This window comes from Lagopus muta, chromosome 24 (assembly GCF_023343835.1).
Source record: "Lagopus muta isolate bLagMut1 chromosome 24, bLagMut1 primary, whole genome shotgun sequence".
Classification (NCBI taxonomy): domain Eukaryota; kingdom Metazoa; phylum Chordata; class Aves; order Galliformes; family Phasianidae; genus Lagopus; species Lagopus muta.
In genome coordinates, this window is record NC_064456.1 from 886944 (window position 1) to 1005280 (window position 118337).

Consider the following 118337-nt stretch of genomic DNA (forward strand, 5'->3'; position numbering starts at 1 on the left):
CCCAGGTCAGTGCCTCTGGGTCTGTCATGTAAATGTGCATCTGCTGGAGAAGGCTGTGCCTGCTGAGGGTGAGGAGGAGCCAGCAGCACCAGTGAGGCTCAGGGAAGGCAGGTGTCAGCCATAGCAGTCTGCTGACCTTCTGGTCACTTTGGTTCTTCCATTGCAGTGCTGCCTTTTGGCTCTGCTAACTGTGACCCCTTGGGCTGCCAGCCCACAGCAATGCATGGGGTCGTTGTCACCAAAGCACAGGACCCAGCCCTGGGTTTTGTTGGAGTTCATTCCATTGGCCTCAGCACATCCAGATGCCCCTGGAGGACCCTCCTACCCTCAGGCAGATAAGTTCCAACTTGGCGCCGTCTTCATCATCCAGGAAGGAGGTATTCAGCCTTTCAACAACTGCTAAGACGTGCCAGTGGCAGCTCTTATCCTTATGGTGGGTAGCAGGGCTTGAAGCGTCCTGTGCTTCTGCAGATGGAATTGCAAACACCCTCAGGGTTGGAAATCCCTCTGTGCAGGGCAGCCCTGGAGGGCTCTGCAGTCCTACAGCTCCTCTCCCTGGAGATGGAGGGATGGGACCAGCTGTGCAGAGGAGCACAGACAGAGGCCACTCCAACAGCTGCTGCTCCCTGCCCACTCCCAGGGCACGAGGTACAGAAGATGGCAGCTGTGGCTCCAGTCCTACCCCAGGACTTGCTTTCTGCCCTAACAGGATCTTCTGTCACATAAAGCAGTGCCACCCCAGCAGCCCCACTCTGCCCCAGGCAACACGAAGCTCTGAGGAACCTGGAGGACAGATTGTAACAAGCTTTTCCCAGCACGAGGAGTGGTCAGATTTTGCTCAGCTCTGCAGCTACCATCTCCCAAAGTCACAGACCTACTGCAAAGAGTGATAGCACAAGGGCTGCAGAATGGGTTGTAGTAATTGCTCTAGATGTCACCAAACAGCAGCACGCGTTCAGCCCCATCAAGGTGCCAGGACTGCTTTGCCAGCCCACAGGGACCACAGCATGAGATCCTCGTGTGAAGCCAACAGCGAATGAGCAGCACAAGGAATGCAGGAGGGTTTTAGCAGCGCTGCCTGAGCAACACGATTCCTCTCTGCTATGCCAGCAACTGCGTGACTGCTGCAGGTGCCAGCCAAGAATAGCAAATGTAATGCCACACATTCACTGCTCAGCCCTACAGGATCTCATCAGCACCAGTAAATCCAAAGCTAGTGAGACCTCGCTGGTGTTTATCACTCAGCTTTGCAAGAAATATACAGGCATTGAATGTGAAAATGCTGTTCTAATGGAGCTGGATTAGCATTCAGAAGTGGCTGGGCCTCTTTCCCAAAAAAACAAACACATTTTACACTGAAACACTGTAATTTTACTGAACAACTGTTTAATGTAACGATCTGCTGTTCCTACATCTGTACAACATTGTACAAAATATAACCAAAAAACATTTCAGCCCCATATAAATGTTGCACTGGCTGTCTGAGGACCCAGTGGCTTTAAGACTCTCCTATTCTCTGAGATGCTGTCACAGAAACTGTCGTGGTGCCAAAGCTCCAAGGCACTGTGTGGTCACCAGCACGTTTTGGCTTTCCAGTCTCATTCTCCATTCAGTGATGGAATCCTCCAGCCATAGCAGAGGACCTTTGGTTGTACTTCGTACTTCTGGTCAAACATGAAAGATTTTTAACCTCTTTTAGCATTAAGCAGTAATACTCTAGGGATGCCACGAGGCAGGGACAGCTACGTTTCAAAGGTGACGTGAACGTGGCAGCTCAGCACTGCCACATCCTTTTTTGTAGCTGATCTGCTCACGCAGATACAACTGGGTCTAGATTTCCATTCATTCTTGTCCACCCACTTTCACTGCCAGTAGCACAGGCTCATGTTGCCCTGTCTGAGAATTGCTCTTACACAGATAAAGCCAGCAGCCCCAGCAGTGAGAGGTGAGATGGTCTCACACCTGTCTTCTCCACGCAAAGTCTCATTTTGGCCAATTGTTTTTCCCTCTCATCTTCTGAGTTTCGGAAGCTTCTCATTTGTATTTTAAAGGTCGTAGAAGAAAATCAGGATCACACAATTCCCAAAGCTTTTCCCCACCGTTTTGACTACGATGCAGCATCCTGTTCAAAATGCAACTACTGGATCTGAAAAAGCACTCAGACTATATTGCACATCTGAAAACAGACACGTAGCCTTTGTGCAGGGCCAGTGCTCAGAGAAAACCTTGTTCACACTGGAGTGCAGAGGAGGTTTCAGGAAGGTCCTGTCACAGGCAGGAGTCTGAAAGTAAGAAGAGAAGTAACTCAGCAGGGGAACAGGCTGACAGGCATACTAGAAGGGCACCCTCAAATGTTGGAGGGTCAAAAGGACCAGCATCTGAGATTTATTTGACCCATTTCTCCATTCATACAATCTCACCAAAGCATCCTGACCTACATACAGAAACATGTCTCAAACTGAAGGATATTTCATGATGTACTGAGTGAACTGCCCATGAAATGTGTCCATAAGTCCATTCACCCTCGGCCAATGGCACTCATTCTGCACCCACATCAGGACCCTTGTTGACTCTGGCCAACTTAGAGTCACTTTCCCCTTCTCATTGCCTTTGCTCAACCAACCCCAGCTTCTCTCTCTCTGTTTCACCTTCCTACCACCCAAGTCTTCTCTCCTGCATCTCTTCACTGTAGAGAAATCTAACATAGATACTACCTTATTAAATGAAGTCTGGATGTTTATTCCTAAAAGATTTGCTCAATGTCAATCCAAACTGCTGCACTCATGAGGAAATCAAGTATTTTTCTTTCTCCACATTTGCCTTTCCATTTCTGTTTCACTTTGACCACTCTGTAGGTTAATTAAAAGTTCCATAAAGCAGTCCAGACACATTCTGCATCTCAGGATACTGCTCCTATCAATACATACACCTGTATGGCTGCTATTTTTAAGGCGTCCTGACACAACAACGTTTACCTTGACACCACACGATGAAAGAAAGGGACGCTTAAAGACCATTACCTTTAACAATGAGGGAGGCTTTGCTGAAAGCATGGCCCAAATCATTGGTGGCTTCAACCATGTAGTCACCTTCATCAGCCTTGGAAGCACCGAAGATCACCAGGGAGCAGACACCAAAGTTGTTTGTGCCAAAGTAGCAAGGATTGTTGGAGAGGTCTCTGCCATCTTTGTACCACGTGATTTTGGGGGGTGGGTGGCCTCCAACCGCACAGCTCATGCGGCACTCGGTGCCAGCGATCACCACGTGAGGCTTCAGGGGGACGAGGAATCGTGGAGGCTGGTTCTGATTTACTCCCTTGTACCTCTGTGGTCTGACTTGAACGTCAGCTGGTGGAAGAAGGAAAAAAGCCTCGTACAACATGGCACACAATCACTCAGGCGCTGCTTCATGGGGATGGAAGTCAGAGCAAAGGATTGGCTCAAAAGCACGGCAATTAACGTCTGGCATTCTGCACCTCCTCGTCTGAGATGCAGCACACCTGTGGATTGTAATTGCTGTTCCTTCTCAAACTGGCCAGAGTGTAACTTGCAGCCACAAACATTAGTTTCTGCAAAATTCAAGCCCTAGATGTTGCTGGGAATGAGTATCACAAATTACCTGACATGGCAGGAAACAAAGGCCTGCAACAACAACCATGGAGAAATGATAATCCTTCCCTACCAAAATGGAATTTCTTAGGGTGTTCTCTATGCACTCTCATTTTGGGCAACTAAATGCTTACAGGAGGAGGGACCTATTCCAGTGTGGTAGAAACAAGGAACACAGCACAACAACAACATCACACAGATGGCTATCTGTAAAAGCATTTTACCCTTTTGTTTTCGAATTCTCCAAGGCTGCGCAGTGTCGGATGGACGACTGGATCCCAAGTAATTTTTTGCCACCACCCTGAAGTAGTAATCCCTGCCTGGGATCACACTGGTGTACGTGAACTTGTTGGTGTAGATCAGGTCACCCACCACGTGCCACATGCCCTTCTGTGATTCGCGTTTCATGACTGTGTAGTAGAGATTGCTTTCCCATTTCTCAGATGTTGATGGCTCCCAGGTTACTGTCACTATATTTGGCACATTCTCTCTCAGTTCAATAGGTCCAGGTGGTTGTGGGATATCTGTCAGATGAAAACAAGCAATATAGGAGATGCAGGAAAAGCTTCAAGTCCATCACGTATTTCACGATTGAGCTTTTGGGAGACACCCTGGTCATCAGATGGGACAAAATTGGATTCCTTCTCCAGATGCACAAGCTTGTTTGTTACTAACTGAGCTTCTGCTGCATTAGACCAAACTGCTGGGGCTCCTTCCCTTCTTGTGGATAAAGGTAAGAGAGCTGAACTCAGTCCACTGCCTACCACATATTCACCTGTAAGTCCATTATGCACACAAACACAGAAATGCAGGTGATAGTTACCCGTAACTTGAACTCGGAAGCTGAATGTTTCTCTTTTCCCTGTCCCACTCGTGAGCTCGACAGTATAGATGCCACTGTCAGTGAACTCAGCTGCTTTAATCAGCAGCTGGGAGGTACCATCCTGGGTGCTTATTTTAGCACGGCTTGGAAGAGAAGCTCCATCCTTTAACCAGGTCAACACAGAATCTGGAGGTGCCTGTGAAGAATAACTCTGGTTACAGCACAGGTGCTTCGCCTCCAAATGACAGTTCTGTTACCTCATTAAAATGCACCCCTACATGACACAGCTAAGGGTTGCATTGGAATATCAGAGCTTGGCTCTAAGAGCCCTCGATACAGAGCTGCTCAAGAGTTTCTCAGTACAGGTACAGCTGTCAAACAAGGTTTACTAGATCAAAACCAACAGACATCAGTAGTTAATGTTTTCTACTTTAAAAAACATTTGCTTGTTTCTGAAATAAAGAAAAATGTCCTTAAGTGCTTATTTCTATTTCTCCATCTTTGGGCTCTACATTCCAAAAGAGCAGCTGAGTTGGAGCAGGGTCAGCAGTACGCACACTTTACCTTCCACACTCCTCCTGATATCCCAGACTTCACCTGTCTTGTTCCAACCTTAAGTCACAGCACATTGGATTTCTGTAAGTGACAACTTATGCCCTGCTGTGCAGGAAGACAAACGCAGTCAAGAGAATGTTGCTAGAAATGCTACCCCCAAAGGCTTTCTGAGGGAGCTGGAGATCAGTTCCAGATGGTGGTAACTCTGAGATGGTTGGATGGAGAGCATTCCAAGCACTTTATTTGCTGGGGTTGCTGAATGACTATAAATCTCATAAACCATGAATGTCAAGAGTGACAGCTGAATTCTTTTTTCCTGTTTTCCTCATGCAGAAAGCATAGGCAGCACAGGCAGATTAAAGGATTTGCCCAGTGTCTTGTACACATGGAAAAAAAAAAAGGATTTCAATCTGAAAACTTACCTCAAAAGGAATATTCACTCGAATGGCATTTCCTGCTTTTATAAGCAGGAAATTTTTCACTGTTTTGTCTATTATGAACCTGGGAAAAACTGGAAAAGACAGTGATTACTGTAAACAGTTTTATGTTATGACAAAATCATCAGCTGACAACTCAGGTGCATGTGCTAGCATTTCCAACAGCTTGTCTGCAGGCTGTTGATAAAGACAGCAGTACAGTAGAAAAAAAGTTCCTTGATTCACTAGCAAAGTTCTTTGCTAATCACTGCACCTTTCATGTTTTATTGTTTTTTACCTAGCACTCTAATTAAATAAGAGGAAAGGATGTTCAGCTACGTTCACTACAGTGTTTGCATACATCTGATGTCTCAGCCATGGAAAAAACTATGGCATGCTTCACCCCCTCACACGGATGATCCTCTGTGTAAAATGACACGAATGCAAAAAGAAATTGCAATGGACACTTATGGGGAGCTGGACTAAGAGCACTTCTTGATGCTCTCAAAAATTCTTTGTGCTTTGAGGGATCTTGAAGAGGAATAAAAGCTGATGTGGAGACTTACCAACGGGACGAACGACTTCAGTGAAAGCTTCAAGCTCTGTGGCTTCTCCTGGGCCACAGTCATTGATGGCTCTCACACGTAGGAAGTACGTCTCCTTGGTTTGCAGGCCTTTAATTTTGTAAGTGGTCGTTTCTATAGGAAAAATGTTGCATTTGGTCCAGCTGAGGCTGTTGGCAGACCGCATCTCCACGTCGTAGCCTTTCGCACCACTTCCCTCTTCTGCTTCAGGTACGTTCCAGGTCAAGGTGACACTGCTGCTGTCACTGATGGCCATCTTAAGGTCCCTCACTTTACCTGGAGGTTCTGAAAAGGGAAATTTCATTTAATCTGTTATTCTGGTATATGTGTACCCTCTTTTCAGTCACTTCCTGAGATCCCCAACATTCTTGCAGTGCATTGGATCTCCACTCTGCACAGGGCATCCTCCATATCCTGACTTCAACATCACACGGGAAATCCTTCCATTCCTCTCTCATGCAGACAGCGCACACTCAGCCATGAAACATTCCCCATTTGTTATCTTCACATACTTCTACATAGCACTGAAAACACTGCCTCCTCAGTAACATCCCAGTCTCCATTCAGGTACTCCCAAGACAGAAGGATGGTGGCAGTTCACTTACTTGTGGAGTCCCGAGCAAAGGCAGCTTGTGATGGTGCACTGATATCTCCCATACCAGAAGCATTGACAGCTGCCACACAAAATTCATATTGCAGACCCTTCTTGAGATCAGTTACTTTCAGCTTCTTGTCTGCAGACAGAAAATGAGAACGTTGGCTTGAGTGAGCAGTTCCCCAAGCAGAAAACAGTGAGACAATGTTGTACTTTTAATCCATGCAGAACAGTAGACTGAATCCTCAGGAGTAAAGTACAAATGCAGTCCCAAGTTCCCTTGTCTTCTCCTATCCTAGAGCATGCACACTTCTGAGGCACATTCATTGTATTCTATTCCAAAGAAAATATTCTTTGAGAGCTATTAAGCTACAGACAGGACAACATTGCTTTTCCTTATAGGATAATCCTAAACTCTTCCATATCAGAGAAGAGCCTAGCCTGCACCTGATGGATATAACAGCACATGCTACCTTCTGATCTCAACACAGATGAGCTCTCAGCCTTTTTTCAAGCCTTTCAAACTCATTCCAGGGTTTGAGTGAGCCACCCACCTGCTATGGGCACGCTGTTGACTGGCACCCAGGTCACGCTGCCCATCTTGCGTTTCTGAACGATGTACCCCGAAATTCGGGAGCTCCCAGATTTCCGAGGTGCTTTCCAGGATATTGTGATGGTGTCTTTGCTGACACCAACGATCTCGGGAGGATCTGGGGCACCAGGTGTAGCTAAGAAAGACATCAATGTTTTATTATTAGAATGCTTCTAGTGAAAGATATGGAAATACACCTGCTGGATCATTTCTTCCAGGTTTCTCCAATGTATTTATGTGGGTGTGTTTTGAAAATCTGACTGAGACCACTCTGATCACTTCCATGCCCTCCTCTGGACCCACTCTAAGAAGCCCACATCTCTCCAGCACTGGGAGCCCCAGAGCTGCCCTTGACCTACTGACCACACTCTTTTTTATGCAGCCCAGGCTATGATTGCCAAGCCCAGATTTGTGTGAACACTTCACAACCATGACTCAGGTTTAAATGTGTAGCAATATCCAAAACACAAGCAGTTTTCTTGACGTGAAACTCTGATAATGAATTTCCCATAGGGTTTTGGGCCACCATCACAACAAGTTATTCCTCACCTTTACTGATTGTCACCACCTCATTTGATTCCAGTGCATCGCTGCTTCCCTCTGCATTCACAGCTCTCACTCTGAAGTAGTAACTCATGTCCTGTTCCACTTTGCTGGTAGTGAACGTGGTGCAGCTCCTGGGGGTTTCTCCCAGAGTCACCCAGTCACTCTTGCCCACCTGCTGTTTCTCAATAATATAGTTTTGTACTGGTTTGCCCCCATCATCTTTCGGGGGATTCCACTGAATGGTGACATCATTGGCAGAGCTTTCTACAATTTTCAGGGGTCCTGCAGGTCGCTGTGGCTTGTCTGAAAGATAAACACAAGCAGCTCAGTTCCAGATCCAGATGCATTCCCAGGCTTGGAGCAGACAGTCTCGCTCACCAGCAGAGACTCAGTTTCTGATGGTACATATGCCTACTCACAGATTGAAATCCAGGCACTTAAGCTGTCTCTTCAAATGTCCACTCTCCTAATTTTGATAAGGGAGGAAGCCAGGCCCTTGCTCCACGGGCTGACTGTTCTCATAAGCATTGCACTAAGAGTACAGACATTTGTGGCAGGATTGAATTTGACCTTGATGTTGTGTCTGTAGATTTGCCTGCTGTGTATAGCCCTACCTTCCACAGTCTCCCAGCGTTCAAAACTCAATTAATGAGGCTGTCCAAAATGAAACCAGACACGTGTCGCATTAAAGGGCAAGTAGCACGTCAACAACCATTGCCTGCATCTTGATCTATTGGAAACACAGCCTTGTTCACCCTGGAATAGCTGGTAGTCTTAAGCAAGGCTGTGACCAGAAGTACTGGTTCTGCTCCCTCAGCCTTATGATGGAAGCCATCGTAGATGTGATGGGGATCTTACCTATTACCTCAACCTTTAGGTCAATATCCAGGATTCCACTGTCATTCTTCAGCCTGACTTTGTAATCCCCACAGTCCTTTCTCTCTGCATTGGAGATGGACAGCATGGTGAAGGTGTCTGTTTTATCAACACGAATCCTTGAGTCATCTCCCAGTTCTATTTTGTCCTTTAGCCACATTGCTCTGACTGGAAGCCGGCCCTCAAAAGGGATCTTGATCACAACTTTCTCCCCTGCCTTGGCCACAGTAGGAACGCTCATTAAGTTTTTTAGGAGAATTTCGTTCACCTGTGGAGGATCTAAAACAACAGTGCAAGGTCATTAAAAACTGCAGATCAAAGAGGATAAGGCTAACCTTGGAGGGAAGGACTTTCCCCCGTTCATTGCTGCTCTATATTCCAAACATACATTCCAAATAGTTTAATTTGGTTCTCTGGGGGCTTATCCAAATCAGTCCATGACGCTGCAAAAGCATGTACCTTCACCTTCATTTGTACACTCAGTGCTTCACACTGTGCACTTTGCTACAGGACAATTTTCAAATAGCATTTATGGCATCAATTTGCTCCTTTGCACGGGAGCAAATTTTTATCAGCAGCACAAGAATGAAGAGCCTGGTTTAGTAAAGCAATATGTGCACCCACCAAGTCTTTAAATTCATAGTGAGAAGCTTTGCACGAAGGCTCCACAGTTACATTTTTATGTACCAGCTTGTTACATCTCCCAGATACTAATTACAATTAAATCCCAATAGCCAACAATGGGTCCTGAGTGGACCTGCCCCATTTCAAGCACTGCAAGGCCAGCATTCTGCATTGAAAGCATGGGTCGTTTGAACAGACTCACCTTCAACAAAAATTGAAGCTTCAGTTTTTATATCTCCAGCTTCAAACCTATACTTCCCAGCATGAATGTCTTCTACTTTGCTAATAATGAGTTTGTGGACTAGACCTTCCTTCTCCAAAGTGACTCCTTCCATGCTTGTTAACTACAAGATAAAGATAAAGAGTACTTTCATTCTTAAATTAAAATAAAAAGGAAACATTTATGAATGTCACACGTTTCATTTCAATATTATCCTGGGATTACGTACCTGCTGACTAATTCACCACCACAAAGGCTTGAATCAAAGTTCATTACCATAAATAGAAGCGTTAATTGTACCTCTGCCCCTAAAATACTACTGTCACCAAAGCCTCTTTTTCTATTCTTAATGCTAAAACTTTGGTCCAGGCTCCAGGATGGCACCTTGGAACTTCTGACAGTATCACACAGATCCCACAGTCTGACCTGGGTTGCTTAATGTTCTTTTGGGATATAGAATATGATGCCTACACTTGATTCTAAGCACTAATCTGAATGAGTACTTCTGGTGTTATGCCTGCCTGAAGATCATTTGAAGGTTTTCCTTTATTTTTTGGGTATCTCTCTGACAAACCAAAGAAAAGAAAAAGGATTGCAGCACAAAGTTTTCTTTCCATTTCATGGCCTCATTTCATCGCCACCTATGTAAAAGAATCATAGACTGGCTTAGGGTGGAAGGAACCATAAAGGTCATCTGGTTCCAACCCTCAAATGGAAAACACAAAGGAAAATCCAAAGCTTCCTAAGGAGGCAAGGATGGAAATGTCTTGAAGCAGGAAGGTGAAAAAAAATCTTGGTGAGTTTCTAACCAGAATATTTAAACAGTCTCCTTCTAGGACCATACTCAGAGCAGAGGGATGGGCATCTTGACATGATACTCAATGAGAAGTGAAGTCAGAGAGCAGGGCATTACCAAGTGAAGAAAACAGGCTGGAGGACACTTACCTTTAACCCATCCTTAAACCAGGTTCCTGTTAAGTCGTGTCTATTGACAGCACACGACAGCTCAGTTGGTTCCCCTTTCAGGACTCTGACATCAGCTAACTGCTTGTTGACACGAGAGCGTGGAGCTGAAAGTTCAGACAAGAAAATGTTGAAAAGAGGCTAAGTCTGTCTTGCACTGACAGAAAGTGCAATGAGGAGAAAAGACAGTTTTGGTTTCTTTAAATACATCTACCTCAGGCATAACACATTGTGGTGGGTTTTTTTTAATGATGATGTTGGCCAGCTGCACTGAAGGACATTCTAGTTGGCTGCATACAATGCAGTCCTTGGATGTACAATATACTTCTCGTGTGCTTCTTGCAGTTCCACTAGGCATGTACAGCCCCTCCACCATACACATAAGTTTTCTTATCTTTACAGGTTTTGATGCTGTCATCTTGCTAGTGCAGCCACTGTTAACATTCAAATGGCTGCATACACAACATTCTTCTCTCCTGAGCGTTCTCTAGCCTCACATCTCCCAGTCTCTACAAATATAAAGGGCTGAACCACCCGAAATGGAGGACCCAGAGCTTGTTCTTGTTTGTACCAAAACGCAAAGATCAGTGGCACAGAATTAAACACATACCTTTCAGATCATCCAGGTGACGACGTCTTCTGTTTTCTGTACTTTCTGTACTCTTCAAGAAATCACCTGCTTTAATATCAAGGCTAGGTCCCTGTTTTCTCTGGCTTACTGAAGGACCACCATGAAGGGCTGACATCTGATCAGAACCCTGTGAACTTTGACTGAGAATACCTGGCTTCCACCCACTAAACAATTTATCGTGGAATTTGCCCTCTGCACCTCCAAAGGAGGAATCCCTGTCATAAGGAGAGCCTGACTGTCCTAAATCCCTGGCCTCAGCCCTAGCATCACCTTGACCGGAAAGTGATTCTCTGTCGTGGGATGAACCTTTGTGCTCTGATCCTCTCAAATCACTGGCAGTCCCCTTCCCAGCTTCACCATATGGAGATTTGCCAGCACGTGAGTCCAGCCCATACTCACCAGCCTTTCCAACAGCACCAACCATACCTTCTTTACCATGGACTGAGTACAACTCACTCCCATCGCCTCCCAGTCTGCTAGCACCGCTTTCCCCAGCCCTGGATCCAGCTGACCCATGTGCAGATCCAGCACCTCGTATGGCAGAGCCACCAACACCCCCACCTACTGAGGATAAGGCAGCTCCTCCTGCTCCACCCAGAGACCCTTGAGCTCTGCCCAGCATAGCATCCCGACCATGGTGAGATCCCACCACTTCTTCGCCTCCTGAAGGAAAATGAGTGGCTCCTGACCCAGCTGCTGCTGAGAGACCATCTTTTCCATAGGAAGAGCCAGCGTCCCTTACACCAGCTATACTACCACCAGCCCCAGCTGGGAGACCATCCTTCCCATATGGAGACCCAGCTGCCCCTGCACCAGCTAAACCTGCTACACCAACACCAGCCCCAGCTGGGAGACCATCCTTCCCATATGGAGACCCAACACCCCCGGCACCAGCTAAACCTGCAGCACCAACACCAGCTAAACCTGCACCAATACCAGCCCCAGCTCCAGCTGGGAGACCATCCTTCCCAAATGGAGACCCAACTCCCCCTGCACCAGCTAAACCTGCACCATCAACACCAGCCCCAGCTCCAGCCCCAGCTGGGAGACCATCCTTCCCAAAAGGAGATCCAACTCCACCTGCACCAGCTAAACCTGCAGCACCAACACCAGCCCCAGCCAGGAGACCATCTGTTAAATATGGAGACCCAACAGCCCCTACACCAGCTAAACCTGCACCAATACCATCCCCAGCTCCAGCTGGGAGACCATCCTTCCCAAATGGAATCCCAACTCCACCTGCACCAGTTAAACCTGCAGCACCAACACCAGCTAAACCTGCAGCACCAACACCAGCCCCAGCTCCAACTGGGAGACCATCCTTCCCATATGGAGACCCAGCTGCCCCTGCACCAGCTAAACCTGCACCATCAACACCAGCCCCAGCTGGGAGACCATCCTTCCCAAATGGAATCCCAACTCCCCCTGCACCAGCTAAACCTGCAGCACCAACACCAGCTCCAGCTGGGAGACCATCCTTCCCAAATGGAATCCCAACTCCACCTGCACCAGCCAAACCTGCAGCACCAACACCAGCTCCAGCTGGGAGACCATCCTTCCCAAATGGAATCCCAACTCCACCTGCACCAGCCAAACCTGCAGCACCAGCCCCAGCTCCAGCTGGGAGACCATCCTTCCCATATGGAAACCCAACTCCCCCTACACCAGCTAAACCTGCACCACCAACACCAGCTCCAGCTCCAGCTGGGAGACCATCCTTCCCATATGGAGACCCAGCTGCCCCTGCACCAGCTAAACCTGCACCGCCAACACCAGCTAAACCTGCAGCACCAATACCAGCCCCAGCTCCAACTGGGAGACCATCCTTCCCATATGGAGACCCAGCTGCCCCTGCACCAGCTAAACCTGCAGCACCAACACCAGCTAAACTTGCAGCACCAACACCAGCCCCAGCAGGGAGACCATCCTTCCCAAATGGAGACCCAACTCCCCCGGTACCAGCTAAATCTGCAGCACCAACACCAGATAAACCTGCACCACCAACACCAGCTAAACCTGCACCATCAACACCAGCCCCAGCTGGGAGACCATCCTTCCCAAATGGAATCCCAACTCCCCCTGCACCAGCTAAACCTGCAGCACCAACACCAGCTCCAGCTGGGAGACCATCCTTCCCAAATGGAATCCCAACTCCACCTGCACCAGCCAAACCTGCAGCACCAACACCAGCTCCAGCTGGGAGACCATCCTTCCCAAATGGAATCCCAACTCCACCTGCACCAGCCAAACCTGCAGCACCAGCCCCAGCTCCAGCTGGGAGACCATCCTTCCCATATGGAAACCCAACTCCCCCTACACCAGCTAAACCTGCAGCACCAACACCAGCTAAACCTGCAGCACCAACACCAGCCCCAGCAGGGAGACCATCCTTCCCAAATGGAGACCCAACTCCCCCTGCACCAGCTAAACCTGCAGCACCAACACCAGCTAAACCTGCAGCACCAACACCAGCCCCAGCAGGGAGACCATCCTTCCCAAATGGAGACCCAACTCCCCCTGCACCAGTGCCACCAATGACAGCCCCAGCTGGGAGTCCATCTTTTCCATATAACGGCCCAAATTGCCCTGCACCAGCTGCACCAGCTGCACCAGCTGCACCAGCTGCACCAGCTGCACCAGCTGCACCAGCTGCACCAGCTGCACCAGCTGCACCAGCTGCACCAGCTGCACCAGCTGCACCAGCTGCACCAGCTGCACCAGCTGCACCAGCTGCACCCTTTCCATACATAGAGCCGGCACCTTCCAAACCAGCACCACCAAGCCCTGCTTCCATTCCTGCTGGTAAACCATCCTTTCCATAAGGTTCACTTGACTGACCGTGCTTACCATACAGATCCCCCCTTTTAGCATCAACACCTGCCCCAACTGGCAGACCATCTGGACCGTATAAAACCTCCATTTCTCCTACAAAGCTGCCACCTGCACCAGGCCTGCCCCCATCTCCAGCTGGAACACCACCTGCACCATACAGCAAGCCAGACATTCCCGCCTGACCTACATGACCACCAGCATCAACTAACAGGTTGCCTTTGCTGTAGGGAGACCCTATTTCTCCTTCTCTGTTTATACTGACTGCATTCATATCAACTGCAGCAGGCAGACCATCCTTGCTATAGACAGAATGCGCACCTCCCATTCTGGCTGAACCAAGATTGATTCCACCTGACACAGAACTTCCATCAGTGGCATCTAAACTCTTCATACCACCAAAGGCAGCTCCAGAACTAGCATCACCTAGTTTAGTATTCTTGTCATGCCAAGAGTTCGCACCTTCTGCATCACCCATGTCAACATCAGCTGCACCTAACATGCTATCATGTCTACCATCTACAGAATGAGATTTAGTTCCTCCTCCTAATCCATCATCAGTATCTCCTCTGCCTGACATAGAACCCTGACTCTGTACATGCCTCAATCCAACTTTGTCTTCTCCAAATTTTAATCCAGTGTCCTCTTCTCTAGCAAACTGCCCAGGCCCCACGATTTCATCTCCAATTTTGTGCAGCCCTTCTTTTCCTAAAAGTTTAAATTCTCCATCAGCATCAGGGGAGTAGCCTTGACCGCCGCCGTGGTCACTCCTGTGCCAGCCCCCTCTTTTCATGCCAGCATCCATAGGATGATCTTCATCGCCAACATACTCTCCATGTTTAAGCCTCTTGGCTCTGCCTTTATCTGGCGTTCCCTTCTGATGGTCAGATTTTTCATGTTCCTCATCCTGTATCTTTGCCTCTCTGACATCTGTATTGAAGACGTAGTGTTTGATTGGAGGAGAAATAATTCAGAGCAAAAGAAAGATAAAAAAGCAACAGGCAATCAGTATGTCACCTACTGCATCAACAACCACAGAAAACACGTCAGCATTAGTTACTTCATTCTAAGTCACAGAAATACAATTTATTTCATTTAAATAAACTTATATTCAGTTCAAACCCTAATTTTATTTGTCACACTAAGACAGTTTTATATTTCTAACAACTACTTTTAGCAAAGCTTGCTTGTTACAAAAGAACAAAACAAATAAAAGCAAAAAGGAAAAACCAACTCTAAGGAATGGAAAAAAGAGGGCACATCTCCAGCAGGATGAGTCCAATTAATAGGACCATAGGCAGTATCTGGGATTCATTCCTTCATGCCTTCTTCCTCCCTCCAGCCCTGAATGAGTTACAGAACATCCTGTGCACAGAGAGTCCATCAGTTCCCAACTCTGAAGCAGGACCTCACGTCAGGACAAACAACAAGGGAAAATGCTGTCACACCTCAAGAGGAAAGAAGGTCCAATCGAACTGCCATTTCTACAAGCACTACTTAGAAACTAGAGGCTCCTCATCTCCCTTCTCAGCAACCAATAAGACATTGAGGGAACATGATTTGGAGTGTCACTTACGCTCTACAAGAAGCCAAGCCCTGGAGGAGCAGAGTCCAGTGTCGAGGGTGTACAAGCCGCTGTCAGTGGTCACAGCATTTTTGATGATAAGCTGGTGGTTCAGACCATCGGGGCTCACAGAGATCTGGTGCTTCTCACTTGCCTCGAGGGGATGGGCTTTATGCAACCACACAGCATCAAAGCAGGGAGTGCGCAGGACACAATCAAACACAACATCTTCGTCCTCGTGACAATGCAGATCGCTGAGCGGCTTCTGAAATCTCACAGGGATGGCTGGAATGGGAAAAAAGAAAGGAAATGGAGCCAGTTCTGTCTTCCCAGAAAGATGTGTTGCTGTTCAAGGAAGAAAGGAAGTTGCTATGGCTGTGAACACTGCATCAGGCAGCAGAAAAAACCTGGGATCTGCTCCTGTGCCCAGTTCTACAGGACAGAAAGGCAGGTTTTGATCTTTTTGTTAATCTTAGCATCAACGTTTATACCACCCATCACTGCGATGTGCCGTAAATTTGCTGTCATTAATCTATTTCAGCAGTATGACATCACCATTAAGGTTGGCAGTTATTATTCTGAGCTGACAAAAATGCAGCATCAACTCATGAATTTGTCCATTGCCATCCAGAGCTGAGAACCCAAACCTCGTCCTGTGGAATACAAATGCAGCATCCATCCAACGATCACCTGTTCTGTACCTGTGTCATAAGGAGCAAACCCTCATGTGGCAACACAAAAACCACTTTTCTGCTGTTATCAGCTGTGGCTGCTGAGCTCTGCATATGGCCCTATGTGAAAAATACATTCTTGTTACAGCTGCCCATTACCCATATCCAACTCAAACCTTACATTCAGCGTCCAGCTCAGTTGAGAAAATAGGTACATCCTCCACTTTGACTTGATACAAGCCTGCATCTTCTGGATGCACATCGTTGACAATAAAATGATACCTCTTTCCAATCTGTCTAAGGTAATACTTTCTGTATTCATCCCCAGTTCCATAACGGACCTTCTCACCATCCTAGGAAGAGAAACAAAGCACTCTCAGCAGCAGCATACAATTAGCAGAAGGCATTTAAGAAAAAAATCAGGCTAAATTTTTTGCTATGAATGCTTTCTTGATACCAACGAGAAACAAGAGAAAAGTCTACACTGCATTCCAACTTGCAGTGGGCAGTGCTCACTGTTCATACAAAACACAGGCAATTAAATGTGCAATAAGACCTGCACAGAACAGTGTCTGACTCTCACATTAGGCCAAGTGCTTTGCAAGCTTATGTAAGGTTTTGAAGCTTAACTAATACACAGCTGCTGCAACTTTGAAGACTTAGTATCTCCACAAACAGAAAAACAGGCAAGTTTGCCACTCTCCCATGTGTGACACATCTGCTGTGACTGCACAGATTGCAATTTGGAAGCCCTTACTCTGACCTCCTCTTTAATTCAGCCCATTTTCCCCTGTGCTAAAGCTTCTAACGACAGTTCTACTGAAATGTATCTTCCAGAAAAACATCCAGAGCGCCGATCACGCAGGCATCACAGCAGAGTGACTACAGAACTCCGTGGGATGTCTTCCTTCCTGGATATCTCCTTTCACAAAACTGAATTAGAATGGTGTTTAACACTCAAGTGAATTAAATCTGTCTTTCCAATATGAGAGCACAGAATTTGTGCATCCTGAAAGCCATAGTTAGAACTTCCTCTTACCTGAAGTGCTCTGGAAGTCAACAAGATGTCAGTAACTGGCTGAAGTCTTTCTGCTGTACTAGGATCAATAAATCCTAAGCGATATTCACCACTAAAAACTATCTGGACCACCAAGCCAACACTTTTTACCTAGTCAGGTAAGGACTCTGCAATGGACAGACTTCTTTAAGACACTTTCTTGCTCCCAGATGCTGCCCAATCAATAAAGCATTTCATGCAGACAACTACAGCGCCAGAAGAACTGCCCAACTCATTTCTCCTCTCCTACCTTAAGCAGATAAATGTTGCTGCTAGCACTTTTCAGGTCCATCTCCACAGTAAACGAAGCACTTCCATCCTTGTTGACCTTAATGTGTTCCATGTATTTGATACTGTGAATTAACTGGAAAAATAAAACAAAAACAAACCAAAATTAACAACAAGAATTTAGCAAAAAGAAAGGTTACCATGACAGAAGTCCTTAAGCTGTTGAACTAGTGTGAAATCTACCTTCCATCTCCACAGAAAAGAGCCACCTCTAACTGCATGTGTATGGAAGAAGCACCTGTAAGTTTCCTGAGTTGCCTCCTGTGGGCAAATTGTATTTAACGTGTGATGCCCTTCATACAACCTACAACCTCTTCCTGCCCAGGTTTCCACATGGTTTGTATGTGCATATAAATCTTCAGTTTGGTGTTCAAATTAGCTAAATTGTGTAACTGACTGTCTCTGAGGATATGCAATTTAATCAGTGGATCATCCTGAACTCAGGATCTCCTGAAATTTATGAAGCCAACTTCAAAAAAGTCAGTAGCATTTTGGTCCACATGTAAAAAACAGGACTTTAAAGCATCGCCGCAAATCATTCCTTGCCATACAATAAAATTTTCACCTTCAAAGCAATTTAGGAAGGCCTCAGTCCGTTTTCAGAAGCTACTCAGTAACTGTAGGACTTGGCAGTTTGTTCAGAACTCGGTGCTTTCAGTGCTTCAGTGCTTATCCTACCTTTGCTTGTTCATTCTCCGTATCCTTCCTCAAATCCTGCAGCGCTCTCAGCATGCCACGGAAGTCAGAAATTCCATACTTGATACAGATTCTCTCATAATCTTTCTTATCTGCATGCAGTAACAGTTGGAAGACCGCATCCTTGTCCAGTACTTTTTGTTTTGGTAGTGGAGCCCTTAGAACCAAGAAGAAAAAAAGATATATTAAGAAATTTGGACAGAAAACAAGGCATCTTATTCCTCTACACTTCGTCCTCTTTTCAGCTTTCTCTGTTATTTCTGTAGTTTATTTGTCCCTGTGCACGTAGAAAAGAAAAAATGGGACCTATTGGGGCCTTTTGGCCTCACAGAGGGTGGCAGGTTGTTCTCCCACATCTCTCCATATGTGAGCAACTTCAGAAACAAAGAGTTGACGTGAAGGTTTAAGCTATCACACCAAGAAGCATCTGGGAAGCTTTAAAATGGTCTTCATTACATGGAGGCTTACCGCTTCTTCAGCGTCTTCTTGAGGTCCTGAAGACTCTTTTTCAATTCTATTACAGAGGACAAAAAGGAAAAGGAATCATTAATTGTAACAGCTCAAAGCCCTATTTTAACATGTCATCTTACCCAAAGGTAAGCACCAAGCAGACAGCATGCACAGAACTCTAGAAATTTATCACCTTTCTGCTACTCCATTCTTTGCAAGTTTGGGGTAAGTTTCAAGGCCACAAAAGACAGAGAAACTCCTAAATTATATTGCTGGGCTTTTTTTTCCCCATTCAGCATTGGGACAATTTCTTCACGTTCCTTTAGTTTCTGCTGTAATGTCTCAAGAATTAATCATTCTACCCCCTGTTAAAGACTGGGAGGCGGGGGAGAGCTGGCAATATTCTCCTGCTCCTTCCTCAAAGGCCTTTGGCATTTTCTACATTCACCATGCAATGTCTGACCTCGTGTTGATTCTTCTCCTCACACAAACCAAGGAGAATAAGTAGTAATGTGCCAGACTGAGCAGCGTTCAGTATGCCAAAAATATTTATCTAACTCACCTTCAGCAGGATGGCCAGTAACGTAGTTTGCTTTCCTCTTAAAGCCAACTGGTAGTTTAGAAGAGAAAAAACAGGAAAAACAATCCATCAGATAGACAAGATAACAGACTATATATCAGTAAGACTATGAATTATAAAACCAATACATCTGTCATTAATGCAAGAGGAAAATAGATTCTAGCTTGGATTTCCTTGTCAACTTGATGCTGATTCCTTGTAATATACATCCTTAACACTGTACTTCTACTGCAATTGCTTCTGTGCTCATTAGATGTCTAGGTCTCTACCCTATAAAGCTTGTATTTTAAGTAATGTTGGGAAATACTGGTATTTCTTTAGAGAGCTAGGGTGCAAGGATTACCAGGCACAAAGCAGGTAATTGCTTTCTAAGCTTATTTCATAGGTAGGTAGGTGAAGCAGACACTTCCAAAGTAGTCCACACCTTCAGCTCCAGTACAGAACAGTCAGCTATATTTTAGCCATGAAGAACACATCTCTCTCCACTGACTATGAAGGGGAACAGTGGGCTAGGGCAGGTGGAGACATTTGAAATGAAATGAGATGGATCCCCCCAAAAAACTGCCTGAATTGCCCAGCATCATAAAGGATCAAGTCAATTCAGCACTAAATCCAGAGCTTCTGAGCATGGTCTAGTGCAACAATCACAATATCCAGCTTCTGTCTTTTCTTAAAGCTCATGTTGTCATGGAGCACCAAAGAGGGGGGAGTTGCCAGAACTCCAGTGCTCAGTGAGAAGAAATTAGCTCTCCACACTGAAGATGCTTGGACAGTGCTCTGGGCACCCACTTGCAGAGGACAGCAAAGCCCAATGTTTGGGACCACAGGATACCTGCATTACAGAAACTGTCAATCCTACCTTGTATGATCCTGAGGCCAGCAGAACATGAAGCTTCCCCATATTCATTTACAGCAAAGCAACGGTACAAATCAGAGTCACCTGCAGTGATTTTATTTATCTTAAAAAGAAGAACACAGTAAGAACTCAGTCATGCACTGTGGTTCAGTTACACAAATCCTAACAAAACATTACTTGCTGGAATTTCAGATCTTCTGTTCCTACAATTCTGCTCAACTTTTGTGCTGTTTCAGACCTGGTGACATCTTGATCAGCTTTTCTTTGTGAAACACTTGGACCATTTTCTCCCTCGACACGTTTTAAGAGAGGAAACCCACATCATGAAATCGCCTCTAACCTTTGGAACCTGCATCTATCTCGACCTTCAGATCCTCTTCCTACTTCATCCTGATCATCGTCACGTGGATGGAGTGATGAAATTCAGTTTCATGCTTTTCTAGTACTTGGTCACCCACACACTTCTAATTGCTGATGCTCTCACCCCCGGCACCCACTGCACATTTATACATTTCATTGCACTCTTTGTCCTGTGTGTGCTCTGCAGTATTTATCTTTACCTGCAGAATGTGTTCGCTTGTAGCTGGACTGTAGAACATCAGATATTTGGCAGGATCATTTATTTCTCCTTTTGCACGTTTCCATTTCACCTCAGGGGCAGGGACACCCTTGACCACAGCTCTGAATATGGCATTTTTACCTGTCAAAAGAGGCAAGGAATTAGTTTTTGAACGTGAAGCCTCACGACAGGCTCCCTGTGTTATCAATAGAGCATTCTTCAGAGTAAGCCACCACTGCTGCACCTTAACTGTCTGTAAAGAACAAATGGGAGGACCCATGCAGGCCAGGGTGTTTCCTCATGTGCTCTATACATGTAATCTTTTCTGAATACCTTTCTCATCTGCTGGCCTGGCACTCCCTTCCACTCCAAACACAACAGCCTCTGTTATTTGAGGATGCGAGGAAGGGAGAAGAGGATGGTGCTCACCTGTGAGCTCCCTCCTTCACCTCTGCTCCTCTAACAACCTGAGTATCCTTCATCTGACCATTGAAATCCCCAACAGCATCACCACTATTTAGTGCAAATGCTTTTTTTTTTTTTTTCCTGAAGAGCTTCAAAGCCATAGGAATACAATACAACAATTTAGAGATGTGATTCATGAGTAGGTAAGTGGGAGTGTCCCACTGGGATGGTAATGGAGATCAGTGGATGTAACTCATGGAGGAAACGATTACTATCTTTCCTTTGTAACAACTTTGGTCTTCAGATGACCAACAATGTAAAAGCATCTTCCCAGAAAGTCTTGCAATATTTTCCACACCCTTCTAAAGAATCACCACCAAAACCAAGCAGGTATGGTGCAGCAAGCTCTGTTGGCCATGAAGCCAGCAGATTCTTACCAAAGGGCATTTCTTTCAAACTTCTTTTGAGACTGCAGTACCAGAACTACCTATTATTCAAAGCTGATTCCAATTGATTACACTTCTGTCAAATTCTAACAGCTAGGAGTACCTGTTAACAGATACACTGAACAAAATGAAGCAGTGATGATATAATTAACGATACTCACAGTGCATTTGCATAAACAGTGAACTCTGTTTTAGTGCCTGACCTTAATGCCCTAGTATTCTGTATATGAGCTATGCACAGCCTCTATTAGATGAAACAACAGAAAATTCAGACAGGATGATACAGCACTGCCTTGCTTCATACATGAAACTTGCTGGTAGAAGGAAGGAAACACCACTAGAGGCCACTGCACTCCTTCATAACATTTCAGGGGACAGTGAGAACCGACACAAAGGCAGGAGAAGAAATGAAGAGTGCTCGAAGCTGTTCAGTCTGCTGACTCAGAGTTGGGACATGGAATCAAGGCTGCAGGTCCACAGCTTTCACTGGTGGTTTGGGTTTCTTTCATTTATTTCTTTTAAAGAATCTCACCTTCCTGCAACGTTAGACTGACAGGTTTCCGCTCAAAGTCCGGTGTGCTGCATCCTTTTGGAATCTTATCCACAAACTGGGTAATGTGAACTCCTCGGATGGAAGATTTCTGGAGAGTTTTCACTAGAAAGACAAGGAAAAAACCACATTCCATTAAGATAACATGTTTACGCCTTAGAAATGGTCTCACAATCCACATAATCTCACTGTAGAACAGTAACTGCTTCTGCTCAGCCTTTATTGAGCCTGAAGGCTGGGGGATTTCTGCCTGTGACTTTGTGCTGACATACTGCAAAGCTATGACCAAAGTGGGAAGATCTGCAATCAAGATGGCAATCCAGGGCAACGTCAGCTAACATGCCTAGCAATGCTTTGGACAGAGAATGCTTTACATCAATACAATTTCAAAATCTGGCATCAGGAAAACACTGCTGCAAAGGTCAGCACAACCCAACAAGCCTATCAGCAGCGCCTCTCCTCGCCATGGTGAGGTAAACACCTAATTGCAAATAACACCAGGAACGAGTTGGGCTTATTCTCAGGTACAGTGCACACAGGTTTCACAGCTGTGACTGTCCTCTCACCTCCTGGACGGGTTGTCATGGTGCTTTGCTTGGCTGCTTGTGGTCAATACAAATAGACTACAGGTCCTCCTGCAAAGAAAAAACATTTCATTACTTGCAACTCAGAAGGGAAATGAAAGACCTCAATATTGCTTGCTTTTATGATGCAGCTTCTCCTTCCTCACTCTCTACATCCCAGCTGAGAAAGGCCTGCCAGGCAACACAGCTCTGCTGCCTCTTTCCAAAGCACATAACAACAATTTTGAACCACCAGCACAACACAAACCAGGTAGGAAAATGCCTAGAGGGCCTAAATGGTAAACAAACACATCTAACAGCATCCTTCAGACACATTCCTCGTTTCCATGTCATCTGGCTTCCCTCCAAAACCTCCTCTCGTGTTTCAAGCAAATATTACACCACATGGCACTCACATGGTGAGTTCTGATGGATGGTAAGAGCAGTTGCTGAGAAGAAAGCTACAGAGATGGATGTCTGAACTGAGGCACGAAGCAGGAGCACATCCTGATCTAAATTAGCTTGTCTAAATTAGCAACAAGCCTCAGTGCAGACCATAAGCTACTATTTACTCTAGAAGGAAATGGCAAAGTGTAAATTTGGCATTAACTAGTTATTGTCTCTTGTGTGACCCTTTGCTGAAGCTGCTTCTTTCTCTGTATTTATAAAGTGGTCAATATGTAAAGCAACACATCATCATCCTGCAAGCAAACCGTGCAAGCAGATTCCTTGTCATATGAGAGAGATATGGGCAGAAACTATTGAATTACTGAAGCTCTGAAAGAGCAATTAGATTAGATTCCCATGTGGGATTAAATGCTGTCTCTATTTACCCTCTGCACTCCTTCACTCAACACAAGAGTCACACAAGAACATGCAACTCTTCACAGCTTGAAAAGGCAGATGGTTTGGTCAGCACACCTACCATGTCATTTCTGCTCCCTGATTGCTACACTGTGCCTCATCAAAGCTCTGGGTTGGACCCCAGCACTTCCTCGTCATAGGTTTGGTCAGACTTGTTTATCTGTGTGATACTTGGTTTCACTGAGGGTAAAACACAGCCAACAAAAGTCACTTGTGCCACGTTTCACAGACCAAGGGCAGTGGAACTCAGTATTCTGGGGTCAAATTCTGAACCAAAAGAATAAGCATCGTTTCCCCACTCATCAGAAGCTGCAGATAAGAACACAGGCTTCTCTCCACTGGCTCTAACGTGGTCCTCAGCCTAACCCTCATTTTAGGGCTCTACACACTACACTAACTCATAGCAACAGCAGGATCAACTCCTTGGAAAATCATTGTTTGCCTCTCTAACTTCAGTGGAGATGCATGTAAAACAATAGGAATGGAAAATGATACATGAGACTGTGAATGACAGCCAGTTCCTCTCTTTCCACCTCAGCTCCAATCTGGTGTGGGTGTTACATATCCGTGTTCTAGCCTGCCTGCATTGATATTTTGGCATTATCATGTATCTATTTCTGTTTAAAAAAAAATAATAATAATAATTAAAAAAAAAAAGGCTTCTAGTGCTTTAAGAATTGCAACTGCAGGGAAGGAAGAGCTTGTGGGAAGGAAAAGTGCAAAGCTGACATCTCAGAAGGCGTTTCCAGGTTGCAGCACGCAGGGCACTGCGCAGCACAGCCCTTCAGGGACTCCCCATCGCTGCCTCCCGATGGTCTTCGTTTGCCCTCCGAGGCACTGAACTGTATTAATAGCAAACACCATAATCCCCTACTGCCTCTTGCACCTTCCTAAACGTGTCACCACTCCACAGGCTGAAATGCCCAACTCTAAACAAACGTGATTGCTTGTCATTAGCTTGCAACAGCGTTCCCCCAAGCTCTCTTTGTGTTTGGCTCACATTCACCCTTTGCATCTCAGGTCTTCTTCCCCCATGAGGCAGTTCTGACAAGCATCTATACTGAAACATCAACACTGTGCTCAGGTTCAAAGCCATTGAGAAACTTAATGTGTAAACTGGTGAGTTTACTGGACTGTAAGTATTGCAGAAATTCACGTGGATTAAAGATAAGCTGCTGTGAGTCCTCACACTCCTGTGAATTCTTGTCTTCTGGAGAGTGAGAGTGAAGCATCTTAATACCACACATTGACTGCACAGTTAAAATAACAGTGCTGGAATATGCAAGAGAACATTCCTCCAGTGTAATTAATCCAACTACATCACATTTTCTCATGCCTTCCGTGTTAAAATGCGCACTTGAAAATACCACATCAGCTGGCACAGAAACCTTCAGAACCTGCCCTGCTTATTTCTAAAGATTTGGCTCCCTCATTAATCAGATAACCTTGTTTTACCTTCACTTGGGTTCAGCCCTGATATACAGAAAGCATAGAATGTTTAAAAGAAATGAAAGACAGCAAAAACCTTCCAAAAACTGCCATGTTGGAATCTGTATCTCCACCCACAGCTGCCTGCGCCACAGCTCTCCAAACTGACACCATCACCGATGTTGCTATTTACTCAAAACAAGCAGCCAAATACTTCCAAAGGGCAAATTACCCCTCCTGTACGAAACACTGCTCACCACCAGTCCTGGCATAGCAGGGCTAATGCTGGAAGGAGCTCAACACTCAATTCTTTGACAAGTAGCTCATCATCATGCGCTAGCCTCATTTAGATAGCCAACACCTGGCTATTTGGTGCCCTTTGCAGAAGGCCACGTGGTCTTCAGCTGCAGAGATGTCCCCTCAGGAGACAGCAACAAAGCTTCCACTGCTCCCAATAGGGCAAGAGCAAGCCCTCGACCACTGACAACTACTGACAATATCTTTAAACCAGCAAAATAAAGCAGATGGGAGGTCTGCCTTTCATCCTGCCTGTCCACCAATCTGATGAGCTAACTGAGGAGCCCATTCCCTCTGTACTCAACCAGGCACTTGTGATAGGGTCACGTATCAGCTAAGTATACCAAAACATTTGGGAGTCCCAGGGTTCGGCTGTACTGGTAGTATCACAAGTAGTTATTTGTGAGCTTCAGACATGGAACACACAGAAAAGAGGTGACACAATGGCTGGCAGAGACTGGTGAACAAAGTTAGGTAAAATCCAAGAGAAGTGACAGGCAGCAAGGGAGGGATGCACAGGGAATGGGTCCAGGAGCATAGGATGGACTGCAGATATTGGTGCAAGCACAGTACACACATGGCACAAAGCCATCAATGCAGACCATTAAAAAATAAATAGTAACAGACACAGCATCCTTTATTCAGAGAGAGGTGAGGAACTGGAACAGGTTGTGTGGAGTAGCTGTGGATGCTCCATCCTTGGAGGTGTTCAAAGCCAGCTTGGATGGGACCCTGGGCAGCCTGATCTGCTGGTTGGCAACCATTGGAAACAGATGATCTTTAAGGTCCCATTCAACATAAACCATTCTAAGATTCTATTTCTCTTTGTAATTCATATAGAAAACAAGAGATCCCCAACCAAGTGAGTGATCTAAACACCAAACCATTGCATGTTCTGCCTCAAATTCTAGAACCTTGCACTAGCAGATCCAGATACTCATTGAGAAGAAGAATCTTGTACTTAAAACTTCTCTTTCAGCTTTGGTTGGGCTTGTATTATCTGCCAACTTTGAGCACTATTTGCAGCTTGAATCCTCCTATTTCAGAAGATTCCTGAAGAATAATCTCATACTTTGTTAAAAACACAAAACTGAAGGCCAGCAACTGTAGAAGCGATGACTTCATGAAAATTTCTGAGCAGGTCACAAGTGTTGCAGTGATGAATGGAGGTCTTGTGTGGAGTGGGGAGGAATGCCCATGGATCAGATTCTGTGTGACTTATTCCTCCAGTAAATCTATATTTGACTCCATCTTCCCTCCTGCCTCAGGGATTATGAATATAACGCCATGGCTCACGCTGCCCACAGTTTCTATGCACAGATACAATATAGGACACTGAGGTTATGGCAGTTGGGTGAAGCAGGCATGGGATGGCAACTCAAGCTCAAGCCAGTCTGTTCCTTCCAATATTCACAATACATCCATAAATTTCATAACAGACACGCATTTTCACACAGTCAATAAACTTGCAACAAGGTCTGCAGAGCAAATACATCACTTTTACTAAGCATCCAGAAGACAAGGCAACGTATCTCCTGCTTGCCATCACAAGATGTCTCCAAGATCAGAAACCACGGCATACCAATGCTACATGGTGCTCCATGGGACAACCAGAGCAGAACTCCAACAGCCTGCCATCTTACCAGGGAAATCAGTGTGTGCTGTAGGACACTGGGAAGACCCAGAACATTCACAATTTTCAGACAGCAGCATCACAGAGCAGGGCCCACCATGGCAGCGATGGCTGCATCTCATTCTCCCAGCTCTGTATCACCCCTGCCACGTATCCCAGGAGACATGACCAAACTCACTACCTTAGAGGTCGAGCTTCTGAGCTGATCCTGCTTTAATTCGATTCTGCTCCTCCCAGGAGCTGTTGGTTCATTGCCTCAGATCACAGAACTCTTCATAGCAGTTGAAGAGGTCTCCTGGTCACAGATATTAGCAATCTGTATGGAAGAAGCCACATCCCTCATTAGTCTGACCTAAACATCACTAAGAAATACCAAAAGAAATGATACGTTCTTGTTCCTTCCTCACCTCTCCACTCTCCTGGAAGCCAAGCCTGCACTCAGCGGCAGCCTCACCAGGATGTCTCTATAGGGTGCTGTCTGTGGTTATAGGATTATACACCCTTGGTTCCCAGTGCAGCATAGGAAGCATGCTTGAACCCGGTGCCTTTGGCAAGCCTCAAACACGGCAGCTAGCCAGCGTGGTCAGATGCGACCATCAGTCAAGGCCATGCTGGATTTCCAAGTGCCACTTGGGTCAAGACTTTGTGTCTCAAGGTGCAAATATTCGTGTGGATCCATAGTTTAAGGAAGGGACAAGGCGGACATCCAAGTTTTGTAGGACACACCAGTAGCCTGGTTCTCAGAGTCACAAGGCCTTAAGTCATTAGGAGAAGAATGCGGGATTCTGGCATCTGTTAATTGGGCAACCAAGTCTGGGCATGGTCCTCATACTACAGCAACACAGACCAGACAACTGAGATGCCTGAGGGAAACAGTTCCTTCTGCAACACTTTCACTGCTAAAGGCAAAGCAGACATTTCCCTTTGCAGCCGTTGACTTCCAGTGCAAACACAGACTGACTCCCATTCCCACAAGCAGGTTTACCATGGCAACACAAGGGCAGCACACTGCACCCCAAAACCTTCTGCTTCCCATCTACCCTTGCAAAATGAGAACCTTCTTTCCTCCACCAGAAAGCTAACTAGGCAGCAAAGGCTCCTCCACAAAGCTGGCTGTGCTTGGAGATCTGGCCAGTCTGTGACTGAAATCCACCCCAGCAGCACAACACACAACCAGGGCTGCTCACTCTGGGGTTCCCCTTTCATTCACTCCTGCCTAAAAGCACATTTATTTTTTATTTTTTTTCAACTTTGCCCTGTGTACCATGTATTACTTTAAATTCATAACACACGTATGCTCAACTCTGAGATACAGAGCTAGCTCCAGCAGTTAGCAGTGAAAGTATTTTTATCATGCTGTCTATGGTTTGCATACTGCAAAGCTACAAGAACCAGAATAAAGTTTTCCTTTGATGTTCTAACTGATCAGAGTTCTAAAATCTAGAGTCAGTGGGGGGTGAACACACAGGAAAAACCACAGCAGACAGCACTTCCCAGCAGTGCTCTACTGGGTTTCCTGAAGCCCCTTCCTCCACCTGCCCTGACCCACAATCACCCCAAGAATCCTTCCTTTGACGCTCCTCTCACTGGCACAGAGCAGCAGTTGCATCACTCTGCGGACCATGCGCTGCAGCCTGAGCATTAAGCACCTTTAATAAAACCAGTCATTACCAAGTATCTCAAGACAGCAACTCTTCACGTCAAGTATGGGAACACTCCTGCAATAAGCATATATTGGTTTTACTGAAATCCAAACGCAGCTCTCACCTACTTCAGCAAGAGCCTTCTGCTTGCAGACTGAGCCCAAGGAATGCCCCAAAGCCACCCAGAGCCCCAGGGCTGCCTGCAGCTCCCTTTCCCATGAATGCTCCCTTCCTTCCCAGTGATTTGTTCCATACTGAACACTGCACTACTGATGGTATTTAGCAACAAACAGCTGTTGGCTCCTGGAGTCAGCTTGTACCACTAGCCACTCAGCAGGTTCCAGCAATGACCAGGACAGTCACAGTTCTGCCTGCTTCTCTGAATCTAACCATTTTGCTATGGAGCTTTGCCTTACTTCCAGTCCTGGTTTACCTAAGTTGTATTGGGGAGAGGGAAGGGAAACCTCCCCTACAGACAGACTGATAACTTAAAACCATCTGTGACCGAGCAAACCCCTCCAACAGGCTGACCTTCTTCCATTTCACAGCTTGTTTTCAACCCGCCCACCCAAAAGCCCTGTTAACCCCTGCATGCCAGCCGTGAATCTACTGCATCCTGCTGAAAACCTGCAACACTCAGCAGCTCCCACTGCCTGCAACACAAACAAGATGCATTTTCCAAGGAAGCAAGCTCCTTCCCCTAACATGGGGCAGCGAAGAAGCATCAAAGAGGCAACAGCTGCAGGCCAGATATTCCAGGACTGAATTTAAAAAGATATTAGAAACACAATTCTTCCAATTTTCTGGTTTTCCTTTAATTCCTGTCCTCTCCAGTATATCAGTATGAAACCCACCAATTCTGAGTGATGACTGAAGCAGCTCTTCCTAGAGCCACCGGTGCCCACTGTACAGCTCAGGCATAGCAAGAAGTGAAGAAAACAAGACTTGGTGGTTCCAAAAAGCTGGCTATGTTCTCCTGTACACCAACAGACAGACAGGGTCGAAAGCCAGTCTCACACTACAGCCAAGCCACAGCATTCCTCTGCAGCACAGGTAGTTGTTCCCTCCACTGAAAGTCAGGGGGATGGCAGGGAGGCCTTGGGACAGAAATATTTAGGGTTAAGCAACGAGCAAGGTATGCAAAATTCAGAAGTCAGGTTCAAATTTTACTTTGACATAAGTGAGAAAAAGTTGCACTCAGTTAAGGAAGGGCAAAGAGAATGGAATAAAGGTCTAAGTCCAGTGAAGGCAATGGGTTACCTGCAGCTCTACGTACAACATTCAGTCAAGTGATTCTGACAGTACTGCTCTTGCTGGTCGCACACACATGAAATTCAGGACATCCTTTCTGTCAGATGTGGCTACGACCCAGGTGGATCAGGAAACAGTTTTGGTTTTTTTTCTTACCTCTGCATGAGGTGTATGAGTGCCTTCTTTGCTCAGAACAACTGTTCTTAAATAAATGCAGCAAACACTGAAAGCCTCAGTGGGAGTTGTGCACGTTCAGGTGCCGCAAGGGATTCAACTTACATGGCTTTTTCCCATTCCTGCCCACTTCAAACTAGAACAGATAACAAATACCCCTCTTCTGATTTGTTTGCCCAACCTACCAATAGCCACAGGTTAAAAAAAGCCCTCAATCTTCACACTACAAACTATTTAATACACCACACCCTTACCTGCAAGGAAATCTGTTAGTGAAACAGATGATACTGAAATCTCTGTGGAACTCCACGAGGCTGCAGCACGTCCAGCCTTCTCTCCTTCATCACAGGATGCACAAACATAACATTTCAACATGTATACGTAATGTTTTCACATAACATACATCTCAACACTGTTCCCGTAGTGCTCTGCCTGATCTTTGCCTGCAGAAGTCAATGCTGAGCACCCATAAAAGTGCCAGAGGTCGCCACTGCTGGGAACGCAGCCCCCTTCCTTCTGCAGATTGTCCTCTGTCAAATTCTCTCCCCATCCAGAAGGAAAAGATCAGAACAAGATAACTCTTATCCAGAGCTAAAAAGTCATGGCAGCATCCAACAGAGAAGTAATCCAAATAGACAGAAACAACCGCGATGCAAGGAGTGACCGTTTCTCTCCCCTTCAACTTGCCCCAGGAGCTGCAGTGTCACAAAGGGCTCACAGCTCCCCTTCATGCAGACACGAGCTGATCAGGATCTGCCTCTCCCTCTGATCCCCTCTCCTGAAGGCGATCTCCAGGAGCTCCAACAAGCCATTAGCTCACAGCAAACCCAGCTACTCACAGAAACAGGCACGCAGCCCTCACCTGCACACGACTTCCTAAAGGTCCCCCTCTTCTCTGCCGTGTGCTCAGTGGTGAAGCTGCAGCTCCTGCAGTCCGTGCTCAGCTGTGGGATCAGCACCGGGTCCCTGGGATCCTCAGCTGCTCACTGCCTCGCCTTCTGCCTCTCTCCCTCACACTTGATCTCTCCCCCCTCTGGTAGGTGCAGGCTGTCACAGGGCTGTTATCCTGCCAGACATCCAGATCATTTTTTTTTTTAATGGGAACCCGAGGCACCTGCCTCCTATTCGTTGTTATTTCAGTCCATACCAGTAATGGTGCTGCACAAATCTGGCAGTAATAAACATAATTCTGCAATGGTTCACAAGTCAGCTGAAGCTCTGCTTTTTCTGCAGATTGCGCTTCCTCCTCACAGCAATTCATTAAAACAGCTGAACAGCCCTGAATGAAACCACAGCTTGTTTTGAAACCAATCTCAAGAATAATTAAGGTTAACAAACTGATCAGATAAACTGAGATTCAGTTAAAGAGAGCAGATTTAAGGATGTCTCAAAAAAAAAACATTCCTTTTTGAAAGAATTCTTTAGAGTTGGTATTATGAACAAAAGAGAAGGACTGAGCACACTTCCAGCACCAGCTCACCTGTACTGTGAATTTAGGAGCTTCAAGGTGAAAAGCACGAGGCTGTGTCCCTGTGGGGAGGCTGAGAGCAGCTGGGGGCTGTTGCCCACACATCTGTGTGCATCCCTCCATGGCAGCAGCTATCTAGAAGCCATTCACTGAGGATTAGGGATCATTAGGCCAGGCTGGAAACAGAGATCAGATGCACACCAGGTCCTGCTCATCAGCAAAGGATTCCTCTGGTAGGAGACATCTATTGAGAATCACCTGGATCTAGTGTACATAAATGGGTCAGAGCTTGAGTCAGCAATTAATTGTAAAGAAAGCATGGGAAGAGGCACACCAGGATAAAATGGCAGGAAGGTTTGCATTTTGTGTATTGTGCAAGAAATCAGGTAACTCAAATGGAGCTGTTATTCCTTAACTCTTTTACTTTGAAGAAATCAGTTCTCTGAGGTTGGAGTCTCAGCTCCCTGGCATCACAGCAGCCACCTGAAATGAGGATCTCCTAACCTTCCCTCAGTAGCTAAGAACTTCCTGTTGGTGTGAGCTTGTGATGGCCCACAGTCTGCTGAGAAAAGAGAGCAACAGATTTAAGATGTTAAAGTGGCAAGTGACACATCCCAAATAATCACACTGATACACCTTTATGCACACTCAGACAGCAAAATGCAGGAGGTCCTGCTGCAGAAGAACAAGAGCTTCTGCTTCAAAAAGAAGATAAATACAGGAGATGCTAAAAATCCATCTGATAAACTTGAAAATGCCTCACTCAACAGACCTCAAACTTAACGGGCAGCCTTATGTAACAGGCTTTACTTGCAATCCTGACACATCCCTTTCCCATAACCCGCTTCAGTGATTTGTAAGCCTGAGCATTCCCTTCCCTTTGACAGCCCTCATAAAGATTATTTCCTATCACACATGTGAGAGAAGACTCCACTGGAAATCCACCAAATGCTGTGTCAGAGCTGACTTGGGATGTCAGTTTCCAACAGTATTTCATCCTAGATTAGTAAGTGGTAATTGGCTGTCTCAAAACTGCATTTGTCAGGAATGAGAATTCTTTGCCAAAATAAGCTATTCAGGTTTATTTACGATGTAGGCAGATTTTATTGCTCACCCACAGAGTATTACCCTAAAGCACAGCCAGCTCTGGCCCTCTGCACACTGAGGTTTGCAACTCAGTCATTAAATTGCCTGTTAGGAGTTGAACTGAAAGTAATAAAGACGAGGGTAAAACACAGCTGTACAGCCTGTGCATGAAGTCTGGGAACCAGGGACCTTTGTGGTGAAAAAGAATGCTATCCATCCTGTGCTCTTCTCCAGCTTTATGCTCAAGAAGAATGGAGTCAAGGAGCAGACATGGTCACAAAAGATAGTTGTACAACTATTGCACGCCCCTTTCCCCTGCCCTCTGTCAGCTCTGCACGCTGGATCAATTATTGCATCTTAGGAAGCAGCAGAAAAACGTGAGCACGTGCCAAGCACTCAGTCATATACAAGAAACTGCCAAGACCTAACCTGCAGATAACCAAACTGGGCTTCTAATTCACCTCTTCCAGACACCTTCAAATGAAGTTACTGTCTGCTTGTGGCTGAGGAGATGAGCAGAGCTCACCTGGCCCAGCACCACCACCAGACAGACATGTGCCCTTCCAAGCTCTGAATGCTCTCTGGGTAACCTGAGCTCCCATGTGCAGGCACAAAACAGGACAGATGACACGAAGCAAGACAGTAAGCACCCAGCCTACAAATGCTGTCTTGGGTCCAGGCCCAAAGCAGTTCTGATATCATCCCACAAAGCTGCCTTGGCTCACAGCTGGGAGTTCTCATTGGCCTTGTGAGGGACCATGCTGCATCACGAATCATAAAAGCTGAGCTTTTAGCCTCCAAACACCACATGGCAACCAGTTTCCTCATTCACTCTCCCATATGACAGTGACCTGATGTGTGACAGACTGCCACAGGCAAAGCCTCTGAATAGGAACTGTGTTACTGTACCTCACAGCCCGATTTACAACTTGGTCCTCCAACAGCCTCCATGAGCTGCTTTTTACATGTTGCCTCTGGTGTCACATGCTCTCTGTATTTTCTGCCTCAAAGCACAACTGTGCCTGCAGTCAAATAGACAGGCAGCCTCCTGCCCGACTGAAGGGTGGAGGGACATAGTGAGCAGGTCACTTCTCATGGCAGATGGATGGACGGATGCATCACTGACACGGGCTGCATAATGTCAGGGGTGCTGATATACCACAGCAAGGCTGGGAGAAGGGAGGAAAGGAGGAGTGGGTGTCAGAGACAGATCCTGTGTCAGAACTGGTGACTGATGAGGGAGGGCTGCCTTCTGGGATGGCTGGCTGGGCAGACAATACCAGTGCCAGAAGCTGAGCAGGAGGAAACAAGACCCAGACCAAGGCCCTGAGTAACCCTGCATTTAGAGGGAGCTGGTGCATTGCCCTGGGGCAAGCTGAGTGGCAAGAAAATTGTGTGCAGTTAGGGCCTTACCAAGCCAATGTGTCCCTGTCAGTCTCTTGGACTGACAGATTTCAGAGTCACACATGATTCAGAGCTGTCTATGTTTGTGACAGCAAATGGGCCATCCTCACAGCCATTCATGTGCTTTCCATTTCATTCAGCTCATTTTTCAGGCAAGTCCTATTTTGGGCTCACCATTTACTCACCTCTTTTTACCCAGTAGTGGTGTCTGCTCTGAAGAGGGCTTTAAACAGAACAAAGGTATTACTCCTCCCGGGGTGACCATAAAGGGACAGAGCTGCCTATGGTGGAGGAGAGGAGAGGGAAAAGCTCACATGCTTATAATCTGAGAGGGTTGGCCTTTATTCCTCAGTGTCATTAGAATTTTGGACTCCCCCTTGGCCTCCAGGGCCAGCCGGGTCCCCCTGACAATTTCTCATTCATCACAGGGAGAAGGAAAGAATAAGCAAGATGTTCCTCCTGGACATTCTTATCTCTCCTTTCAAGGCAGCATTCAGGAAATGGGGTCCCACCCCAACGCAGCAGCAGACCAGGAGGCTGGGAAGGTTGCTGATGCAGGATGGACAACCCAGCACAGAGAACAAGGCGCCTGTCAGCCCAGGAGGGCAAAGAAAGGATTCCAAAAAGTACAGAGCAATGAAATCAGTAATGGCTGCTGCTCACCTTCACGACCCTGAAGACAATATTTCTGAGCACTGTTTATATTGAGACTACATGCTCAGCATTAAAACAGCTTTAGTTTTCTGTCCTGCACACCTACCCTACAATTCCAGCCTTTTCTTCCCAAAGTGCTTTCCCAGCCATTTATCACTGCCTTCCTCTGGGGTCATCTCACCACGCAGGCACGTTTGTTTTTCCAGTCTTTCTTTACTCACCCTGATCTACAGCTTGTATCTCCTTTGTAGTTTATGAACTTGCATCTCATTGATAAGAACATTGAGATCTGCTGCCCATCTTCTCTGGAAGGGTTTTGGCCTCCTTCCTGACTCTCTAGGTATGTCTACAAAAATAGAAATACACATTGCTGCCTTATGACTACATCCTTGAGAAATAAACTTCCTTAAACAACAAACCACAGGCGTCTGAGGCAGAGGCCAAGATACACTGGCTTTGCCACATGCCACAAAGGTCAAAAGACCCAAATTGCTGGATCAGACAGGAGGACAGAATGACAGAAGCAAAGGACACATAAATTTAATGACTGTCAGCTTAACTATGTCAGCTGATTTCTGAGCTCAACCAGAGGGTAAAAGGAGAGGGATGATCCCAGTTTGCCTTTATAAGTCTCGAAGCATCAAGGGCTCCTTCACACATCAGTATTTCTAGCAATTTCTTAAATGATTCACAGGTCCCAGGGATCCAGCCATGCTGACCTGGTCAGAAGGTGGCAGGAAAGCTGTGAGAGTGTCCCAAGCAGCAATGCTCTCTGCTGTAGTTAGGAGAAAGGATTTACTATTTTCTATATCACATGGTTCTAACCACTGTTCCATATAGGCAAGATTACAGCACTCATACAAGACTCAGGTACAAAGTGAAGTCCTGGTAAACCTGAAAGGCACCCAACCAGGTAGATGGTCACTGCATCACAGAGCCAGCAGTGAAAGGGGCTCTGCAGGACTCCCTTAAACCCCACATTGGAGCAGCCGTGGTTTGTTCCACTGGGTGTACTCTCCCCCAAGAACAGACATTCACCCCCTCTCATGACCTGTCCCAAACTTACATCAGCTTCCTAGACCTAAACCCCTGAGCTAACCTGTGACCACTGCCTGCTTTACGTGGCATCTCCAAGAAGTGTTTGGCCCTACAATCTCTATAACCACCCCACATTCCGCTGGCCATACTCCTGATTTAGCCCAGGATGCAGTTAACTTCACGATGAGCACACCACAGATGGTTCAGATTCAACATGGTATCCACTGTGACTTCTGTGTCCCTTCCTACAGGGCCCCAGCTCCTTTTCCCATTTGTTCACTGTAAGCAGCACGTTGTCTCTACAAACATTCAGCTACAGGATTCAAATCAGATCTGAGGAACGGCAAGGTGAGGGCTGGACAGAAGAGCGACTCACTGAGAGGACTCTGACTTAGCTCTTCCTTCTTGTAAACATGAGGATTTTGCCTTGCAGAACAGGTCAGTATTCAAGTCTGGGAAGACAAATGGCAAGGAGACACTGAACTTGGAGACCATTGGCTGCAGTAAATGCCAGCTGGGAGTGACTTGCTATGCAGTTATTAGAGCAATTTGCTATTCCTACTCCAGTGCATTCTCCTTCAGTAGCCAATCTATACTGAACTGTATGCACTGACATAATCTAACCAGCAGCAGAACAATTTAAAAAGCCTTAAGTAACACAAAGCACTCATTTGAATTAACAAGGCAGCACTACACAGAAGCTGAGCGCCTCAAAGCCAAAACCCTTCAAACAGGAGGCACCAATTCTTCTAGAAATACCTCTACATCTCTTCAGTAGAAATCACAGATAACTGACATTTCTGTGTCAATGAAACAGTACTGTATGTCTTCTTTGACAGGCAACAGTGATGATTCAAGCACCATTCAACAGCACACGTATGCACATGTTTGTGTACACGCATGTAAGAGCACTTCATTAAGGTCTGCTGAGTGCCTCAGGAGCTCAGCAGTTCTCTTTAGACTCATGACTCTACTAATTTGTGATCAACGCAGAAAGCTGTGACCCAAGGGGCATCACTCCACTGCTTTGGCACCCAGCTGACAATTGGGCTGACAGCAGAGCTCATGCTCCAGCATGCTGCGTCCAGTGGATCTCCTGCTGCAGACTGTAAATTACAGATTGCTGGTTTCAACACCTCTTTATATAGGTATGCATAAAAGCTTGCAGTTCTTGAGGCTCTGTAAATGTCAGTGTGTCTGTCTGTCCAAACAGGTGCCGAGAATCAGGAAATAATCACCCTGGTGAGAGGAATTTTAGAAGCTGAGAGGATGGGTTGCAGGGCACCTGCATGTTAGAACTGTTTATTTGGCAGTATGCAGGAAGAACTGGCCCTTGGGTGCTGCAATCCCACCACAGCATTTCAGGATATGCCATAAGAAGACAGCTCTGTTCCTTTGCCTTACAGTCCATGTACTGAATAGCTCCCCTGAACCATCAATTACAACACACAATCAGCTCTCCTAAGCAAGAGTGTCACAGCACAGCCCTGGCAAACTGCCTCTCCTCCCACTTCTCCCTCATTAAAGTCCTCCTCTCTTGCTAGATCTTTAATTAGCTTGTCATCAGCAGTTTGGCTTGGATTGAATGCTCTGCATTCTCCGAAATGAAACCATATAAGACAGATGGAACACCAAAAGCAGCAAGAGAGCAGGGTAAGAAGACACTTAAAGCAATCAGTACGTGCTTGTAACTTCAGGGGCTGTAATAAGATTCTTTCTGGCTTGGCCAAACTGGGGATGTTAAAAATGTACATAATTTGAGACTAAGGAACTTCATTTTAGCAAATCTACTGGAGGTCCAGCAGAAGGGAGAGGCAAATCCAGCAAAACTGGCAGCCCTGAGTAACGTAACTCTTTATTGTGCCAAAAGAGAAGAGCTCAGCCATGGTCAGCCTATCCATCCCACCTGGGGCAGCTGCATGAGAAAGCTTCATTCACAGCTTGTGTGATTTCCCTGCTTTTGCTAATTCAGAAGGCAAAACTTGGCCTCAGATCACCCCTTCCCTGAATCCTGCAGCCAGGCTGTGTTCTCATCTGCCACCCACTGAGATCAGCAGATGCTCGACGGCGCCGCTGCAAAACATTGAGTCAATACGTGGAAGGAGGAGAGGGCAGCCCATCAATTATACACCTGTTGCCAATCAGAAGCCAAGGCTCATGTCAGCCTGCTGCAGACATTCTCCCCTTCCACCTCGGTGACCTTTTCAATCACACTTCAGGAGGGAGTCTGCTCCCATTAAGTGCTACTTGATCCTCTGCTAATGCAGCAGTTATGAAAGGACCACAGCGCTTGTCAATAGGATAAACACCTTTGCAGTGGGAGGAGGCTGCAGAGAAAGGCCACATACCTGCTCTCTCCTCTGCTTCCTCGGGGCTCTTTCCCTTCCATCTGCCCAACACCACAGCCACAGCATTGCATTTAGACAGGGAAAGCTGAGGCTGGCTGGAGCACTAACCGCTGTCTGCATCTGTTGCCTCTGAGCCCAGCTGCTGGCTCCTAGGATTGCACACAAAAAAGAGAAGTAATGAGAGAGCATCAGACTAAGTGCTCCAATCCAAGGCAGCAATTCAGGGTAAATACCAGGTGTACGCTGTCCCTTTCAAGGCTAGACCACATGATGTCATTTAGCATTGGTAATGATAGCTCCTACAGCAACCATGTGCTGTCCATGCACATTTGAAAGCCCAACTGAACTGCCAGCTTTATTGCACTCAGTGACAACAAGTACTGGAAGCAGTGATGGAAACACCCTCCACAGGTTTTAAATCACTTGGGAGATGTGGCTGAGTTGGCTTTCCTTCAGCTCATCCTGTGTGTGCAGGAAAGGCAAACGATCCTGCTCTGGGAGATCAGACTGCTAACAAAACATGAAGGGAGAGATGTTATCTTAGCCCTCAGGAGAAGCTTCCTGGCGTTGACTGCTATCTAGGTGGTGATAACTGGGTATAATTTATTCAGGCAGAAATCCCTCCTTCCATTCTAACAATGTTTTGTTTGCTCTGTACTGAATGACAGGCCCCATGTCCTGGAAATGACAACCCCCAACACATGTGCAGAGTTCCTCGTGGTGTGCAATGACAACAAGGCTTCAGCTCCAATAAATACCCCCCCTTATTGGTGAGAGTCCATCATACTTCACACGTCTCACTTTTCCCAGCTGCCATCATTTGAAATCTATAAATAGGGCCAACTGGGACAGAAACAGGGGGATCTGCATCACCACCAAGCAGAAACCTGCTAGGCTGAGGCAGACCTATGGAGGGAGCTAGCTGTAGGAAGACACATCAGTAGGAAGTCAAGGGCCTGGGCCTGCAAGGCTGGGGCAGTCTGGAGATCACTGATCACTCCAGAGCCCTCTCCACAGCAGACTGACATCTCTCCATCTCTCCTATCTGATCTGAACTCCAGCAAGCTCCCACACAGATCCCACATCATACACTTTGCCCTCCCCAGACCCTTCACCAACTTCACAGCTCTCCTTTGGACACCTTCTAATAGCTTCACATCCTTGAACTGTGACACCCAAGTGTCCATGTTGTGGAAGTCCCAGCCGTGCAGCTCACTCGCATGTCCACAGGTGTTCAATCACTGCTTCAAACTGTGACTTTGCATTGCCACTACACCAGGCCCTTTTGTCCTCCCCTCCAAGCAGAAGAGGCACCCTGTGGCTCCTTGACACCTATGGAACAACCTGCTCTCCAATCTGTCAGCAACATTATCCCCTCCTGCCCTGCTGAGACTGGCACAAGGAATTGTCCTGTTCAGTGGGACATGGAAAGGTGAAACATAATATGACAAAGAACATGGCAGCAAACAAGGCAAACCCAGAGGAAGCAGCACTGCTGAGAGAGAGGAGTGCTGGGGGAGGAGCAGCATAGAGCCCTCTTGACAAAGATCCAGGGCCATTTAAAAAATAATTTCTTGGGCCCTTTTTAAAAGTCTATTTTTAATACAACCTACACGAGGAGAGCAATGCCTGCCACGGTGGTGTCTTATTACCTCCAAAATTAGCAACAAAAATATTAATCCAAACAGGATGGACTATTTTCTAACAAAAGTGTCACTGGGCTCATGGGGAGCAAGTCTGAACTGAAGTCACGTCCAAGGAAATCCCACACCACAGGCAATCCCTCACGGATGGGAGTCCCCCAGAAGAGCAGCTGGAGCTCCAGCAGTTTGGTTAACTTCAGCACAGCTGGGCTGCCTGGCAGTGACACAACGTGACTGCAGTGTGTCCCTACAGTTGATCATACATGGAGGTGGCCCAATCCAGCTGGTAACAAACTGCTGGCTCTGCAGGTTTTGTCAGGTCTGCTGTCCAGCCCCATGGGAGTCAAAGCTTCACCCAATTTAGAATCATCTGCAAACTTATTTAGCATTAATTCAACTTCTGCACACATAACACCTGTAACAATACTGGACTGCCCCCAGAACGGAGCCCTGCAGAGTCCCACTAGTGCCTGTCTGCTAGCTGGACATAACCCCATTTACTACAACCCTGAGCCCAACTTGTCAGCCAGTTGTTCAGTGTGTATTTGCCTAGCTGCATGCTGGACATTTTGCCTGAAAGGATCATGAGAAACACCAAAGAGACAACCAAGGTTGTCACTGACTGCTCACAGGTCCCTTCACACACAAATGCTTTCCCCAAGGGGCAGAGGCAGCCTATGAAATGGTTAAAAGCAACCAAGGAGGAAAAGCATGAGTCCAAAGCCATACCAGAGTTGCTCCCTGCTTGCTGTGCCAAAGAAACTCCGCTGCTGATGCTGCAGGTCTCCTCACTGTCACACTTCAAGGTGCAAGCAATCACTTGCTCTGCAGCTGTGAGCCACGAGACCAATACCAAATTTCAGGCTCCACATTTATCCTTTCACAGCTGTTACAGGAATGGCTGCTCACTGCCCTGTGCCCATCCCATGGGAGGCCATGGCTGACAGAGGGACCTTCACAACAGCAGCCTGTCTGTGCATGATGAAGGACGTCCTGACACCGTATCTCCTGGGCTATCAGAGTCCTGCATGCTGGGAAAGCCACATCTTCTGACAACCCCTACGCACAGACCAGCTGCTCCTGCCTGTGACTGACGATATTTGTTCATTAGCAGATGCCCCTCAGAAGCCCAAGAGGTTTCTACATATGGTTTTAAGGTCATCAGGACCTTCACACCGAGATCTTAGAGCACATTCACAAGAAGTTCTTATGACCCTCACAAGGATTTCTTCAGTCATCCTCACAGAAACCCTGGAGCACAACTGTGTACAGATTGAGAAAACTGAGGCACGTCACCAAAATCCACTTCCTTTGAGTTGCAAGGGAGTTAAAAGCAAAAAGAGAAAAATGAATTGCTACTCCTCAGTCTAACAAACCATCCAGAGACAGAAAGAGAGCTCAGTGAAGCTGGCTCAGTGCCCAAACACACCTGCATCCTCTTTTATCACTGCATAATTATGACAGCATTTTGAGAGCAAATTCCATTTTGTGCTTAACACAAAGATGCAATCATTTGACTGAAGACAAAGTGTCTTCTCTCTGAATTACAGGATGCTTTTTGTTACAGTGGGACGCACCTCCAGGATATTTACAAGCCAATCCGTGTCTTTATAATCCAATTTAAGTTGCCCTTTATTTATCAAGAACCTGATGTGATCCCATCTTTATCTTAGAAAAAGGTTTACACCTCTCTCACCTGTCTGCAGCCCACAGAGCAAGAGGCAGAAATTTGGAATTCACAGCCCTACAAGATCATTGCTCATTCTAAATTTTTTTCCCAGTTACAGTGAAGCCTCACTGAGGCTGCAAGGAAAAAGCCAGCAAGGAAATGAACACAAAATGATCTCCTGGATGGGCTCTGTGGTCCCTCCCATCACTACAATTAAAGCATCTCCCCTGCACTACGGAATACAAGTCCATGCACATGAAGGAAAACCAGCCTTCAGAAAGAGGGACTAGAAAGTTCCAAATTCGTTGTGTATTTGGCAGACCTGCCTCTGAGGTACTCACCTGAAAAACGGATCCCTGCACACAGTGTCTCAGCTGCCTGGGTCATTCCTTTACTCACTCCAGGATTGCTCAGCATCTTGTCGCTAGGTGAAGCTGTGCCCAGCTTATTCCAGCCCACAAGAAGCACTGATATATATAGTTATGCTGCAGAAAAAACAAAGGATAGATTACTGCGACAAGAGATGTCAGAGCAGATAAAAATACCTCCTTCCCAGTTGTGCTGGGCAAGTTGGTAACATAAAAGCCCTGCGGTCATCTGGCCTTTAAACCTGTAAAAACTCAACAATTTCACAGCATTGGAAGCATCCCACAGCCAGGGCCGAGGCCGTGCTCAGAAGCGAGAGCAGCCAGTTAGCGCCACTGCAGTGCTTCCGCTTGGCAGCACTGGAGTAGGAGGAAGGAATTAGGAGTCAGGAATTAGGAGTCTGCCGTGCACCTAACAGCCAGGATTATTCACAGGGAACATTGCTTTGGGTCAGCCCAGCTGGAGCAGGCTGTGAGCCCGTAATGGACCCCAGCTGAGCACGTGGGGAACATCAGGGCAGCACCTCACACACGACACTGCTGGGTGAGAAAACCCCTTGTACCAGGAATTCCCACACCTGGGTGCAATACAGAACCCGGTCTCCACAACCCATGTTCTACAAGCCTCACGAGGGCCTCAGCTCACCCACAGAAGCAAACCTCCCCCCAGCCGTCGCACCTCACTCCCCGTTTATGCACACTTCACTTGAACGTATCTCACCGTGGGCTCCCGATTTCACGCAGCAAACCCCAGAGCCCCACACAGCTCAGCGCCCCGCCCGCTGCAGAGCCGGGCCCGCAGAACGCCCCCTTCGAACACGAGGACGCGGCCCTGGGAAGCACAGCACTGAGGCTTCTAACACAGGACGCTGCCGACCCGCACCCTCGAGCTAGAGGACGCTAAACGTGACTCATAAAGGTAAAACAGCCCGAGCTGCTGCCATGCTGTGGCAGAGCTTTTCCCTCCCCGGTTCAACACAACACGAAGACCACACCGCCGTGCACCGCACCGCACCTCCCTCACACTGAGGGGCATCAGCGAGGCGCGGCCCTCCTCATCAGAGCGCGGCGGGCCGCCCTGGTTTCCGATTGGCAGAACGCTCTGCCTGTCACGCTGCAACCAATGGGAGCGCAGGGCTGGGGCGGGGCAGGGGCGCCGGCGTCGCGCGGCAGGTAGGGCCGGGGGCGGCGCCGCTCGGATCGGTCGGTGGGCCGCAGCCTGGATGGACGGAGCGGGGCTGCGCTGTGAGGAGCGGGGCGGGGGGAGGAGAGGATCGTGCGTGGAGATCGGGAGGGCTGTGGGGTCGATTCGTGTGCAGATAGAGCTCGCGTTGCGTTGGATGGGTGCAAACGCAGCTGTGCGGTGATTTGATCCGCGCTGCTGGGGAGCTGCGATGCCGGCTGTGAACGATGTTTAGTTTGATGGTTTAGCTCCGGGTGGCGGAAGCTCTTTGGACAGGGATTTTTCGGGGTGTGCGAGCTGTGTCCTGGAGTTTCGTGTAGGAATGCATCGTGATACAGGAAGAAATTAACCTTAAGCGGAAGATTCTCTGTCCTGTGTGGGAATTTCTGTTTCCTCAGGCCTCCGCAATGTTTGCCCAGTGCACCTGGAAGTGTGCAACCTCCGTGCTGCTGATCGCACTGCTGAGCTGCGGCCTTTCTCCTCCAGCACAGGCTGGCAAGGTGAGTGAACAGCTTCAGCCGCTGAGTGTGGTACAGCAGGCACCAAAATGGCAGAGAAGCATGTGTTCTCCTACAGGCAAATAGCAGACTGCAGCAGGTCTGTGTGTATCTGTAACATGAAGGGCTGTGAATGCGTGTGATGGAGGCCTCTGCCCTGACTTTGGTTGTGGTTTCCAGCTCGTGTTTTGAGATACATCTGAGAGCTCCTCTGGAGAGGAGAAATAAGAGAAATGAGAGATGTGGCATGAAGTCATCTCTATCTTAGGGAATGTTCTGCTCCCACAGCCCTATGTGGGGAGGGCAGCAGAGCTGTAGCCCTGTGTTGGCTCACTGATGCTTGTCCTTCGTGTTCCTGCAGAGCTCAGAGGATATTCGCTGCAAATGCATCTGTCCCCCATACCGGAACATCAGCGGGCACATTTACAACAAGAATGTGTCACAGAAGGACTGGTGAGTTGCACGTTGAAGCCTGAGGGGTTGATGTGTGGAAGTCAGCACTCTGAGAGCGATTTGCTGCCTGTGAATGTGTAAAGCAAGCTGTTTCTGTAGGCTCAGCCCAGGTGAGGGGTGTAGATGTAGGTCATGCCCTTCAGCCCCCTTCACCCGGATGTTATCCCTGCAGATGGTGCTTCAGCAAATCTGTCCCAGGAACTTCAGGCTAGCTAAGCTGTGGTGGGAACTCCAGTCAGCATTATCAGCCCAGTGTGAAAGCTGGGGCAAAGTCACCACAGCATCCTTCCACAGAGCACTGGTTTCTTCTCGTCCTGTTGCTGATTTTGGTTTCTTTGCATTGCAGCAACTGCCTGCATGTTGTGGAGCCCATGCCAGTGCCCGGGAACGATGTGGAGGCGTATTGCCTGCTGTGTGAGTGCAAGTACGAGGAGCGCAGCACCACCACCATCAAGGTAATTTGGGTCAGCTCCCTGTGGCTCTGTGCCATCCCAGGCACAGCTTGACAGGCTGGGCTTTTGGAGCACAGCCCAGAAAGGGAAGACAAAGCTAGCATGGCTAGCACACAGTGGTAGTACCAGAGTGCTGTGTTGGAGACTGGAGCGCTCCTGGCACTGAGGAGGAGGCACCACGGGAGACCTGTCTCCTTGCTGAGATTGTGCCAAAGTATCTCATGTTGGGAACCCATCCTGTTGGTCTCCTGTTATGTGCAGTACAAGTTTCCGTTGATGCTGCAGAGAAGACCAGTCTTCTTTAAGAAATGCAAGAGACTTCCTAGTGAGCACTGAAATGAGGGACGAGATCAGGCATCAGGGGTATCTGTGAAGGGAGCTTCCTGGCCTCTGTGGTACTTCTGATCTCTACTGACCCTTTCTGCCGTGCTGTGCTTAACTGCAGGTCATTATCATCATTTATTTGTCCGTGGTGGGGGCACTGCTGCTCTACATGGCTTTCCTTGTACTGGTGGACCCTCTGATCCGAAAACCAGATGCTTACACACAGCCCCTGCACAATGAGGAGGAGAATGAGGTGAGGCTGTGCAGACGGGTGGCTGCCGTTGTGGGAGGGACAGGGCAGTGAGGACACAAGAGAATGGCTGACAGGGGAGCAGTGTGACCTCACGCTCGTTCCCTCTGTGTTTGGGTTGAGCGTGCCTTGCTTTGACCTCGTCCACTGTTTCTTTACAGGACTCTCGCTCCTTGGCTGCAGCCCCAACCCCGTCAGGGGCCAGAGCCAACACGGTGCTGGAGAGGGTGGAGGGAGCCCAGCAGCGCTGGAAGCGCCAGGTGCAGGAGCAGAGGAAGACAGTTTTTGATCGGCACAAGATGCTGAGCTAGAGGAGCAGCAGTGCAGCACCAGGAGCCCGGGTAGCTCAGCAGGTAGAGACAGACAGCAAGCCATCCTTCAGGACAGCCGTGGTGTTGGCCTGGAAGCTCTAACCCTCTCCGATTTACCCTTTTGTAGAGAGGGGCAGGCCACAGTGCTTGTCCCTGGTTTTTGTCCCCTTGCCCTGTACATCAGCCCATAGGCTGAGACCTGCACTGACAGCTGGCCCCTGGCTGCATGTAAACGGCCACACACAGCTCTGCCACCCCAGTGCGTGGGTCAGTGGGGGCTGCAGCTCCAGGGCGCTGTGCCACCGGCACGATGCTGCAGTCACTGCTTGCTGGGGTTGACATCAGCCCTGTGTTAGAGAGTCTTGGTGTGGAGTTTAGTGGGAGAAAAGTAACGGGATCATTTTTGTAGGCTAAATTATATGGTGCTGCTCCAGGATAAAGAAGCCACCTCCATCTCTCGTTTGCACTGATGTTAATTGGGAACTCCAAAGCGTGACACATGTGCACTGCATGTGGGATCCCTGCTGCTGGTCAGCTGCTGCTTGCACTTACTCTGGTGTAACCTGAGTGCATGTCCATGTTATTCAGTGGAGTTTCTCCGGATTTACACCAGCGTAACAGAGACTGCAGTTTGTTTCTGTGCAGGAGAGCTGCACAGAGCTGATTAGTAGATTAACGAGTAAAAGAACAGGTATGCTGATTTATACTTCTATCTCTGTTTACCTCCTTTAGCAGCAGATAAAAATACAGTGGGGAGAAAGCTTTTGGTTTGTAACCCTGCTTGTAACCCTTGACGTTCACACAGTGCATGAAAGGCATTGTGTCCAAGAGAAGTGGGGCAGTGGCTTTGCTGGAGCACACCTTATCTCTGAAATGGAGAGGTATGGGTTTGAAAGCTGAGCTATTCAATGGATAAAGATCTTTCTTTTTTGGAGCTGGAACTAGATGATGTTTAAGGTATCTTCTAACCCAAGTCATTCTATGGTCTGGGATCGTAGCCCTAGGAAGGTCACCTTTGTGTTCCTCAAAATTCCCAAGACCTCTGACTGTGCTTTGGCTGGAACCCTTAGAACGTCAGGAAGGTGCTGGAGTTTATCGTGTAGCATCTTTGTATTAAATGCAGACAAAGACCTTCTACGTGGCTGACTTTTTTCAGGGCGAAGCCATGTCCCTGCAGCACTGAGGGGCGGGTGGCTGCTGCAGGGCCTGGAGCTCAGCGTTCAGCACCTCGCTGGCCTGAAATCTACCCAGAAATCTCCCTGCCGGGTCTGAACATCAGAGCTGCCCCGGGTGCCCTGCAAGGACTGAGCCGGTGCTGTGGGTCCATCTGGTGGCCGCTGCCCCTCCCAGCAGCACAGAAATCAGCGATACCAGAGGCTCCTGCAGGCAGTGCCTGGACTTCTGGCTTCCCATATGGGGTGCTGCTCAGGAGACTTGCAGAAGTAGCTTGAAAACAGGATAAGAGAATAACAGCAGTGTGATAGAAAGTCAGGAGGTAAGGGTTAGACAACTGAGGATGGGGTGGTGTTGAGAAGTTGCAAAAAATGCTGTTGCCTGGCTAATAGACTCACTGCTGTTAATTAATTAGCTGAGTCAGGGCCTAAGGAGGTACCGAGAAGGACACCAGGGAACAAAGGAAGCAGGACCCCACTGCTCAGAGCAGGGAAAGTGGCACTCCACCAGGACACAAAGAGCTTGCAGAGCTGCGTGTCCATCACTCTCCCCATACTGATGGGCTGCAGGGCTGGGCACTGCTCTCTGCAGCATCCCCCATCCATCTTCCTGCAGGAAGCAGACCCACAGTTGCCCTGCCACCCCTCTACATTCAGCAGGTAGGACCAGCTTGGCTGAATAATTTAATTCTCCTTTAAATCAAAAAAAGGACTGAGAAAAATAAACCTCTTCTTAGAGCAAAATCCAACCCATCACAGCCCTGCTCAGGTGCCTGCAGTCCAGATATCGATGCTCTGGATGATGAGCCACTCACTCTGGCTCTGGGTGACCCGGATCCTCACACACTCCACAGGGTTGGGTGCTCCCTTATCCAGCCCCCGCCGTTCTAAGTTCCCTTTCTCAAAGGTGCCCACAGTGGTGTACACAGAGCAGTCCCGGCCATCAGCCCGCCGCCTCTGGCCCAGCTCCAGAACCCCTGCATGCAGGAAGTCCCCATGGCGCTCATTGGAGCCCGTCTGCACCCGGACACGGGTAACACGGGCTGGTTGGTGGAAGACGATGCAGAAGATGCTGCCCACTGCTGGGTTTTTCCCCCAGAAATATCCCTCTGCTGTGCTGTAAGCCTTGGAGGGCTCATAGTTCTCAAAGACAAGCATGTTGGTGAACACGGCTGCTGGTGGGTTGTCTGGAAGGTCCATGGCATCGGCCTCGAACTCGTCATCCTCCAGTCGGTTGACACTACCTTGGAAGGAGGAGTAGAGGCCCATGTGCTGGAAGAGGGAGGGCTTGAAGCGGATCACATCCTTCTGGGTAAGCAGGAGGCGGAAGTGGTCCAGCAGCCAATCACAGGGCATCTCCTGGTAGAAGAGGAGGAGGAAGCGAGCCAAGCGAGGAAGGTCAGTGGAGCGGTAGAGCTTACCGATGTAGCCCAGCTTGGAGAACTCAAGGGTGGCCCAGTTGGAGCCTTCCTGGGAGGCCACGGCTTTGCGGATGGCAGTGAAGAATGACTTGGCAGACAACACGTCATCCTCAATCATCAGGTAGTAGGAGGAGAGGTTGGCAGCAAAGGTGACGAGGTAGGCGTAATCCACGTTCTGCTTGGACCTGAACTTCACCCGCGCCTCTGGGTCGTTGTAGTTTCTCTTGAGGCCTTCCAGGGTCGGGTAAAACTCATGGGGAGTGTGGATAAGCACGAGCCGGCCCAGGAGGATGTGGTGAGAGAACCTTTGGCTGATGTCAGCAGCCACATAGGCGTTCCATCTGGGGTTTGCATCGGCCAGGTGCACCACCACCACCATCTCCTGCAGCTCCTCTTCTGATGACTGCTTGAAGAGGGACTGCAGTGTGTCTCGGAGGTAATAGCCACGTGGTCGTCGCACTGATGACAGTCCCACAGCCAAGAACTCTGCAAGGCACAGCAAAGGCATTCACAGGCTGAGTACTGATGCACCACAGTGACATTCTCCCATGTGGAAGGGGTCTCCAAAAAGCTCTCCCCACAGCCAACCTGCACAGTTAATGCTAATTTATGGCCCTGCATCCAAAGTCAGAAGATCCAGATCCCCACTGGGAAAGCAGGAAAAGCACCCACAGGCAAATGTATCTCATCCAGAAATCTGGGAAATCCAAAATGGCTGTGGTCACCCCACACCCCAATTGGACAGAGCAGAGAAGGCTGGTCGGGGGGGAGAGCACCCAAAGTGACAGTGATGGGGGAGGACCACGATGGTCAGAGGTGCAGCTCCCAGAGCCCAGCCCAAAACAGGCCCCAGAGGCACTCACTTTTGTGGGATGATGGGGAACCAGCAAGGAGGTGGTAGGAGATGTTGTTGAGTGCAGAGAGGCTGTCCGTGTCCTGGTGGATGTGCAGGGCTCCTTGCTTCAGTGTCTTCAGGACTGTGTCTGAAGGTAGATCCCTAAAATCGACCTGGATGGCAGTCAAAGTTGGACTGGTCAGAACCTGGGGTCTTGGACACGTGTAAGCCAATGGGCAGCAACTTCCTCCTCAGATCCTGGACTGGAGGAGCCCAAAGGGAAGGGAGAAGGCAGAGCTGGAGTTTGGGGGTGATACAGGGCCAAGGAAGGCAGCAGAACCAGAGGTTGGGGTCCCAGTGGGGCAGGAAGGGAGCAGAGCTGGGGTTTGAGGCCCACGTGGGGCAGAGAGGAGGGGACTCTCCCAGCACAGGACTCACCTGGAAATCCTGCTGCTGCCAGCTGGCCCTGTGCAGGAGGAGGAGGAGGAGGAAGAAGGAGGCTGCAAACACAGCCGTGAGGGAGCGCTTCGGGGAGACCCGCATAGCACTGGGCTGGCCTGCTGAGAGCCCTGCAGGAGAGAGATGCATCAGAGCACAGCACAGCCCAGGATAAAGCTCCTTCCCTATGCTGGGACAGCAGGATGACAGCAAGATGGCACTGGGATGCACACAGCAGTGCTCACCCAGGGGCGCCACACAGCCCAGCTGGGAGAAACCCACCAGGCACAAGAAGCCACGCTGCTCTTCCAACACTGCAGCTTCCTATTGCACGCTGCACATCCCCTCCTGCCCACACCCCACAGGCAGCACCAGTGGTACTGCTGACCCAGGCAGCTGCCAGCAGCCCAGCACAGCCACGTCCTTCACTCAGGAGGGCAAGAAAGCCTTGAAGTCACCTTCACAGAGACTTTAGTGCCCTTGAAATAGTTCTCCTTGCAGCAGAGGTGTGGCACGAGACTAAAAGGCTCCTGAGTTTACCTGGGGTTTTTCCATTATTAATGCAACTGGGTCTGCCCTAGAAGAAGGAAGGCAGAGTGCAGGTGAGCACCCAGCCCTGCAGGGCAGCTGCAGCACATGCATCCCAACTCACAGCACCTGTGTTCAGCTGAAAGCATCTGGGAGCCACACGTGGAGACCCAGCACAGCGAGAACTGAGAGCTGCCCTGAACTCCTAAATGCAATCAACTGCTGGGGAAAACAGCCTCATTCAGCACTGATGGGGAAATGCAAGCATAAAACAGACTGTTTTAAGGAGAAAATCCATTTTCTGGTCCAGAAATCCTTTGCTGGGAGGTGTTAACACCTTAATGGGGTGACACACAGCACGTCCCCTCGGTGCAGCACCTGTTGCTACTGTAGCTGAGCTGACCTCACGTTCATTATAGATAAGCAATAACATCAGATGGAGCTGCCCTGAGCTCGCCTGTACTGGGTGTGATGGATCATGTCTGCTCCAGCTGGGCTGCACGAGCTCTGCAGAGTGGTCTCTGATGTCCATAAAGGGTTGTTCTTACACCCCATTCTCTTGAGTTGGGTCCTTGGGAGCTCGGATATCTTAGCTGATCACAGCTGCATCACATTATTTGGGACGACTTCATTTTCTCCCCATCTGGGAGCAGTTGCTCTGCACTGGCCAGCTCATGGTGGTAATGTGGATGGCCAAAGGGATCCCTGGCTGCCAGTCTGGGGAACACAGCACTGCTGAGCTCCTCCTGAGCACGGGGTTGTGTTGGGCAGAGCACCCTGCCAGGGGCGTCCCCAAGAGCTGCCCCCTGGGGACTGCCAACTGCCAGGAGCCCAACACGCTGCTCCCACCTGTTTGGAGCCCCCTGGCCAAGTGGGCTCTGTCCCACAGCAAAGAGGAAGGAGAATGAGGAAATGCCACAGCCTTGCTGCTGCAGGGGCTGCCTGCGGTGCTGGGAGCGGAGCGGCTGGGGCTCAGCCTGCAGAGCAGAGACAAACGTGGTTTCACACAGCTGGAGCAGAGGAAATGAAAAATCAGGGCGGCACTGTGCCCTGGGGTGAGCAATCCCAACTGCTCAGGGCTGCCTGGCAGCCAGCCCTGCCCTGCACACCATGCATCTCCCGGCACAAAATTCATCCCATAAAGAGGAAGGAAGGAAAAAAATCACATTTCTCCACCCAGGACCCCAAACCAAAGCTTTAAGTCAGTGCAGCACAGAGAGCTCTTCATGGGCAGCGCAACAGGAACGTGACTGTGATCCAAGCCCCAACCCCCTGCTCTCCTCCCCGGGCCCCTCACACACCCTTCCCCATGCAGCCAAGGGCCAAAGCTCACACATGGCGCCCATCCCACCCAGGCAGCACAGACTTACAGGTGCATCGGGCGGCTGTGTGCTGGGCCCTGGCAGCGTCCCCACTGGGCTCCGATACCTGGCTCTCAAAGCCCCACCCCGGCCTCTCCTGCCTCCTGCAGAGGAGGAGCGTCTGCTGGCCAGGTAAGCCAGCAGCTGGGAATGGGCGCCGCTGGCCTTCCCTGGGATGGGGACCCCGCTGGAGGACCCCCAGGGCTCCCACACCCCAAACCGCTTTGCAGATCTGCTCACAAGTAGCACCGATGGGGGTCCCAGTGAGTGCAGGTCAGGAGCACGGGACACAGAGCTGGGCTGCTTTTCTGCTCCCGTTCGTGGCTGGGAGCCACATGGCTGCTGAGCTGCAGCTGCATCTCGGCCAGGCACAGCAGGTAGCACCGCGATCCCCCATCCCCCCATCTTCCTGCACGCCCAAAGCGTGGGGCAGCACAGGGCACAGCAGATGTGCCCCACTGCTGAACTGCAGGGAAGGCTTTGCCCTCCCCACCCGCTCCGTTCCTATTTCCCTTACACTGCCGCGGTGCTCCCTACCTTCGGCCAGGCCCTGCTTCTCAGCTCAGGGGGCCCTGGGCCGCTCAGCCACGAGCTGCAGGACGCGACTCAGCCCTTCCCTCTGCAGCCCCGTCCCGACACAGGAAGGAACCGGGGCTCAGTGCTTCCTGCCCCGGTGGGAGGAAGCGGGGAACGGGGCTTGGGCTGCACCGGGGAGTGCAGTAGGGCAGCAGAAAGGGGCGGCTGTCCGACAGCCCTTCCCAGTCCAACCCCATCCCTGTGCTTGGTGATGTTGGAGCCTAGGAACCATTTCTAACACAGAGCGGTGATGCGGTGGCAGAGCTGCTCAGGGAGGTGGGAATCACCATCCCCAGAGGTGTTCAGAGATGCTGAGATACGGCACTGTGGGATGTGGTCAGTGGGCACAGAGGGGTTGGACCTGGGCTTCTCAGAGGTTTTTTTCCAACCAGAATGATTCCATGAACCTCAAAGGCTGCTTGGGCTCAATGTGCAGCATCCAAGCACCCCGAGAGCCTGCAGCCCGGCCTTATCCTCATTGCATTTTGCAGCGTGGGACACCTGAGCTGCATGCATTGAGGAGCCAGGCCAGGCCTGAGGGGACCCAGCAGAGCAGCAGCCCCACAGTGCTGCAGCTGCAGGTTCAGCCTCTCTGAGCTCTGCGGGGAAACCCGAGAGGCGTCCAGGATCAGCTTACAGCCCTGCATTATTCAGGTCCAGAGTGGAACAAAGCAGAGGTGAAAGAGGGCCCCACACAGCGGGTTTGGATGTGGTGTTACCGACCTGGCCATGGGAGCACTAACAGCCACACCTGCAGGATGGGATAACAGCCCCATGCTGCGTGGGGATGCTTGCAAACAAAATAATAATAATTTATTAAAAAAAAATCAAAGCTGTTCTTCTCTGTTTCTATATTGAAAAAGGCTGGAGTGGAAGAGGCAGCTCTGGGGGTGAGGGATCTGTCAGTATTTCGGTCTCCAACCTCACAACACAAGCTGCAGGAAGCTCCCCCACCCACCTGCTTCCTGCGCTGCCCTGCAGAGCCGCGCACAGCCATGTGCTGCTGGAAGCTTCTGCTGGACAAAGTCCACCACCAGGGGACTCTCACCAAGGCCACCATGAGGTCTGGTACTCAGCTGCCCTGGCGCTGCTCTCTCCTACGCTGCTGCAAAAAGATCAGACGATCCCCTTCCCCCAGCAGCCCTTAAGAGCCCAGCACCCGACCTGAAGTCAGACAGCACCTCCTATCACACGCTGCAGGCTCCCCTATCGCAGAGCCCAGCTCTGCTATCACTCAGCGCTTCTCTTGCACTCTCTCTAATCTCACTTCACAACTTAATGTCGTTTTCACTCAGCAGCAACGGAACCTGGAGTTTTCTCAAACGTGTTTGAAGTCAACATCACAGAGTCTAACACAGATCCACATTTGGGTTTAGATGCCCTTGGTGGTGATTTACATGGCAGTGGAGATGCATACAAGAAACTCTTGCCAGGCAGCTGTGTGGAGACTGTGGGGCATTTGCTTATTAAATTGAACTCTCCCTCCTCCCAGTCACTCTGTTTTCCAAAACCTTTGCCAAACAGGACAGCTGGCCAGCAGGAAGGAAGTGCTCAGTTACTCCTGCTTGAGATGAGACCTGATGTTAAAACTCAGATCAGGGTTAGTTACTACCTCCAGTTGCTCACCTGCACTCCAGCACGTCCTCTGCCCGCTGCATCTGTCAGCAGTGAGGTGAAACCTGCTGGGTTTCCTTCTCAGTTCACTCTGGACACAGCAGACTGCACTGCCATCAGACCCACACTCAGCACCACTTCCTTCTCACACATCTTTTCGCTCTGGGGACGGCACAGAGCTGTGCCAGGGGAGGGTCAGGTGGGGGCTAAGGAAAGGTTCCCCACCAGAGGGGGGTGGGCATGGAACAGGCAGCCCAGGGCAGGGAGCACAGCCCTAAGCTGCTGCAGTTGAAGGAGCCTGGGCCATTCCACTTAATGTCTGAACGGTTTGGACTCTGGCTGGTCCTGGTGAAGCCTGGAGTTGGACTGGATAAGGTTTGTGGGTCCCTTCCAAGTAGGGGTGCTCTGTGATGCTGGCAAATAATCCAGAGCCACTGCAGCTGCAGAGTTCTGGGGCTGCTTCTTCCTCATGACAATTATTTTGTCTGTTAAGAATCACATCTCTGTCTGCTCCAGGGCTTTCCGGTGCCCACAGGCCAATGCTGCTCCATGGTCTGAACAAAAAGCCCAGACCTGAGTCCTTCACAACTGCTCCAGCAGCTTTAGTTCACAACCTGCATCACCTCTCCCTGTTTGTCTTCTCTGAAAAACCTGCTTTTAGAAATCTTGATCTTCTTTTCAAAGGAGAACATCACTGTGAGAATTTGGAATATCTTTACATTCAAGAACCTTTGCCTTACAAATCCTCTTTGAAATAACTCCTTTGATTGTTTATGCCTTAAAAAAAACCCAACATCTGCAACCACGGACTGTGAATCAGCATTCTTGTAACACTGCTGCTTTGCTTACTGCTCCTCAGACACTGAAATATCACACTGCATTTGAATGCAATTGTGCCAGTAAAAAAAACAAAACAAAAAAAAACAAAAGAGCAGGGACTTCATTTGTGAATTGTTTCTGGTCACGTCCAAGCTGGAAAGTAAAACTTCCCACTTCTTCCTGAAGAACAGAAAACACGACCACTTCCATTAGCACCAAAAGGATTTTAAATGAACAGTTCCAGGGAGCTCCTTTCAAATCATAAAACGTGAATTTTACATAAAAGTGTTTTACAAATAGTTTCTGCTTTACACTCAGCTCTGCTCAACACCGACCAGAAGTTATATACATACACACCAGCTCAGTAGCTTCAACCACTCTCTCAAGGAGGCTGCAGAATTTATTTAAGAAAAATAATAGGATTTCCTGGTTCCTGGGAATTTCCTTCAGCCTGCCAGACGGGTCACTGCTGCGGTGCAGGGAGCACTAAGCTTTTGGGGAGAAGGGGTACTGAGGGTGCCACCAATCCAGCAGCCGGACGCTGTGCACGGGGTCCAGCACCACCTGCACTCCTTGGTCGAGTCGTGGCTTCTTGCCATTGTGAACAGGGGCATCCTGGAAGAGCAGCCGCACGCGATGATGCCTCATGTCTGTGCTCACGTTGATGGTGAACTGCAAGAGAGAGACACGGAGGTGCTGGAGGAGGCAGACGTGCAGAAACATGCATTTGTTTCCAGGTATGAGTGACTGCAGACTGATCGCTGACTCTGGGGATCAAAATTACTTCTTTGTGTTACAGCAGGCGCTGCAATGGTTACACTCCAAACCAGTTCCCTGTGGCTGGAAGCCCCAAATAAGAGAACTGGTGACACCCAAAAGAACCTCTCAGACTTCCAAGCACAGACACACGTGCTGTCCTGTGCGTTAGCACAGCTGCTCGGCTGCTTTCTAACACCACAGCTCTGTATGGAGCTGAGCTTCTGGGGGTTAATTCAAAAGCTGCTGTTTTTCCAAGCAGTCAAGGATTGAAGACACACTGCACAACTTTGGTCAAACACGTTTTGCTCTCAGAATTTGCTGCCTTCAGGCAAGAAGAGATTCCATTTTCCTGCATCCCACCTCCTGTCCCCCCATTGGGTAGTGACTATTCTGCTCCCAGCTGCTGCACACACACAGCTCAGCTTCTCACAGAAGCTCTGCACAAACCACATCTCCTGCATCCAATAGAGAAGAGCCGAGAGATCTGCAGAAGCTTAACTGAGGAGACTGTAGGCAACTCCTGTGATAATTCTCTCTGAGGTTTCCACAGCTGGTTGAGTGATGGAGCAGTGCTATTTACACAGCACAGAAGAGCTCTCCCTCCCCTTTCACGTGCAAAGATTGGGTGGTAGATATCTCCAGCACTTACCAAGGTAAACGTCATACCCATGACTATTGGCACGAATATGAAGTTAAAGGTGGTGATCTGCAGCAGACAGCAATCCTGGTCAGGGTTTGTATGGACTTCTTCATACTGAATAGGTGGCTGAAGACCTTTGGAACATTTGCTCTTAAATCTGGGAGACTTGAAAGAAAGAGAGACAGTCAGCTAAGCAGGAATCTGTGATGAGTTTGGTTTCTTCAGACCAGCGCTGCCCAGGAGGTTCGCAGAGCATCCCCACACACTGCGCAGTGCTGCGTGAACAACAGAAAGCCAGCCCTCAGGACAAAGAATCTGAAGGACTATTTCTTTACATAGGAATGCTGCAGAATTCCTAAGGGGGCCTTAAGCAGCCTGAGAACCACTCATGGAGGCTCTCCATTAGCAGGCACTCCTCCACTTCTCGTGGAAATCTTTCCAATGTAAAGCAGCTTCAGATGTGGACTGTTTGATTAGTTATTCAGTCTGTTTTCTGGTGATAGGAGCCACGATGCAAAGATTACTTTATTTGGGGTGAAAAACAATCCACGTCTTACAGTGGAGCAACGAGCAAAGAAACAGCAAAAATAAATACACAAGATTCTAAACATCTCAGTAATACAGACTGAAACCTGAGAGCAGTTTCAGACCATGTTTCAGTTTTACCAAAGGATTCAGAGTTTTCCTTTGATGTCTGACCCCATAAAACTGTTTCCTCACTCCCTACCACCACACACAGGAAAATCATTACTTCTCCAAAAATCTCACAGCCATTGTGGTTCTTCTTTCACAACTGCTGAGTTTCCATACCTGCTTTTTGAACTTGAAGTTGAATTCCCACATTGCTTCTTGTCTGTTCCCTTCAATCTTTTTGCACCAGAAAAGCAGACACTGAGGTGGAAAAAAAGAAACAAAAACCATGAAACCTGCGGAGGAATCACTGTCAATAAGTTACAGCAAAGTGCTGAGACTCCCCATTACAAACACAATCACAGAGCAGTCAGAGCCATTTACTCAAATTATTTATTACCAAAGAACACACCCAGCACTTCAGTCTCCAACTGCTGACCAACTTATCACACAGAAGGATGATGCAACTTACAGCCACTGATGCACTGAACAGAAACCTCTCTGAACAATCCATCCCTTCCATAAGGCAGAGGTGAGCGGTACAGATTCGCCTGTTTCCCTCACCCACCAAGAAGTCCCAATAAATCAGACTCCAAACAAGACTGAGCAAAAAGGAACAACTTCGAATAAGGATCAGGAAGGAGAGAATCCAAAGGGAAATGCCAAGAATGATGTGTGACCCTCAGGGTGACAGAAGTGAAAGGTCCGAAGCTGCTTTAGAGTCAAAAGAAGGTCCTGACATCACTAGGCACTGACTGTTGTACTGCAGAGCATAAAAACACTGCCAAGTTAGCACAGTTTGAGCAGCCTACTGCTCATGTTTTAGAAGGAAATGAGAAAAGGGCCTCCTGCAGCAGAGGTAAGCAGCACCGTGCTCCAGTTTAATCCAGTTATCACAGTATGGTCCCAGGATCTATCCCAGCACACAGCACCAGTTCCAGCAGGAGTCTCAGCAGAACTCCTGAACTAAAAAGAGGAGGGGGAAATTTCATTGCCTACCAACAGGCAGAAGCAACTATCCTTCAACAGCCACCAAGAGAACCTGGCAAATCAACACACCACGGTTTCCACAGCACAGATGCCAGCCCACCACTGCTGGTCTTACCTGGTCCTTCTAACAGTGTCAGCACGTAAAGAAAGAACAGCACTGGTAAAGACAACTCCTCATGATCCATACACCATTTCTTGCACACCAAGAAGGCCTGACTGGGTCACGCTGGGAAGCTCACACCTAATGTAAATCCAGCACAGTGGAACCCTGAATGAATCAAAGCCAGAGCCATCATCCACCACAGGACCTCTGTAATTAGAGACTAGAGGTGATGCAGGACCCCTACCTCAACTCCGAGTCACATCCATAAGCAAGACTCATTGGGGACCCTTACCTCCACACTCCTCATGAGGTGACCAAAGCAGTCAATTTCAGAAACACACATCAAGCAACCAACCTCCACGTGGGAGGAGAGAAGGCAGCCCTCACGTTTTGCCAATAAAAACATTCTCCAGATCTTTCTTATCTCAGTTTAACTCTGCCATCAGTGCTATTTGTAGTTCACCTGCACAGATGGCCTGGTCTAGCAACTTGCAAGTAGTGAAGCACAAAATGGTCAGTACCTCCTAAGGGGCAGAGGATGTTGTCCACGGGTCAGCCGTCCTGCCCTTCAGACGCGCCGTACGGCCTGCTGCTCCACCAAAAATAATGGGGGATGTCTTTAAAGGGCAAACACTTCTGCTGACACCATAACAGCTCCAGTGTCCCACACAAGCTAGGCTAGGGAAAGAAAAAAGGAAATTAAAGAGGAAAAGCTGGATTTGGTAACACAGAGGACTGGAGTCTCCTCTTGCCACATGCAGCTTACGTAAGAATCTGCCATTATTTTCAGTGACCCATAGAGGTATAACCAAAGCCCATGAAAGCAAGAACATGGGAAGGAAGTGTCAGACCCTCCTCCATACCCACTGTGCTTTGACATTTCAGTGCACAGTAACACACGTGTGGAGCTCACTGTCTTGCAGTGCAGTAGCACAGCAAGACCAGCCTTGTGATGGCTCCTTAGTGCTCCAGGGGGTCAGGTCAGATCTCTGCTGTCCTAAGCAAAGCCTCATCATCCTTTAATTTCCTTTTTTAAGACCTGAACAACGAAAGACTGCACTTCAAGAACTATCTTCAAACTGAAGTGCAGTAGAAGCATCAGCAGTGGGCACCAAAGCCGTTATGATGTCAACACAAACGCTCCCAAAATCCTGCCAGCACCACCTCACCCCTCACAGCCACACCACGTATCTGAGCAGCAGGGGAGACACTAAGAAGTGAGACTGAAGGACTATGGCTAAGTGGGCATTTCCTAGAGCTATTCTGCTGTTTAGTTTAAGAAAGATGACATGTAAGCTGGGAAATTAAGAGAATAAACAGCTCTGGATGCAGACTTCTGACACGGAACTCTGACACAGAATTAAATGCTTTTCTCCTGCTCTGCAGCACCATCTGCTTGTGTTACTGCACAATGCTCCCTCAGCAGTACAACGTTTTTGTCCAGGGAGAGGAAGGAAGAAAGAAGCAATGCTGCACACAGATAGATGGGTAGCTCTATTCTGCATGGAAAATAAACTGTTGAAACAAAGCCACTGCAGTTCATCTTCAAAAAGCTCATTCAGTAAGTTTGTTGATTTGGAGGATGGAGAATTCACACTGCTGCTTAAGCTGTTCACAAAGTACGGCCAGCTGTGAGGTAAAACCAAACAAGAAACACGGGCATTTCCAAATTAATGATCAGCAGTGATTAAAGAGGGATGGATGCACAAGGGCCCCAAGCTGCAAGAGGAAGGGAAGCTGCCTGTCCCCGCCAGTGACAAACCTCTCCCAGCCCAACACAGCTGCAGCCCAGTCCTACAGCAGTCGTTCACTGCTCATTTGCCATGCTCACAACATCACTGCCTTCCCCTCCTCAGAAACCAAAGACGAAGCACGAACTACAGGAATGGAGTCTAAAATGATTCCCTTTCAGTGGCTGTTAGCATTGCTTCTGATCTCTTCATGGAGAGAAGATGCATTCTGGCAGCATCTGAATAAAGCTGAGAATATAAAAACTGTCCCTCCTGCAGCCTCCTTTCAGCAACACATTTGCAACAGAGGAGGGAAGAGCTTCAAATATCCCTAACAGTTTTCATGTTCAGTGAAACGAGTGCCTTTCTGCTGATTCTAAAGCTGTTGCAGTAGGACCGAAGCAACCGGAAGAGTAACTAAAATGCTCTGCAGGAGGAACTGCACAGAGACAGATAACCACCACGCTATTAAACGTTACCAGTCCAAGCTAATTCTCACCCCAACCCTCACACAGAAGTTTGGACTCAGCTATCTTTCAACATTCCTTCCAACCTCAGCTCTCCTCTGATTTTAAACACCACCTGTTTTTCTTCCAGAAGGAGAAAACAGCCAAGGAGAACTCAGACATCCCACTTTTCCTCAGGATCCCACTTACTCTGGAATTCTTTAAAGTGCTGGGAGTACTGTCTGGAATAGCTGGGTTCCTGGAGACTCGAGATGCAAAAGGCTCATACATGTGGTACAGCGACCGGATGACGCACGCACGGAGGCAGTGCAGCTTCTCCATGGACTCGGGCCGCAAGCGGAGGGGCAGGTATGCATCCAGACTGTAGTGCCTGAAAACCAACGACAAACCCAACTCAAACTAAGGAGTCTGAACGGCAGAGACATGCAGGAGAGAGAGAGAGGTGATCAGCACTGAGAGAAAAGCAAACACCTGATTGATCCCGTTGGCAACTCGGAGTGCATGAGGGTTTCTGTACCGCCTTCAACACAAAGCGGGCACACGATGCTGCAGCTCCCCACTAGCTCCCTTGCAGGCTGTTTGCCCAGACAGAGCAAATGATATTTTAGTTGTGGGTTATGTAAAGGCCTGCAGGTGCGTTCAAGTTCCCCAGGACCCACTTCAGCTGAGCTGCATGCTTACAAATGCCTGAACGGCCTGGATGCCTGGGCTCGAGAGCTACTCTGATCAGAGAGAACACGCCAAGGAAGCACCTGCTAGGGAACTTCACATTGAAAAAACAGACAGGGATGCCCATAGCTGTGGTTTGCTCTATACTTATATACACCTTATCACTTAAGGACATCAGAGATCATCTATTTTCAACCCCCTTGCTGTGGTGAGGACTGCCAGCCCCTAGATCAGACTGCCCAGGACCCGATAAGCCTGGCCTCCAGGGGTGGGACATCCACAGCTTCTCTGGGCAGCACTCCAGCATCTCCACCCTCCAAGCAAAGAATTTCTTCCTAACATACAACTTAAACCTCCCTTCTTTCAGTTTGAATCATTCCCCCTTGTCCTATCGCTATCTAAGTGAGTAAAAAATTGGATTTATTTCCCTCCTGCTTGTAAGCTCCTCATAAGTACTGAAGATCACAAAGATCTCCCCAGAGCCTTCTCTTCTCCAATAGAGAAAACATTCTGTCCTGAAGGAAAGTTCAAGTGAGATGTGCAAGGACAGGAGGATTTGTTCTGGATGCTGATACTCTTTCTCTTCTTTTACTTCATTTAAAGCTTACTTCTGCACCTGAGACAGCTCCTAAATGCATTAGCTTCTTTCATGCCATCCTAAGTACAGAAAGGTGACTATGATGAAAGCTTGAGGCAGGGCCAGGTTTCTGTCAGTGGTGATTGCCTGTCTCTAAGGTAAAGCAGTGACTTTACTGTAAGTGCTTCCACTTGTGAATAGGACTGTGTAGGCTCCAGCAAGCAGAAAAGTGCACAAAGCTTTGAGATCTTATCGAAAGCACATGGGAACACACCACAGACAGATCCTTTCCCACAGTCAAAGCAGGTGCAATACACCACAACTCCTCTCCAAATGAGGCCCACACCATCATTTCAACATCTAAATATTAAGCTCCCCAGACCATAGGGAAGTGTTCTCTTACTTACAGCTCTACAGAAAGCCAGCCATGGCTGCAGTCTCTCAGAATAGTTCAGACATTCTCTAGAGTCTCACCTTCTGTAGAGTCTGGTCCAAAAGGCAGCAGTGCAAGTAACAGTCCAGGCTTTCTTGCAAATCAAAGAGAACCGGACAATGTCCTCAGGGCGAATGTAGGAAGCCAACAGCAGCCAGATATCAATGGGGTATTCCTCTCCACCATCACCATCAGGATTTTCTAAATGCAATCAAGGTACATTAGCGTAATAAAGAACTTCTTCACCAAATCACAGCTGGAGGCCTATGCTGTAGTGCTGTTAGCATGGGTAACTGCAACACGGATGTAAATGCAGTCATATAAACAAGTCTGAGACAATTTCACTTCACACTGCTGGACAGGTGCCATCATTTATCACTGCTGCACAGGTTGCACACGTGTGCAGAGCGGCAGATAGAAAGAATAAGATGGGCTGAAAGGAGGAAGCTCACTACTGCCAAGGGAGGTTCTGGATGTGCTCACTTCCCTACAGATTGACTTGCCCACAATGACCCCAGAGCACAGCTGTGCACACAGCCCTGGATATCAAACTGCTATCAGTACTAACAGTTAAACTTAAGTACCAGGAACCAACAGAGCCTGGATTCCACCAACAGACACAACATGGGCATCAACGTCTCTTTGTTTTTGTTGGTTTGATTTTTCCTAAAGCAAACTCTGCTTTCACCTGCATGCTTTCAAGCAAGAACTGTAACACACGTCCCATGGCAAAGTTTCACAACTCTTCTCATAAGCAGCATTAATTTTCCAAGGCTGAGAGAAGACTGCTGAAAGCAGCAAGCTCTTTGGCTCTGATTTCATGCCCAAAGCTCAGCCTTACTGAAAAGACAACACGTGTGACTGAGTCACAGCAGGTTCCTGGGACAAATGGGGCAAAGTGATTCAATCCTTTGCATGATTATGATTTATATTTCAAAATACAAATTACAGGATGCCCTGAAGCTGCAGGTTTAACCTGCAAACAGCAGCCATTAATTGAAGAAACCCACACACAGCACCCAGGAGAGGCTGGTGAACATACCTTTGTGTCTTTTGCTCTTCTTTTTTCTGGATGCAGTTCGCCCACTGATACTTTCCTTTGTATCCATTTCATCACTGCTGTCACAAGACTCTCCTGACATGGAGAGAACTTCCTCAGAAGGAACACAAGAAGCTTCCAAACCACAGAGGGATTTTACTAGAATGACAAGCAATGACACGATAAGTATGCCAGGAGATAGACAGAAACAGATGATTCAAGCTCAGGAGATACTTCAGGGGAACCAGAGCCACTGCTAAGAAGCAACATAACTGCATTAAAGTCTCCTGGTGACGCATGGAAACCCTAAGCCCTGGGATTACCTTCTCAGAGCAAGATTAGCACAGGTGAGTGACTTAGAAACAACAGCCTACTGTTTTAAGGAAGGAACAATGAGGATGATCCACTGGTTTCCCTGAAGCTGTTTATGACTTTGAATAAAATACCACCACTTCTTGTGCGGCACCAACTGGCTGCCCTGCATACCACAGCATCCCTGTCTGACCACTGCTCAGCCTGCATAAAGCCAGCACCCATGCTCGAATTGTCCTCAGAACACTGGAAGTGTACTTCCTTCTCAGCAGGACAAAGAGATCCTGTGGCTGAAGACAAGCAATCCATCAGCAATGGAACTCAGAGCCAAGTACACAAGCTCCACTTCAGATTTTATTGAAGGGCCTAATGAGCAACAGCAAGCGAAGACAGAATTTCTTTTGCTGCCTCTGGGGAGATGTTCAAACACTTCACTGTTAGGAAATATTTTACTGTAAACTGAAGACTCACTGGGGCAGAAAAAGTCACGTGTGAGGCAATAACAGGAGTCTTAAAAAAGAAAGGTGCAGTCCTGTGTTACGGCCGAGCAAGGCACAGACACAGAGGAACCAGCATAACAGCATTATAAGTACTCTGCAAACAGTCTAAAATTTGGGGCCACGTGCATTCAAGAAAGTTGAATTTTAACCTAATTTGCTTGGATGAAGAAAAGCACCTCTATCAAGAGGCATCTGGCTCCCTCGAAGGAGATCTGTGCTGCTCACACTTTTCTAGCCTAGCAAAGGAAACCCCTGGAAGGTTTTACATATTGCAGATACAGCCAGCAGAGCCAGCAGAGAGCAAGAAGTGGCAGAAAAAAAATAAATCATTAAGTACTGATTATAAATAAACCCAGGCTAGAGATTTTTCTCATTTCTTAACCACAGAGCAAGGTTGTGAAATGATAACAGAGCAGATGGAAACGAAGTCCTAAGACACAGCTTGAGCAGTTTAGGAAGAGGGACTGCATCACTTGGTTTCTGGCCACATCACAGAACTGCAGTGCTCTGCCAAATGAGTTCCCACCATATTTTGCACAATTTACTTTGTAAACTGTATGCATTTGTGGCAGTGACATCCCTCGCTCTGTAACAGCACTCACCTCTACATACAACCTTATGCAGGCAAAACCAAATAGAAGCAGACGGCAACACATGGCAGTTGTGACATCAAATACAGCCAAGCAAGAGATGACAACTAATCAAGACTCAGGGAAGGGTTCAGAAGAAGGCAGTCACACTCTAGGAAGGAAAGCTCAGCAAGGCTGTTCACACTGAGTCACGCTGCATCGTAATCTTGCCAGAGAGATTCCATCCCATTCATCTCACAGCAGCCACCCCCACCTTGTCCCTGCGGGTTAGGAAGGAACAGATAAATGCTCAGGAAAATTCCACCTGGCCTTTGCTCCCCTCCCTGCCTCCTGGCAGCCATGGGCAGGGCAATGTTTGAGAACCAGCAAGGTAAGAGGTGAGTGAGGCCAAAGTTCCCCAGGCAGAGGCCATCTCCTTCCTGCTGCTGGTTGTCAGGGTGCCCCACGGTCACGACCAGGACAGATAAGGCTGTAGAACAGCCTGGGGCTGATAAGGACAGAGCCTGAGGATCAGTTCATCAGAAGGGTGAAGCCCCAGCAGTTCTGCAGGGAATCGCTGTGATCTGCAGTCATCTGAGCAGCAAGAAGGTGAACCAGCAACGGGATGCTGGATTTTAGGAGAGGGGTTAAACTGCACAGGGTAAGCAATGCAAGGAGTCAGAGTGGGGGCAAGAAGGGAAAGATGTTACAGTTTGCTATGAAGCTGAAGTGCAGCAGTGGGAGGCATTGCCTCAAACGGAGAGTCTGTGTAAGACTGAACAGGAAACAAAACAGGGAGAGGGAAGCCTCCAGCTTTGTACAAAGAATGGAAGGTGCCCTGATCTGAAAAGCTTGAGCATTGACTAGAAAGGAAAACTGAGTGGCATCGCTATCCTGTACAACTTCACAGTGCAAAGAGCACCTCTTTACAGCAGTCACTGTCCACATAATAACATCCACCTCCAACCAATTCCACATGTCAGACCAGTTCCACTTAGGAGTCAAATCCTAAATACTAACAGCTCTTGAGCAAGCAGAGTGAGTTAGCCTAGAATGTTCCCATTACTCTCAGCAGCTGAAAACCAAGGAAGTAGAGAACAAAGCACTGCAATAGCTGTTCAGGAAACTGCTTGCTTATACAGCTTACTAAACAACAGCAATACTCTCAAAAGATCTCACTGCAGCCTGCAGCACAATTTATCAGAGCTAACATCATTCCATTATTCTAATTTCAAATAGTTTTATCTGGTAGTAAAATTATCTATAGTTCTGTATGAGGTAATGTAGCCATAAAGACTCTCGTTCTGTGGGTTGTAGTTGGTGGGTTTGTTTTTTTTTTTTTTGCTTCAAGCAGGAGATAACACTCCATATTTAAAAAGAAAAAAACTCTTCCATTTAAGGCAGCAGGAAAGACTCTGCAATTCTTGCTGGACTTGCAGCTGGAATTCTGCAAAAATCCTGTCTAAGATCTGAATAATCCCACAGAAAAATGCAGACTCATCTTCAGGCATCAAACCAAACTGTTTTCTCAGACCATGGGGATGAAGAGGAGCCCCACAGCACAGAGGCTGGTGGGATGGGGGGCAGCCTTCCCGCATGCCGGCTGGCAGAGCAGGCTCCCTACACACAATGCTCACCTTCCTGCTGCACTGCGTTGGCCACAGCTTTCTTCACCCGTCCAGATTTCACGACAGCCGGGTCTGAGTTCGCATAATCTGCCACCGTCACTGCAGGAGAGTCAAGAGACAGGGCGACAGGGGATTACAGCTTACAAGGAGGGGAGAGAGGAGGTCTAACAGGTGCAATCCCTTCTCAAGGAGGACGTTGCACGGGGACAGCGCCGAGGAGAAAGCACGCAGCAAAAGCAGCCCCGGCAGCCCCGCAGGCTTCCACCACAGGCACGGACGGCCATCGCCGTCCAGCACGGAGCAGCTCTCCCTGTGCCCAGCCCACACAAACCCCTCGCTGCTCCTCGCAGCAGCCCAACCCGCCGCTCCCCGCCCGCCGGCCGCGCAGCACCAGCTGAGGAGCCTCGCCTCCCCTCATGCACAGCCTTAACGCTCCCACCTCCGAGCCCCTCCGCTCCCGGGCCAGGCCGCAGGGCCCGCTAGGCCCGTCCCCTCGCACGGCCTCGCTCCCCTCCATCCCCGCCCCGCATCCTCACCGCGTTCGGAGCAGACGTCGTCGGCACGGAACTTGAGGCGTTTGCGGGCGCCCCGTTTGGGCATGGCGGCGGCTTCGGGGCGGCCGCGCGGGGCCATGTCCGGCCCGTCCCGCCCGGGGCCGCCGCGGCGCCGCGGGGAAAGCGCCACCTCTCGCAGAGCCTCGCGAGAGCGTGACGTCATCTCCGTGCGCCGCGCCCTTGCGTCGTGGTGTCAGTAACGGGGATATGTAAATGGAGTAGCGGGTGCTCCCGGTAAGCTCTGGAGAAACTGGCGCTCGGTAACCGGTCCTTTCTGCCCACAGCCCTGTGGGATGCCCCAAAGCCACGGCCCTATGAGCCCCCTGCCCCGCCACCCCCACACTGGGGTCCCCCACCGTCCAGGGGGTTGCAGCTGAGCCACCCCATGTCTGGTCACAGCCCCTGTGCGTTGCCAGGCACCTCAGCCCGCACTGACCGCACCCAGCTCCTGTGGGTCTGGCAATGGGTACGAGCTGGCACTCGGCTGGTTTTCCTGTTTCTTCTAGGACCGTGCTGAATTGTCAGTCCTTGGTGATGCCACCTCCTAGTTAAGGAGTCATAAAGGTGCCGTGAAGAGTTGAGATTCCTACTGGAGGATCCTGTTGGACATCACTGGTTGTCCAAGCAGTCAGACTGGGAGTCCACGCGCTCTCCCTGACCTGCATTTACATGGCTGTCCTGCAGCATGGGCTTGGAAGGAAAGCACAAGTTCAGTCCCAGCCCCAGCATCCTCAGCACCATCCCAGTGGACACTGCACAGCCCAGTGCATTTCGTCATCTCAGAGTTTCTTAAAATATAATGAGAGTATTTTATCAGCAAAAAACCTGGCAATAGAAAAGTCTTGTCTATTCCGGACAAGAAAGTTCAATTCTTGACAAAAATGCTGTTTCTAATTGTATTCATCTAGGTTTGGATCAACTGATATGAATTAAAGAGAACAGCAATTAATGCAGCTAGATCCTGACATTAATAGCTTTACCCGCCTCTTTGGTTGCATAGATACTTGAAAATGTTTTGGACTACGAGAGTCATCGTTGATATTTGAGAACTGTATCACAGTATTTTTTAAAAATAGAGTTCTTATTGGGTAACTCTGGCATATGGGAAATAGAGGAAGTTTTACCAGCATGGGACAATAGCCATGCAAAGATGGCTGTTTCCAGGTGTGCCCAGCACTGCTGCTCATCCAGCAGGTTGATAACATCGGTGGCATTTATTTTCTGAGATTTCCCAGCAAAAATATCAGAGAATGAGCTCTGTGTCCCTGCACAAATCCGGTGAGGCACAGGAAGCAGTGCTTCACTGCAGTGCTGCCAGTGATACCAAAGTGCTGCATCGCTGAGGGCTCTGTGATGGTCCAGGCGAGGGATGTCCCAGAGGATGCTGAAGGCCATGCAAGAGTTGAAGGAGCAGCCTGTGGTTTAAGAAGCCCCAGATTAATTGCTTATCTTCTAATGAAGCCTACATGTGCTGGGCTTGTTGGGCACAGTGCTGGGGTGTGTTACACTTTCTTTATTCCTGGTAAGGGTGGGGAAAGGTGCACCCAGGGCACAGCTGCCCTTCACCCCACAGCCTGAATCTGCTCCTGCCTCGCTCCCCATAGGGATGGATGAGGCCTCTGGACTTCATCCTGCTATAGGATCCTTCCTGCTGTAGGGGCTGCTACCCCCAAGGAAGTTCCTGCTCCCTGAGGAAGTTTGCTGCCCCACAGGGGGCTCCTACCTCAGGGAAAGTTCCTGCCCCTTCAAGAAGATCCTTGCCCATGGAAGTTCCTGCCCCACAAGTGAGCTTTTTGCCCTCTCAGGGGTAACACTGGCCCCCAGGACCCCACCTCGACCCCCCACCACATGAGGGAGGGGCGTGGCCAGGACAGGGCGTGGCGGGAGGGGGGCGTGGCCAGGCGGGGACGGCGACGCAGGGGCGGGGCGGGCGGCGGGAGGCAGCGGCGGCGGCGGCGGCTTCCAGCGACTTCGGCGCTCGGTGAGTGCGGGCGGGGCCGGGCCCACGCCGCCCCGGGGGATGCTCAGCTATCCGCGGGGCCGGGCAGGGGATGCTCAGCCTCCATTCTGCATCCTCCATCCTGTGGAGCTGCCCGGAGGAGCTCTCCTCGTTTTGCCATCCCGAAGGATGCTCTGCATCCCTCCTGGGGCTGGGCAGGCCGGGATTCGCTCCCCGCTGTTACACCCGGTGGGGTTGGACTGGGGGTGCTCTGCCTCGCCGTGGCAGGTGGGGATGCGCTGCCTCCAGGGGCTGTGCGGGAGAGAGTGCTGCGTCTGGGGGAGCTTTGTTCCACTCCGTTGCCGCTTGGAGGGGGTCTGTGAGTCAGGGATGTGCTGAGCATCCCTGTTTCTCTTGGATGGAATCGGAGTCTGGGGGTGTCATCCTCACTTTCGGGATCTTCTGTCCATAGGCATCACCCATAGGCCAGGAATCTGAGCCCAGGGATTGCTGTGTCCCCCACAGATGGGGGCTGCCTGATCCCCACTGGATGTGTGGGCAGGAGGGGTAAAGAGGTGGCCAGACCTCCTCCAAGCTGCAAGGTTTTTGGGGGGGCAGCAATTCCTATAACCCTGGAGTGGTGAGGGGGGGGGGGGGGGGTTCTTTCCTTTCCCAGCTGCCTTCTGCCCCAAGCAGCCCTCCACTGTGGTCCCAAGCTTTGCACCCCTGGCTCCCATTTTCCATTATGGGTGGACATCCTGATGAGACCAGTCCTTACCTGTGGCCTTACCTGTGGCCTTCTGCTCTGATTTCTGTGCGCCACGTCCTCCTGCCTCCCTCAGTGTTGTCTCCAGTCTGCAAGCATCCACTCCGGTCTGAATCAGCCCTCAAGCATCCACCCAGCACCGAGCCTGGAGCTGGACCAGCTCATGGGGAAGCTCACAGGGATGGTCCTGAGCTCTGCACCGGGTGGATGTTCTCTAAACCTGGGGTTGGATCAACCCAGTGAGCATCCAGCCAGCCTGCCTGCCTCCAGCTGTTCTCACACTGGTTCCTATTCTCCTGTCAGCCAATGCTGTCTCAGTACAGCCATGGCAAGCTGCCTCCAGACACTGTGATTTCCTCCTGAATAACACCAGCCCTTCAGGGCCTCATTTATCCCCCAAATTGCATCATTATAACCGCAATTGGCTTAGGAAGATAGGTTTTGTTAAAGCTGTACAAAACCTTCTGGGGACGCCCCAGTTTTGGCCAAGTAGGTGCTGGCAAAACATTCACTTAAGCTCATTTTCCACCATCTGCTTATATGCTAGAATGAGGTTCTCCTGGTGGGTTTGACACCATAGCACTGCACTGCGAGCTGGTACAGAGGCAAGGTGTCAACTGGAGTTTGGTACCTGGATGGTTGTGCCTGTGTGGTCCAAGAGCTTCTTGCTTGTGGTGCTGCCTGTAGAGATGGAAAGCTGGTGTCTGTGTGGCTCCAGTGCTCCGGGAGTCATGGGTATCACTGCTCTTGATGGTGCTCCAACACACACATCCCTATGGGCATCTCAGGAGGGTGATGGCTGGGAGGTGGGACTGATGTCCGGGATCTGCAAGAGCAGGTGGCTGGTGCTGGTGCCTGGTGATGCTCAGATGCAAGGATGACTTTCCAGCATCAGTGCAGGCTGTGAAGTAGTGAAATGATTCAGAGCCCTTTGCCATTAGGAGAGTTGTGCTGATATAATTGGATTTTAATTTGGTTTGTTCTGTGGTCGAGCAGGTTGAAATGCTTGTGGGGACACTGTAAAGCCATCAGTTTAGGTTGCACGGTGAGGACACACAAAGGGATGAAGTGGGTTTTCATCTCTCTCTGTCATTTCTGTGCAGAGCTGTGCTGGGAACAGCCCTGCCTGCCCCTGTGCTGCACCACAGTGCAGTGGTTTCTGTCCTACAGGTGGAGGCATCCTGGAACTGGGTGCCAAAACTTCTCCAAAGGCACGAAGGGCCTGACTGTATCTCTTCAAAATTGCCTTTCCTTTCCCAGATCTCCATTCTGGTGTTTTAAATCAGCTCACAGGTTGCTGCCTCCAGTGCAGTAATCCTGCAGGACTGACAAGGCTGGAATTTGTCTGAAATGCAGATTTTTTTTTCCAGTTCCCATTTTTCAATTTCTTCCACGCTTCTGTTAGCAGGCGTAAGGATGCAGCGGCTGGGTGGCTGCCTTTAATTGCATTTAAAAAAAAAGAAAAGGAAGAAAATAAGTGACAAATGAGAGCTCTTTTTCCTCATCCTGCCCATTGCAAATGATTTCCAGGAGAGGGCAGTTCCCAGGGCGTTTTGCTGCCTGATGCGGTGCCTCCCTGCACTGCAACCTCCTCAGCAGTGTGCAGCTGGTTCCTCTGAATGGGAACGTGCAGCAAGGAGGGCATTCAGCATCCAGGAGAGAGGAGCAGTGGCTGGGTGCTATGGGCCAGTGGGGGGAGAAGGAATCTGTCCCACATTGCTGTTCATCTGCTGGTTCAAAGCTTTGGTTTTCACCCCTTCTCGGTAGGAATGAATCGTCTTCATAATTACAGATGGGTTTTACCTTTCCTGCTATCATCGTTTGAGATGTGGATAATGTGCTGGGGCAGAATAAATGCACTGTGGTGCCCAGAAGGTTCAGTAGCCAAGAGGCAAGGGCTGGGCTGGGCAATGGGATTGTAGGAAAGGAGCGATGCTCAGCCGAAATGCTCCCCCATTTCTTACCTCTTCAGAAGCCTTGTGAGTGTGCTGCATCCTGGGATGGAGGCTCTCCTGCTAAGCCTGGCCTTTCAGGTTTCCAAAATGAGGAAGGGTGTTTATAGCCTTGCCAAGGCATTAACATATGTGTCGTAAACCTGATCCCAATCCCTTAATCTTCCTGGTGGTGCCTGGTGCTACTCCCTATCCAAGAACTTTTGGTGCCAGGGGTTGCAGACAGTGAGGAGAAAGATGGGCTCATACAAAGTTTACACCCTCAAACATCCAGTTAATCTTCCCTGTAATCCAGTGCCTGGCAGCTGTACTCACTGACCAGATCTCAGCCTCTTTCTGGCTTCCCCCCCTCAAGCATATTGCAGGAAGGAGTGATAAAAGGTCCAGAGGTTATTTTTGTCTGAGGCAGATTTATTCACACGTTGATCAGCCAGGAGGGGAAGCTATTCTGGTCCCAAGTTGTCCCACATACACATGAGTACCTCGTGAGAGTGTGATTTCTCCAGGTGAGGTTGTGAGATGACATTCTCATCTTGGGAGAGAGCTCATAAAGCACCTGGGTGCTGTGAGCTGCCATGGAGTTCAAAGCAACCAGAGCCAAGCATACAGGTCGTGCTCTCCTGTCCTTTGGGGATGGGTCCAAACCCAACATCCCTGAGGTGAGATGGAGCATCATGCCTCGAAATCTTAGCACCATCCATGGGAGAACCTGGCCAGGTTGCTGGTTTGCCCCATACCTGGGTTTGGGTAGCACTCTGTGCAAACCTGAAGCCCCTCAAGGACACATGGCAAACAAAATGCTGGGTACTGCTTTCCTATTTGGAAGAGCTGGTTCTGCTGAAGAGCTGATGAGCGGAAGTCCTGGAGATTCCCATCTGCCTGGGAACAGTTGCTGTCCTTGCTCCTCATTGGCAGTGCAGTGCTGGATGCCTGCATCTTCAGGATGCTGAAGGCAAAGCAAGGGCTCTATGGTCTCCTATCATTGAGCACAACAACATGGCTTATCTTAGCCCTGTCAGTGTTTAATGGTGAGCTCTCCTGGCCAGCAAACTCATCTTTCCTGATAAAAGTTGTCATTTCTTCCAGCCCGGGTCCAGAAAGGGTTTGCTCAGTCCATGCTGTCTGTCTGAGATCCATGTGTGCTCTGTCCTGAGGCAGAAACAGCACTGGCTGAGTGCTGCCAGCATGCTTGGGACAGTCACCAGAGACAACTGGCATTCCCTTTGGCAATGGGTTGAGTTTTGGGTTATGTTTTGGTTGATGCAGAGCTGAGACATCAGGGATGAGTTTCCCTTCCTGGTCTCTGCTTCCCCAAACACCCCCTAAGTGAGACACCTCACAGCACACAGAGCAAAAGGAATCGGTGTTCATTTTACCCTGAGAGCTGTTAATTATTTAAGCACCGGATCTCAAGAGCAGAATTTCACCCTTTGTAGCATAACAGATGTCCTGTACCGAGCCATGCAGCAATACATATATATTGAAAAAAAAAGGTGGCTGTACAATAGCCAAGTCATTTGAGAATGAAAGCACTGGTATTTTTAGGCAGAGGAGTACGTGTGGGAGAGATCTCCAAGTGCAGGCTGATGCCGTTTGCTGCAGGGCAGTTAGAATTAGATTTATTGACGACGTGTGATTTGAAAGCAACACCGGCGCTCGTGAAGAGCCGAGCAACGATCAGCAATGCTGGGGCTTATTTTGGCTTCACGTTAGGAGACAAAATGTCTTTATATACACGTAAACACAAAGGAGATGGGCAGCGATAGCCATTTCTGCTTGCAGAGATGCTCCGATTGCCATCTCCAAAAATGATCACTGCAAAACTCTTGTAACTAAATTAACTACAAGCAGATGATCAAATGAAAACCTTTTTTTTTTTAATATGGCAGCCCCAAAGCGATGGCAGCAAGCCAGTGATTATCATCCAAGTTTTGATGCTGGGGAGGAGGAAAGAGAAACGTCTCCATCAAGCAGCAGCTAGGCACACGTGGGGGTTTGCCTGAGCCCCTCCTCCCCAAAGCATGAGGCGCTGCAGGTCGTGCTCAGGTGATCTGTGGTCTCCCTCTACCTCACTCACCACCAGCTTGGGCTGAGGCTGATCCTCTGGAAGAAGGAGCTTCCAGACACATGTGATGCGTCTGGGAGGACTCCTGGGCACAGGATGAGTGCTGGTAACACTGGTACCCAGTTAGGCTGCAGCTGGTGCAGACTGGCAGCTCTGGGAGGATGCTGAGATGACAGCGGCCACTGTGACAGCTTTGTTGTTTCTGTATCGTGCTCTGAAGATGATGCCTGAGCTCAGAAGAGTCGATCCCATGTGCAGCCACAGCTCCCAGCACCCCGCCTGCCCCAACCTTGCTCTGACAGGGAGATGCGTGCTGTTTGCTGGCTGCTGCTTGTTCTCTTCTGAAAAGTGAATCCTGTCAGATTCAGAGCAGCTCTGGCCATATTGCATGCATATTAAAGCAGAGTCGAGGCAAGGCTCTGCAGGCGTGTGCCTGCTTCCAGCACTCGCTGGGTGGGAGCTGCCTTTGTCAGGGTCTCCCCTTGGGGGTGTTACCCACAAACACAGCTGGCAGGGAAGCAGCAGAGCGCGATGCCAAGCACGGAGGCTGCAGTGGGGAGTCTGAGCCACTCCTGCCTGCAGATCTCCTTGCTTCGCTGCCTGCAAGATGCCAAGGAGGCTGAGGGGGGGGGGGCTGGCTCATCTCAGCAGCGTGAGCAGGAGAGGGACTTTGTGTCTGTGCTGGAAGAACCAGAGCAGCTCTGGCTGAGCTTCCTGGGCTGGACCGGAGCTGCCTTCACTGCTGTGGGAACCAGAGAGCCCGCAATGCTGCGTGACACCAATCCAGTCCCACGCTCCTCTCCTTGGCCATCAGCCTGAAAAGCTGGGGCCACACGAGGCCACGCTCACCTGGTGTGGGCACCAGCTGAGGCTCTGCCTGGCTGCGTGTGCTACAGCTCAGCTCCTGGGGTGGTAGGACAGAACCTGCAGCTCGGTGCCACTGCTCGTGGGGAAGCTGGAGGGGCTGCTCCATTTATTTCTCAGCTCATGATTCTGGTAGGTGTGGGTTCCTGGCTGTGCTGATGGTGCCCTGAGAAAGCATGGTAGCATCCACTTGCAGGGCAGGGACGTCACATCACATTATGGCAGTAGTGTGGCCCAGGGGTGGCAGGGAGCAGGGCTGATAATGCTGCACAGGGCAATCACAGCAGCTCTGTGGGGCTCATTGATCTGCGTGGGTCGAGGCTGTGATGGGGCTCCCCATGGCTGCTGCCCTTCCCTCCTCACTGCACAGCCCCATGTGTGCCTCCAGAAGTTGGCCCTCTGCCGTAGGCACTGTGTGGCTGTCAGGGGCCAGCAGAGCCTTGCTTGGATGCTTCCTCCCCATCCCACTCATTCTCCAGCTGTTCAGCTTCCCATCGTATCCCCGTTCTCATCACACATCGTTTCTCCCCTAGATAAAGGCTTTTTAATAACATGTGACATTTCAGACATCATTTCCTTTCTTCCACTCCAATTTTCTTCCTGTTCTTCATAACTAGAAAGCCTTTCTTTGTCCTCAGCCAGAGGGGAGGTGTCTGTTATTGCTGCTCTTATCATATTCCAGGAGGTTTTATCGGGTTAATGAATATCCTGTCTCTCTTTTGTGTCACTTCCACTCCCATCTTCTTTAGCCCAGTTTCTCAAGGAAATGAAATGGCTCATGTTGGCACAACATTTTCCCTCATCCTCTCCCTCTCAAGCACGATAGTCTCATAGCAAATCCAAGGGAGAGAGCTCAGAACTCTGCCAAGTGAACCACAGGAGAGGTGGACAGACACAGGCAATGCCTGGCCTTTGTGTCCCCATCCCTGTTAGCTGGGAAACAGGCTGCATCACCCAGCTGTTTTACTGCCCAGCTGCTTTGTGTGCTCAGGCAAGGAACCAGAGGAGGAGGGCGGCAGTAGCCTCACAAAAATAGGGCGATAAGCTCATTTTGAGAGACCCAGGCTGTGTTTCCAGACGCAGACTCACGGATGGCTGTGCTCGAGGGCTCTTCTTGCAGCAGCAAGAGCTGCAGCCGGTTTAAGCTGCTGTGAGCTGCAGTGACAGAGAAGCCAGCACGGATTTCCCACTGCAGACCCAGCTCCCATTGCAGCAGGGAGAGGCAGCAGTGCTTCTCCAGCAACTGCTGCAAAATCCTCTTCCCTGGCATGGGAGTCACGGCGCTCCCAACGAGTGAAATCCTGCAGCTCCTGCAGTCAAAAGCTCACATGCTTTGGTAGAAGAGGACCAAAGAGATTCTCACTGTGTAGCTGGAGCTTTGTGGCAAGGGAGGGGGGCTACACGTGCACATCCTTCCTTGGCCTGCCATGGCGAGAGGGGTCGTGTCAGGCCCTAAGGAGCTTGCTGCAGCCCCACAGCATGAAGGTGCTCAGCTGGGGTCTTGCAGCAGGGAAGCAGCTCATCTCTTGGCGATTTAGTCAGAACGTGGCTGTTCTGTGGATCAGTCACTGCTCACTGGCACTAAGGCATGTTGTCAAGCCACACTCTGAAGGTTTCACCATCACTGTGCTGTGTCTTTCACTCTGGCTGTCTGGTATTTCTTTTTTGCAACCAGCACCGCTGTTCTCCTCCAGCCTTCATCCCTGAGGCCTGGAGCCTCGCTGGAGCTGGCACACTCCGCTGCCCAAGGAGCAGGTCTGCCTTGCTGTCAGGACGTGTACCTTATCTTCTGCTTGCTCCAACCATCACCTGCTTTCCTCTTGCCCCTGTAGTAATTCCCAATAGGGAGCAGACTGGGAGGCTCCAACATGGCAATAAATGGGGTCCTCACCATGTCTCCCTAGCTCCTTTCTGCTTGGGGATCACCAGACATCCCGTCCTACTAGAAAGAAGTACTTTGGAGTCCTACCTTGCAGTCTATTACTCTCTCCTTCTCACCCTTGGACTCCCCACCTGCTTGTGATCTGCTGAGTACCAAGGCTCAGTGACAGGAGGCACAAGCAGCCATGATGCCATCCATGGTCTTGCACCATGCAAGCACTCAGCATGTGTTTTAGAGCTAGGCTTCTTATTCCACTGTGAGATAAAGGGAGGAGAAGGGCTTGACAGTGACCTGCTCAGCCTGTGTGGTTTCCCTTTCCAGGAAGTTTCAGTTTTCTTCTGTGTTTTCCTGCCTCTTCTTTTAATGGCAGTGAGATGGGCACTGTAATTGAGGAGATCCCAGCTGAATAATCCACTGAGGAAGCTGCTAATTTGAAGGCATGTCTCTAATAATTAAATCATTATCTGAAGGGAAGTAGAGAACAGATACCCAAAACGGGCCTAATTAAAATCCAAACCCACGATGACTTGGGCCCCGGGCCAGAGCACATCCTAGTCTGCTGGGGACGTCTTCATGTGTAATTGCTTTTCAGGACGTCAGTCCCACCAGAAAACCCATCTGTTCCCCTCCACAAGACCAAGGTTGACCCAGAAACCCTTCTTGTCTTATCCCAGGTTCCCCAGAGCATACTGAGTAGAGGATGACCATGTGCTCATAAGATAGGGCATAGAGAATGGGGAGAGCCACTCTGTCATACACCCAGTTCTTGGGACTCAGGAACTGGATTCCTCCACGTCTCCAGAAGATTTGATCCTTATCTTCTTTCATCTCTCAGGCTCGGCAAAAGCCCTGATGTGGATATTAGCAAGGTGAAACACAGCAGCAAGTTTCACTTCTAACAGGATGGCCTTGATCCACTGTGTGACAGCAGGGAAGAGCTGACAGCTGTCCAACCCAAACTCCTTCCAAAATTAGATAAATCGCTGTATTTCCTTGTGCAGACAATTCAGGGAGCTCTGTCTGTTGAGTGTCCATATCCTGGGCACCCATCCAACATCCCCACATCACACAGTAGGTAAAGGTCATCTCAGGTGGGCTGATGGCCACAGGGAACATCTGAGCCTGGGAAGGTCAGAGCAGAGCATGCTACTGGAGCCACTTCTGCTTGGATGAGCATCCCACCAACCTCTGGCACACTATGTTTTCCCCTGTCTTGCCTGGAGGGACTGCAGCACTGCAGCGGTCACATAGGTCCCTAGGCCATTGCTGATGGAGCTGGGCAGGAGTAGCTGGCTCCACTTGCACTAACACCAGCAGGAGCTGGGCACTGTATGGTGTCTGGGATCCAAATCCATACTATAAAGAAGACAGAAGCTTAAAACTGCCTGCAAAAGTGGTAATTAAACTCACTAAAAAGCACCTTCGCTGCTGTGCTTGGTTTGCCTGCAGAAAGAGACTGAAGGAAATAGCATTTCTGATCCTTACGGGGCTCCTGGGGTGCTGCTCCCTTCCTCGCAGCGTTGGCCAGATGCCTGCACACTGCTTCCCTCATTCCTGACACTCCCTTGGTGTTATGACTGTATAATCAATGGATATCAAGATGTTACAATCGCAATATAATCAAGAGAGTTAGGCAAAGTAGACAACAATAACAAAAGAGAATAAAATGGAAGGCTTACCCTTCAGTTGGGCTTACCACAAAACACCAATAGAGACAACCTCCAGAAGAGATCCTTCCCCACTGGCAGCCAGCTCTTCAATAGGTCTAGGAGGGGTGCAGCCTGGTTCCACCCCTTCTGGCAGCACAGCTGAATTGCCTTCACCTGTGCTCCTCTGGCTGGCTCATGGCTCGCCTCAGGTGATCAATCAGAGGTTCAGGCCGTGACTCAGTAGTTCCCATACATATGATGCTTTCTGGAGCAATTTCATGTTAGTTCCCTTAATTTGGAGCTTCTGCTGCTTTTCTGTTTCCCACTCTCTGCTCGTACAGCTCTGTGCTGAGCTCTACCACACCAGGTGCTGGTGCAGAGGATGAGGACAAAGGCACCACTGGGGCCATGCCAAGCAGGATAGGTGATGGGTTCACTGGGAAAACTTTCCCAGTTCTGCTTGACTGGCATGGAGTTGACATGAATTGGAGCACATTTACTTCTCCTTTGCTGCCCCAAAGTGCCAGCATCATCTCTGCCTCTCTGGGGACATCTCAAGGGACCGGTTGCCCTATGGCACTTCTATCCCTGATGGGGTATTTGGGGATTGTTAGCAGGGACAGGAGGTGCTGCTTAATAGAGAGAGCAAGAAGGGAGTGGGAGGAGCTGGGCAAAGCCCTTGGGGCTCTGCTGAAAGCTGGTGATGATCACAAAGCCCGATTTATTCTTCCCCATCTTCTGCAGACCCTGGGATCTTTGGAGGAAGCCCTGCTGTTATCATTAACTCCTGGACTCCGTCCGTGAGGAATGAGCTCCAAGTGGAGCTTTTCCCATGCTTGGGTATTTTTGAGGTGCCTGGCTGGGGTCGACACGTGGCCCCTGTGCTGCGCCTGCAAGCTGTGTGCCAGCAAGCTCTGTCTGTGGGCTAATCGTGTTTAATGAAGAGGGTGGGTTGGAGACTTGCTCAATGTGGGTTAGACCGAGGCAGACAGAGCTCCAGTGTCTGTGCCTTGCCCCTGGCTGCCTTTTAAATGTCACTGTCCTCAGATGTCCCCGTGCGGCTGCTTCTGCCTGTGTCACTTGCCATAAACCACAGGGATGCGGTGCCAGGAGCTGACGCCCGGCTGCCTGCACCTTCTCTGCCTTGCAGGGCAACCTCGAGGTCATTTCCACAGGGCTGTCCTTGTGCGGATCTGGCCCCATTATCTTGGTGCCCAATTGCACTGAGCTGAGCACGATGCTGGGTTCTGCTCCTCACCAAGCAGCGTCTGTAGCTGGGTGAAAAGCAGTTAATGTTTGCTCTGCCATCAGCAAACTGATTAAACAACTTGCTGAAACAAAAGCCAGGAGGAGAGTGGTGTCAGCCTGCACTTTGCATAAGGAAGGGAAAGCACAGGGGATGAATGCAGTGGGAGCCCCCACATCCCTGAGTTACCAAAACTGTCCGAGATGACTTTGGTTGGGGCCATCCAGAGCCTAAGCCACGATGCTGGTGTTCTTCTTGGGTAGGAAGAACTAAAATCTCCCACGTCTGGGGGGAGTGGGATGAAGTGGTGCCTCACGCACCTGGGGAAGCCCCTAGATGTGGAATGGGGGGCACAGGGAAGGCTTGGGGTCTCACTGCCTCTATCTCTGCTTGTGTGCTAAAGTGGTGGTGAAGTGCTGAGCTCTGGAGGCTTCCCAGTGGTGTGGCTCGTGCTCTTGGAGCATTGCTTTCCTATTCAGGTTGCACTGGCTGTGAAAGCTCCTAGAGTGAGATTGAGGGATGTGTTCCCAAGTCTGCCGCAGTCCAAACCGGAGCCAGCAGCATTGGGCACTTCCCCAGTCTGCCTGCTGCTAGCTCTGATTATGAGCCAATAGTTCCCAAATTTCACATTAAAAAGCCCAAGTTGCCACTCTGGCTCACTAATTACCTCCCTGGGCTTTTCCTTGACACCACTCCAAGTGTGCAGCCCATGCTCAAAGGTGAGGACGATGTTCCTGGGTGTGGAGATGTGCTGAGTTGTGTTTGCAGCCGGGTTTCCTTCCAGTCTGCAGCCTCCCATGTGCCCAGGGCCGTGCCATGAGCCCCAGCTGCTGGCTGTGAGATGGGTGCCAATGCCTGGCTGGGTGATGAGGCTCTTCCATGGCTTTTCTCAGGGCTTTGCACCCCCGGTGCAGATTTCAGCAGCTCCCTTTGTGCTGGCAGCTCTTCCTCAGTTGCTGAATAAATTAGCACATGTGGGTGCTGGTTTGGCAGCGAGGAGGACAGCCCCAGCTCTGGGGTGTCAAGCTCCTGGGTGAAATAACTCCTCATTGCAAATGTCGCAGTGGCAGGAGGGATGTGCCCATGGCAAAACCCCATGTGAAGCCACAGCCACCGCTCTGAGTCCCACCTGCAGTCAGTGTCACTCCCTTGGCTCCGTCCTTCAGTCCCTGTTGGTGTCTTTACCCCAGCAGTCCCTTGCCATGCCAGATTGCTCCTAGCAATGAACAGGTTTTGCCTTTCTCTGGGGTCAGGTGGGGACAGACAGCCCAATTTGCATCCAGAAGCAGGGAAACTAAGTCAGGGAGCGTAACGTCACCGACGTGATGCCCTCCAAGCAGTAACATCCTGCATATTGGCACAGGTGGCTGAGCTCAGATGTGGTTCCAGCCCCTGCTGGGGTGCTCAGCATCCCCTACCCCACACATCCCATGTCAGCCCCAGAGGACGTGGCAGAGATTTCAGCTCATCGCCTGACCAACTTTTTTGTTGCAGAACAATGGTGTTTGTGCACAACGGTGGTGAGCAGGTGGCTTTCTGAAAATACCCGCTGGAAGTTGTGTGTAATGCCTCCCCTCCCACAGGGAACTATAAATATCGGTGGAATACTAACACTTACTGCAAAGAAGCAGCTAGATCTGGACATGTTTCCTCCTTGTTTCTCCTCTGAGTTAGCAGCTTAGAGCAAGCAAAGGCTGAGGATGGGAACAGCTTTGTGGGTTTGGAGCAAGCCTTCAGAACAGGGGTGAGCATTAAGGTCAGATGCTGGGAGTCGCTGTCTTAGTGCTTGCAGGATCCTTTGATTCTGCTTTAGAGCCACTCACTGCATCCCTGCCACCTCCAAGACAGGGTCCAAACCTGCTGCATCTCCTGCCGGGACGTGGCACTGGGACCAGATAGAAAGGAGAGCAAGCACCACTGCACCTTGTCTCAATTACACGCAGCACAGATCTCAGCAGCAGCGACTCTCCATGTGCAAAACCATCTCACCCTTCAGTATGTGAATCAATCTTTTACTGCTAAAAAAATTGGCACCTTATTTCTAGCCAGAATGCCCCATTTCCCTCGTTGTCCCTGGGTGTCCTGGCCACAGGCTGTCCCTGGCAACGGCTGAGTGCCATCTGTGCAGTATCTGCCATCAGCAGGGCTGCAGTGTGGAATGTGGAGATGCCACCAGCATATGGGCCTCACTGTATATTGGCTCTTCCTTGTCCTTCTTCAGTTACTGGAGGTCCCAGAGGCCACAATGTACCCCAGTGGTTTCTCTGAGGTGAGGGTGTAAATGTAAGGAACTGTGAGAGCTGCTGGGATGAGGCTGAATCTGCTGGTTTTCTCATTGAAATGAAGATTTTTTCCTACACGTCCTCCAGAATGGAGAAGCCAGGGGCTTGAGTTTATGTACTGTGCTGCTAAGGTTTGTGGAGCTGTAAGAAACCTGTGGAGCATAAAGGTGGGGGTCTGTGCCTGAGCACGGCAGGGAAAGGAAGGATGGAGACGAACCCTTGGAGCCCAAGAGGCTGGAGAGGGATGCGGGGAGCTCCTTGCAGGGCTCAGCCAGCTGTCCCCAATGCAGACAAGCCCCATCTGGACAGCATGCCACGAGCAGCAGCTCTGCTGTGGGAGAGATGCCTCCGGAGGTGACATCCCAGCCCACTGCCTGCACGAGCACATGGCAAAGGCGTCTCAGACACCCAGCATGAGTAGAGATTTCCATCTCCAGGCTGTGTGCTGACAGTGACAGTTTGCTCTGTTGAGCCAGGGTGTTTCAAGCATCCCGTTTGTCTCATGTGCAGGAGTGATCTCCATTTTCTCAGCCTGTAATTAACACATCTCCCAGTGAAGGTGGGCCCTGTGGCAGAGCTGTAGAGATGTCCGTGAGGTCCTGTGGATGCTCTGCTGGCTGTGAGCGGTCCCATGGGTCAGGGATGGCTGCTCTGAAGCAGCATTCAGCTCCAGCGAGGCTGGGAAGGACTTGAGCCATCAGCAGGATGCTCGCAGGATATGACCCTGCATCTCTTTAACGCAGCATCACAAGGAAAAGGTGAAAAAAAGAAGCGCTTCAAGGAAAAGCCTGCAGCAAAAGAGCATCACCCTCCTCCTTCCTCCCAAAGGAGTGGGCATGGGGTGGTGGGCAGCGTGGAGGGGCAGCTGCCCTCACGCCGGGCTCTGTGAGCAGCGGTTCGGTGTGGGCTGTGCTGTGCTGCTCCTGTGAGGGCAGGCTGGGCAGCTGACGAGGATTTTCTAGGAGTGGAAAAGATCAAAGTGACGTTTTTATGGGATGATCAATCTCCACGAGCTTGTTGCCTCCGAGGTGCGCGTGAAACCCGCTTTGCCAGCTGCCTGCTGGGGTGATGATCTTGCTGACAGAACCATGGAGGGTTTTTTTTTCTTCTCTTTCCTTTGTCAGGGCTGAGATGAGAGCGAAGCCGTTCAGAGGAAAACCACAAGGCTGCCTCTGCCTGCATGGGTAGACGCTGGGAGTGCTTCTTTCCCTGATACAAGAGAAGGCAGTGTACTCCCTGAGCTGTCATTGAGGGCACCGGGTGGGTGCTGAGCATCTCACTGCCAGCTTGGCTTGCCACAGTGCCACACTGAGCAAATAAGCAGCCCAGGGGTGAAAAAAACAAGCTCCTGTTCTGCTCCACATCTGGCTCTGTCATTGCAAACCATCCTCCCCAGGCAGGCAGTGCATGGCTGTGCTGATTTGCCGTAGCAAAATGTGAGGAATGCACAGTTTTGAGGGGAGAGGTAGTAAAGAAAGTACGTTTTCACCGGCAACAAACCTGCTTCCAGCAAGGCTGTGCCTGGCAGCCCTGCGGGGCTAAAAATACCCAGCAAAATGCTAGAGCTGCTCAGTGTCTGTTTTCTCAGCTCACCAGCTGTCTTCTCGCATCCCCACTCCTCCACCCAATGATTATCCCATCAGATAAGGCCCTCTAAACCCAGGCAGTGGCATTTACGTGGTTTTAGCAGATGCAGTTGAAAAGTTGAGATTCGCAGGAAATATTTTGCAAGCAGGCTTGGAGCCCTCTGACATCCAGCAGTAAAGGGCTGCCTCTGGTCTGCGCTGCTGCTGCTGGAGTCACGGGCAGATGTGCAGCACTGTGGGTGGTAATGCACAGCAGTGACCCCAGGGAACTTAAAAGTGGCTCTCTGGGCATTCAGATCTGCTTGAGAAATGCTGAGCTTCACATGGAGGAGAAGGTGAATGGAAATAAGAGGTTTTCTATTCCTGTTGAAGAATGGAGAAAACCCAGTGGTTTGAGGAGGTCTGTCCTGAACAAAGCCATCTCTGGAGGGTGTGAGCTGACACTTGGGATGAGCTCCCTGCAGATGTGCATCTCCCTATGTCTGTGCACATCCCTGCACGCTCAGCTTTTTGTTGTTCACCAAGCAGACTTCAGCCCCAATAGCAGATATCAAACCCAGCTTGGATCTGGCTTCATCACTCAGCATCACAGCTAAAACCTTTGCCACAGAAAGACCCTGGATGAGAGTCCTTCTCTTTAGCTGAGCTGCTCTGAGGACTGTGGTTTTGCTGTTGCTCTGATTTGAGCTGTGATGACTGAATCCAGAAATAATCCAAGAATAATCACTCCCAAGTCTGTGGAGTGGGAGAATGGATGGATTCGAAGGAGGCGACTTCTCCTTTCTTCAGCTGCCATCCTGGCTGCTCCAGCAGGATTTATGTTACTGGATCCCATGCTAAATCATGCTGGGCTGAAGAAGTGTCAGTGTGTGTCTGCAGTGGTTGTGGATATGACCGATGCCTGCACAGTGCAGGGGGTGTTTCCCAGCCCTGAGATGTGCGTAGCTTTCAGCCAGGAGGTGGTCACACGTGGCTCAAATGTTTCCAGAGCAATGCTTGGAGGTGACAAAGCATCGTCATGGATTTAGCTGCTAGAAACCCCCTGGCAGAGGGATGCTGCTGGTGCAGCGGTGTGGTGGGGCAGCTGTAGAGCCCTAACAGACGTGTGCTAGCTGCCCACCTGTGCTCTGCAGAGGGGTTTTGTGCTTTGTGGTGCTAGGAAGGCTCATCCCTGCCTCTCCAGCTGTCGAGGTTTGTAGCAGAACTTATGTCTTAGTGCACGTCCTGTACCTGCTGGACTGGGAAAATGTACCCTTGGGTGGTGCATGGGGTAAATCTGGACCTACCTCCTCCTGCACCCGTGAGTCCGGCCCCTTGGATTCACTGTGTGGGGTACAAGGAGCCACCAAGGCTGTCTCAGTCTCCTCGTGCCATGTGAGTCTCTCTTGCAGCTGGGATACATTTCCATCCCATCATCGCTGCCATCAGATTTATGTCCTGGTCATTCCCTGCAGCATTTCTCCTCTCTGAGCTCCCTCAAAGCTTCACCCACGAGGCTCATTCCTCGGTGCTGATTGATGTCTCTTAATTCACGCCTTAATTCCTTCACTTCCTATCCAGCAGCCGGGGGGGAAGATGAGCCATGGGGCTGCTTTTGCCATTCACATTACATTGCGCTTGGGGACATCTGGCTTTCCATGGCACAGACACACTTTCTCCATTCTCAACCCACAGGCAGAGGCACAGCAGTGAGGCAGGATATGAAAACCACTCTGTGTGGGTTTTGCACTCAACCTGATAGGGTTTAGCCCTAAGATAAGACTCCTTTTTGCCAAGATGCTTACATCCATAAGGCAGAGGCTGTGGGACAGCCACCTGTGGGACCCCCACCCCATATCCCTGCACAGGAGCTGGCCTGCAGCGTCACCCATGCTGGATGCACATTGAGGGACTGGTGCTTTTTGCCAGAGCTTCTCTATTTTTAGAGGGTTTTTGTGTCAAACTTCCCATCAGCTGATGAGCCAATGTCAGCTCAAGAACGGAGCCACAGCTCCCTCAGTCTCGGGTGCCTGCATGGCCGGCTGTGCACAAAAGCATCTCCTTGCACACGCTGCCTTTGCTGTGCTCAGGCTCTTTGATGCTGGGCTTTTATTCCAGTTCAGAAGTCCAGAACAGGCTGCTCTTGCCCGTAACAGCATAAAGATCTTTTTGTCAATGTGCACCTTTTGGTTCGAAAGGAGGTGAGATAGGGATTTTCAGACATTCTCTCAACCATTTCATCTATTGTAAAGCATTAAAAACTCGTGTTGAGAGTAACAATCCCATAACCAGCACTAGAGAAGTGGCTCTCATCAATCTCACCGCATTGTTTTGCTGCTTGGCCCTAGGATCGTCCCCTTGAAGGCAAAGGAAAAGGCCTGATTGGTGCCACACTGGCTGCTATATAGCAGCTACATGGGAGCAGGGTACCACACAACACGTTCCTGTGGGTGCTGAGCCCATCTTTTTTATCCACCAGTGTGTGGATGAGTACAAAGTGTTCTGGGCGGGTGCCCTGTGGGGTTTGGGGGCAGCAGGAGGGATCTGAACTCTTATCATCTCTACTGCAGGTCACCAACTTGTGTTTAAACTCCAAATAAAGACACGTTTCTGCACCAGCTGGGACCGTCTCAACTCACCTTAAGGGGAGCAACTCTTCTTCATCTGACTTCTCAACATGCCCAGGCAGCCCACGTATCCTCCAGAGCCGCCCTGTGCTGCTGCCAGCTCAAGCTCACCGCTGGGCCGTGTCCCCAAGGGTCACTTCATTCCCCTCTGAGCATCCCTGTGGCTCACAAATGCTCCGACCCCTTCAAAAGGCATCAGAGCAGCAGCAGAAAAGGCTTCAAGTGCACTGACGGCATCACGCAGCAGATCAGAGGGATTTAAGACTGTGAGGACCTTGTGGGTGCCAAGGCCGTCCCTACGTCCCTGCTCAAGCAATGCTGGCTTCTGCTTAGCCCTCGGTGGGCACCCAAGAAGGGATGGGGCACCCCCCCACCTTCAGCATCGCGTTACCCTCTTCAGTGCCGGCTTCCCTGGCATGTGAGAGCCCATAGCAATGTGATCGGGGCCCCACAGCTCGACAGCCCCCACCAGCACCCCAGCGGGCACCTCCAGCACCCTCAGCTGCCTGTCACTTCCCACCATGATGTGTGAGGTGATGCCCACCATCAGCGAGGGGGACCCTCTGGGCCCCCCGCAGGGCTCCGAGGCTGATGCCGACTTCGAGCAGCTGATGGTGAACATGCTGGACGAGAGGGACAAGCTGCTGGACACCCTGCGGGAGACCCGTGAGACGCTCTCTGTCACTCAGAGCCGCTTGCAGGAGGCTCTGCGGGAGCGTGACCAGCTCCAGAGGCAGCTCAATTCGGCCCTTCCTCAGGTAAGGGCATGGGGGAGTTGGGGCTTGCCGTGGCTCTGCTGGGATTGCTGGCTGTACTGAGAGTTGGGTGTTGCACTGCTCCCAGCTCCTCCAGGTGCTCCAGAGACCTGGATTCAAACACAGCTTCTGCTAGGAGAGATGAGGTCAGGAGAAGAGTAGGAGAACAGCACTGCAGTTGACTGCCTTCCTGTGGGGTCTTGCAGCATCCCACACCTGGGAGAAGCAGGATTTGGAGGCTTTGTTTTGAGTGGAATGTGGGGGGATCCCAGCAGCCAAGGGAAGCAGGAGGCTTCAAACACATCCTTGCTTCCTGCTGGTGCTGATATCTCAGACCCTTCTGCCGCACCTGGGCATCAGGGGCAGCCCAGGGAAACAGGAGGTGAATATGAATGGCACCAGCCAGGGCAGAGCTTGGGCCGGTGGCCGGCCAGCTTTCTGCATCCCTTCTTTGCTCCAGACGGGGGAAGGCAGCTCAGCAGGCAGGTGACCTGTGTCCCTATGCATGGAACTGGGCTCTCTCAGCTCTCCACGGCTGCCTAAAGCAAAACACCCAACAGTGCTTCCCCAGGAGCTGCTGGGGTCCCCATGGCCCAGAGTTGCTCTGAGTCGTGCCCAAAATGCCAGGCAGTGGTGCTGCCACTTCCCACACATCCAGGGCTCGCATCCCCTCTGCTCCCTCCTGCACTCCCTGCAGAGAGCACACCAGGTCACCCTGAGCGCACGGCCCGCCCTGCCGCCTCGGATTAAGGGACAGCACGGATTTACTCCCTGCTCCCGCTCCAATAAAGGGTCCCCCATGCTACGCACGGGCAGCGTGCAGACAGAACAAACTGGGTCAGCACAAAGGCACTCGGTGGCAGCTCTGTGCCTGCAAAGAGACCGGCTGGGTGCCCCGCTGCGGCTCCCTGCCCTGCGGTGAGAGATGCCATGAGGGTGGGTGACAGATGGGGAATTTCCCTGGGCTGCTGCTGCTGCTGCCCGGCTTTTCCCCATGTGGGCACAGGGGGCTCCGGGCACGGCCACCCTCTCAGGAGATGAGGGCTCAATATGAACACGGGGAGCAAACCCAAAGGCTCTCACCTGCCCAATGGGATTAATCCCAGCATGTGCATGTACCAGGTAAGTGGGACGCGGCGGTTCTCTGCCCTGGGGTGCTGTGCAGGATAGAGGGGGACTTCCCATGTGCCTGTCCCATCCTATTCCTCCTTTTTGGTATTTCCTTCCTGATGTCTGCTTTGCCTGGAAGCTTACTGCAGTTTGTCAGACCCTATTGAGTAGGGAGAGGTCGGACTGATTGCTTGAAGAAACCTTTTTTTGGAGCAGGGTTGAGTGCACACACACCTCAGTGGCCGCCTTAGGCTGAGATGCGTTTCCTTGTGCCTCCAAAGAGCCAGGCCCTGGCTGTGTGGATGATGTGCAGCTTGGGGATACTTTGATCTGGGAGGTGGCACCCTGCATCCTTTCAGCTGGATGCCACGGGTCCAGCATCCTGGCTGGGTGTGATGCAGACCCGTGGATGGGGCAGGCAGCAGTGCTCCAAGAATGCTCCTGCTTGGAGCTGCTGTCCCCCCACCCTGTGCCCATTTGGGGTTTGGCTGCCGCGTGGCTGAGACCCCCCTTCCTAATCCTCAGGGGCACCCCTCAGCCCCCAAAAAGGCAGAACTCCAGGGCGATTTCCTGGGGAGACTAAGCTGCCTTAATGCTTCTTTACATGATTTATTTATTCATGTGGGAGCGCTGAACGCGACTTAATCGGGCTGAAAGCTCTCAGCTCCAATCCCTCTCCCCTCCTGGCTGCATGGGGGCATGCAGCTGAGTGCTGGCAATGGGAATCAAGCCCTGACCAGGGCATGAATGCTCTCTGCAGTACCGCAGGACCCTGGCACATCTGTCAACTCCCTCCTGCTTGGCTGCTGTGTACAGGTGTGACCCAGGGATGCCATCCATGTGCAGCACTCCAGATGTGTCCAGATGTGCTCGTGCGTCAGGCCGCAGTTATCTATGCCCTGCCCAGGGCTTGGGGGTTTGGCAAGAATCCCTGTCTCTGTCTGTGATGGGGAAGAACACAGGCTCTCAGACTTCACCAAGGCAGCTGTGCAGAGGGCCACCGATGTCCTGGGAAACCTCTTGCAATTCTTAATTCCAGACCCCATGCTTCACACCCTCACTGCTCCTTGGGGCTGCCCAGAGCTGGGCTTTTTGGGATGGCAGACCTACTGGGGCTTTCAGGCCTGCTAGAATCCCCCAGGAGCTGGGCAGGGTGCTGGCATCAACCATCACCCCTTTAGGAAAGGACAAAGGAAGATGGCAGTTTCCATGAGTGCCACCCTGGTGCCTCTCCTTGAGGTCTCCATGCACCTATTTCCCAGCCAGGAGACCCTGAACCCTAAATTTGCCCATTGCTGACCAAAGAGCCCAGCCGTGAGCCACAGCACCCCATTTCCGTGCATCTTGTGGTGCTCCACGTCCCCAGCCCTGCATGCATTGTGAAAAGCATCCATGCCCCTGCATCCCTCCTGCATGGGGCTTGTTGCTGAGCCCAGCCAGTTGCACTCATCCGGCTTTGGGTGGTTTGGTTTCAATCCAAATTAGCCATTTCCCAGGCTGCTGGGCTTCCCACAGGGCCCCTGGGTGTTCTCAGTGCTGTGTCTGATTATCCTTTGTTTGATTGAAGATCAGGCACCTCTGCTCCACTTTCTAATCCATTTAGAGGTGTCCCTGCTTAGTCTGACTGTTTGCTGGAGCCAATGTGTGCAGCACAACTCTGCATCTGACCATGGCCAGGGGACAGGCAAATCTCTGCCTCCTCTTTGCTGCTGAGGCTTAAGGCAAAAGCACCTGCAGATCAGAGTAGAAGCTGGGCTCTGTGGTGTGCCTGTCCTCCTCCGGGGCCTGGGGACATTTGTCCTTATTGTCCCCACATCCTCTTGGATGCCTGCTGGTGGTGTGGCTGTCGTTGTGTTGGGACACTGATGGAAGTGCCTTATATATGGGTGATGGAGTGAATTATTCCTACTTTTATTCCCAAAGCATCAAAATGAGGTTTGCAGGTGGCCCCCAGCCCTGCAAGCTCAGCTAACCCTTATTGCATGCTGCTGTCCTGTCTCACCTCAGGGGTGCTGCTATTTTTGGTGTTTTTTTTTTTTTTTACTATTTTTTTTGCTATTTTTTTGGCAGCTTTCCCCCAAGGAAGGACAAGCATTGCTGTCTCTCTGGATGCTCTGGGCTTGGTAGCCGTGCTGCTGGTACATGGGATCCAGCAAGAGGGGCACTCAGTGGGGCCAGGGCTGGAGCTCCATGCTGAGCCCCGAGCAGCCCAGGATACAGCTGTCACTGATAGAGCTGTCACTGCTTCAGCACGCTGGCCCTGACAACAGGGGACTCCCTCCTGCTGATTTTTTCTCTCTCTTTTAATCTCTTTGAATTTTGGAACGAAGGGCCGATTGTGGGTGCAATATTCACAGCTCTGCCAGTCCAGGAGGCACAGCAGGGTGCAGAGGGCTGGGCTCTGGTGATCTCCATCCCCATGGTGACATGTCCATCCTGCTTTCCTGGCTTCCCCGATGCCTTGCCCCACCTGCCCCATGCTGCAGGCAGCACCGTTTGCTGCCTCGCAATTTGCTGAGCATCTCTGTTGCTCTGAGCTTCCTACCCCATGTCTGTGGGTTTCCAAAGAGCTGCAGCAAAGAGAGCGTTCCTCTCCACCGCCCCCACTTCTGTGGGGCAGAGTGAGAGGTCTCCAAGCTCTGCAGATTATAGGCTTTGGATGTGCTGAGTCCCTGCAGCACCCAAAGCTCCCCAACCCAGAGCAGCCATCAATATGGGGACACCCCATCTCAGTACCTCTCACTGCTGCCCTTTCCACTCCCAGCCCCAGTGTAATCCATGGGGATGCTCACATGCTGCTCACTCTTGTGTGCCAGCACTTGCATAACACAGCAGTGCACACATCTGCCTGTGGCACGGTGCTGTGCTGAGTCCTAAACCATGGGCTGGGGGAGCAGGGTGCTGGGAGAGCCTTGTCCCTGTAGTTTAGGGGGCTGTGGGGTGATCCAAGAGCAAACACAGGATGGTGCCTGGGTGCTGTAGGAGCTGGTGAGGGAGGTTTTGGTGCGATGTGACCATTTTGGGGGATGGGGACGGTGCCAGTCTGGAGCAGTCCCTGGGGAAGTGATGAGGGTGGGTTTGGGTGCTGCAGGAGTGCTGAGGCAGGAGCAGCCCTGAGGTGTGGTGATGGGCAGGGATGTGCTGGTTCATAGGGACAGAGACTGGCTTGGCTGCTGGGATTGCTCTTTCCCTTCTTCCCCACTGCCCCACACTTTGGTCCTGTCCCACTATGGGGTCGTGGTGCCACCAGTGACACCACTGCCCCCAGTTCTGCAGGCTGAAAACCACATCACTGCAGGCAGCTCAGGGCATGGCGTGAGAAGGGAGAGGGGAAATGTAGCTGGGACAAACAGGGATTAAAGCACTCTTAATTTTGTGGTGGGACATCAGCAAGAGGTTCCCCTTTGAGCTGAGCAGAGCATTTAATTCAAACTGAGCCTCGACGTCTTGCTTCAGCTTGAAGGATTTCTTATTTGTTTAACTTGAAAATGAGAGTGAAAGAGATTTGCATGCTGTGAAACCGCTCTCAGCCTCCAGTCAAAATTTGGTTTGTTAATGCTTGAGCAAATCTTTCTCAGCCTCTTCTGCAACCCTTCTCCTTTTCAGTCCTTCTCATGCTGTGAAAGGGGTGTAAATTCGTGAAGCGTTTTCTGATTTGCATTTTTCACCCTAAAAAGTCCCAGCTGCAAAATGCTGCGTAGCCCCTGTGCAAACTGGTCCCTAAAATGGCAACTGGGAGCAGTGGGTGAATGCATCCGGGCTAACCCAGGTGCATGGTGCTTGTTTTTAAAGAGAAAATGAACCCTTCTGCACCATGGGAATCCTTTCTGCTCCAGCATAGCCAGAGATGCAGTCACTGTGTTACTGAGGAGTCCATGTATCCCCAGGGATGCACTGGGTTTGCAGCTTGGCTGTGGCATCGCCCTGTGCACAGCTCTTTCTTGCTGGATATCACCTCTCATAAGAGGTCAGTGATGGAAGCAAGGACTGGAGACTCAGGACAAACTGTTGGCAACTGGGAGACGTGCTTTAATGCCATCGAGGACCTTTGGAGCCAGAGAGCTGTTTCTTGGCCATCAAACCAAGTGGTTAAACACTGGGATGTTGCATTCCTTGCTTGTCTAAAGCACAGAGGGAGGCCAGGAATAAATCACTGCCCAGCTTGCCTGTGTTGCTGTCTCCTTCACTCACTGCCTGGGTTGGGGTGGGAAATGCTCCGTGCTGGTGGTCCCAGCAGCAGGGTTGGGATGCAGGCTCCAACTCTTGGTCTCCCAGCTAATGGCCATGCCCTGATTTCTGCAGGAGTTTGCGACGCTGACGCGGGAGCTCAGTGCATGTCGGGAGCAGCTCCTGGAGAGGGAAGAGGAGATCTCAGAGCTGAAAGCTGAGCGCAATAACACCCGGGTGAGTGTGAGAATGCTGTCTAGCTTTCAGCCCCCAGAAGCCTAGGATGCCGTGGGCTGCTGAGCTGATATCAGCATTGCCAGCCCCAAGGTGGTAAAAAACTCACATCTGCTCTCTTGCAGCTCTTGCTGGAGCACCTGGAGTGCCTGGTGTCGAGGCATGAGCGGTCCCTGAGGATGACCGTGGTGAAGCGCCAGGCTCAGTCACCATCTGGGGTTTCCAGTGAGGTCGAGGTGCTCAAGGCACTCAAGTCACTCTTTGAGCATCACAAGGCACTGGATGAAAAGGTGAGATAGGCTGCTGGGATCTGATGAGGACTGCTGGCCTTTGGCACCCTGTTTGTTCTTTTCATTACTTATAGTTCTTCCTGATTCATTTGCTTTGAACATTTTGCTCTGATGAAAGACATCTCCGAGCTCCCTTGGCTGTGGCTCTCCTCCAAGAGCCAGGTTAACCCCAGCTATTCCTCTATAGCATGCTTTTGTTCTCCCAGGCAAGAGCCTGGAGCATTCCTGAGCCCTGGTCTTGGATCCATCTGAGCCTGGCCCTCAGCCAGATCAAAGGGACTCGGGCTTTCCCTGGCTCCTGGGCATTCTCATCATAATAAATAACCACATTTCCCACTCTGTTACCCAACTGCAGGTCAGAGAGCGCTTGCGAGCATCCTTAGAGCGAGTGGCAACCTTAGAGGAGCAGCTCGTGGATGCCCATCGGCAGGTAAGAGGTGTTTGGAAGCCTATGCCAGGGAACTGCTGGGCTACAACTGCTTGGAGCTATGCCACGTTTGTGGATTCTTATTGAATTTGGTGAACTATGGCAGATGCAGATCAGAAAAATGTCGTTTGGGCATTTTTAATGCAAGTCTGTTCTGAAGTTCCTATTTACACGAAGGCTTGATGTTTAAGAGGAAACCTTGTAAATTCTGCAGCCTCATTCATAGCCAGAGCACCCAATCTCATTTCTCTGTTATTAATTAATCCCTGTTGGTGTGCAGGTGGCAGCTCTGCAGCAAGGTGCCACTCGGGAGGCCCCAGCAACTGAGAGGGATGAGAGAGAGCCCAAGGAGCCAGCGCAGAAGCTTCCCTGGAAGGTGAGAACCCCCAAAAGCATAAAAACCCCATGCCATCCTCTCAGGCACATTGCTGGGTCCCTGCAGGGCTATGTTCACGCAGTGCACAGCCACAGGCTGTGTCAGCCCATGCTCTGGGGCAGCCAGGCATCCTCATTCCTCTCTGCTGCTTTGCAGAGGCTCTCCAATGGCTCTGTCCACCCGGATGACGAGGCAGGGAGAGTGGTGGAGCTACAGGAGCTCCTGGAGAAGCAGAATTTCGAAGTGGTCCAGGCCAAGGAGCACATCTCTGCATTGGCTGCCAGTGTTGCTGAGCTGGAGGAGGATCTGGGCACTGCCAGGAAGGATCTGATCAAATCCGAAGAGATGAGCAGCAAATACCAGAGGGACCTCCGAGAGGTGAGACCCTGCCCCCTTGCACTGCAATGCCCATTGCAGTTGCAGAGACGTTCACAGCTGTTTTAGACTGGGAAGGGATTGTACACATAGAGAGGAGGGTGAAGGTCCTTCTCCAGAGGAGGACTTTGCTTTTGGGGGTTGTTCCTGAGATCATCAGGAGCGCCCTGATGTTATAGCAGGCACTGCAATACGCAGGTGTGCTGCAGACCCAGGGCAGTGAGCTGTGTCCACATCAGAACATTTCCCTGTGACTCTCCCTTCATCCCTCTCCTACTCATCTTTGTGTGCAGCAGGGGTTTTATTGCATCCTTGGACTTGGGGTGTCCCAGGCTCAGAGGAGCTGTGTGGCCCAGTTGTTCCCAGATTGGTGGCCAGGGATCAGGATGTGACAGTCCCATCACTTCCTCAGGCTCTGGCTCAGAAGGAGGACATGGAGGAGAGGATCACCACACTGGAGAAACGCTACCTGGCAGCCCAGCGAGAAGCCACCTCCATCCATGACCTCAACGACAAGCTGGAAAGCGAGCTGGCCAACAAGGAGTCCCTGCACCGCCAGGTATTGAACCAGGACCCAGAGGCCCCCTCTACCCCAGGGACGTGGGAGGGAGAAATGAGGCTGGGGTCACGATGCAGGGCCTCGTGGTACATCATGATGTGTCACACAGTGCGAGGAGAAAGCCCGGCACCTGCAGGAGCTGCTGGAGCTGGCGGAACAGAAACTGCAGCAGACAATGAGGAAAGCAGAGACGCTGCCTGAGGTGGAAGCAGAGCTGGCCCAGCGCATCGCTGCACTCACCAAGGCAAGTGTGTGGGGTGCTGGGGGGAGCTGGGAGACAGAGGGGCCAGGGGACAGTGCAGGAACCGGGGGTGAGGCAGGTCTGATGGCCCACCTTTAGCAACAGCCCCTGGTGGGCTCAGGGCGCCCTGCTATCAGTCCCAGCCTTTGTGCTTTGCTGCCCTCTGCCTTCCCTATGGTTGCAGGGACAGTACTCAGCTTTTAAGACTCCTGATGAGTCCTGCACATGCAGGGTTTGCTCCTTTCCTTCAGCTCCTCTCCCCAAGGTGATGACGCTGATTGGTCAGGGTGATCTTCATTTGTTTCTGGGGCCACTTTGAAACAAAGAGGAGGAAGAGGGAACCAGGCTAGATCTGGGAGTGTACAGGCATAGAGGAAGTCGTGAATATGGCCAGCCCTGAGATTTCAGAGTGCTGGGATGAGTACCAATTTGCTTTTGGAGCATCCCCATCTCCAGTCCCCTTGCTAGCAGTCATTTCAAAGCTCAGCACAGCAAGCCATGTTGGAGATACAGGCACCAGAAGGGAGTGCCACATCTAAGGAAAGGATGCAAATGCAGGGATGGAAGGAGGGATGCAGGAGGGCTTCTTTGGTTTTGGGAAATGCCATCTGAGAGGGCTGCTCTGCTTTTCCCAGGCAGAAGAGAGGCATGGGAGCATCGAGGAGCACCTGCGGCAGCTGGAGAGCCAGCTGGAGGAGAAGAACCAGGAGCTGGCCAGGGTAAGTGCTGCTCAGCCTGGATGGAGGAGTCATTGCAGGTCCTGATCTTGCCTCAGTTCTCCCTTGCCTTGGCAGCTGGGTTCCTGGAGACAGTGTAAAGGGCTGGCTCACTGCTGTCTCCAAAACAGAGTGAGGTGAAGGACCTGGTTAATATTTTCCTGCCCAGAATGTCTCCTCACCTAGGAGCTTACACCAGTCCGCTGTGATTTCCCTCTCTCCTAGGTATTCATTTCTTGCTGTTAATGTTCCACATTTCTGTCCTGGCATCATACCTTCCATCCTGTGGAGTGCCTGCTACTCCATATGCTGCCCAAACAAAACATCAAGCCAAGACCCCAAACATGGGACAGCCCTAAACATGTAGCCAGTGTGTCACAGGATGCACAGTCTTGCTGTGTTCCTCAGCAGGCAGCTGAGGGAGGCTGCCATGCATGTTTCTTGGGTCACTCAGCTGCCATTGCAGCATGTGCCCCAGGTCTTGGTTATGCTGGGGAAGTCTCTGGTTGCTTTCTCCAAGAGTAGAGATTTGGAGAAACTTCTGCAAATCCAGAGGATCCACTGGAGTCTGGAAAGTGTCACCATGTTGTGACTGGCTCTGGGGGGTGCACAGGTCGAGCTTGTGGGAAGTCAAACCCTGTCCTCTCATCCGTGGCCCTGAAATAGCAGAGACCAGCAGAGAACCAACAGGGGATTCCATCTGTGCTGTAAATGGTAGATTCGTCCCCTGGGTCATCTGTGACACCAACAGCAGGAACAGATGGGAGGTCACTGAGCTCCTCATAGCAGGAGGAGCAAATCCACTGGATCTGGGGTGACTGGTTGCTGTTTGCTGCTGCAGGCTCGTCAAAGGGAGAAGATGAACGAGGAGCACAACAAGCGGCTCTCAGACACTGTGGATCGGCTGCTGAGCGAATCCAACGAGCGGCTGCAGCTGCACCTCAAGGAGAGGATGGCAGCCTTGGAGGAAAAGGTAGTGGCTAAGAGTAAGGGGTCCTTGGAGGGCTGCAAGGTCTGCAGCCCCTACAGCACGGAGCCTCTGCCAGCTGCAGCACAGGAGTTTGGAAGCACCCATGCAGGGATGGGGAATCGATCCCATGCAGGTTGCCAGCCAGGTGCCAGGGCTGGTGGGATTGTAGGGAAGCGTGCTCAGCATCGTGCCCTCATCTCCAGCCAGCCCTCGCCTACCAGAATCCACTCCCCACCGCCTCCACTTCTGACAGCAGCAGGATTCATCCTGCTCCATTCCCTTGCTTCTCTGTGTCTGCATTGGCGCAGCCTCAACTGCAGCCTGTACCCAGCTGTCAGAATGAAACCCTACTGCATTTTGCAGGAAAAAATGCAGCATTCATCCCCTAGCCCTCCACGTGCTGCTTTGAAACCTCCCTTTTCACCAGGCCCTGCTGCCAGACCAGTCTGCCTTCCCCAAGTGTCTGTGAGCAGCATCCCAGCTCCCATCCTGCTCACTCAGGAAGCCAGGCTTTTCTTTCAACTGCATGAATGCAATTTGCTGGGAAGTGGGTGATCCAGAGCAGGGATAAACTTTGAAACATCAACGAGAGATTAGCACATGGTAATTCATCTCTGTTTGGGTTCCTGCTGGGACCAGACTCTCTGGTCCCCCAAATCAGACCAAAGAGGAGATGCACCTCCTTGCTAATGCCTCCAGGCACAGGTCTATCTCTCTGCTGCTCTGCACCTCCTGTCCCCAACCAGACCTGGCTGTGCCAGCATGTCCAGCCATTCAGCAGATGTCTCTGGATAAAGAACAGGAACACACAGGACCAAATTCAAATTCTTCTCTCAGCAAACAGCAAGGACCAGGGTGGTGGCACCTTATGGAGGGGCACTATGGGTTCCCCAACCTGCTGCCATCACTGACACACACAGAATGTTTCTCAAGGTCATCCCTGGGCAAAAATGCTGCTATTTGGCCTCCCAAAAAGGTCAGGCAGTTGCAAGCTCTGCTTCCTCCTTACCACTTCTCTAGTGCAGATGCTGGAGCCATTTTTTAGTTCAGCTGCAGGAGGCGTTGATCTCCTCTGAGACAAACTTCCTAATCTGCAAGCCCTAGCTATCAAATGTCTTAATTGCTGCTTAATTGTCCAGTGTGAGACAAAGCTGGGCCTGGCAGCCCTGCTTGAGGAGCAGGAGGTTTGCAGAGAGGACTGGTTCTTGGGCAAGTAGATGAGGAACAGTTTGGGAACCGTCATTGTCCCTCCTGCTAGATGCCCAGCCCACCCTCCATGTAATGATTCCACGCTGGCCATCCCCACACAGCCATTTCCTAAATGATGTCTTTTCTTCTTTCCTGTTTTTATTCCCTTTTCTTTTGTTTCATTTTTCAAAGAACACATTGTTACAAGAGCTGGAAAATACCCAAAAGCAGATAGAGGAACACCAGCACGACAAGGTAAATGCTGCTGCAGGGAGCCTGCCCTAGTGACTGCGCTTTCTCACTCCTAACCCCTGACTAGTGGCAGTCGTGCCACCTAAAACACTCTAGTTTCGGAGGAGCTGGGATCCCAAAGCACCCAGCAGCAGGAGGCCATAAGCTCACCCACGCAGTGGATGGAAGCTGCCACCCACCTCCCTGGAGACCCCCGGTTCAGTTCCCTAACAGGCATGTTCAGTCCCATCTCTGTATTTCTATCACGCTCATCCATCCCCCCACCGAGGACAGCAGTGAGGTCGTGGTGGCTTCGTCCTCATTTCTAGAGGAGGGTTTGCCCCTGTGCTTTTGGTGCAGCCTGGCTGCAAGTGACAGTGCTGCTGGGGCAGCCACATTCCCTTCACCCTCAAGGCAGCCCCAGCCCCCTCCTTCTGTTGGTGGGGAGATCCATGCCCAGCTCCATGCCCAGCTTGCAGAAATCCCTGCAGGTCTTCACACCTTCCCCGCTCTCAAATAAAGCATCTCTGTAGGGTCTGTGAGATGAGTCTGAAGCTGGAAGGTTGCATCTTTTGCAGCAGCAAGAGCTTTTGGGATGTGCCCCGTGTCTCATGCATGGCTGGCAAGGCTGGGGAGCTGCTTTCCCCCTCACTGGCAGCTTTTGCTCTCCCAGATGCTCCCTGTATGCAAGAAGAGTTAGAGGGCTCTGCTTGTGCTCCCCAATCACTCCTGCTCTCAGAGGCAGAGCCCAGAGACCCGCATGATGCAGCCTGCATGTTGCCCCTCCCAGTTCAGCCCATTTGCCCATGGGACTGGATCCTGCTGTGCCTGGAGGATTCCATCCCTTTGCCTTTCTGCCCACCTGCAGCTTCCCCAGCATCTCCCACAGGACAGCCTGGTCACATAGTGCAGGCACAGTTTCCCCCCCCTGGTGCTGGCAGCAGGAGGGATGAGCCCAGCACCGATTTGGCTGGTAAATCCCTTGCTGCTGACTGTTTCCCACGGTGAATGTGCACATGCAGCCTGGAGCAAAGCCAGAGCATCTTAGTGGGACCAGTTCTTCATCTTGCAAGCCAGCATCGCTTCGAGCACGCATGTGTCTGTGATCACTCCTTCCCTTCGCAGCATTGCCCCAGCATCACCATTCACTGTCGCCTGCATGAGCTGTTTCTTTACTGGTGTACCAAAGGTACTTTGAAGATGGGATGGGGATTTTTAGAGGGAAAACCTGGAAATAGCTGCGGATGTGGTTTGCCCCAAACTTGGCTGCTCTTCACTGCGAAACCAACCCCTGTGCCCATCTGTTTTGCCCCAAACAGAGGAGGTTGTCAGATGAGATCGACAAACTGCGGCTGGAGGTTGATCAGCTCAAGACCAGAAGTGGGACGTTTGTGGAGAGCGTGCATACAAGGTGAGAGGCTTCTGCTGAAACCCTGCTTTCTGACACAAACCCCACTGTGATGATTTTGGGGAACTTTTCTTTTAGGGCCCCCAAATGCTGTTGGCATTGGTTATTTCAGTGCCAGCAGGCCTTGATGCAGAGCTGCACGGTGGTGCATCGCAGCAGATCTGTCCTGGGCTGAGAAACAAACTGTGGAGAACAACCCAGCCTAACTGAATGACCTCAGATTTGCTCTTCTGATGGCAAAAAAAAACAACACTGGACATACATTTCTTTTTCTGCACGAAGGACTTGGAGTTTGTGTTACCTTGCTCTCAGCTGTGTCACCCCAGGGTGGCTTTATCGAGGTCCTGTTCTCACTGCCCAGCTCAAACTGCCATGGATCATGCAACATTTTCTTCCCTGGGATTCATTTTCAGTCCTGCAGAAGTCTCCCATGACAGCAGGGTCTTCACCAAACGCCTTTCTCCCCCAGTGTGTGGGGGATGAACTGGGAAGGAGGAAGCTGTCTTGCCATGGTGACCATCAGTGCAGACCCCCATTTAGCCCTCTGTTCTGCCACACTTTCATTTAAAGTCAGCAGGGAGGTAGGGGGGCCCCAGCCCTGTGCTGCAAGATGTGAGGTGAGTTCATCAGATCTCAGCCTCTGATATTCAAATAATGGGAGCTGGTGCAGCAAACCTCAAATCTGCTGGCAGCAGAGACAAAAGTGCATGGAGGACACATTTCAGCACTGGAAAGAAGAAGCAGGGAGAGTGAGGAAGGATGTGTGAGGATGAAGGACAGCAGAGTGCTGGAGGAGCGCCTGGAGCATACATGGGAGCTCCTTGTATGGGTCTGTAAGAGCAATGAGGGCATTGCTCACTTATTAGTTTTTTATTTCTTGAAGGGCAGTTTAGCAGAAAGCTTGAGTTACAGAGGCTAGAATAATCCCCCAGTTGAAATGTCAGCTTTTGTCTAAGGCGCCTTTATCTGTTTTTAGCTTGGGAGCAGCTTGTCAGCAGCTCCACAGCTTAAATCCTCTTGAAACTTGGGCTGCGCCTTCGTCTGCAAACACTGAGCTGACGCCGAGCTGAGCTGCTCATGTTGGTGATTTTGCTGGGGGTGGGGAGCCTACATATGGCCCTCTGATGGAAACCAAACCCACCCTAGTGGAAAATCTGCTGATTGCTCTGGGCAAATGCTTTTGTCCTCCTAAAGCAAGCCCAAATCTTGTGCCTCCTATTGCAGTGCGTATAGGGAGGAACAACCCTGTGCTCTGGGATGCTTTGCTCAGCCACGTGGATGGTCTTTAGGGTGAGGAGGGGTGAGCAGGTGATGTGGAGGTGTGCACAGGGTCCCACAAGTGGCAGTAATTGGCCTCATGTCCCACTGCAGCTGATGCATTGCTCTGTACCCGAGCACCAGCACGAGCTTGAAGGAGGAGGATAAAAAGAAGTCCCAAATGGTTTCTGGTGGGAAGTCCCAAGTGGTGCTCATGTCCTTGCACCTGGAAGATCTGTTTCAAATGGGATTTTATTCATCAGGGTTTTTCTTGTGGAAGTATTGAAGCAAACATACAAAGAAGCACTGCTTGTCTAACTGCCATTGTGGAGATGCGGTCACACACAAGGGGACTCCAGACATGTTGGGAGGTTGCTGGACAGTGCAGGCCAAAACAGTATGGATATTCAGTGGGTACCACAGCAAAAGGGGGGGTAGCAGTGGGGCAGGGCCTGGGGCTGTGCTTCCTACAGGGTTGGGACTGGAAAAATGGAACACTTTTCTCTTCTGGAGCCTGATTTTGCAGCAGAGCAGAGAGGTATTGCTGGGCTGGTCATTCCAGAGTGGCCCTGTCCCCCTCCTCTATCCTGAGGGCTATGTTGAAAGCAGCCAGGGGACAGAAGCATCCTTGCATGGGCAATGTCCATAATGGAACTCTCTTCACAGGTCCCACATGGGCAGTGCCACAGACCTGCGCTTCCCTCTGGGTGCTGTGGTCCATGCCCCTGCTGAGCCCTTTGGAGCAGCCCCAGCCCTTCCTCGGACCCAGAAGGGCCGATTCGCCACCCGGAGAGAGGAGCCAGCAAAGGTAACCCACCCTCCTGCCAGCACAGGACCAGGATTGGGGTCAGAACTGAGGTCTCCCTGCACGTTGGTCTCCCATCTCCCTGACCTGGAGACATGGGGGAATTTCCTTCACCTGGCAAGTGAACAGAAGTAACATGACAAGATTGCTTTCCCCCTGTACTGTGGTTGAGTGTTGCTTGGAGGCCTCCAGTTTGGCATTCGGGGTCGTGGAGGTGCCATGTATGACCAGAGGATCTTGTTCCCCCAGGACTGGGAGCAGACCCAGGCAGGCAGCGTTTTGGCCACAGGGCCTCACGCCTTTGACAGCGATCCTGAGATCTCTGATGTGGATGAAGATGACCGCGAGACGCTCTTCAGCTCCATGGATGTGCTCTCCCCTGGTGGGCACTCGGATGCCCAGACCTTGGCCATGATGCTCCAGGAGCAGCTGGATGCCATCAACGAGGAGATCAGGTAGGGGTCACAGCCCAAACCGACAGCTGTTTTGAAACAAAATGGCTTTAGAGTGGGGAGGAGGATTTGGTGCCCTAAAATCGATGTCTTGCTCCAACTTTAGCCAGGGAAATGGCTCCGGGGTATCTATCCACAGGGCTTGGTTCTTTCTGTCCTTTGGTGACATCAGAGCCAGTTCACACAAAAGATCACTGCTTAAAAAAAAAAAAAGAAATGGGACATCCCTCAGCCTTGATTCATGTGGATTTCGATGGCTCTTACTGCCATTCCTAGAGATCAGGGGCTCTAGTCAAAGCACCCAGACTGCCTTTCCATAGTGCCAGTAAGTTCCATGGCTGGGAGGTGCCAGAGGCTGGGGACCACCCCACAATGGTGTGGAACCAGGAGCCCTGAGCCCACTGCACCTGCAGGATGATCCAAGAGGAGAAGGAATCCACCGAGCTCCGTGCAGAGGAGCTGGAGACCCGTGTGACCAGCGGCAGCATGGAAGGCCTCAACCTCACCCAGCTCTGCAAAAGAGCCTCCATCCCCACCTCGCTGACAGCCCTGTCCTTGGCCAGCTCATCCCCACCTCTCAGCGGCCGCTCCACCCCTAAGCTGACATCCCGCAGTGCTGCTCAGGACCTGGACCGCATGGGGATCATGACGCTGGTGAGGAGGCTGGTGGGGCAGGGGGGAGCATGGGCACGGGGTGTGCATGTGGCTGCTCAGGGTGGAAGCAGCATCCCAGTGTCCATACAGCTGAGCGGTGTGGAACAGGATGCCTGCGTTTGCTGAGGGGTTTCTCCATTAACTGCCACCCTTTCTGTGTCTCTCTTGCTTTCTCCCTTGCGATCAGCCCAGCGACTTGAGGAAGCACCGGAGGAAACTGCTAGTGAGTGGCTCACACTATGCTGGTTTTTGTCCAAGCCCCTTTTCCAGCCTGCTCCTGGCTTTGCCCACACCAGGTCAGGGTGCACCAGTTGTGGGGTGGAGCTGGGGACCCCAGGGATTCAGCAGAAGGATCCCATAAGGTGCTTGGAGATGGTCCAGCTGGCAGCCTGAAGTTCTGCAGGACACGGGGAGGGTCAGGCAGCCACTGGGTCCTCAAACACTGAGCATCCCTTTTGGGGACAGGGTGTATCTGGGACATTCCCATCTGTCTTCCTCAGAGCTTTCTGCTGTGGCAGCAGCGTCTGTCCCTACACCTTGATCTGGGCCATGGAGCTGCATCCTCTCTCCTCCTCATTCCCCATATTCCCAGGATCTTGGCCCTGTGGCTGAATCCTCCCCATCTGCTTGTGCAACTCGAGCCACCACTGGAGCACTGCTTCAGGCTTATCCTGGAGCGTGGCAAAGCCTCAGGACACTGCAGGCTCTTTTGGCCGTGCCTCCATGGAACAAGAGTGAGGGGCTCTGGGGCAGGCAGCAGGACAAGGACAAAGCTGGGCTTTGGCCATCCAACCTCATGGCTCCTGTGCTTGTTTAGTCACCTGCAGCTCGGGATGAAAGCCGAGAGGATAAAACCACCATCAAATGCGAGACTTCTCCCCCATCCTCCCCCAGGACGTTGCGGCTGGAAAAGCTGGGCCACCCTGCACTGAGTCAGGAGGATGGGAAGAGGTACGTGGAGCACCTGCTGCATCTCAGTCCACGGCGTGGAGATGGGCTGGGGTTTGCCACGACTCTTGTGCTGCTCGGCAATAACCTAAGGCTTTGCTGTTCCTCTCCCCCCATCCCCAGCTCGCTGGACGAACAGGCCAGTAACCCCAGCAGCAACAGCAGCCAGGACTCCTTGCACAAGGGCTCCAAGAGGAAGGGGATCAAATCCTCCATCGGGCGTTTGTTCGGGAAAAAAGAGAAGGGCCGCTTGATTCAGCTGAGCAGAGAAGGAGCCACAGGGCAGGGTCTGTGAGCAGCCCCATTCCTGTGCATGCCGGGCGGGCATTCTCTTGGGTCAGGCTCTACTCACACCTTCCGGCCCTCTCTGGCTTTGGAGTAGTGTTGGGGTTACAGGCGGAGGAGCAGGGACAGTCGGTTGGCCTGGGGACATCGAGGCCACCAGCTCTGGGCATCCTGGGGCAGGCCCTGGTCCTTTCTGCCCTGTGGACCTTTCTGACCTGAGCATTGTACCAGTGCTAATGCTCTCCAAGAGATAGCAATCCCCCATCACTCTATCTTATCCCTAATGTTCTCAGATCTGTTTCCCTCCCATGGCACCTCCCTGATGTTGCTCAGCCCTGTGGTGGGAGCTGCTTTTCCACTCATGAATCCTTTACTGCATCAATGTTGAGCATTTTGAAATGGGAAAGCTGGCAGGCAGGGATCCCTGTGGGCTCCAGTGTGACAAGGGATGCTCTGGGGATGGGTTGGAAATGGAGACCATCACCTCCTGTATTGTGCATGCCCAAAACCTCAGTGCAAGGATCCATGCAGTGCCATGGGGAACATCATGGTGACCTGGGAGTATCTTGCTTGCCCAACAGTGCTGCTGACCGACACAGAAGTGGGCATTCAGGACCCTCTGGGACTCGGCAAGCTGGGTGCTCAGGCTGAAAAAGATCGGCGCCTGCGGAAGAAGTGAGTGAACCTCCTCTGCCACAGAAAGAAAATGGCCCTGGCTGCTAAGCTGTGACACAGGGCTGAGAAGACTTCTTGTCTTCACCCCCTCTTGAGCCATGTTAGCTCCTTAATTGCTTTGTTTCCAGCTGGTTTTTGCTTCTGATAGCCTCTTCCCATTTGCGAGTTACTTTCTTCCCCTCAGGCTCCCAATAAATCACTCTTCTGCTTCTCTTTGCTCCAGGCATGAACTTCTGGAAGAAGCTCGGAGGAAGGGATTGCCTTTTGCTCACTGGGATGGCCCCACTGTTGTGTCCTGGCTGGAGGTAAGGCAGAGCATGCCCACACATTGTCCCCACACACAGTGTGCAGTGTGCTACCCTGACAGGGGTACAGCACCCCACAGTTCCATTTTGTTTCATGCTTGTGGGTGGTAGCTGCAAAACAGCCCATGTTCAGCAACTCAGAACCTCTTCCCAAAGCATGGAGATATTTTCTATGCTCCCCAGCTGAGAAGGGAGGTGGCAATGGAGCGTCTGTAGATCCAAGTGAGTGGAGCTGGGGGAGCAGAGCAGATCCCCAAGTCCCTCTCATGTCTGCAGGGTTGTGCTTTGGGGTTTCCTCAAGCTCTTGAGTTGAAAGACTCAGTGGGTGTACTTTCCCTATGCTCTATGAGATAGATGTATGGAAGCTGCTCTGCCCACAGGCAATCTGTGCAAGGTCCAAACAGAAAAGAAGCCCAACATGGGTATGCAGCTTTGATGTGGAGCTGCAGACAGGGTGTCCTCTACCCTGCCAGGGTGGGTCCCCAACTTTGCCCTGTCTCAACAGCTCTGGGTGGGGATGCCAGCCTGGTACGTTGCTGCTTGCCGAGCCAACGTGAAGAGTGGAGCCATCATGTCAGCATTGTCTGACACTGAGATCCAGAGGGAGATCGGCATCAGCAATGCGCTGCATCGCCTGAAGCTGCGCCTGGCCATCCAGGAGATGGTTTCACTCACGAGCCCATCAGCACCACCCACCTCACGGACGGTGAGCACTCCACCCCACAACTGTTTTCCCCATCCTCTGGCTTTGTAGGACCACAGTGGCTCATTGGCCTCTTGTCTGCCAGTGTTGCAGGCAAGTGTGGCAAGAAAGAGCTTGCCAGTGTTCAGTGCAGGCTGTGGGTGGGTGACAAGCCTTAAGGACCAGTAAGACCACCAGACACGTGTCCTCTGGCACAAAGATCATTTACTGCCACCAAGAGTGAAGCACTTTCCTGCCTTGAGACCCCATCGGATGTTCTTATCCTCACACGCAGAGGTTGTCAGCAGGAGGCTGACCCTGCAGAGCAGTCAGTGAAGAGCAAAGCTTGGGCACTTTCAGATCTTGGGGGAATAAGATCCCACCTAAACAGCACATGTTTGGTTTGCAGGGCCAGCTCTGTTACGCAGAACCATTTTTTCAGTTATTTCAATAGAAATCTTTCCTTGGGGTTGTCTGAAATTCCTGGGGCAAGTCAGAGTAAGTGCAGATCCCCCACTTGGCCTGGATAAGATATGGAGCTGATAGCAGGATTATATCTTGTGCTGGTCCCTAAAGCCCCCAAGGGGTTAATGGTGCCCCAGTAAGCCAAGACACGCCTGTAGAAATACAGTCAGCAAAAGGAACAGCCCCAGGCATGCCCTCACATGGCCCTGTCTGGGGTCACAGCTGTCAGAGGCAAGCCTGCAGGCTTTGTGAACATAAAACCAAAGTATAAAGGCAGACGAAATGCCAGTAGACCTTGCTGCACTCTCTATGGCTCTATGGACAGCTCAGATGTCGCCATCTCAAACTGCACGGATGCTGCAGTGATGCTGCAAGATGCCCCCTGGCTCTGCTCCACGTGTGAGGATGCTCTGATCCTCCTTCACCCTGAGCCAGCATTGTGTCCACCTTTGAACCCTCCTGTCCATTGTGTACCTTTGAACCCTGGTTCTACAGCAGCTCACTTTCACCACTCTGCCCTTTTCTCTTCCAGTCCTCTGGAAATGTCTGGGTGACCCACGAGGAGATGGAGAACATGGCGACGTCTACCAAGACGGTGAGGCTGGCCGCCCTGCTGCTGCAGCGGATCAGTTACCGAGCTGGGCTCCAGACGTGCACTGAGGCACTAAAAACCCCGGCAGGGAAGGGGATCTTTGCTGTGTCTCATGTGTCAGCTCTTGGCCAGCACCGTGCACCTGTCTAGAAACCGTCTTTCAGCCTTCAATATCCCAACAATTTCTAAAGCTGGCTTAAAAACCATCAGATGCATTTTCCTTTGTCAAGCCCCTGTGGGTTTTGCTGGGTTTCTAGTGTCAGTTATGAGTTAAACAGGAAAGAAAGACAAAATACAAGAGTGATCTCAGTTGATGCATGAGACTGAGCCACACACTGGTCAGCCAACACCCAGAAAAGTCACCATCCATTGACAATAGCACACCCAAATATTGCCCCTGCTGTCATTATCACTGGTTGATAGCTTAAGGTTCCTCAGAGAGATGTGCCCACGCTCCCAAGAGCTCTGGGTCCTTTGGAGAGGTGTAGCCATGCTCCCATCTCAGCAACTTAATGACCTTCTGTCTGAATCTCAGAGCTGGGGCAGCATTTTGGGTTGGCAGTGTGAATTGATTTGGCATTTTACTGAATGCCTGCTGTCTGGGTGGCACAGAGCTTTGTTATTGGCAGGACAGAGAGTTCAGAGTCACAGCTGTTACAATGCCACACTTTCCCTTGTAGGTTTTGTGAGGTTGAGAGCAACCAGCCCATGGTAACAAGCTGCAAAATTGGCACATTGTCATGGTTTGTGACCCATGAGCTGAAGCTTAAGTGTCTCTCTCCAGCTGTTGAGGTGACCCAAGAGCTGCCCGTACTTCCCATGATGGATGTCTAAGTCCCAGTGTCTGTGCCAGCTAATGCCCAAGACCTGTTAAAAAAGCCCCATCCAACATCCATGCTTGACAGAGATGTCATGAATCCTGGGCCCTGCAGGACTGGGATGTCCCCAGCACCTGCTAGCAAGGCTGAGCCCCCCAAGCCCACCAGAATCACATCAAACTGAGGGGGTCCCACGCTTGGCACACGTGGCATAAGCCATCACAGTGCAATGCTGCCATGTACTGACTTTACCTGTCCTTTCTATTGACATGCTGCATGTGTCACGCTTAGGACACAGAGGAAGGCAGCTGGGCACAGGTGAGGTCCCTGCGGTGTCGCATTCATTGGGCGGTACGTGGGGTGGATGTGGGAGGGAGAGCTGGACACCATGGGGCACCCAGGGAATGAGCGTGGGGCATCAGCATGTGGCAAGTCCTGCTTGGAGCTGAGCCTGCACCCGGTGCTTGCTCTGTGAGCAGAACGTGGGCCATGGCCAACAGAACCATTCCCTCCAGCTCCTCCAGCCCAAACTAGGGTTGAACTCCCCAGTCCCTATGTAGTCCTCAGGACAGCAGACCCCCATGCTGCAGCACTGAGCTGTCACTGATCTCCTGAGGGATCTCCAGCTCCCTCAGCTGGCACTGACCTGCAGGTCTCCTAAGCCCTGTTTTTTTTTCCTAGCTTCTCCATTTGCTTTTACAGACACTGGCCTATGGGGACATGAACCATGAGTGGATTGGGAATGAGTGGCTGCCCAGCCTGGGCCTCCCACAGTATCGCAGCTACTTCATGGAGTGTCTTGTTGATGCACGGATGCTGGACCACCTCACCAAGAAAGACCTCAGAGTGCATTTGAAGATGGTGGACAGTTTCCACCGGTGAGTCCCCTCCTCTGGGAGGTCCTTGAGCTGCAGTACCTGCCTGTGGACCAGGGGATGAGGACTTTTGAGGGATTTTCCTCTTGTCCAGCCTCAGTGCTGGAGGGTGGCTCATCTAGGCCAAACCTGGGACAGCCTGCTCATAGAACAGGATAAAACTGAAGGACTGGGGGATTACCACAAAAGGGAGGGATGTTCCCCAGCTTCCAGCTAAGATCCCCTTTGAATTTCATCTGTGATGACTCAATCCTACACTAAAACATCCTTTGGGCACATGGAGTTAATAGGGAAGTGGGTCCCTCTGCGGGGTCCCTGCAAGGCGTCTGCCCTCCTGAAGGTTGGGTGATGTCTCGTGTCCTTGCAGCACCAGCCTACAGTATGGCATTATGTGCCTGAAGAGGCTCAACTACGACCGCAAAGAGCTTGAGAGGAGGCGAGAAGAGACTCAGCACGAAATCAAAGGTCAGCAGCCACATCCACCATCCTGCTCTGGAAAGGCTGACAAGAACCTCCGAAGAGATACCCAGTAATGGTCTCTCTCCTGTCTCGTATTCTTAACACAGCACTTGCTAAATGAAAACCAGTATTTGTGAGCAGCACTCACTCCTGTAGGGCTGTTGTCCTTGCAGTATTTCCCCAGCAGATTGCTCCAAGTACCCTTAAGCTCACCCCAGTCAGGCATGAGTAGGGTGGTGGGGTGTCAAGACAAAAAGGCCTTTGTCCCAGCATCAGGTGAGCTTCTCCTGCCCCTTTCAGGTACTCAGGACACCCCCCAGCTTATCAAGCTCCCCTTCCTTGTTGGCTATCCTGAGATCTCCTGTGCTTAGATTACAACTCATTATTGATAATGCCCCTAATTACATCATCAATACAGGCCTCTTAGCATTAATTTTCACAGTTGTTTTCTGCCTGTCATTTCTGCATTTAGTTTGGTAACTTGAAGTGAGCTTTTCCTGGCACTGAGCTACACGGCACTGCTGCTGGCCCAGGAAGGAGAGCGCCAGGCTCAGCCTCCAGCACATGCCAGCCTACTGCACAACCAAGAGTACTGTCTGGGCTGCCTTGAAACGTGCTCCTGCTCTTTTGCAGATGTGTTGGTGTGGACCAATGACCAGGTCATTCACTGGATCCAGTCCATCGGGCTCCGCGAGTACGCAAACAACCTTGTTGAGAGCGGGGTGCATGGAGCACTCCTGGCCCTTGACGAAAACTTTGACCACAACAGTCTGGCTCTCGTGTTGCAAATCCCCACGCAGAACACACAGGTAAGGAGGGCCTCCGTGGGAGATTTTGGAGGAGGATGGCTGGCGTGGGACATAGCTGCAGTGTGACTCCACCAGTCCCACCAACTCAATTCTGCCTTTCAAAGCAGAGCACCCTGATGGTGCACGGGCTTTTTCTCCATCGTTCTCTGGGCTGGGTTGGGGAGTTGTGCTTAGAGCTGCTCCCATAGATGGAGAGTGTTTCATTTGATGTTATTTTCAGGCTCGACAAGTGTTGGAAAGGGAGTTCAACAATCTGCTTGCATTGGGCACAGATCGGAGGCTGGATGATGTGAGTACCAAACCTCTCCAATGCCCAAATTGTGCTGGGTTCCTGTTCTTGTTTAAGAAATAGGAGAAACAGAACTGCTTCCCTCTCCCAGCTTATCCTGGGAAGACAACTAGCAGTTGCATAAACAATGGAATAAATTAAAACTAAATCATTTAAAATTCAAAACTGTCTATGGAAGCAAGTGAGGTAGGGTCTTGTGCATCTCTTCTAGTGCTTAGTGGGTTGAATTTGGGGAGGAATCACCCAGCTTTCCTTGCCAGCTACTTTTTTTTGTAGCCTTTTAGAAGCACAGATGTTCTGGACATGACACATAGCAGCTGGTAAAGCGTGGGTTGGAGATACCCTGTTATGCAGCCAGAAAGCTGTTCACATTGAGTCACTGAAGGTGGGAATTTATCTAGATCTGTCCTACATACAGCTTTCTTGCATGAGATGTGATAGCAGAGCTGGTCAGAGCTCTCTTTAGAGCATGAAGACAAGTAGGTGCTTCCAGATGAGTACACAGCTATGTGCTTCCCTTTGGGTTTTTACTGGGGCTTTTGTGTTGACATCTTTGCAGGCGGGGTGGAGAGGAGATGGGCGTGCTGGGAAGAATGAAGCCCAGCTCATGGGATGCCAGAGATCTCTCCTACATCCTTGGCCCAACCTATCACACACTTCTGCACAGCCTGCGTTCTCTTGGCATGCTGGCACCCACGCAGTTAGATGAACGCAGTGAGGATATCTCACAAGGGTGGGAGGTCCTTGCTGCTGGGTTCACAGCCTGCTCTTCCATCCCAGGGTGATGACAAAACCTTCCGTCGGACCCCGTCCTGGAGAAAGCGCTTCCGCCCGCGGGACGTTCACAGCATCAACATGCTCAGTGGCTCAGCTGAGACGCTGCCCGCCGGCTTCCGCGTCACCAGCCTGGTGCCACTGCCACCTCCATCCGCCCCTGCCAAGAAAATGCCCCCAGAAGGTATGCCACCCCTTCCCAGCAGGCTCCCTGCTGGACCAGATAGCTCTATGCCACTTGTCCTAGACCTTCTGACCCATCCCCGAAGGTACAAAGCCTCTCACTTTGATTCACTTTGATACACAACTGCTGCCGAATAAATGCATTGGTGGGAAGCTGAGGACTAATTGGGGCAGCTGCTAATTCCATGCTCTGCTTTTTGTTTCTCTTCCAGTTGGTGCCTCTGGGTCACCACGGCTGGAGACCTCCACGGTCCGGACGTACTCGTGCTGAGGATCAGTGTGATGGGAGCCAGCCCGGCCCTGGGTATGTGCGAGGAGGACCAGAGCTGGGTGGGAACCAAGAGGGGAGCAGGAGGACCAGCATGCTCTGCTGGTGTGACCCAGGCAGGGTGCCTGCTGTCATCAAGATCTGCCTCACTACTGGGGTGCAGTTGGGGAACAGCCTGCTGCTTGCTGAAGCTCGCAGGATGCTGGGATGACGCAGAAGAGATGCTCAGCATCCCAAGCACTGGTCTGGGTGATACATATGAGTTGTCTAGTTGCTGGTGTCCCCAAGATGCCATCCTAAATGAGGGGTCTCATTGGAGTGAGGGAGGCAGGTTCTCCTGGGACACTGCTGTCCCTCAATGCATGCCTTCCAGTGCCAGGAGCTGTGGGTTTGTTGGCACGTTGGTCCCCAGATGGAGATGAGCCATTGTCCTCACGGAGCCATTCCCACCTTGTTTCTCAGCACATCCCCACTATCCATCCGGCCAAGTGCCAGCTGCCTTTCAGGACAAGGCCAGAGCTCAGCCTGTGCCTGTTTCTCAGCCCGAACCAACAGATGTCGCAGTGCTACTGCCATGGACTGAAAAGGCTGCTCTCCCTTCTGCTTGTGCGCCCCACTGCTGTCCCTGGCTCCCTGTGCCTCCCGCCTGTGGCTGTTCTGCCCACCCCACCTCGCACCAGCCAGGCTCTGGATGTGCTCACCAGGTGCCTGTTTCATCCCTGGTGGAAGTGCAGCTCATCAGAGAAGCGGAGATGCCCCAGAAGTGGGCTGCAATATTTGGAAACCTTTCTCCTGCCTGGTTCATGTTGCCAATATGCCATAGACTGTCACACCAGCTCACCGGAGCCCCGGGCATCACGAGGAGGGTTCAGGCTCAGCTCTGCGTGAAAATCCTGACGTCGGGGGAGATGGCCAAGGAGCTGCCCTGGGTGGGACAGCGGGGCTGAAGCCAGTGCCAGGATGGACGCTGCACAGGGCAGAGTGGGAAGGGGCTGCTGTGGGTGCAAGCAGCATTCTGGGGTGGTGGTTGGGGCATTTTGGGCTGTGCTGTGCCCCAAAGTGGGGAAGGGTTGGACTGCCTCAGTCTGGCTTACTGCTGGCCTGGATGCTGTCAGGCCTGACCTTGGGGAGCAGGGGAACACAGCAGGGGCACCCAGCACCCTGGGACGACCCGTCCCTTCCCTCCAGGTGCAGAGGAGATGCTCTCCCCTCCTGCCTCCAGGCTACAGGCAGGGGTGATCCAGGAGGCTCTCAGCCCTTCCCATTTCTCCCCCGTAGGGTAGGATCTCTTCATCTCCTCATGCCACGTTTGCCTTGTGTGGCCCCTATTTCTGATGTGATATTTATTGATGGCTGGAATGACCTATACTTATCATGTGCTGTCTGGAAGTGCAATATCTGAGAGGCTATACAGTCACAATGTCTTTTTGGTGTATTATTTGCCTAATACAGTATTAAATATTTTTTTAATTTGAAGAGTCGGTGAACCCTTTCTACCAATGCCCTACTTCTTTCGTCATATTATTGGTACTGCATGGACTCCAAACCCTGGATCGGGTCAGGAAAGGATGTATGTGTGTTCCAATAAACAGGATTTTAAAGCAATGCTGGCTTGAGCCTTCTTTCTAGAGCCCAAATTGGAAATACAATCAAACTTTGGAAAATGGAGTCAACATCACCTGATGCCCTGAATGCTTTTGGGGCACAGGGCTGAGCCCCAGAAACAAACCAGTGAGCTCGGTGGTCTCTGCAGGGCTGATTTAAGCATGAGGCATCCACTGATGTCCATCCAAAGACCTTGGATATTCTGATACGAGGAAAAGAAAACCACAGCCTAAGAGTTGGGGGAGGTTAGCACGACATGAAACAGCGGTAAAGGAAAACGTGAGCGATTCAAACAAGAATGCCTTTATTTAAAAAAAAAAAAATCAAAATAAGTTAGCAAAAATAATAATTAAAAAAGAAAACACAAACAAATGGCAACTGCACACAGCGGTCAGCAGGAAAGCCGGCGAAGGCAGCCCGCCGGAGAGAGACCTTGGTCGAAGAGCAACTTGGAAACAGCCACATTGGCTGTGGCACAAATGTTGGCCCCCAAGGAAGAAAAGCCCCCAGCCTGGGGGACCCGGGGCCGCCGCCAGCCACCGCCATCACACTTCTCCCCTTTTCTTTTTTCCACCGGTGGGAGCTTTTGGAGAGGAGTGGGAAAGGATTCGGGCGGTTTCAGCGCTGCTGTCCACAGTGTTGGAGGGGTAATTATGACTTCCAGCAGCTGGATCCTTCCAGCATCTCAATCCCACCCCATTTCGAGCTCAGAGAGCTGCGGGGCTTTGTGCCAGCTCAGTTTTGGACCCGCTCCTCTGGGAACGTCACGGCCACGTCCTCCACGGCGATGCTCTCCACGATGGAGGAGAGCGAGTGGAGGTTGCGGTCCTCCGCTGCATCGTCACTCAGGAGGTGATCTGAGAGAGGAGGGGGAGGGCAATGGGATGGTGACCCCATGACCCGGCCCTGTGTGACCACACTGACACGGGGATCTGCTCCCAGAACCCGTCCTGAGGGCTGAGACCTTTCCTCAAAGATGGCAACGGGCAGCGAAACTTGGGGAAGCTTTTAGGGAGTGGGAGAGGCAGCTCCGCACAGGTGCTCTGTGCTGCAATGGGCAGAGCTGGGTTATGGGGCAGACACAGATGAACCCTTGATGGGACAGGGACGTGGAGCTGCTGCGGGCTGCTTCCAGCACATCAGGCAATGGGAGAAACCTGAGCTGCACTCAGGCAGTGCTGGAGGGTTCACCCAACATGAGGGTGGGGGGAGGACGAGGCTCCTCCTGTCCACTGGCTGTGAGTTTTGGCTCAGGGATGCTCAGCCCCACTGCTGTGATGTCCCTGGGATGGAGGGTTGGGAGCTCCTTACCTGCAGGGTTGGTGCTGAACTCCAGCTGTGTGCTCCACTCGGGGCTGCAGGACGAGCTGCCGGAGCCGCACTCACTGGGTGCCTGCAAGGACCAACGTGCCACCCATGGGCCCACCTCCACCAGCCAAACCCCACTGCCTGCCCTGAACACCCCCATCCCCACTGCATGGCACCAATGCGTGGTCACAGACACAGAGCAGATGGTGAAATTTGGGGTCCTGGGGATCCATCAGTGCCATGGTTGGTCATTAATCTCCATGAATGCCAGAAAAACCCAATTTGGGCTCGGGGTGCATGGCCACCTGCTTGCTATGCAGTATTTCTGTAGGCAGCAATTATGAGGAAAAAAACAGACAAGCATCCTTGGGCAAAACAGCCACTTAGTGAAAATCACTTCATTGATTCATTAAATAAAAGATGGCACCAAGGAGCTGCTGGGGAACCCCTAAACCTCAGCTCACTGCTCGCTCCAGGCCCCCAGTACACGAGTGCTTGGAATTGTTTCCGACTGACACTGGAAAGGCGTATGGATTGGAGTTTTGGTTTTGCCCCAGATCATTGATTTTGTACTCAGGACGTGAAGCTGTGCTGGAGGAGCAGCCTGGCGGTACCAAAGAATTGGTCCTTCAGTGCAAAGGATGAATCTCTGTAAGTCTCTCCCTCTTACAAAGCCCACTGATATCAGTATTAACATGTAGATATCTGGCATCTGCATCTATATATAATTTACATCTGTCTCAATGTTATCTATACGTACATATTATACCTGTATCATTTATACCTGTCATCTACATAATCTCTATTCATACCGACACATCTGCAATCTATGTATCACCTGTAGCTATACATCATTTACATCTCTCATCTGTATCTGTATCACCCATACCTTTATCCACAGCTCCACATTCCCACATACAAAGCCTCAGCAGCCAGGAGGCGCATGCCACCATCCCCCAGCAGACAAAAATATCCCCCCAAAACGTGCTTCAGCCACCAGAATCTCATGGTGGGGAGGATGGAGCCTGGCCGCACCCTGCGTGCTTAGGGCAGGATGCCACTGCCTCAAGGATTCTTGCCTGGATCCCAGTTTGGTGCCATTGGACTGAGAAACCAGTGGTGCTCCCCACTGGGACAAGTCCCCAAGCACCAGGGGGCCAGGCCTGGTGCGTTGTATTACTTCCCATTACTTTATGTTACATTACATAGCTGTTGTTACAGCATTTTGTTACTGCATTGCACTGTATTGTATGGTACCACATTGCGTTGCACTGTATTGTAATGCATTGTATTGTGCTATATAGAACCCCACGGTTCCATGGTTCCATCATTCCACGATTCCATGGTGCTATGGTTTTATGACTGTATGATTCCTTGACTCCATGACTCTGTGACCCCATGATTCCATGACTCTGTGTTTCCATGGTTCTATGATTCCATGGTTCTATGACCCCATGATTCCATGACTCTGTGACCCTATGATTCCATGTCTCTGTGTTTCCATGACTCTGACTCTATGATTCCATGACTCTGTGACCCCATGATTCCAGCGCTCTATGTTTCCATGGCTCTATGGTTCCACGATTCCCTGGTCCTATGACCCCATGCTTCCATGTCTCCATGCTTCCATGGTCCTGTGACCCCATGATTCCACGGTTCTGTGGCCCCACAATTCCACAACTCTATGATCCCATGGTTCTACAATGGTTTCTGTGACTTAAACCTTCCCACTCCCCACCAATCACCATCGATCCACTACGCAATAGCCATCAGCCCACTGTCCCCCAGCAACCCGTCCGTAGGGAGAGCAACCTGAGCGCCACCACCCCATTCCTCCACCACCACCCACCCCGGCTCCTGCCCCCCATCCCCACCCATCCCCTCACTCACAGCAGGTTGTGGTGCAGCAGGGCGGTAGCGCAGCTCCCTCTGCTCGCGCTCCTGCTGGTTGAGGCTGCTGAGCAGGCTCTGCAGGCGCTCGATGTACTGGATGGCGCTGCGCAGGATCTCCACCTTGGGCAGCCTCTGGTTGGGGTTGAGCAGAGTGCTGCGCTTCAGCGCCTCGAAGGCTTCGTTCACCTTCTTCAGCCTCCGCTTCTCCCGCAGCGTGGCCGCCCGACGCCGGTCGATGGACACTGTTTTACGCTTGCAGATTTTGCAAGCCCACGGTAAGCATTGCCCAGGGCAGTGCTCGGGTAGCATTGAGTCCTTCTCCTCCAAAGCCCCTCTGCTTTCGGGGCACAGAGCCACTTCGGGCCGCTCGGGAAATGCGGCTGCCTCATAGCTCTGCAAGCGGGAGCCCAGGAAGTTTTCCCCATCGTAAAACCTCTGCTCCGGGAAAAAGTAAGGGTTGGTCTCAAAGAGCTCCATGGGAGGACGTGTGCACGGCTCGGGGACGACTGCTCCGTTTCCCTGCGCCAACTGCTCGGTGCCATTTAAACCCCGGCGCTGGCATTAAATCACAGAGATAAATATAGAAAACCTAAAGGAAACCTGAGCCCACCCTAAGCTGCTGCCTCGCATCAAAACTTGTCCGGCTGCGGCCACGAGGACTGCATGGCCCAAAGGGGGGTGAGGGGAGGGGGGGGGGGATTGGCATGATGGGAGCTGCCCTGGCTGCCCCAACGGGGGCTTTGTTTGAGCCCACGGGTGGCACAGGGGCTGCCAGCCCCAGCCTGCATTCCTGCGTCATCTGGTCCCTTCAGTTATGGGATGAGGTGGTCAGGGTGGGGGCAGCTGCACCATGGGGCGCAGAACCCAGTGCTGCTCCATATGTGCTGTGCCCCCCGTGCTCCCCCCAGAGCTGTGGGACAGCAGAGGAACGCAGCCCTGAGAGGGACGGTTCCCACCTTCCCAATGGGGAAACTGAGGCATGGCAATGGGCTTTTGGTTAGCACAATGGGATGGGTTTTCACCCTTCCCCAGGACTCCAACCACATCTCCCTGGCTTTGTCACTAATCCTGAGGGCTTTTTTCCACCAGGAACGTCAGAAACCATCTCCCACCTCCTCCTATTCCTGCTCTGGGCCGGATTCCAGTGGAGGGATCGGTCAGTGGAAAGAATGTCAGACAAGAGCAGAGCTGACCCTGCTGGGATTTTATTCCCCAAATCACCCTCTCTGAGGAAGCACATTCCCAACACCCACCCACCGGCGCCCTGCCTGACTTTGGGTTCATTCTGAGCCATTCTGGGGCTCATCATGGTGATCTCCCCTTGGGGGCCGGCCCTCTGCCAGCACAGACAGGGATTTCTTTGGGGCCACGAGGAAAATCATGAAAACGGTGACACAAAGCAGTTAGGATGGGAGAACCCAAGCCAGTAGTTTCCATCTGCGTCCCACTGGTGGGACTTGCTGGTGTCCACAGACCTGGTGAGGGAAACCAGTGGCACTGCTCCAGCTCTGGATGGGTTTTTTAATTTTGAGATTGTGTTTGGAGGGTGAAGGGTGAAACAGCAGCTCCTCGGGCACGTGGCGGGGCCATATAGCAGAGTGGCCAAGCATTTAGCACTTCATAAAACATGGGCAGTGTTCTGCAGCAGCGCCGGGGCTTTTCTGATCAGAAAGAGAACATGGGGAGAAGGGGATGAATTGGTCCCCAGGGCCCTGTGGGCTTTGTGCATCCAGCAGGTTCACACACCCCACAGCTGAGTGAGCAGCCATCAGCCCCACAACAGCCCCATAAGCGGTCCCAGCAGCTCCCATCACCCTGAGCACCACAAACACCCCAGGGACTCCCAGCACCCTGAGCATCCCAAACACCACCCTGAGGGCCCCCATCATCCTGAGCACCCCCGGAGCCCCCATCCCCCCCATCACCTTGAGCACCCCAGGGGCCGCCACCACTCCCAGCACTCCCATGGGCCCCCAGCACCCCAAACACTCGGAGGCTCCCCTCACCCTGAGCATCCCCAAGGGTACCCATCACCCCGCTCACAGCACAAAGCCACGGGATGGGTGAGCAGGGCACCTTCCCCCGGGTGCCATAGGTGCCCACAGCAGCTGCCGGCTGCGCCCCAGGTAGCTCAGAGCCAGCAGGGGCTTAGGGCTGTGCTGCCGGCTGTCAGGTTATCCTGTGATGGATGGCGGCGGCTGGGCTGCACACAAAGCAGGGCTGTGTGCGCCGGGCAGAACGTGCTGCGATCCGTCACGGGGTGACCTTCCCCCGCGGGCAGAGGAGGGGGCCCCGGCCTCGTGGGGACGGCTCACCCTGACAGCACCATGAGCTGAAAACACTGATCTCCATTGAGAAAAATCACGGCGGGTTCGGCCCCAGGAGAGGTGGTGGCTGAGGGTTGGTGGCTCTCACACCACGACTCCCCATGGTGGCTTGGTTGGGGTTTTGGTGAGGTCTGTGAGCTCGCTGCGTGGAGCACTGGCAGTGGGGTCCTTTCTGTTGAAAAGAATTGGAGAATGGGGTGGTTGTATGGGATGATGAAGTGAGCCAGGTGGTGCAGGCACATCCTACCTCGGCCCCATCCCAGTGATGGGCGCTGATGCATCCAGCAGGGCCCATCCTGCACCGCTCCCTCCAAAAGGCCACATCCAACAGCACCGACCCCCGGCCCCCGCTGCCCCACATCCCCTCTTGCTTTCCAGGCTCGCCGACATCCCTTCCTGCCGCAGTGACAAGTCATAACATATTTGGGAGCAGCTGCAGGCGGCGGGGAGATGCTTGGCTTGCTCCCCACTCCTGGATGAGGAATGCAGAGCAGACCTCTCCTCCGACACCCGGGATTTCCGACGTGCCTTCTCGGCAGAGATTTGGGATGGTGACAGCTGCTCGGCCACGGTGGGGCTGCAGCACTGCCTGCCCCTTCGGCCCCAGCACTGCGAGCCGGCGGCTTTGCAGGGCCAAGTCTCAGCCTGATGGGGATTTGGGACTGCTCACATGTCCGGTCCATAGGGAGCAATGGGGGATGGTGTCCTAGTGGCTGTCCCCAGCTGCGGGGGAGCAGCATCCCCTCAGCCCTCTGTGTCAGCTCCCCCACTTTGGGCTCACCCATGGGCTGGGAGGTGATGGGGCCGCCACACTCAGCACACTCAGCTCCCTCTCATCGTTGCAGGTTCTGTGCCTCAGTCTCTCCATGAGGAAATCAGGGATAAAAACGCTCCTCGGAGTACAAAGCCCAGCTGAATGGCCATGTTGTGGTCATCAGTTATGGCCCCAGGTTCAAGAACCCTCAGTCTGCGGATCATGGAGCATGTTGGCCCTCAGCCACACCAGGTACCCCCACCCCCAGTTCCTTGGATCATACCTAGGGACCAACTCAGGTGATCATTCACTGGTTCCCATTTCAGGGACCACACTGGGTGCTCTTACCCTCTGCACTCACCAAACAAAGCTTGCCCCACCACCAACACAACGCCTCCCCATCCCCCCATTCCCCTGCTTCATGGCCCCAAAGCCTGAACAGAACCCTTTCCATCCCCACCCATAAACTGCAGATGAAGGGGTGCTCACCCCCAAGATGCCCACAGCACCCATCGGACCCCAGCATCTCCAGCACGAGTGGGGGCAGCTCCTCCATCCCCAGCATTGTGCCATGTCCCGGCCGTCACACAAGGACTGGGGCACTCATGTTGTCAACAAAGGGCTGTTCTCCTGGGGTGGCAGAGTCTGGCTCAGTGAGCAGGAGGACAGGTGGGTGCTTGGAGGAAAACCCATGAATGCGAGGGATTCAGCAGTGACATATGGTGCCTATTCGACCCCCCCCCCAAGAGGGACAGCTGTCTGGGCCAGGGGGATGGCACAGGGCCCGAGGACGAGTGCTGGGGACAGCAGCAGGGCAGCAGGGAGGGGTCTCTTGGGTAGGAGACAATTGGGTTGTCCCACTGTCCCCATCCTGGGCACATTCCCAGTGTGGTTCAGGTGGCCCCAATGGACAGACCTGGCCGTGTGGGATGGGAGTCTGGGAAAGAGGGAGGTAAATGAGTAGATGCTGCATTGCCCCACCTGCGTGGGACACCAAATATCGGCACTGAAACGGCTGAAATCCCCACAGGGGGAGCTGGGAGAGCAGCATGTAGAAGGCGCTGGGGATTTCCTCACTTTGGGATGCAATGGAACATGAGAAGGACCGACAGCTCCCTCCCCCCCCACCCAATGCCATGCCAGTGGTGACACCCAGCCCTTCCGGAGTGCCTTCACCCAACGAATTCCCATCGTGAGGACGCAGCTCTCCCACGTGCCCCCCGGCTGGGCACCCCCACCCAAGGCTGGTTTTCCCCTCCCCAGGGTGGGCTTTGCATGCCCAGCTGTCAGTGTCAGCGCCGGCTAAGGGATTCCCGGATCTTTCCAACCCCGGGGACGGGCAGACAGCACTGAGACCCGAGGGGCTTCTCCAAAGGTCCCCCCCAGGGAAATCCCGTTCCCACCCCCGCGTCTCCCGGTGGATGCCGCCAGTCCCGCTCCGTGCTCATGGTAACGGGGCGGCTGTAGGTTTTGCCCCTCGGCAGAGGGCTGAGCTCCTCCCAGCGCGTCCCGAACTCGGAGCAGAGCGAACTCCGCGCTGTACGAGTGAGGAACTCGCGGTGCGTTCGGTGCTGCTGTCGGGAGAGGGCAGCAGACCCCGCATTATCCGCGCAGCGCCGAAACCC

General features: G+C 51.1%; 6 protein-coding genes across 66 annotated transcripts; 2 read left to right on the forward strand and 4 right to left on the reverse strand.

Annotated features, from left to right (window-relative positions):
* Positions 1 to 1348: 1348 nt before the first annotated feature.
* Positions 1349 to 30892, reverse strand: IGFN1 (immunoglobulin like and fibronectin type III domain containing 1). Of its 50 annotated transcripts, none has more exons than XM_048925904.1 (28): positions 30700 to 30892; positions 30092 to 30175; positions 26951 to 27085; positions 22551 to 22619; positions 21967 to 22089; positions 20585 to 20724; positions 20028 to 20127; positions 19151 to 19198; positions 18607 to 18652; positions 18121 to 18295; positions 17405 to 17518; positions 16279 to 16450; positions 15439 to 15711; positions 13464 to 14792; positions 12630 to 12707; positions 11013 to 12473; positions 10385 to 10509; positions 9422 to 9563; positions 8578 to 8874; positions 7723 to 8022; positions 7136 to 7309; positions 6592 to 6720; positions 5969 to 6271; positions 5409 to 5497; positions 4432 to 4627; positions 3833 to 4132; positions 3021 to 3347; positions 1349 to 2282 (listed from the first exon to the last, which is right to left on the reverse strand). In XM_048925904.1, the coding sequence occupies exons 4-28, from the start codon at positions 22567 to 22569 to the stop codon at positions 2269 to 2271; spliced, it is 6474 nt and encodes a 2157-aa protein (XP_048781861.1). In that variant the 5' UTR covers positions 22570 to 22619; positions 26951 to 27085; positions 30092 to 30175; positions 30700 to 30892; the 3' UTR covers positions 1349 to 2268. The 50 variants fall into 50 exon arrangements, with proteins under 50 accessions (XP_048781861.1, XP_048781867.1, XP_048781859.1 ...); XM_048925910.1 differs by lacking the exon at positions 12630 to 12707 and adding an exon at positions 12708 to 12791 and having other exon boundaries at positions 11013 to 12038; XM_048925902.1 differs by lacking the exon at positions 12630 to 12707 and adding an exon at positions 12708 to 12791.
* An 11743-nt stretch (positions 30893 to 42635) lies between these two features.
* Positions 42636 to 46117, forward strand: TMEM9 (transmembrane protein 9). Its single transcript, XM_048926085.1, is given in 7 exon segments — positions 42636 to 42657; positions 42660 to 42685; positions 43094 to 43195; positions 43554 to 43645; positions 43992 to 44100; positions 44543 to 44674; positions 44833 to 46117. Coding segments are annotated over 7 exon segments (633 nt in total). The 3' UTR covers positions 44983 to 46117.
* A 116-nt stretch (positions 46118 to 46233) lies between these two features.
* Positions 46234 to 53844, reverse strand: LOC125684164 (alpha-1,6-mannosyl-glycoprotein 4-beta-N-acetylglucosaminyltransferase). Of its 7 annotated transcripts, none has more exons than XM_048926078.1 (4): positions 52940 to 53844; positions 48849 to 48979; positions 48439 to 48583; positions 46234 to 48061 (listed from the first exon to the last, which is right to left on the reverse strand). In XM_048926078.1, the coding sequence occupies exons 2-4, from the start codon at positions 48951 to 48953 to the stop codon at positions 46920 to 46922; spliced, it is 1392 nt and encodes a 463-aa protein (XP_048782035.1). In that variant the 5' UTR covers positions 48954 to 48979; positions 52940 to 53844; the 3' UTR covers positions 46234 to 46919. The 7 variants fall into 7 exon arrangements, with proteins under 7 accessions (XP_048782035.1, XP_048782038.1, XP_048782032.1 ...); XM_048926081.1 differs by lacking the exon at positions 52940 to 53844 and adding an exon at positions 52272 to 52922; XM_048926075.1 differs by lacking the exon at positions 52940 to 53844 and adding an exon at positions 51275 to 51946.
* Positions 53845 to 53954: 110 nt separating this feature from the next.
* Positions 53955 to 65466, reverse strand: TMEM183A (transmembrane protein 183A). Of its 2 annotated transcripts, none has more exons than XM_048926083.1 (8): positions 65329 to 65466; positions 64802 to 64891; positions 61787 to 61942; positions 60786 to 60945; positions 59255 to 59435; positions 55956 to 56036; positions 55155 to 55310; positions 53955 to 54418 (listed from the first exon to the last, which is right to left on the reverse strand). In XM_048926083.1, the coding sequence occupies exons 1-8, from the start codon at positions 65423 to 65425 to the stop codon at positions 54233 to 54235; spliced, it is 1107 nt and encodes a 368-aa protein (XP_048782040.1). In that variant the 5' UTR covers positions 65426 to 65466; the 3' UTR covers positions 53955 to 54232. The 2 variants fall into 2 exon arrangements, with proteins under 2 accessions (XP_048782040.1, XP_048782041.1); XM_048926084.1 differs by lacking the exon at positions 65329 to 65466 and adding an exon at positions 63198 to 63445 and having other exon boundaries at positions 64802 to 64879.
* A 1788-nt stretch (positions 65467 to 67254) lies between these two features.
* PPFIA4 (PTPRF interacting protein alpha 4) lies at positions 67255 to 110421 on the forward strand. 5 transcript variants are annotated; one of them, XM_048926353.1, is made up of 31 exons: positions 67255 to 67327; positions 84127 to 84941; positions 90351 to 90452; positions 90575 to 90739; positions 91095 to 91169; positions 91447 to 91542; positions 91699 to 91920; positions 92330 to 92476; positions 92586 to 92724; positions 93357 to 93436; positions 94275 to 94406; positions 95784 to 95846; positions 97142 to 97233; positions 99154 to 99295; positions 99542 to 99747; positions 100158 to 100398; positions 100586 to 100621; positions 101216 to 101349; positions 101470 to 101633; positions 102213 to 102306; positions 102530 to 102611; positions 103117 to 103317; positions 104291 to 104353; positions 105460 to 105486; positions 105871 to 106046; positions 106411 to 106508; positions 107136 to 107311; positions 107532 to 107600; positions 108381 to 108558; positions 108770 to 108861; positions 109288 to 110421. In XM_048926353.1, exons 2-30 carry the CDS (start codon positions 84705 to 84707, stop codon positions 108826 to 108828), a joined length of 3696 nt encoding a protein of 1231 aa, XP_048782310.1. In that variant the 5' UTR covers positions 67255 to 67327; positions 84127 to 84704; the 3' UTR covers positions 108829 to 108861; positions 109288 to 110421. The 5 variants fall into 5 exon arrangements, with proteins under 5 accessions (XP_048782310.1, XP_048782312.1, XP_048782313.1 ...); XM_048926355.1 differs by lacking the exon at positions 105460 to 105486; XM_048926356.1 differs by lacking the exon at positions 95784 to 95846.
* Positions 110422 to 110805: 384 nt separating this feature from the next.
* Positions 110806 to 114130, reverse strand: MYOG (myogenin). Its single transcript, XM_048926372.1, has 3 exons — positions 113629 to 114130; positions 111742 to 111823; positions 110806 to 111287 (listed from the first exon to the last, which is right to left on the reverse strand). The coding sequence occupies exons 1-3, from the start codon at positions 114106 to 114108 to the stop codon at positions 111166 to 111168; spliced, it is 684 nt and encodes a 227-aa protein (XP_048782329.1). The 5' UTR covers positions 114109 to 114130; the 3' UTR covers positions 110806 to 111165.
* Positions 114131 to 118337: the final 4207 nt, after the last annotated feature.

What these genes read in the sequence shown, in the direction of transcription:
- IGFN1 (XM_048925856.1), bottom strand. An exon ending in AACTGAGCTGGACGCTGAAT is followed by an intron (nt 15,712 to 16,278) that starts GTAAGGTTTGAG and finishes TTCCCATTCCAG; the next exon opens with CCATCCCTGTGAGATTTCAG. An exon ending in CCTAAAGGTTGAGGTAATAG is followed by an intron (nt 8,023 to 8,577) that starts GTAAGATCCCCA and finishes TTTATCTTTCAG; the next exon opens with ACAAGCCACAGCGACCTGCA.
- LOC125684164 (XM_048926078.1), bottom strand. Translation starts at nt 48,953, where the DNA reads ATGCGGGTCTCCCCGAAGCGCTCCCTCACGGCTGTGTTTGCAGCCTCC. An exon ending in GGCAGCAGCAGGATTTCCAG is followed by an intron (nt 48,584 to 48,848) that starts GTGAGTCCTGTG and finishes ACTGCCATCCAG; the next exon opens with GTCGATTTTAGGGATCTACC. An exon ending in TTCCCCATCATCCCACAAAA is followed by an intron (nt 48,062 to 48,438) that starts GTGAGTGCCTCT and finishes TGTGCCTTGCAG; the next exon opens with AGTTCTTGGCTGTGGGACTG.
- TMEM183A (XM_048926083.1), bottom strand. Translation starts at nt 65,425, where the DNA reads ATGGCCCCGCGCGGCCGCCCCGAAGCCGCCGCCATGCCCAAACGGGGC. An exon ending in GCACTTTAAAGAATTCCAGA is followed by an intron (nt 56,037 to 59,254) that starts GTAAGTGGGATC and finishes TTTCCACCTCAG; the next exon opens with TGTCTGCTTTTCTGGTGCAA. An exon ending in TGGGTATGACGTTTACCTTG is followed by an intron (nt 54,419 to 55,154) that starts GTAAGTGCTGGA and finishes TCTCTCTTGCAG; the next exon opens with TTCACCATCAACGTGAGCAC.
- PPFIA4 (XM_048926353.1), top strand. Translation starts at nt 84,705, where the DNA reads ATGATGTGTGAGGTGATGCCCACCATCAGCGAGGGGGACCCTCTGGGC. An exon ending in ACCAGAGGGACCTCCGAGAG is followed by an intron (nt 91,921 to 92,329) that starts GTGAGACCCTGC and finishes TCACTTCCTCAG; the next exon opens with GCTCTGGCTCAGAAGGAGGA. An exon ending in AGTCAGGAGGATGGGAAGAG is followed by an intron (nt 101,350 to 101,469) that starts GTACGTGGAGCA and finishes CCCCATCCCCAG; the next exon opens with CTCGCTGGACGAACAGGCCA.
- MYOG (XM_048926372.1), bottom strand. Translation starts at nt 114,108, where the DNA reads ATGGAGCTCTTTGAGACCAACCCTTACTTTTTCCCGGAGCAGAGGTTT. An exon ending in CTGCTGCACCACAACCTGCT is followed by an intron (nt 111,824 to 113,628) that starts GTGAGTGAGGGG and finishes TGGTCCTTGCAG; the next exon opens with GCACCCAGTGAGTGCGGCTC. An exon ending in GTTCAGCACCAACCCTGCAG is followed by an intron (nt 111,288 to 111,741) that starts GTAAGGAGCTCC and finishes CTCCTCTCTCAG; the next exon opens with ATCACCTCCTGAGTGACGAT.